The 144,179-nt window shown below is 43.0% G+C and overlaps 1 protein-coding gene across 1 annotated transcript; it reads right to left on the bottom strand.

Annotated features, from left to right (window-relative positions):
• Positions 1-4,106: 4,106 nt before the first annotated feature.
• Positions 4,107-108,923, bottom strand: LOC134577323 (sulfotransferase 2B1-like). Its single transcript, XM_063436027.1, has 7 exons — positions 108,701-108,923; positions 44,153-44,288; positions 43,834-44,042; positions 34,357-34,483; positions 12,775-12,869; positions 11,120-11,300; positions 4,107-4,787 (listed from the first exon to the last, which is right to left on the bottom strand). Exons 2-7 carry the CDS (start codon positions 44,283-44,285, stop codon positions 4,672-4,674), a joined length of 861 nt encoding a protein of 286 aa, XP_063292097.1. The 5' UTR covers positions 44,286-44,288; positions 108,701-108,923; the 3' UTR covers positions 4,107-4,671.
• Between the last annotated feature and the right edge of the window lie 35,256 nt (positions 108,924-144,179).

Consider the following 144,179-nt stretch of genomic DNA (forward strand, 5'->3'; position numbering starts at 1 on the left):
CATTTTACTCAGAAGACTTAGCTGAACATAATTTGGGGGGTATGAACTTAGTGGCACATGTGAAATGTACAAAATGCCCAGTAAAAATGCAATCCATATGTAAAAAACGCACAAAATAATTTTATACCACATACTTTGGCATCTATTGGTTAAAAAATGGGGGCATGTTAAGGCACAATATGCACCTTATGAGATACCCTGGAGTGTCTACTTTTACAAATGGTAGGCCTTTGTGGGTTTTTTTTGAACAGTCAAACTGTTATAATACCCCAAATGGACACATAGGCTCATTAAATCCGTCTCTCAAAATTCTACTGTGAATACTGAAATGGATAGGTCTCCTATATGGCACTGTAGCTTCACGAAATAGTGCCAAAGACATACAATGGGGGTGTCATTTTACTCAGAAGACTTAGCTGAGCATAATTTGGGGGGTTTGAACTTAGTGGCACATGTGAAATATACACAATGCCTAGCAAAAATGCAATCCATATGTAAAAAACGCACAAAATTATTTTTTACCACATAGTTTGGCATATATTGGTGAAATAATGGGGGCATGTTAAGGCACAATATGCACCTTATGAGATACCCTGGAGTGTCTACTTTTACAAATGGTAGGCCTTTGTGGGTTTTTTTTGAACAGTCAAACTGTTATAATACCCCAAATGGACACATAGGCTCATTAAATCCGTCTCTCAAAATTCTACTGTGAATACTGAAATGGATAGGTCTCCTATATGGCACTGTGGCTTCACGAAATAGTGCCAAAGACATACAATGGGGGTGTCATTTTACTCAGAAGACTTAGCTGAGCATAATTTGGGGGGTTTGAACTTAGTGGCACATGTGAAATATACACAATGCCTAGCAAAAATGCAATCCATATGTAAAAAACGCACAAAATTATTTTTTACCACATACTTTGGCATATATTGGTGAAATAATGGGGGCATGTTAAGGCACAATATGCACCTTATGAGATACCCTGGAGTGTCTACTTTTACAAATGGTAGGCCTTTGTGGGTTTTTTTTGAACAGTCAAACTGTTATAATACCCCAAATGGACACATAGGCTCATTAAATCCGTCTCTCAAAATTCTACTGTGAATACTGAAATGGATAGGTCTCCTATATGGCACTGTAGCTTCACGAAATAGTGCCAAAGACATACAATGGGGGTGTCATTTTACTCAGAAGACTTAGCTGAGCATAATTTGGGGGGTTTGAACTTAGTGGCACATGTGAAATATACACAATGCCTAGCAAAAATGCAATCCATATGTAAAAAACGCACAAAATTATTTTTTACCACATACTTTGGCATATATTGGTGAAATAATGGGGGCATGTTAAGGCACAATATGCACCTTATGAGATACCCTGGAGTGTCTACTTTTACAAATGGTAGGCCTTTGTGGGTTTTTTTTGAACAGTCAAACTGTTATAATACCCCAAATGGACACATAGGCTCATTAAATCCGTCTCTCAAAATTCTACTGTGAATACTGAAATGGATAGGTCTCTTATATGGCACTGTAGCTTCACGAAATAGTGCCAAAGACATACAATGGGGGTGTCATTTTACTCAGAAGACTTAGCTGAGCATAATTTGGGGGGTTTGAACTTAGTGGCACATGTGAAATATACACAATGCCTAGCAAAAATGCAATCCATATGTAAAAAACGCACAAAATTATTTTTTACCACATACTTTGGCATATATTGGTGAAATAATGGGGGCATGTTAAGGCACAATATGCACCTTATGAGATACCCTGGAGTGTCTACTTTTACAAATGGTAGGCCTTTGTGGGTTTTTTTTGAACAGTCAAACTGTTATAATACCCCAAATGGACACATAGGCTCATTAAATCCGTCTCTCAAAATTCTACTGTGAATACTGAAATGGATAGGTCTCCTATATGGCACTGTAACTTCACGAAATAGTGCCAACGACATACAATGGGGGTACCGTTGTACTCATCAGAAGTAACTGAACACATAATAAAACTTTGTACAGGAATAGCACACACCAACTTTACAAAATACATTTGAGAAGTTCTTTGTTATAAGTTTGTGTGCGAAAACCCCCAAAAAACACAATTTTACTCCAATATTTAGCAGAGGTTGGCGGTAAAATGGCTACGTAGAAAGTGTCAAAACAACCTTAGGTAAATAGCCTGTGGTGTCTACTTTATATAAATATATACTTTTGTGTGGCAATTTTGTTTTATTTTATGGCTATTAGGCTTACAAGACAAACATACCAAATTCTAAAATCGCTCCACATTAAAATTTTATTTTACTCCTTGTGCTTTGTGACCTGTAACTACCAAAAAAAACTTAAAATCCCAGACACATTATATATTCTGTAAATCAGAACAAATAAATGAATTTATTTTTAATTACTTTCCTTAACCTGCACTAATTATGCACACATTATTATTGCAAAAACTGTAAAAAAAACCAATATTTTTCATTTTTTTTGCATTTTTCTGTATTTTTTTTATAATAAGTAAGCATTTATATATATATATGTTATATCAAATTAAAGCCCTTTCTGTCCTTTAAAAAACAGTATATAATATGTGCCGGTGCAATAAATGAGAGAGATGCAAATTGCAGTTGAACGCAAACAGCAAGAAAATGCAAAAATTGCTTGTGTCATTAAGCGTAAGTCAAGCTTCTGAAGCTCTGTCCTTAAGGGGTTAAATAACAGTGGGTGGGTCACACCTTTTAAATACATAGTGGGGGTGGCCAGATCAAAGCTATTTTTGTCCCCTAATTTTTTAAGGCTTAAGGAATTGTTTGTTTTTAATTTTTGTGTAGGCCATGTAATTGTTTTCCAAATGTCTTCTGCCATAATTTTTATGATGGATTGTATTTCATAAAGCTGGGTATTTATGAACTGAGGCAGAGGCGTAACTAGAAGCCACAGGGTCCCGGTGCGAAAATTGCACTGGGGTCCCCCCATATGTCCCTGCCCCCTCAAATCTCCCCCCCATGTCCTTCCCCACACACAGATGCACATATATATGTAGACACACACATACATATAGACACACACACACACAGAGACCCATACATACAGACACACACACCGACACAAACATGCACTAACACACACACTCATATACACACATACACTCAAAGATATACACACAAACACACACAATCACAGACACACTCACATTCAGACACACAGACACATGCACTCACAGACACAAACAAACAAACTATTCATATTTTTAAAATTGTCCACCCAGCCTCCCTACCTGGAGAGCTGGCGTGGATCTGTCCTTGGGGTCCAGTGGGGCTTCAGTGAGGCGGGTGGCTGTGTTCTTGGTAGAGATGGCGAGGGAGCTGTGTTCTCCCTACTCTGCTCCCTCACGCCACATGGGCGGTCTACTTATGCCGGGAGCCGGAATATGACATCATATTCCAGCTCCCGGCATCAGCAAAAGGCGTGCGAGGGACCAGAGCAGTGAGAACACAGCTCCCTTGCCGTCTCTGCCAGGAACACCGCTGCTTGCCAGGCGGGTGCATTAGGTGGCCAGCTGACCACTTCTTGGGCCCCTCTATGACAGGAGGAACACGTGGGGGGGCTGCATCCCGGTCTGACAGGAAGTGCTCTCTTGGGTGAAGAAGTGCTCTCTGGAGTGAGGGGCCCGGTCGCAGCTGCGACCCCTGCGACCGTGGTAGGTACGCCACTGAACTGAGGATCTACTGAAATCTGGGCTCCAGGATATATTTTTGCTATTCATAGATTTCAAGATTACTGACAATGCACTGTTGAACCTTTGCTGGTGTAAGTGATTTTTATTTACTGATTTGTACTGTGGTTGATCAAATACTGGAACTCACTTTTCATGAGTGGATCGTATCTGAAAGATCTCCAGTCAATATGAAAAATATCTTGCTCTGCTTGCTCATTGTTTGAGTTCCCAGTTGAACACAAAGTCAGATATATCAGGCATGCTTCTCTTACACTTTCAATTTCACCACCTTATTTTCTTAGTCAGGTCTCCGCAATGGAGTTGAAAAAATAAAAAAAATAAAACAACTTTTCTCTCAGGCATTTGGTTAGTTCACTTTTGTCTGCATCAAATACAACCATTTATTTATTTAATACATATTTTCCCATTCAGTTTTGCTACTGGGCTTTTTATCCAAAGCACCTTACAAAATTGTACATTTATTGATTATAGGTATTCTAACAGACATAAGGATAAAACATATAATTAGATATACTAACACAAAAACAGTAAAGTCCAAAAGAGTCTTGCCTGCAGATTTTATTCTAACATTTGTAGCATTTTCACACAATGTAATATGCAAGACTCACTTATGATTAATGTTATATTCTATTATGTATTTTAGCATGAAAACAATTGTACATGTGAATTTTTTTACACTTATATTTTAATTACATTTATTTATAGTTTAATTACATTATAATTGGATCCAGTGGCCTCGGTTTTAATATTTTTGGATAAACTTTTAAAATGCTTGATTTTGCTATTTTTTATATATATTTGATATTTTCTGATTTTTTTTAAATTTATATTTTTTGAAAACAAATAATTGTAAAAGTTTATCTAAAAGTATCCAAAAATATACATTTGTGTGTAAAAAAATCTTGCAGGCCATTCAAGTGGAGAGTTTACTTTAGTTATCTTCCCAAAAAAGTTTCACATTGAAATCTTTCATTTGGTCTTTATAAAACGTATCAAAATATTCACTCTGGGCTACGGTGAAATGATTCTTCCAGTCTCCAGAAACTCCTGAAAAATATAGAATATAAGAAAATATGAGTATGAGCCACAACTGTTCAGCCACAATATTAAAACCATTGACAAGTAAATTGAATAACATTGACTATATTGTTACAATGGTACCTGTCAAGGGGTGGGCTATATTGGGCAGCAAGTGAACAGTCAGTTCTTACATTTCATGTGTAGGAAGTAGGAAAATGGGGAAGCAAACACCTGAGTGACTTTGACAAGTGGCGAATGTTGATGGCTTGATGTCTGGGTCAGAGCATCTCTAAATCAGCAAGTCTTATGGAGTATTCCCAGTGGTTAGTACCTATCAAAAGTGGTTACAGGAAGGACAACTGGTGAGTCTGCGCCAGGGTCATGGGCGCCAAGGCTCATTGATCCACATGGGAAGCAAAGGCTAGCCATCCGATCACACAGAAGAGCTAACATAGCTCAAATTGCTGAAAAACTTAATGCTGACCATGATAAAAAGGTGTCAGAACACAAAGTGCATTGAAGTTTGCGGTGTATGGGGCTGCTTGGCCGCAACTCGCTCAAAGTGCCTATGATGATCCCTGTCTACCTTTGAAAGCTGTCAGGGTATTTATATCGGCAGACATTTTGTGCTATGATAGAAATTAAAATGTATATTGTCAGAGTCAATCTGAACAGAGAAGATTCCATTTTGTTATTTTCAAGTTTTCAAGTTAACAAAAGACACTTTCTATCCCTTCTGTAAAACTAACCACTTTGACAGAAGCTAAGGAATGCTTAGTATATACAAACCTTTTGATAAGAAATGAGAACGGGGGATGGACAGACTGTCTAAATTCTAAACCCAGACATGTGTGACAGATAAGACTTAGTAATTAATTTTACTTTCTAAATTTTACAAGATTCCCATTGTAGTGAAAGGTGAGACTAAGTTTACGAACTGTCATATTAGAATTACAGCAGGAATTGGAGACACATAGTTTGAAGAAAATTCAAGGAAACTCTTTGAAATGACAGAAAACTTGAATTATAAATAACCATAAAGATAAGGTAAATGACGTCAAAATAGCCACCAGGAAAAGTTAACTCTTTCCTGGATAGGTATGTTTAGAGGGACGAGACTGCCCTCTATAGACCAAATACTTAAATTGTTATCTGGAAGGTAATCACACATCCAATGTTTCTATTGGTCTATCACCTAGTGAATTTTCCTTTAAAAAGTTAAGACAAAGGGAAGAGAGAGGTATGCAGAGAAAGCAAAGCAATGCAGAGGAAGCAAAAGAGTGAGCAGTCGGGGGCAAGGCTAAGTCAAAGTGAGCAAAGAAGCAGGGTCAGAGCGAGAAATCCAAACAAGTTCCTGAGACTACCTACTCATCAGATGAGAATGTCTACTCAACTGGTAATTATACTGGTTTCATTTAATTAATCTAATTTAATTAAAATTTTCTAATAGCATGATATATGACTGGATAAATCACGATCAGATTTCGATATTTAGAAATCTTATTTACTGAAGAATATATAATTAAGCATTCTATTCTGCAGATAGAAATGAATAATTATGTATTTATGTGACATATCACATGTTAGCATATCGTGATATTTATCCAGGTGTATTGATTTGCTCTAAAATAAGATAAAATATCTGTTCAGGCAAGTTAAAATTCTGCTTAAAGAACATGGTAGATTACTCTTATTGGATTTTTCCAGGAAATGACTAATGAACTGGTTTAAATGTTATTTTATTTAAAATTACATGAGAATAGGTCTTAATTACCTAGGAGGTCTAACCAGCATTGAAAGGGTTATTCTAACTGTCAGCTAAAGTTCTATGGCCTTAAGCTGCAAGCTGTGTGTGTAAGTTTCATAAATCTTGTCTTCACCAGTGGAAAATGTATTGCCATTTGTATTGCATACTCATGTTATACTGAATATTCATTGATTATTGTCACGCATGTTACTTATTATTAATATTTACAATGTCACAATAAATTGTATCTATTTTTATAACAAATTGTGATTTTATTTATATGGAATACATTTCACTTACACGATAACAATCTTTGGGATCTGAGAATTGAAATAGTGGGCAATTCTCAACTGTTTACTATTACTATCCCATAAATATCCCCACAAAGCGCCTTTAATAGGGATGTGAGTGTCAGAACTGGACCCTGGAGAAATGGGTGAAGGTTGCCTGGTCTGATAAACACATTTTTCTTTTACATGAGGCAGATAGACAGGTGTGTGTGCATCATTTACCTGGGGAAGAGATGGCAGCAGGATGCACTATGGAAAGAAGGCAGGCCCATGTAGGCAATGGTATGCTCTGGGTAATGTTCTGATGAGATACCTTAGGTCCTGACATTCAAGTGGATGTTACTTTGACAAGTTCTGACCTAGAAATTGTTGCAGACAATGTACACCCCTTCATGGCAGTAGTGTTCCCTCATGTCAGGGGCCTATTTCTGCAGGATAATACACCCTGCCACTCTGCAAAAACTGTTCACGAATGGTTTGAGGAACATGACAAAGAGTTGAAGGTGTTGCCTTGGCCTTCAAAATCCCCATATCTCAATCAGATTGAGCATCTGTCAATGTCCTGGAAGAGAATCTGAACCATGGTGGCCCCTACTGTACAATTTGCAAGGCTTAAAGAATCTGTTGCTAATGTCTCGGTGCCAGGTAGCACAGGACACATTCAGTGGTCTTGTGGAGTCCATGCAATGATGCATCAGAATGGTTTTGGCAGCATGATGGGGACCTACACAATATTAAGTAGGTGGTTTTAATGTTGTGGCTGATGTGTGTGTGTGTGTGTGTGTGTGTATATATATATATATATATATATATATATATATATATATATATATATATATATATATATATAAAATAGATCTAACTTTATAAGCATATTGTAATGGGTTCGCAAGGATGCCGTGCTTAGATCAGTACACAGTGACTCACTTTAGTAACTAAGTAGATCCATATTAGGTGGCCCTCACACAAAAAGTAAATCTACAGATATTCCATAGACTACTTACTAACCAAGTAGACTCAGCAAATAGCTTCACAGAAAGGAGAGGGAATAACATGCAAGGTATCATTTGGTTATTGTGTGGTTCTAAGGACCTAGGGGAAAATAGGATGTTTTCAACTATCACATATTGCCAAGGGGAACCTTAGACATAATTATATTTACCATGACATTATTTTTGTTTATATGTTGAAAGGATTATGATGAGAAAAAATGTTTTGTAAAGTTTATTCAAATATGTAACAAAAGTGAAATTGTGTTGTATGACTTAAAATGTTCTATACTGATACTTCTGATTAAACATATTGGGGTTATTTAGTAAGCTCAGGTTTTGCATCTAAATAAAAAAAAAAAAATCTCAGATTTTCTCCTGGACTTGCTAATTTGGATAGAGATATTAGGAATTTAAGTTCACTACCTTTTGATGTTATAATCTGAAGTTATTCAGAATTAAATAACTAGTGCAATGTTATGCTTTTGTGCGAATGAAGAATGCATATGCAACATTTATTCTAAATGTAGTTGAGTTAGGAATATTGTTAAACAAGAAGGATTTGGGAGTATATTTTTGATGATCGTTCTTCATTCATTTTTCAAAGAATAGGTGGAAATAAGAAAATAACAGGTGTGTAAAGAAAACGTTAAAGGCAATGAGTCTTCAGTATAGAGCATTATATTGACTTTTAAGCCCATATAGTACCAAATAATAATCAGCGATCCCTTCCTTTAACAGAAAAGATAATGAAAGATCCAATTTCTATAATCAATAAGGAATGCTATAATTTTCATGAGGAGAGTCATCTCCTGAGTGACATTGATGGAGAAACCGTTAGATTAAGGTACAACTCTCAATGATCTGAAAATATGCAAAAATGACTTGAATGTTTGCCAGTCTCATGAAGAGAAGTCCAGGAGAGAAAAAGGTGAAGAAAAAGGACAATAAAGGTATAGGAAAGAGTAGGAGAGAAAGGATAGGAGAGAAAAGAAAGAAGAGGGGTTTGCTTCAGGAGGAAGTTATATCAAAGTTAAGGAGCACTTGTCTTCACCACAAACCTATTTTTGATACAAAGTCACACCAAGGAAACCAGTTATTGTTAAATGTCTCCAATCTTCCATAAAGTTATGTCATCAACGCCTCTATTTCCACAATCTCCTCTAATTAAGCTATCAAGGTTCCCACAATAAGGGCAACTTTTTGTTTCCAGAGGGCAGGGATCATTACCCTAGCTGCATGAGGAAAATGTTTAGTAAGAGATTTCTTAAATTTGGATAAAAGAGTGGAAACATGGTTAATCGATATAGTGACTGTTTGGAAAGAACACTCTCTCCGACTATGGAGGCAAAAGTCTTTTATGCCTGCTGCCAGAATGACACTACATGCAGGCAACTCCACCAGATACAAATAATAGTTCCAGTCCTCTCCCTACATCTCCAACATTTATCAGAGATGTCTGTAGAAGAGTCATGCAGTACCACAGTCAGGAACTTATGGTTTGTTTCTGTGATGGAACCAGGAACAAACCCAAAGGGGCACAATCACTGCCAAAACCCCACATTTTCCCCCAAGAGACCTTATCCCAAACCCCTAGCACTTAGCATCTACCCCTCCACACCAAACAACGATAGCGCCTCCCCTCAGGGCCACTTAAAAAGTCCAAGAGCCACGAGGACTACAGCAGATTTTATTCACACTTCTTTGGAACTCCGTGGCTAGCCCCATTAACCGGTTAACTTCCAACTAGTTTTTTCCCACTTCCTCACCAGCAGTGTTAATTTTGTCGACTAACAATTTTAGTCAAATTTTAGTCTACTAAAATGTTTGAGATTTAATCGACTAAAATTAGACTAAAACTAATCTAAATTCAGATGACTAAAATATGACAAACTAAAATGAATTAAAATTTACAGCTCCGGAGAGGCGAAAACCCACATTTAATACCCCTCCCCATCCCCCTTTTTACTTAAGCCCCTTTTTTCTTTTCTTGCCTCTCTTCTCATTTTCTCCCCCACTTCCGCCCAACCCCACCCCCCCAAACTACACCTCCCCTTTTACTCACCTACCAAGTACATCCTAATTATCAAATGACATACTGTACGGACTCACATATCTGATCACCCTGTCCGGGAGGTCAGATAGGTGACCTCACTAAAACCGGGGGGACTGCAGGGGGCGAATCACTTTCCCACCCCAGGTAGCTCCGTATGTTGGAAACACTAGTGAGAAACGTGGCAAGTAAACTTTCTATGGGACCTGGACTGGGTGCCACGGAACACAATTCCTATGTTAATGTTATTCACATGTACCCTAACTAACTAAAGTGACAGCATGGCCAGTGAGGTTCCTCCCAACCTGATTACTTATAAATCTTGGTCAGCCGATACATGATAATTATTATATGGTTTTCTGTTTCTGATATGTCTACCTTGATCTCTTTCGGAAATACAAAAATGAAGAATGTTACAAAAAGAAAAAAAAGAAAAGAAAATGGCTTTTTAGTCAAAAGACTATGATTAAAACTAAATTGAAATTTGCTGCCAAAATCAACACTGCCGACTAGCCAAGAGAGCGCTATTTGGAGGGGAGGTACAAGAGACTAAGAGGAACAATCAGTCCCTGAGAACAAGGGGAAGCACCCCCTTTTCAGTCTGCAGGAGTTCCCATTATGTGGCTGTCCAAAAGCCCCATTAGTTATGGAACTCTTTTGGGCATGGGCATTGCTAGAAACCAGTCAAATCTTTACCTAGGTGGCGATTCGTCAATTTTGCAAGGATTCCAGTGCTATTTTGCCAACATGGGCAATACATATCATATAACCATGGCATAGTAAGCTAGTCCAGTACCTCCAAAAAGTTTCATACCACACCTGACCTTCTCTACTTTCAATTGTGCTACACTTCTATGGTTTGGCTTTCTACCTTGCCAAAGAAAATTACTTAAGCTCCTTATTCACATTCTCCTAAAAATCCAAAATAGACAAATTCACTGTGGTATAATACAAAATCTTTATGAATATTTACGTTTTATATTAAGCAACATAAAGGAACAAAGAGAGGGGGAGAGTGAAAGTCATGGAGCCAGATGGGGAAAGGAGAAGAGGGAAAAAGAGAACCATAGCATCAAATAAAAGTGGTTGTTCATGTGAAATAAGGCACATAATGTATCATGCAAACTTATTATTATTATTGATAATTATGGTAACTCTAGAATGTGTCTGTCCTGTTCCAGGATGTATACGAGACTGATTAGTCGTGTATATATATATATATATATATATATATATATATATATTAAATGTATATATATATATTAATTAAATGTACATACCCTTACGCATAATTGATCCTTTTGAATGGTCCATTACTTCTGATGGTACTGTGCTCCAGTTGGCCATCTTGTTATCCTTCATAACTTTGAAAGTAGAATGTTTTACAACTGAATCAATAGCTGCATCATCTAAATCCTGTTCTAGGAACTTACAGATTCTAACCACACAGCCTCTGAGGTCCTGGAAACACAGAAAAGAGCAATGGTAAATTCTATATTATTTTTGTATCATATTATTGTTTTTAATTGTATGTTTCACAAATGCAAAGCAGATCACACAATCTTTGCAAAATACATTTTCATGTTTGATGTGATATGCAGGAAACTCTCAATATTTTTTTTCAAATGTTCATTCATGTTTTGAATGTCTTTTCTTTCAGGAAGTTTTAATTTGTCAAGTTTTAATTTGAATTTGTGCTCCCAATACACCTGTTTCTATTTCTGTTATTTATTTTCATTTTGGGTCCTAGTTATGCGTGACAATCATGGCAAATAATAAAGTGAGAACAGTGAAAAAACAAAAGTAGTACAATTTCATTGAACGTATCTACACTTTCTGCAAGGTATTGCTTCAAAGTACTGTCTCACAGTGGAATCTACATATTCCAAGTGTGAAGTCAATTATTAAATACTCAGGATTGCAAAAAAAACCAAAAAACCTTCTGGGAATAATTTATGGATACCAACACTTGTCAGCCTTTCTCTCCATTCTGAACTCTTAACAAATCTCAAACTTGTCATGTGGCTACACTAGAAGATGTATAATTCTGTAGGTCTCATGGAGAGAGAGTCTGTGTGCGTGTGTGTGAATTGTTATATGCAATGATACTTTTTTATTGGACTAGCAATGCATGTTAAAAGACGAGCTTTCAAAATTTTCCTATCTTTCTTCATCAGGTCAGAAGCAATGCTGATCAGTAATAAAATTGATTAAAATGCTCTGACAAAAGAACAGAAAGATTGCAAAAGAGTTTGATCCATAGGGACAAAAAACAGGCAGACAAAATTGTAAATGCTGTTGATGATGATACTGTGTCAACAGGGACAACCCCGCTCCAGTTGATGACACAGTATAATCATCTACACCAATTGGGTTAAAGAGACTACACTACACTACACTACACTTTGGCAGGACAGCTCATATTTACAAATGACTGTAATAGGGGCAATAATCGAGATATAAATGTCATGTAATAGTTAATAAACCCCACAGATCTTAAATATGTAAAGAAATTGTTGAAAACCTGAACAAAATTGATTTACCTGTTAGCATTATGATTTAATATATTCTTTCTTCAACCACAAAAATGCCAAGAAAATAATTAATTCAGGCAATATTGAGGCAATTGGACTGAGCATCTCCTGTTCCTTTAACTGTTTTTTAAGAGTTAACCACCCTACAGGGGGCTGTAATTGTCATTTAATCACATTGTTAACAACTTGGGAGCCGGGACATCTGCTGCCTCAAATGGACAATTTAAGTTAATGTTTCAAGTATCAACATTAGATGGTAAAAAGTATGAAATAGTAAAACTGCTACTTTTTAAAAATAGTGATATCCACTTTTGGAAGTATTGGTTTGTAAACAAAGCAAAAGAGACTACTTTTTCTGGGTGTCCAATATTTACACATTTTCCTACTGCTCATCTTTATACCTGAAGAAGCTCTTCATATGTAATGTAGAAAAATCGGCTATCATCTTTCATTTGCATCCATCCTTTAACATGATCAAACCAAGAACCAAACAGTTCTGTATGAAAGAAAGAAAAAAACAAAACAAAAAAAAGATTTAACTAGTGTATATTAGAACATTTTTTTTGTCTGTTTGTTTTGTCCACCTCCCATTATTTAATTTAATGACCCCACCAGATGCCATGGGCAATTGCTGTCCAGTCACATGTTTTGAACATTTAGGAGATTTAAGCATGTAAAACCCTCGTTATGGCATCTTATTGACCCCTATTGGCCTTTTCACTTGTTTGTTTTTAAGTCATCAAACAGTTAATACTGATTCAATTTCAACAAATTAGTTAGGTATTTAGATTTATATTGAACTGCAGTTAAAAAAAAACGTATTTCACTAGATTAAAAACAACTTATTTTAAGTTTTTTTGTTTGTGCTACAAATCAATAGAAAATGCAAAAACAAATTGCGTAAAAATGCAACAATATGCCAGGATTTTTAAAAATGTTTTGTTTTCAATCATTTAAAATACACAGTTATACAAATTGTTATAAGCATTTTCAAATATTAGAAGTTTTCAGAATCAAAGTTGTATTTTTTAAATTGTGTAATTTGTCTTTTTTGAGATGTTGCAAACTAACAATTTGTTAAAAATTGAAAATATTGTTTTTTTTTTTTTTTTAATTCTTTATTTTTGCAGTGCATATGAGGGTAACATGTAGGCACGTGGTACCCCAAAGGCAATCCACTTGCATATTTCAAAACAAGGAGTACATAACATGTAGAGCATTAGGGTATGGTTGTACATTGCACCTTTTTTTATATATATATGAACAAGTTTAAATCATGCTGTTTAGGCATTTTATAGATTGAGATTCTGTCAACATCCAGTTAAAATACGGGAAGATAGCTTTGCTATAGAGTTATCAGTTGCTGCCAACGTTAGGTTAAACAACACAATTTGTTTTTTCTTTTAAAAAGACAGGAAAACAGCAACGTGTGTATCATTAGCAATTTTTGTTAGAAAATATTGTTTTTAATAGACTGTTTCTTTATCCCCTTAACCCCTTAAGACCGCAGCCAAATGTACAAGTTGTGAACAGAACAAAACGTAAACAAAACCTGGCATTTGCGCTATATGTCTGTCCAACCGTAATTCACCTCTTTCATATTAAATGCATCCCCCCTTATTATATATCATTTTATTCAGGGGAAACAGGGCTTTCATTTAACATCAAATATTTAGGTATGGAACATAATTGAATATAAAAAAAATATAAAATAATGGGAGAAAAAAATAATTTATTATTTTGTTTTAGTTCTATGTGACATTTTAACTGTGGATGTCAAAATACTGTTTGCGTTTACTGCAATACAATACACATATTTGTATTCAGCGATGTCTCACGTGTAAAACAGTACCCCCAGGGGCGGACTGACCACTCGGGCAGATCGGTCATGGACCGAGGGCCCGAGGGAGTCAGGGGCCCGGCAGGCTGCACAGCCATGCTCTGATCTGGGAGATCAGATCACAGATCTCCCCAGCCAGAATCAAACATATTCTAGGGATAGGTTGCTCCTGCAACCTACCTCATTCTGTTGTCTTTCTGTTGCCCCCTCCACCCCCACCTTCTGAGACCTGGCAGTGATCCTGCTGCTCCTGCCAGGTCTCCTCCATGTAATGGCTGCGGAGCTCAGTGTGAGGGGGAAGAGGCGGGGCGAAAGAGGGGAAGTTACCTCACTTCCTGTCCTGCCCTCTACTGCAGAATCTGCTGAACCCTGGCAAACAGCAGGTAAGTAAATATTTTGTTTAAGCTAATATCCCCCCTTACCCAGCCCAGCCCCTTCACCCATCTCAGCCCCTGTGCCCCCTTCACCCATCCCAGCCCTGTGCCCCCTTCACCCAGCCCTGTGCCCCCTTCACCCATCCCAGCCATGTGCCCCCTTCACCCATCTCAGCCCCAGTGCCCCCTTTCACCCATCCCAGACCCTGTGCCCCCCTTCACCCATCCCAGACCCTGTGCCCCCCTTCACCCATCCCAGCCCCAGTGCCCCCTTTCACCCATCCCAGCCCCTGTGCCCCTTTCACCCACCCCAGTCCATGTGCCCCTTTTACCCATCCCAGCCCATGTGCCCCTTTACCCATCCCAGCCCATGTGCCCCTTTACCCATCCCAGCCCATATGCCCATTTACCCATCCTAGCCCCAGTGCCCTACCCACCCAGCCCAGCACCTGTGCCCCCCTTCATCCATACCAGCCCTTGTGCTCCCTTTACCTATCACAGTCCCTGTGCCCCTTTCACCCATCCCAGCCCCAGTGCCCCTTTACCCATCTCAGTGCCCCTTCACCCATCTCAGCTCCAGTGCCCCCTTTACCTATCCCAGCCCCTGTACGCCTTCACCCATCCCAGGCCCTGTGCCCCCCTTTTCCTATCCCAGCCTCTGTACCCCTTCACCCATCCCAGCCCCTGTGCCCCCTTCACCCATCCCAGCCCCTGTACCCCTTTATCCATCCCAGCCCCTGTGCCCACCTTTTCCTATCACAGCCCCTGTGCCCACCTTTTCCTATCCCAGGCCCTGTTCCCCCCTTTTCCTATCCCAGGCCCTGTGCCCCCTTCACCCATAACACCACCTGTTCCCCCATTTACCCATCCCAGTCTCTATGCCTCTTTATCCATCTGAGCCCCCTTTCATAACCCCTCTGCCCTTTTTATCCATCTGAGCCCCTATGCCCCTTTACCATCCCAGATCCTACTCCCCCTTCACCCACTACAGCCCTATCACTCTCATTCCTATCCTTCCCTGTACCCACCACAGCCTCTGTGCCTTCTTGTACACTCCTCAGCCTCTCTCTCCCTGTACCCACCTCACCCATATGCCTTCCTGCACCCACTACAGTCCTCATCACTCTCATCCCTATCCCTCCCTGCACTCACTACAGCCCTTATCCCTCACTGCTCACACTGCAGCCGCTATCCCCCCCACCATCCGTATGCCCCCTGCACCTACTATAGCCCCTATCCCCCATGCACTGCAGTCACTATCCACACACATACTGCAGCCTCTATCCACACGCTCTCTGCAACACAACCAGCCCTCTCCACTAACATACGACACTGCAAACAGCTCCATATACACACGCAAACCCACAAGGAACCTCACTGTATGCACGTAATCCCACAAACAGCATTCCCACACATTCAATACCACATGCAGCCTCCCTACACAAACATCACAAGAGGCATCCCCAGCATGGCAATACTGCATACAGCCTCCTTATACACACACACATCACAAGAGGCATCCCCAGCATGGCAATACTGCATACAGCCTCCTCATACATACAAACACAATTATTACAATTACTTATATAGCACCAACATATTCTGCAGTGCAGTACAATAGGTAAAACAAGTCAAACAATTAATTCTAATTCAACATGTTGATATACAGGAACACAAGCAGCATCCCACACATGCAACCACAAGTAGCCTCCAAACACATGTGTTTGGAGGCTGCTTGTATGTTTGAACATGTGGGGGATGCTGCTTGTGATGTCACCAACAAACACAGAGGAACTGTTTAATTAAATTTGCTTTATGTCTTTATTTTAATGGGGGGGGGGGAGCGTAAGGCAAGCTATTAAGGGGTACTCCACTCAAAAACAATGTTTTATTAAAACACTGTTTTTGGTTGGATTTACCCTTTAAAGCAGGGCTGTCCAACCTGCGGCCCCCCAGATGTTGCTGAACTACAACTCCCGTGATTCCCTGGCTATCTTTTTAATTGAAAGAATCATGGGAGTTGTAGTTCAGCAACATCTGGGGGGGCGCAGGTTGGACAGCCCTGCTTTATAGTATATCTGGCCCTGTTTGGGGGACGCCATGACTCACACAGCCATGTTGGGTAGCGCGCACATATCTGTATGACAGCTGCACAAAGACCTTGCACCGGGAGGGGGGCCCTTGATCTCCTATTGACCGAGGGCCCTATAAGTTGTCAGTCCGCCCCTGAGTACCCCCTATGTACAGGTTTTATGGTGTTTTGTGAAGTTACAGGGTCAAATATAGCGTGTTACATTTGAAATTGAAATTCGCCAGATTGGTTACGTTGCCTTTGAGACTGTATATAGTAGCCCAGGAATTAAATTTACACCCATAATGGCATACCATTTGCAATAGTAGACAACCCAAGGTATTGCAAATGGGGTATGTCCAGTCTTTTTTAGTAGCCATTTGGTCACAAACACTGGCCAAAGTTAGCGTTAGTATTTGTTTGTGTGTGAAAAATGCAATAAACGCCAATTTTGGCCAGTGTTTGTGACTAAGTGGCTACTAAAAAAGTCGGGACATACCCCATTTGCAATACCTTGGGTTGTCTACTATTGCAAATGGTATGCCATCATAGGGGTAATTTTCATTCTTGGGCTACCATAGGGTCACAAAGACAACGTAAGCAATCTGGCGAATTTTATTGTGAAAAAAATGAAACACAAGCGTTATATTTGATGCTGTAACTTTTGAAAACACCATAAAACCTGTACATGTGGGGTACTGTTGTACTCGGGAGACTTCGCTCAACACAAATATTTGTATTTCAAAACAGTAAAAAGTATTGCAGCAATAATATCGTCCGTGTAAGTGCTGTTTGTGCGTGAAAAATTCAGAAAACGTCACTTTTACTGGCGATATCATCGTTGTAATACATTTTACTGTTTTGAAACACTAATATCTGTGTTCAGCGAAGTCTCTCGAGTAAAACAGTACCCCCCATGTACAGGTTTTATGGTGTCTTGGAAAGTTATAGGGTTAAATTTAGTGCTAGCAAATTAAATTCCCTATACTTTCGGCATGGGTTGTCAGGCAGGTCCCGCTAATTGTAATTAATTAGGATACCTAATTATGTAAAATTATTACATAAATATATATGTGTAGAATTAATATATGTATATATATATATACATATGTGTATATATACGTATATATATATATATATATATATATATAATTTTTTAAAAATATTTTTATTTATATATAGGTATATATATATAGTGATATATACGTATATATTTATGCATATAGATATATATATATATATATATATTTCGTTCTACGTGTATTTTGATATAAATATATATATATATATATATATTAATATCACAATACAGTTAGAACGAAATACCACACATCTATATATTTTTTAATTATTTATTTTTAAATATTTTTTTTATTTTATTTTTTAACATATTTGCATATTTTTTTATATTATATATAAATATATATAAAACAATAATTATATATATATATATATATATATATATATATATAATCAGTATCAGTCTACGTGTAATTTGATATTAATATATATATATTTAATTATATATATATTAATAGTAAAATACACCTAGACAGTGTATGTGTGTGTATGTGTATATATATACTTAGATCCTATATATATAATATATATATAGGATCTAAGTATATTATTTTTTTTACACTGTTTTAACATTATTTTATTTTATTTCCAGCCAGCAGGGGTACTAACTGTCATTACAGGCAGTCCCCCTGCTGGCAATGCCTGAGCCAGCTAACCCGGCCATGTGATTGTGAGGTCCTCGCAAGGACCTCACTCTCACATGGCCGGGGGGCCCCCGGAGGAAGGACGTGCCGCGGGGGGCTCCCTGGGAGTCCCCCCAACCGGGTAAGTAAGAAAAAAACGGAGGGCGTATGATTACGCCTGGTGGCGTTTAGAGCCGCTTAAAATAGGGTGTAATAGTACGCCCTCCGGTCTTAAAGGGTTAAAAAAACGACTTCTTACCCAAATTCAGTGCATTAGGTGTTTAGACATTAAGATGCCATCTTGTCCTAGGTTAGTGTGACACCATCAGGGCCTTACCTACGTAATGTCTAGACCCTACGATTTAGGCCCAACATAGATAAAGTGTTTAGGGCATGACATTAGACTGATTGAGATGTTCCCATGTGAAATAAATAAGGCAAAGCTATGTCATGTAATAATCATGGCCTATTTTCTTGCCAAGTTAAAGTAGGTCCTAACATGACCTTATTGAAAATCTAAGGTATATGTGTTAATATTAATATGCAAAACCTGCTCTATTTTATCAAGACTGAGAAGTTGACTTGTTCAAGATGGTATGTTATTCTATTTTACTGATATTGCTAGGCATATACTTCAATCTTATAAACTCTCCTGTAAATTATTATAATAGATTGTTAAGTTATTATGTCTATATTTATATTCTTATTTAATTAAATATTTTAAAAGACAAACCGTTATTGCTTCCCTGACAATCCCTATTTTGTATTGAATTCTAAATTATTTATATATTTTTCTTTTTTCTTTTTTTTTTCTCCTACTATTGTTGGATTGTAACTTATGAACCATGTAATTTTCAAGTGCTTATAATGCTCCATGTCTCCCATACTCATGATGGCCACAGTTAAATGTATGTCCCTGAATGACCGTGGACTTAATTCTCCTGAGAAGTGTAAAGTGTTTATTCATAAACTAGACAGACGAGTGGATATTACTTTCCTACAGGAAACTCATTTTAGAGGTGATTTTACACCTAAGCTGAAGTAAAAAAAATATTGATCAAACATTTTGTAATAATTACTCTGGGGGCAAATATCATAGATTGGTAGAACATGCACTCATCCACGCCACCCCGTCCCCACTGGCGACCTATAAATAAACAGGTAATAGATAACAAAGAAGTGTGTCGTGTGGGACACGCAGGTCCCCATCATGGAAATAACATGAATGCAAAGCTCATATGGTAAGCATTGTCGTGAGGATCTTGGATGTAATAATGGTCATGGGGCTGGGTCACCGCCTTAGGTTTTCAGTCGATCAGTCCATCAGTTACATTGTTTTTGCCTGCCTCTCCCTCTAGACTGTGTCAAATGATCGAGCATTTTGCTTCCTGTCCATTCTCGTGTGTTCACCCATGACTGGGACTCAAAGTTTACCTTATTTAAATAGGTGGGCTGCACCATAGTTACATAGTTACATAGTTAGATAGCTGAAAAGAGACTTGCGTCCATCAAGTTCAGCCTTCCTCACATTTGTTTTTTGCTGTTGATCCAAAAGGCAAAAAAAAAAAAAAACCCAGTTTGAAGCACAATTTTGCAACAAGCTAGGACAAAAAAATCCTTCTTGACCCCAGAATGGCAGTCAGATTTATCCTTGAATCAAGCAGTTATTACCCTACATTGAAAGATTATATCCTTGAATATTCTGTCTTTGCAAGTATGCATCTAGTAGCTGTTTGAACATCTGTATGGACTCTGATAAAACCACTTCTTCAGGCAGAGAATTCCACATCCTGATTGTTCTTACAGTAAAAAAACCTTTCCTTTGCCTTAGACGAAATCTTCTTTCTTCCAGTCTAAACGCATGGCCTCGTGTCCTATGTAAAGTCCGGTTTGTGAATAGATTTCCACACAATGGTTTGTATTGGCCCCGAATATATTTGTATAATGTTATCATATCCCCTCTCAGGCGACGTTTTTCTAAACTAAATAGGTTTAAATTTGTTAACCTTTCTTCATAGCTGATATGTTCCATTCCTTTTATTAATTTTGTAGCCCGCCTCTGCACTTTTTCTAGTGCCATGATATCCCTCTTTAGAACAGGTGCCCAAAATTGCACAGCATATTCAATATGTGGTCTTACCAGTGATTTATAGAGAGGCAAAATGATATTCTCGTCCCGAGAATGAATGCCCTTTTTCATGCATGACAATACCTTACTGGCCTTGGCCACTGCTGATTGACATTGCACATTGTTGCATAGTTTGTTGTCTATAACAATTCCCAAGTCCTTTTCGTGTGTTGTTATCCCTAATTCGCTTCCATTAAGGGTATACGTTGCTTGTGTACCCTTTAATGTGTGACCCTATTCTATCTAGCTGGGCTGATCCGTCTGTGTGCTCTGGTGGGGTGGGTCAAGCCACTGTCGTTTTAGGAAATGTTTTAGGTGTATGATTGGCTTTATGTGTAGTCAGGGGTGTTGTTCCGCTGTGTGTGACCTTTGTTTCGTCCTCATCTGCTGTTTCGTGTTCTGCTGTTATGCGTGCCTTGTGTCAAATGATGTTCTGTTGGTTGTGTTGAGTAGTTGTGTGTGTTTTAGCTCTTGCTAGTGGTATGGTGTGTGAGCACCGGTGGTGTGCCCTCCGTTTTCTATGATAGTGTTCCTTTTGTGTGTCTGGTTTAAGGTTGGGGTGGGAGGGGATAGGGAGAAGAGGTGTACTGGGATAGGTAGGATGCGGTGGTCCGCGCTAAAAAAGGGCACGAGTCCGTCCTCGTGCCCACCTCAGTTTCGAGGCCGCCCCCCCTTCGTGAGTGTCGAGCAATGTATACAAACCATGGGCGCCATAGTTCCACATGTTTAAGTTCCCTTCCCGTTATGGAGGCATGGAGCGACTCCGCGCTCTGTATTTCCTCCACCCGTTGGATCCACTCCTTCTTCATCAGGATGTTGTTTTTTTTCCAGTAGGCCAGTATAGACGCTTTGGCTGCGTTCAGTAGGTGTCGAAGGATTGATTTTTTATAACTTGAAATCATCAGTTGAGAGATATGTAATAGGGTGAGTTCTGCCGACCAGTCTGGGATCTCTCCTAATACCAGGGTCACCTTTGTTTTCACCATGTCCCAGTATGGGAGTATGTCGCGACATTCCCACCACAGGTGTATCAGCGTGCCCCTTTCCTCTTGGCATCTCCAACATGCCGGTGGCACGGCCGGGAATATTCGGTGTATTACGGTCGGCGTTCTATACCAGGAGGATATCAGCTTGTAGCCGACTTCTTGCTAGTAGGAGCTCATGGAGCTTTTGTGTTGCCATAGCAAGGCCTTATCCCATTGTGACATTGTGAATGTCTTATTCAGGGACTCCTCCCACCGCCTCTTGAAGGTGACAACGTTTGTCTGGTCGTTCGGTATAAGTTGTTGGTATATTGTAGAGACAGCACGGTCTATTGCAGTGGTAGTCAACTTTTTTCTACCTACCGCCCACTAATGCATCTTTCTTGATGGAAAAATTTCCTTACCGCCCACCAGTTTTCGCGCAAGTGTGGAATATTTTTTAGAAAGGAGGGTGTTTAAAAAAAATAAATGTACGTACATTTATCTTTTTATTTCTACTTAATGCATGTTTATAATGTTTTTAACTTTATAAAGTTTAATGATAAAACAATAAAGTAAATTGAAATTACCTTTACTAGTGATTAATGAGATCCGTGAGGTTGATGCTGCGAGATTAAATATTTGATAGCTGGTTACATTTTCGTAAGGAACAAACAAAGGTCTCCTCTTTCAGTGATATTCAGACGATTTCTCTGTCTGCGCGTAATATGATTTCTCATCTGTGCGTCAGCTCATCTCTTCTCCCTCCTCAATTCCCCTCCCCACTTTTTTTCCCTTTTTTCTATTTTTTAACCTTCTTTATAGCAATGCCCAGTAGGAAGGCTGAGCTAGGTAGCATACTTACTATAGCCCACTATAACAGACAGGCACACACACATACATACATACATACATACATACAGACACACACACAAGACACACATACACACACACACACACAAAGACACATACAGACACACATACAGACACACACACACACACACACAAGACACATACATACAAACAGACAGGCACACATACATACAGACACACACACGCACACACACACACACACACACACATGACATATACATAAAGACAGGCACACATACATACAGACACACACACACACATACAAATACACACACATAAGACATACATAGACACATACACACATACAGACAGACACAAGACACACATACAAAGACACATACATAAGACACACATACACACACAACACATACATGCAAAGACAAGACACACATACATACACACATATATACAGACAGACACACACACACGACATACATACATAGACACATACACACACACGACATACAAAGACACACGACATACATACAAAGACACATACACACAAACAAACACACACAATATTTTAGTCACCCTCCTGTTTCCTACTTTTTAGGTGCAGGAGGGTGACATTCCCTGGGGTCCAGTGGTGGCTCAGGTGGATGGGAGTCAGAGTTCCCACTCTGACTCCCTCTGCTTCCTCCCGCACGGTCTGTGTGTTAGCTGGGAGGAGTGACGTGCAGTCACTTTCTCCCAACTCTGTAATGTAATCACAGGGGGCCCGGTCACGCTGTTAAAGCGCCCAGTGCTGGACCGGGCCCCCTTACAATCCACAAACATCGGGTGGCCCTGACAGCATGGTGGTTTGCCCCGCAGGCCGGAGCCGCAAATGGTGATGGCGATACCCGGTCACAGGGGTGCCGCCAGCTCGCACCCGCCCAGTCTCTCAAAATGAGGAAATCCCTACCGCCCACCTGGAATCCTGAAACGCCCACTAGTGGGCGGTAGGGACCAGGTTGATGACCTGTGGTCTAGTGTAATGCCTCAATCGCATAAGCCCTCGAACCACGTCAGGTGCCCAAAATTGCACAGCATATTCCATGTGGTCTTACCAACGATTTATAAAGAGGCAAAATTATATTTTCATCCCGAGAATTTATGCCCCTATTTATAGATGACAAAACCTTACTGGCCTTAGCAACTGCAGATTGACATTGCATATTGCTGTTTAATTTGTTGTCTATAACAATTCCCAAATACTTCTCGTGTGTGGTTATCCATAATTCACTACCATTTAGGGTGTAAATTGCTTGTGCATTCTTAACCCCGAAGTTCATAACTTTGCATTTCTCTACGTCAAATGTCATCTGCCATTTTAGTGCCCAGTCCCCCAATGTATCCAAATCCCTCTGGAGCAAAGCAATATCCTGCTCACATTTTATTACTTTACAAAGGTTTGTGTCATCTGCAAACACTGATACATGACTTTCAATGCCTATTTCAAGATCATTTATAAATATGTTAAATAAAAGCGGTCCCAAAACAGAACCTCGAGGGACACCACTTACCACTTTTGTCCAGCCTGAAAATTTACCATTAATGACAACTCGTTGTACTCTATCCTTGAGTCAATGTTCTAACCAACAACAAGAATATTCATCTAGACCAATTTCTTTTAGTTCGAAGACAAACCTATTGTGAGGAACCGTATCAAATGCCTTGGCAAAATCCAAGTAGATTACATCCACTGCAACACCCTGATCTATACTTCTACTTACGTCTTCGTATAATGCAATTAGGTTAGTTTGACATGTCCCATGTTTCATAAAACCATGCTGATTATTGCTAATAACAAAGTTCTTCTCAATTAATTCCTGAATATTATCCCTTAATAGCCCTTCAAATATTTTCCCAGTCACAGAAGTTAAGCTCACAGGTCTATAATTTCCAGGCAAGGATTTTGAACCCTTTTTTAAATATAGGAACAACATCTGCCTTCCTCCAATCCTCCTGTACAATACCTGAAACAAAAGAATCTTGAAAAATTAAATACAGAGGTTCACTTATTGTCACGGGTGGCGGTACGGAAACCGGGACCCCTGAGTGCCTGATAAGTGGGAGTCTTCAGCGTGAGAGTGGATTTATCAGGGCATGGTGCAGGGTAACCACACGCCCCCTGGTGTTGAGCACCAGCGTTTGTGCAGCCACAAACCAAGACCCTGTTGCAGCTTAGTAGAAGCCAGAGCAGATGAATGCTGAAATGTATCCAGTACTAGAAACAAGGCAAGACTAGAGATAGACACCAAACATGGAAACAAGACAGAACTAATAGAACCCAGAACCGGAGAAGGATAGGAAGCTACACCCAGAACATGTACACACTACAAAAGGGAAACATACTAAACAGGGACAGGACTGTACATGGACTGGTATTACAAAATAAAACAAGACAAGATATAATAGGCAAAACTAGAGGAGACATAACTAAGCACTATATATGAAAAGTATGGGGATGTAGCTACATTATATGATCATACATTGCATAAGACTGCCACAATGCCAATGTAGCCCATATTCGGCAGGTCCTACACTGCCTAATGTTCGCTAAAAGAACAATACTAAACCACAATAGCACTTACCTGCAAGAAAGGGCAGATACTTGAAACACTGCTGCAGGTCCAGGCTAAAACAAAAGAAATGATGGAAAACAAACGGGTGTGGCAACATAAAACAAACATTTAAATGAAACCAAGAGACTGGGAAATCCAGGGACGGAATATAAGAATGAACCCAGAAACCCAGCATAAAGAAAACCAGACATAGAATAGAAAACCAAAAAACTGAACAAGAAATGTAAAAAGAGTACTGGATACCAGAAGCCAAGTCAGACATCAGAACAGAACAGAGCAGGATGTGACCCTTATTTCCCCACTTAGCTCCTTAAGTACTCGTGGGTGAATACCATCAGGCCCCGGAGCTTTATGTACATTAATTTTCTTTAATAGCTGTAGCACCTTGTCTCGAGTTATCCAATCACAAGTTATCTGCAAGTTTTTGCAGCAATCATTTGCATATCTCTTGCCATAGGATCCTCATTAATATATACTGAAGAAAAATTGTTATTTAAAATTTCAGCTTTTTCCTGGTCTTCATTAGCTAACAAACCCATTTCTGTTTCCAGTGTACCTACACTTTCAGTCTTCACGTCTATGCAACAGCTAATTACCGCCCTGTAACCCCGCAGTTAATATTATTTCCACCCCCCCTAAATTAAATTGGCTCACTGAGGTTGCGCATCGCACACAGACAAGACATAAGAAGCAAAGTATACTTGAGATCCACCTGCATGCCACGCACCATATTTCAGGCTATACACACTTTGCTCTAGTCATAAAATCTCAACTGAAGCGATCGTAATACTTCACCTTTATCCATGTGTTATTGTTATTATTATTATTTATTATTTTATTACTTATATGGCGCCATCACTTTCCGTAGTGCTGTACAATGGGTGGACTAACAGACATGTAATTGTAACCAGACAATGGGACATACAGGAACAGAGAGGTGGAGGGCCCTGCTCAATGAGCTTACAATCTAGAGGGAGTGGGATATAGTGACACAAAGGGTAAAAGTAGGGGTATGAAGTAGGTTGTTAGAAAAGCATTCACTGAGAGCTTAGTAGGTAATTTTTGACAGTTGCAGGAGAGGAGTCATGGGGGATGGGGTATAAAAACCTGCTAACAGTTTAATTTATATGCTTTCTTGAAGAAGTGAGTTTTCAATGATTTTTTGAATGAGTGGAGACTGTGTGAAAGTCTTACGGAGAGGGGAAGAGGTGCAGCCCTGGAGAAATCTTGGAGGCGAGCATTAGAGGTGGGCGTACGGACAGAGGATATACGTAGGTCTTTGGCAGAGCGTAGGGGCCTCGACGGGACATACTTGTGTGTTAGGGATGATAGGTAGATTGGAGCAGCAACTTGTAAGAACTTGTAAGAAAGCACCAGAATTTGAAATTGAGCCCTATATCTAACTGGAAGCCAATGCAGGATCTGACAGAGCAAGGAGGTGTGGGAGGTGCGAGCGGAGACAGGAAAATGAGCCTCGCCGCCACATTCATTATAGATTGCAGCGGTGAAATCTGGGAACACGTAAGACCACTGAGAAGGGTATTGCAGTAGTCAAGGTGAGAGAGAACAAGAGCATCCGGGGTTAATCCGGGGTTAAATAGGGGCGAATGCGCGCTATGTTTTTGAGATGGAAGCGACAGGATTTGGAGATTGATTGGACATGAGGGGTGAAGGAGAGGTTGGAATCAAAAAGAACACCCAGGCAGCAAGCCTTCGAGGTAGAGGTGATGGTAGCGCCGTTGACTTAGAAAACCACAAATGCAACCGTTATTAACCATGATGTCTTGTAATACTACAATAATGTTATATGCCAGTCTAACTTGTAACATAATCGCATTTTCAACTGCAAATGTACGCATATTACAGTGAATAAAAAAATATTGTGGAGTGGCCATCTTACTCTCTTCCCAGGTAGCCTTTAGGTTGATGGACATTAGGAAAGATAAACAAGGGAAGTATTTGTTTATGAAGGGATGTGTGAATAACAATACCCCTCTTACATTAGCTAATATATATATATGCACCTAATACTCAGCAAGCCCCTTTTATTAAATGACCACTCTAGGCACCCAGACCACTTCAGCTTAATGAAGTGGTCTGGGTGCCAGGTCCAGCTAGGGTTAACCCATTTTTTTATAAACATAGCAGTTTCAGAGAAACTGCTATGTTTATAAATTGGTTAAGCCTTCCCCCTAATCCTCTAGTGGCTGTCTCATTGACAGCCGCTAGAGGCGCTTGCGTGATTCTCACTGTGAAAATCACAGTGAGAGCACGCAAGCGTCCATAGGAAAGCATTGTAAATTCAGCCGACGGGGCGGAGAGGAGGCGGAGAGGAGGAGGAGAGCTCCCCGCCCAGCGCTGGAAAAAAGGTAAGTTTAACCCCTTTTCCCCTTTCCAGAGCCGGGCAGGAGGGGGACCCTGAGGTTGGGGGCACCCTCAGGGCACTCTAGTGCCAGGAAAACGAGTATGTTTTCCTGGCACTAGAGTGGTCCTTTAAGACATGTCTGAAGAATCTTGACAGCTTTGCGGAATGGGTTACAATTAAAGGAGGTGACTGGAATATGGTAATTAATTATAAGATTGACAGCACCGCTAAGAGTAAAGATTCCCAGAAATATCAAGGGCTACTTCTCCAAAAAACACTCCATATTTTCCAGATGATTTATTACTGGCGCATGGCCCACCCGCAGGCAAGAGACCAAACATACTTTTCCTAGGTGGCAGGCACCTATTTCAGATTGGATATGTTCTTTATAAGTCATAGACACCTTCATATGTTAGAGGATGCTTCGATCGGGAATATACCCTGGTCGGACCATGCCCCTATAAGTTTAACAATGTCTTTACAGGGCATAAACAGACCTAATACTCAATGGCGTTTGAATGAAACGCTCCTTGATTAGTCAAGAGTGGTAGAATATATTCAATCGACTATATCTCTTTATTTTTCTTAAAATAGGACCCCAGAAATGGATGATCCATGGATATGGGAAGCTCGTAAGCAGGGCCGGGCTGGGAATAAAAAACAGCCCTGGAAATTTTTTATACCAGCCCTAACATTAATTGTGCCAGTTGTGACAGATATACAGGTAGAAAAAGCCAAAATATTGAAAATTATTTACCCAACAAGAAGGAGCGCACTCACAGGACTTCAAAATAAACAAAAGAGCTGCTTTATTCTAATCAGACATGCAACATCTTACATCAACGTTTCATCCCCATAACCTTGAATAGTCCAATAACAGGAATGAAATATTGACTGAATGCTGCTGAATGTCACGCAATCACTAATGCATACATATTCACTGACATACACACATACGTACACACTGTGACCTATACAAAACACACTGGCACACAATAATTAACATACATTGACAAACACACAGTGATCCAATATGCATTTAACATCCTGCAGCAAATCCAACAACCCTCAGGCCTCATCTCACACTCATACTCAGTGGAGCTCTGCATTTAACATCCTGCAGCAAATCCCACAACCCTCAGGTCACATCTCACACTCATATTCAGTGGAGCTCTGCAGTTAACATCCTGCAGCAAATCCAACAACTCTCAGGTATTGACTGAAGCTTGGAAGATACTCCACCTCATTTATCCTTGCATTTCTACCATATTATCATGAGTTACTATAGAATTGTTACAATTTATACCTGTAGTTTGTCACTGTCATTTTCTGTGCATGCTGTTTGTATTATTGTCATTTAATGTTTCTGATCAATATTTCATGTACACAGTTATTAATATTTTGGGTGATAGAATTGAATTGCTAAATTTTTCAATGGTATATAACACATGGCTACTCTACCCTCACCCCTCCCCCCCTCCTCTTTCCTATTTTCCTTCCAGCTGTAAATACCTTCATATAACTGTTCCATCTCTGTCCTTCAGGCATCATCTCACACTCATACTCAATGGAGCTCTGCATTTTTTTTCCTCACCACTGATTACCAGGTCACATGCTTCCTGTGTGTGCAGGCTGTCAGACAAGCACCAGGCCTACACTTTCTCCAGGCTCCTGCCGACTGCCTCCTCTTCATGTTCCACTCGCGAGCAGCATTAAAAGTTCACATTCCAGCTCTTGCTGCTCGTGTGTGGACAAAGTAAAATGCCAACCTAGAGCTGATAGGGGCCTTTGATTCTTAGTCCCCCAATGTGAGTGAGTGTGAGTGTGTGTGTGTACTGGGTGGGGGAGGAGAGGCTGCTGCACTGTGCTGCCCAAAGTGCCATGGCCCACCGGGAAATATCCTGGTATCCCAGGGTGCCTGTCCAGCCCTGCTCATAAAGGAGTGATTCAAGGTATCTTCATTAAATAGGGCTCTCAAATAAAAAAAAGACGCTTTGTTAAGATCCAATCATTATCAACAGCATTTCATTTGAAAGAGACTGCACATAAATCAAATCCTGATTAGGAAACATTTCAACGCCTTACGGCCTTACGAATGCAGCTATGAAATATGCGGCTCATAGGGCAGTACAACTAACTCGTGGCATGTACTAAGAGTAATACGAGTGGGAAATATTTAGCTGAGGGCTAAGTACCAAAGGGCTTATATAGTGAAATCAGATGGCACACATTCGATCAAGACTGAGAATATTGCTTAAACATTTAGCGACTATTACAGTGACCTATATAATTTGGGTCCCCACGCTAATAACTCTCTAGATTTTAAGGACTACTTAAAGAGTAATCTATCCTGTACATTATCAGTTTCTTAATGTCACAAACTTACCTGCACCCGGTGCCCGTGTCGCTCCCCTCCTTGGGTCCCGGTGGCGAACCTATTCTACCGAACGGATATGAGCGCTATTTGACCAAGACCAGGGCTATCCAGGAATATAACTTTTGTGGGGTTACTGTTCATATTGGGGGTATTTTTGGGGGATTGTATAATATTTTGTATGTTTTTCTGTAAGAGATAATTGAGTTATAGTTTTCTGACTCAATTATCTCTCAGGCACAGAGGCTCCTGGGAGAAAACACTTGTAATTTTTGTAATTTTGTCTCGTCTAGTTACTGTGTGAATGCAAGCTTTATCATACAACAGTTGCAGTCTGACTGAAATGAGAAATTAGCAGAGGAAATCAGTCAGCTTACCCGGGGTCTGCTACATCTGGTGGCAGCGGTGGGATGATACCTCCCAGCCGAAAGGAACCAGCATGCACCAGCCACAAAACAAGCCGAACAGGTGGATTAATTGCGTCGTGTTGAAGGACATAACCCTCAAGGAGTTGCTGGAAGCCAGAGGACAAGTTGCCAGCAACTGTTGCAAGGCAGCCTTAATTGCAGCACTAATGGAGGGTGATAGAACCAGCAGCAGCACTGCTACGCCGGTGGCCGGTGAGACAGAATTGCAAAGGGAGATGCGGATTTGCCTGTCTTTCTATGGAGTCAATGCCTCGAGAGAAAATTATGGCCCGAACGCTATCCTAGGTACAGATGCATATTTTGGCGAAAGGCAATTGGGAGAACCAACTGCAACTCACCGAACGATGAGCCTTGAACGTATCCCCAGTCGTTTCGGCAGCTCCTGAACCTAAGCCAAAAATCCCGTCCAACGCATTTAAGATGTTCGCAGAATTGGAGGAAACATAGACAAATTCCTGCAGGATTTCGAACGCTTATGTCAATTGCATGACATAGCCCCCATAGATTGAGTCCCTTTTCTAGCAGGGAAACTGATGGGGAAAGCCGCAGATGCATACAGGGCCATTCCAGACACAGATTACCGCAACAATGCCCGGGTTAAACAAGTGTTGCCGGCCTGATATGCGATCTCACCGGAAGCATATCGCAGAAAATTCAGCGAATTCTGAAAGCACGAAAAAGATTTGCATATCGAATTGGCCTGCCGTTTAACTAGTGCCGCCCTTAACTGGTCGCAGGCGCAACAGGCAAATACCCTGGAGGAGATGTTACAAGTTGTCCTGCTTGAACAATTTTACAATGGACTCTCCTCCGAGGTACAATAATGGGTGAGAGACCACACGCCCGGAGACTACAGTGTCCCAGCTACCAACCTCCAATACACACTACCCAATCGTATGTTCCTATTTTAACACCACAACCACTGAGCCAATTGACCCCAGTAGCATAACAACGACCCCCAAACCGAACCAATATGCATGCCATCATTGTTTCCACTATGTTTACATGAGAAGGGACTGCCCCCGGCTGAGAGACTGGTCACAGTGGGTACGGCCAGGACCCCCACCAGCACCCAGGGCAGCTGCCAACTGTTATCAGGTAGCCCCCTCATATACTCAACACAACCATGAAGAGGCCCGGGGTTTCCTAAATGAGGCAGACCCAGTGTGAGCTGCTGCGGACAACCGGAGTCACCATAGACAATCAGTAAAACTGAACGGGAGAACCATACAAGGTCTGTGAGACAAAGGTGCCACACTAACCCTGGTCCAAAGCCAATTAATCACAGAGACCGAAAACACCGGAGGAGCCATAGCAGTCCGGGTGGCAGGGGGAGCCTGCTACTCTGCAATGATTTGGGGCAGTTAACCTCCACGTTTATACCCCAAGTCAACAGCGAGGAACTATACCCAGCACCGCCCAGGACCACTTGAACTCTGAGGCTCAGGTAGTTCCACGGTTCCTTCCCCTTGACCCAGCACCCCTTCCCTGGGACACCCCAGCCAAATTTGAGAAAGAGGTAGCCACTGATCCATCCCTACAGAAATATAGGGACAAGGTAGCAACTAGTCAGGCAGGATTAGAGGGTGAACAGTTTATATGGAAAAGGGGGCTGTTATACAGGATAGCTGCGAGAATGGGTTCAGGGACCGCCCCAACTACTACTAAACAGCTAGTAGTACCAAGAAAATATCATCAAGAACTCTTGAAAATAGCCCATGACATTCCCCTAGCTGGGCATTTAGGGGTGAGACGTAATAAACAACGGCTCACTCAGAGTTTTTTTCTGACCAGGCATCTCCAAGGACTTGAGACAATACTGTCAATCTTGCAATGTCTGCCAGAAAGTAGGGAAAAGAGGAGAAAGACGCAGTCTTCTCCCAAATGGGTTTTCCACAGGAGATTGTCTTGGATCAGGGCACCCAGTTTACTGCCAAAATGACCCATCAACTATGGAAGTTAGGCGGCATTAAACCCATCCAGAGTTCTCCCTACCACCCCCAGACTAATGGCCTGTGCGAGCGCTTAAACGGCACGTTAGAGCAGATGCTTCGTACATTTGCAGCGACTTGCAAAGATTGGGAAAGATTCCTGCCGCACCTCCTGTTCACTTATCAGGAGGCATCACAGGAATCTACAGGCAATTGGGAGAACCAACTGTAACTCACCGAACGATGAGCCTTGAACGTATCCCCAGTCGTTTCGGCAGCTCCTGAACCTAAGACAAAAATCCTGCCGCACCTCCTGTTCACTTATCGGGAGGTACCACAAGAATCTACAGGCAATTGGGAGAACCAACTGCAAGTCACCGAACGATGAACCTTGAACATATCCCCAGTCGTTTCGGCAGCTCCTGAACCTAAGCCAAAAATCCTGTACAACGCATTTAAGACGTTCGCAGAATTGGAGGAAACAAATTCCTGCAGGATTTCGAACGCTTATGTCAATTGCAATTGTTCAAGTTATTATTTGGGCAGAGAGGAAGAGGACCTCTAGACCTGGTGAGAGAACACTGGGAGGGAAAAGTAGATCACGAGGGGACCCACATCATTCCTTATGTACTGGAATTCCAGGACTGACTGGAGGAACTTAGAAAGTTAGTGCGTGAGAACCTCCAGGTAGCCCAGGAGCGCCAGTGCACCAGGGAAGATCGGGGAGCCAGGAACTGCAGCTTTCAAATCGAACAGAAGGTTCTAGTTCTAAAACCTGTCCAACATGACAGGCTACAGGCAGCCTGGGAGGGCCCATATCAGATAGTGGAACAGAAGTGTGACACTACCTTCGTTATTGGCCCATGCTCCGGGGAAGGTGTCAGATGCCTGTTACATGTTAACATGCTGTAGCTCTACCACGAGTGGACAGAGGACTTAGCCATTATCTGTGCTCCCACCTCAGAAGATTTTGACAATCTTTCCCTGCCGGATATCCTAGAAAATAGAGTTCAGACAGGTTCCATCGATGAGGTCCAACTAGGGGACCGGCTAACCAGTGCAGCGAGACACCTTTTCTAACTTACCCTGGTTCACTCCCCTAAACACACATAGAGTAGAAACTCCTGAACAACAATCTCTGCAGCAAACTCCATACAGAAAGGGGAAAACACTTACAACACTTCAAGATAATTTTTAAGAGGCGAAAAGGAGGGATACGTGGAGAGAGGGTTTTTTTTTCCTCTCCCTTCTTTGTTCCATTCACTCTTTCCTCTCTCCTCATAATTGGTGGAATTTATTAATTAACATTGTTTAGGATAAAAGAGGGATATTTCTCTGAAATTGAGTAATTAAGTAAAATAGGTAAGATTTCACAAATCGTTTTTCTAAAAAAAAAACTAAAAAAAAAGAAAGGCAAGGAATTGTCAGACCTTTATATATCTTTTTATAATCTTTCAAATGTAAATAAACTACAACCTATTAATAAAAAAAACAGTTGTCTGAACTTCAAAATAAAATAAATTTAAAAACAGAAGAAAAAATTAAGATAAACAAATACTATCAGGGCTAATCCTTAACGAAGCCAACACATTTATTCCTGTATATTGGTGACAGAATCAAACAACTTCAGTGAAACGATGGGTGGAAAGAGTTGAAGTTATGAGGGAAATGGAAGACCTTCATTGGTCGACCCAGGGCAAGAAAAGAAAATATTTGAGGCTATTCCATTGGATACGATATTGGTTAGAGGGACAAGGGGTAGATGGGATTTCCTCCACTTTTTTTTTTTCCCGATATTCATGGGGGAAAATCAGTGGTCGATCTCTTCCCAAAGTAAGACATAGGTGTCTCTCACCAAGAGTGACATATTGTGTTACGCACTGAAGTAAATCAATATCTTTAAAATTAATAATCATGGGTTAAGTTTAGTCTAATGTATTTATTATTATTATTATAATTTTTTTTCTGTTTTATTTTTTATTTTCTTATGTATACTTTTTCTTCACATATGAATAACTCCTACAAAGTTAAGAGGATAGATATATAAGACATATATGTATAAAAGGTTTATATAGGCTGTTTCTATGGTAAAGATTCTATGATTCTATATTGTCTTGCTGGAGCATTGTCTTGTCTTGCTGGAGCATTTAGTATATCATAGAAACAATGCTCCATATTGTTACATATTGAGGAACAGATTTCATATCATGTATTCATATAATATACATGTATTTTTATGTTTGTACATTTACCCTATTTCTTTTTTTTTCTGTACCCTTTATAACAAATTAATTAATAAAGATGAAATTAAAAGAATAAAAATGAATGTATTGCTTGGTAAAATGCCCATTTATTGTAAAAACTGACCATTTCCTTGTAAAAAGTTTTCTAAGTCATCCTGGAAACTTGTAGGATCTTTGTAGAAATTCATTATCTTGGAAAAATGGTAGCTGGATACAAAAATATCTTTGGGATTTCTCATTGTGTAGACAATCTGTAAGATAATATATAAACAAATCAGAGCAGAAATATAGATAGATAGATAGATAGATAGATAGATAGCACTTTACTGGAGTCATATTTAGTTGTTGGACAAAGACTCATCTAGGATGTAAAATTTTCAGAAGTTAGGATCTCTGGGACTTTTGGGATTATTTTTTCTTTTTATTTAATATAACAGTTTTTGCATTTTATGCATTATTTAAAGTCAACCGTGAGTTGGTGTATTTATTTATACCATATTTACTCGAATCCATTGCGCCTTCAAATCTAATGCGCACCTCAATTGTTTAAACCTGGAAGCTGAAAAATTTATTTGCTGGCGAATGTAATGCGCATTTACACAAGATGCTTCTATACAATATGGTGCTACAATGAAAATGTTTATTGCCATATGCCACAGTAACATTGATGGTATTTAAAATTTTAGTGTTACATATCTGAATTCAGCAGTTTAAACTTTAGTGTTAAATGTGTTTGAATTCAGCAATTCTAATTCGCCGATATGCAATTCGCCAGATCATTTTTAATTTGCCCCAAATGTAATGAGCCATCGAATCAAATGTGAATTTAAGTTTTGGAAACGTTATTTTCCAAAAAAAGGTGCGCATTAGATTAGAGTAAATACGCTATATATGTGTTTTTAATAAATTATGTTTATATTCTCTCTTTTGTTCTCTGCTTCTATTTTAATCGCTGTCCCTTTTATTGAAAGATTGTGCTTTAACCCCTTAGTGAAAGACCATTTTCAATTTTCTTACTGTTAAGTATCAGTGGTGTTTTTTAATTTCTGCTGTGTTTGTGTTTAGCTGTAATTATACTCTTACTCATTTACTGTACCCACCCATATTATATACAGTTTTTCTCCTCATTAAATGGTCATTCTAAAGATACCATTATTGTCATCATATCATATAATCGATCACAAAAAAATTATAAAATATGAAGACATTTTTTTAAAAGCACACTTTTTAAAAGCACACTTTGACCCCCAAAATCTGTTACGCATCTACAATCACCCAAAAACACCCATGCTAAATAGTTTCTAAATTTTGTCCTGAGTTTAGAAATACCCAATGTTAACATGTTCTTAGCTTTTTTTGCAAGTTATAGGGCTATAAGTACAAGTAGGGCATTGCTGTTTCAAAATGTATATTTTTAACACTTATCAACAGTGACATTGTAACACTTATCTGTCCTAAATCTCTGAATTACACCTCATATGTACATATTTTTTTAAAGTAGACAACCCAGGGTATTCAATATGGGGTATATCCAGTCTTTTTTAGTAGCCACTTAGTCACAACACTGGCCAAAGTTTGCATTTATATTTGTGTGTTAAAAATGCAAAAAAACAATTATGCACAATTATGAACTTTGGCCAGTGTTTGTGACTAAGTGGTTACTAAAAAAGACTGAACATACCCCATTTACAAAACCTTGGGATGTCTTCTTTTGTAAATGGTATGCCATCATGAAGGTAATTCTCATTACTGGGCTACCATACGTTCTCAAATGCAACATAACCAATCTGGCAAATTTCAATGTAAGTAAACGGAAAATCAAGCCTTATATTTGACCCTGTAACTTCAAAAACACTATAAAACCTGTACACTGGGGGCAGGGCCCAGTGGGCCTGGAGCTGACAATTATGATGAGCCGAATTAAAGAATCTTATCGACCAAAAACACTGAAACAACACCCAAGCGTCATGTATCTGATGGAGATGGTGTTGGAGGGAAAGGATGCAGCTATACGAAAACACATACTCTCTCTCATTTATGCTTTCATCTTTCAAGTAAATCCATACCCCCTAACAGCAGTGTCCAGTGAAGCAGGAAGTCAATAGGCAGGGTAAAAGGGTGTGCCACTGATGCGAATCACGTGACCAGGCCTGCCAAAAGGGATGAACATGCCCAAAAAGGGGGCATGTTTGTCCAAAGAATTGGAAGGCCAGCCTGGCATGAATGCATGTCAGGCTGCCTACCAATCATATAAGCTGTCCAACTAAGGGCAAACTATGCAGGCAGCACCCTGAAGTTGACATAAATGCATCAAATGATGCTCCTACTCCACGCTTTCTAAGGACTGTTCCCGAGCACTCACATGTCCACTTGTCTCCTTATCATCTTACTAGCAGGCAGAAGTTCCTGGTATATAGTCTGGGACAGAGTAAAGGTATATGTAGTGAGTGTAGTGTATGTAGTGAGTGTAGATGAAAGGGGACATGCCACAGTGTTAGAGAAACCAAAGTCTGCATTACCTAAACTAATTTTATTGTCAGCCATTCCATACAGGTTTTGTTGACATACATCCCTCTTAAGCTTCCAAACTTAAAGAGACACTATAGTCCCCAGAACAACTACCACTTATTGTATTTGTTCTGGTAAGTAGAATCATTCCTTTCCGACTTTTTGCAGTAAACACTGTCTTTTCAGAGAAAATAACTCAACTGGCCACTCCTTAGATGGCTGCTAGAGGTGCTTCCTGGGGCAGTACTGCATGCAGACACTGAACTTGCCTCATAGAGATGCATTGATTCAATTTATCTTTATGAGGAGATGCTTATTGGCCTGGGCTATGTTTGACTTGTGCTGGCTCTGCCCCTGATCTACCTAGTTGACAGTCTCAGCCAATCCTATGGGGAAGCATTGTAATTTGCTCAGACCACCACTTCTGATTATGTCAGCAGACAGAGTCAGTTCAGAGGCAGAGCCAGCAGCTGCAGACTTGAATACAAGTAAGATTTTACTATATTTAGGGAGGCAAGAGAGGGCCGGGGGGGCTAGAAGGTGGTTTTCACATAATAGGGTCAGAAATACATGATTGTGTTCCTTTAAGCAAGAGTATGTGAAGAGTAGTTAGGGTTGCCAACTTTCTTGGGAAAAAAATACCAGCCTTTGTTTAATTAATTAGTGATGAGTGACATCACATGATGTAAATCACAAGGAGTGACATAAGAGAAAATTCAGTCAAATCACCAACAAACTACTCACAGTTTGATTCTGCTGTATAGATAAATTGCTCCCAGTGTCTCCCTGTCTCCCAGTGTCTCAGTCTCGCAAGTCTCCCCATTTCTCAGTGTGTCCCCATGTATCACAGTGTCAGTGTCCCCATGTCGCCCAGTTCCCTAGTCTCCCAATGTCCCAATTTCTCCCAGTGTCCCCATGTCTCAGTGTGTCCCCATGTCACTAGGATACTAGGGGACACAGTGAGACATGGGAACACAGAGACCCGGGAACACTGGGAGACATGGGGGCACTTGTGAATACAGACATGGGGACACTGGGAGACATGGAGACACAGGCATTTGGGGACACTGGGAGAAATGGAGACACAGACACTAGGAGACTAGGGGACACTGAGACACTAGGGACACTAAGAGACATGGAAACACAGACAGTGGGAGACTAGTGGACACTGGGAGACTAGGGGACACTGGGAGACTAGGGGACACAGACACTAGGGATACTGGGAGACATGGTGGCACTTGTGGACATAGACATGGGGACACTGGGAGACATGAGGACACAGACACTGGGAGGCTTGGGGCCACTGGCTGGGAGACATGGGGACACTGGGAGACATGGGACCGTGTCCCTAGTGTTTCCGTGTCCCAATGTCTCAGTGTCTCCCAATGTCCCTATGTCTCACAGCGTCCCCATGTGTCTCAGCATCCTCATGTCTCACAGTGTCCCCTAGTGTCTCAGTGTCCCTATGTTTTCCAGTGTCCCCAAGTATCTCAGTGTCCCCAGGTTTCCCAGTGTCCCCTAGTGTCTGTGTCCCCATGTGTCCCTTAGTGTCTCAGTGTCCCCATGTCTCCCTGCTGCCTCTCCCCCATCCCTCCCTTACCTGAGCTGTAGAGCTGCTGTCTGGACTCTCAAAGCTGTGTAGCTGCTCCCCCACGGATCAGTGAGTAGTAGAGAGAGGCAGAGATGCGCTGTAACTTCCTATCTCTCTCCACGCACAGTGACCCCAACTGGCAGGTGCTGGTATTGCAGAGTAATCTCCGTTTATACTGAGAAAAATACCTGCATTTGTATTGCCGGTATTACTGCAATACTGGCACGGCCAGGCAGCCTCAAATACTGGCTGTGCCACTAAAATAATACCAGTCAGGTGGCAAACCTAATAGTAGTGTGTTAAAAAAAAAAGAATATATATATACCGTATATACTCGAGTATAAGCCGAGTTTTTCAGCACATTTTTTGTGCTGAAAACCCCCAACTCGGCTTATACTCGAGTCAATAGTCTGTAATATGGCAATTTGCATTGCCATAATACAGACAGGGGCTGTGGGGGCTGTGAGAGAGTTTACTTACCTCTCCTGCAGCTCCTGTCAGCTCTCTCCTCCTGCGCGCCGTCCGTTCAGCACCTCGGTCAGCTCCCAGTGTAAATCTCGCGAGAGCCGCGGCTTATACTCGAGTCAATAGTCTGTATTATGGCAATTTGCATTGCCATAATACAGACAGGGGCTGTGGGGGCTGTGAGAGAGTTTACTTACCTCTCCTGCAGCTCCTGTCAGCTCTCTCCTCCTGCGCGCCGTCCGTTCAGCACCTCGGTCAGCTCCCAGTGTAAATCTCGCGAGAGCCGCGGCTCTCGCGAGACTTACACTGTGAGCTGGCAGAAGAGCTGAACGGACGGCGCAGAGGAGGAGAGAGCTGACAGGAGCTGCAGGAGAGGTAAGTAAACTCTCTCACAGCCCCCACAGCCCCCCACTGAACTACCAATGCTGGACCACCAGGGAAGGAGAGCCCCCCTCCCTGCCATGTATCAAGCAGGGAGGGGGGACGAAAAAATATAATAATAAAATTTTAAAAATAATAAAATAATGAAATTAAATAAAAAAAATAATAAGAAGATATAATAATAAAAATATTTTTTTGAACATTAACATAATTTAAAAAATAATAATAAAATTGCCCACCCCCCACCAAGGCTCTGCATCACACACACACACACACTGCATTCATAGACACACTGCATTCATACACACACTGCATTCATACACACACTGCATTCATACACACTGCATTCATAGACACACTGCATTCATAGACACACTGCATTCATAGACACACTGCATTCATAGACACACTGCATTCATACACACTGCATTCATACACACTGCATTCATACACACACTGCATTCATACACACACTGCATTCATACACACACTGCATTCATACACACACTGCACTCATACACACACTGCACTCATACACACTGCACTCATACACACTGCACTCATACACACTGCACTCATACACACACACTGCACTCATACACACACACTGCACTCATACACACTGCATTCATACACACACTGCATTCATACACACTGCATTCATACACACACTGCATTCATACACACACTGCATTCATACACACTGCATTCATACACACACTGCATTTATACACACACACTGCATTCATACACACACACTGCATTCATACACACACACTGCATTCATACACACACACTGCATTCATACACACACACACTGCATTCATACACACACTGCACACATACACACACTGCACACATACACACACTGCACACATACACGCTGCACTCATACACACACACTGCATTCATTAAACACACACTGTAAATAAATATTCAATTAATATATATTTTTTAGGATCTAATTTTATTTAGAAATTTACCAGTAGCTGCTGCATTTCCCACCCTAGTCTTATACTCGAGTCAATAAGTTTTCCCAGTTTTTTGGGGTAAAATTAGGGGCCTCGGCTTATATTCGGGTCGGCTTATACTCGAGTATATACGGTATATATATATATATATATATATATATTTTTTTTTAATGGGCCTATTCCATGGGCCTGGGCCTGGAGCAGTAGCTCCATTAGGCCCTATGTTAATCCGGCCCTGACTGGGGGTACTGTTATACTCAGGAGACTTTGCTGAACACAAATATTAGTGTTTGAAAACAGTAAAACATATCACAACAATGATATCATCATTGAAAGTGCTGTTTGTGAAAAATGCAAAAGACTTCACTTTCACTGACAATATCATCGCTGTGATCTGTTTTACTGTTTTGAAACACTAATATTTGTGTTCAGTGAAGTCTCCAAAGTAAAACAGTACTCCCATGTACAGGTTTTAGGGTGTCATGGAAAGTTACAGGGTTAAATACAGTGCTAGCAAATACAATTCTCTGGACTTTCGGCCTCGGTCAGGCAGGTCCCTCAAATTGCAATGAATAAAATTACTTAATTATGTTACATAAATATGCACGTAGAATTTAAATATATATACACATATTTATTTATTGGATGTCTACGTGTATATTTATGCAATTATTTGTGTAATTATGTGTGTATATATATATATATATTACTATATATATATATATATATATATAAATAAAATATCCATGGGCGTCCACAGGAATTTTTCCAGGGGGGCATAATTGTAATGACATCCATGCTTGGCCCCTTTTTAAAAGTGTCATGAAAGGGAAGGAGCATAGTTATTGTCACATAAAGCCAGGGTGAATAGCGTTTTCACAACTATGGTGTGAGGAATATATGTTTGTATCCTGACACTATAGTGTTCCTTTAATCAACTCCCAGTGTCAGCTCCCAGTGTAAGTCTTGCGAGAGCCGCACTATGACCCCGCGGCTCTCGCGAGACTTACACTGGGAGCTGACAGAGGTGCTGAACGGACCGGCGCGGAGGAGGAGAGAGCTGACAGGAGCTACAGGAGAGGTAAGTAAACGCTCTGCAGCCCTCCCCTCCCCCCACTGAACTACCAATGCCACTGGACCCCCAGGGAAGGAGAGCCCCCCTCCCTGTCATGTATCAAGCAGGGAGGAGGGACGAAAAAAAATATATGCAAATTGCAAAATGCAAATTGCCATAATACAGACACTGACTCGAGTAAAAGCCGAGTTGGGGTTTTTCAGCACAAAAAATGTGCTGAAAAACCCGGCTTATACTCGAGTATATACGGTACTCCACATACAAACATACGTCAAAATCATACAAATTGGTCCAGTGGGTCAAAAGTTAGTTGGAAGTCCCTTTGTGACCGTCTGCAAGCATGGCTTGGGTGTGGTAAGCAAATACCTCCAGCATACAGAAAATAGCTCTATTCACAACAACAGTAAAAAACACATAAAAATACACAATTCCTATTATACTTAACAGAACCCCCACATCCCCAGATAGCTTGGATCTGAGCGCTCACTATATACGAACAGCGCTCAGATACCACAAACACAGTCAAATCGCCATGGGGTTAAACCATAGCAACAAGTTCCAACTGGTCTGGCAGTGTCCCACTATAAAAAAAGAGGGACAAACAAAAAGCATATCACACATAAGGAAGACTATTCTTGAAGCACATTATGTGGATTATCCGACCAACAGGAGAATGGACTTTTGAAGCACATAGCTGCTCCTCCTTTAAATTAGTGGCTCTCTATATTCTTTATTTTCTTTATCTGATAAATAAGTCTTTAATAAATTGGATTTTTATTCATCCCGCCAACTCTAGACCTCCAACTTCATTTCACTCTTTAAGTGCACCATATGCTGCGTATATAAATCTGGATCTTATCCTCATATATGCTATAGATCACATTAGGTTTTATTTCTTTGTTTTTTTATAGATCAATTAACATCTTATGTACTATCACTTTTATAAATAAGTATTTTTTTTATGATTATTTAAATGTGGTCCACAGAGCACACTGACACTTTTGCATATGTATATTGTTTGAATTGCTGTGCAGGGATTGGTGAGTGACCTCATAGGTGTTGTTTAGATACAGAGTGGTTATTGTGCTTGGAGTCCCCAGGCTCCATTCCTGCATAATTTTTTTTTAAATATTCTCAAGTACTTTAATACTGAATGAGGCTCCTTGGTGGCTCACTGTGTAGCTCCCATTGGAGCTATGACTAAGGCAGAGGTTACACTCTTTTTCAGCCATGCTAGTACAAGCAATGAACAGCTGATAATATTTAGCTGACACTCTTAGTCAATAAATGTCACAAGTGTGCTACCAACCCAACAGCTCTTCCGGTGTTGACTACTACAAATTCATATAAAGCGACTTCATATCATGCATCATCCACAAACTAGTAGCTTGGTAATAATATTTAGATAAATAAATAACTATAAATATGGAAAAGAAAGTAGCAAAAAGGTAAACCTAAAAAAATCTGGGATTGTTTTTGGTTTTCACATGTAATGTTTGAGAATTACCTGAAACATCTGCTGGGTTATTATCTTTTAAATAATTGTGCAACAGATACCATAGTGGATAAATTAACACAGCAAAGGATCAGTAGACTACTCTATGTTACCCATGTCTACATACATAGAGGGAACCTAATAAAAAGGCATAACATGATATAGTAGGAATTCCACCGAAGAAAATATTTTCCTGGCATGGTCTATATGAGCTTCTTAACATGCTGAGAGTAATACAAAATAATATATAACATTAGGCAGATGAAACTTGGGCCAAAATGTTTAAATGAACCGGAGAAGGCCAGCTCTTGCCAACACTTTCCTTAATCTACCACATACAAGCTTGTGATATCACATTTCATGTGTGTCAGGTTACCTGCCCCCGTGTCGCTTGCGGCGACCTTGCTTACCTCGTAATTGCGAGCAGTGTCATCTGGTCCCTGTCTACAGACATATATGTGTGCTGCACCCGGTCATGTGACCCGTAACACAGTGATGACCTCAGAGACCACAAGGGAGGGAAGAAACTCCTCCCACGTGTTGTGGTTAACACTAATTTTAGGTTAGCCAATTGGACACACCTTGTGTGTATATAAGCTAACCTCTCCCTTGTCTCAGTGCCGTGTTGTGGTCTTTGGTTTACCATTGAGCATTGCACTTATTTTGATTTCCTGGTTACTGATATTTGTCTTTGACTCTCGTTATTCTGTCTCTCTGTTTGCCTTGGCCTCAGCTCATGTTTTGACTATCCCTTTTTGCATAACCGGACCATTCTAAGTATTGGTATTGCAATTCTCTCTACTCTGTCCTTTCTGTGTGTTAGGGTTCCCTAGTGAAAGTTACATTGTGCCTTTACATGATGTCATATCAAAGAGCTGATGTTATATTAAATAGTTATTTGATTGCAGGAACAGGTAACCTCCTGGAATACTTCTGTCTAGGGGCATGTGGGATGTGGATCTGACAGTATATGTACCTTAGATTCCAGTGGTCTAATTTGTAGCTAAGATTAGTCTCATAAATCAATATGTATACTGTCTCATTGTATATATTACTGCATTGACTTGCACAAACAGCTCCCAAGTATGAAACTCAATTTTAATTATTGTACTCACTTTAGCCTTCGATTTGAAGAATGACTTTGCAAACAGTTGGTGTGCCAGATGTGATGTGATTATCCTAGGACGAGTCAAGGCCGCTATTTGCTCTCTAGAGTTTGCTATCTCATACCACGGTGATCGTACATAAATAGGTACTTGATTGCTCAACTCAGCATTTCCTTTGTACTTGATCAAATTTAAAATCTCTATCATCCAGTTGGTTCCTACATGAGAAAGACAAGTGCATCTCTAAGCATGTTCCAATTTCAAACTAAAGCATGCTCAAAAAGACAAAAGTAAGACAAGATTAACTTAATAATATTCAGTGTATTACCTGATTTAGGGTACGTAATATTGAAGATATCATCATCTTGTACAGCAAATTCATTTTCTGCATAGTTGAGGGATTCCTCGGTGTGTACATTAGAGACAAATTTTATCCCTTTATATAAGAATGTGCCTGTCATTATCTAGTAGTGAATATAAAAAATAAATATTAATTTCATATGAATATTATGCATTAGAATTATGTTTTAACTATATTTGTTTTATTTATCTTGTGTATTTTATAGACATTTCCATTATGACTCCCAATAATATCCAACAAATGTATGAAAAGAAAGACTCATATATTTTCTATTATGTCTTGCTTGTGGTAATTCCAAGAATGGTAGATCTATGCCTCCTCTATCTATATTGATTTTCTTACCCCTCCTGGGTGGTATGTTTATTCCTCATTCTCGGGTTCTCTGTGCAAAGAGGCCTCTGAAACAGTCCAGCACCTAGTAGCCGGATGCAAGATGTTAGCAGGAACAGCATACACGGAGAGACACAACCAGGTTGCTGGGATTGTGTACCGAAACATCTGCACAGAATATGGATTGGACCTGCCTAAGTCCACATGAGAGATACAACAAAGGGTAGTTGAGAATGACAGGGCTAAGTTCTGCACAGAACCCTCAAACTCCCAGGCCTCTGGTAGACGACCCGAGAATGACGAATAAACATACCACCCAGGAGGGGTGAGAACATCTATTTTATATGTATATAAATAATATGTATTTATAAATTACTCAATCATCTAGGGTGGCAAGTCATAGCCGTACGTATTACTTGTGACAATACATGGCGCAATGACTTATGGGGCTGGCATAGATTTTTTCCATGGCTATGTGGCTCTCTATTTTGTGCTATCCTATCTTTTTGAGACATATGTTTATGACTTGCAAGTTATAAACAGGTAACAGAAAAAGAGAAAAATCCAATATAAAAATGAAAATAAAACCCAATGCAACTAAAAAAATCACCCACATGGCTACATTCCACACTCAATGAGAATGGAGCTCTATGTTAGAGAGAGATAATGCCAGATGACGTAGAGGCATTGTGATGCAACAAACCAAAAACCCTTTGTCCTTTTCAATCCTATTGTCCCAGTGGTGTATTCTGGTTTTGTGCTGCCCTAGGCATGACAAAACTCGGGCACGCCCCTTTCCCCGTCCAAATGTTTCTTCCTGACAGGCACATGCCAAATTGATGCATGCACTGACATCCATTCACTGACAGATACACAGTCATTGTCACACACAATGTTTAACCAACACACACTTTCACTGAAATATACATATTCACAGACTTTCACACTCACTCATTGACTGTTACACTCACTCACAGTTACACACACACACACTCACATTCACCAGACACACATACACATTGACAGACATGCACATTCACCAACAGACACACATACACACCGACAGACATGAATTCACTGACAGACATGCATGTACACTCACTGACAGACACACACACACATTGACAGAAATGCATACACATTCACTCAGTGTCAGAAACACACACACTGAGACACACATATACTAATTGACAGATACACACTGACAAACACACATACTCACTCACTGACAGACATATAGACACTCAGTGTCAGACACACACGCACTCAGTGTCAAACACACACATTCACTGACAGACACACAATGAAAGACATACGCATTCACTGGTAGATACACACTCTCAGTGACAGACACGCATACACACACTGACAAACACACACACTGACAAACACAAATACACACTCACTGACAAAAACATATACACTCTCTGTGACAGACACACACACTCTCTGATAGACACATACACACTCACTAACAGACACACACACGAACATACTCACACACTAACACACATTTACTAACAGACACATACACACTAACACACATTTACACACACTAACCCACTCACTAACAGACACACACTAACACACACACACTAACACAATCAATAACAGACACACACACTAACACTCCCAATTCTGTTGATTTTTTTTTAAAGTTCAATCCACCCAGCCTCCCTACCTTTGGGAGTGCTAGAGTGGATTCTTCACTGGGGTCCAGTGGGGCTGGCTGCAGATCAGCAGACAGGTGGGCAGTTGGGCTGGTAGGCACAGTGGAGGTGGGTGTTGAGGGAGCAGTGATCTTCCTGCTCAGCTCTCTCGCGCCCCTCTCAGTGATGCCGGAGTGACGTCATATTCCAGCACCTGCATCACTGCGGTGTACGCTAGAGAGCTAAGCAGGGAGAGCTCAGGGGAGTGTGCTCCCTCACCACCCTCCTCAATATTCAGCGCATGTCAGGCATTTTTTGCCACCACCCTGAAAGTGTCACTAAGGCAAATGCATTGCCAGCCGAGTGGAAGATACAGCGCTGTACTGTCCCCAGGGCCGGTGCTTGGATTTTTAGGTACATAGGCAAAGATGAATTTTTCCGCCCCCCCCCCAAAAAAAAAAACATCTTCACCTATGTGCTCCTTAACCAGCTCCTCTCCCCTCCCCGACCATTAGTGGTCCCTTCCCTGTCCCTTAGTGTTCTTCTCCCCTCCCCCCGCTTTTCCCTGTCTCTTGGTGTTTCTCTCCCATTCCCTCCCTGTCCCTTGGTGCACCCCACACCCGTTTAGTGGTCACACTCCCCTTCCTGGTGTGCCTCCTACCTCTATTGTTGCATTGCCTAGCGAAGCAGATCCCCTAAAGGAGCTTCAGTTTTCTGTACCCGGCCGAACTGACAGGGAGTGCTCTCTCTGTGAGCACCTCCTGTCAGTCTGGCCAGGTACAGGAAACAGAAGCTCCTGTACCGCGCTCCACTCCGCTACACTCTGTACACACTGACAGTCACACACTCAATCACAAACACACAGACGTCACTGACAGACACAGACTTATTGACACTCATTGACAGACACACTGATAGTCACACACAGACTCAATGACAAACATACTCTCACTGATTTGACAGACACACACTCATACACTGACAAACACACTCATCATACACTGACAGACACACTCATACACTCACATGCACACACACAGACGCACTCACTCACACACACTCTGTCACTCACAGACGCACACACATTGTCACTCACAGACGCACACACATTGTCACTCACAAAGGCACACACTGTCACTCACAGACACACACGCTGTCACTCACAGACGCACACGCTGTCACTCACAGACACACACTGTCACTCACAGACACACACACTGTCACTCAGACACACTCTATCACTCACAGACACACACACTGTCACTCACAGACACACACACTGTCACTCACAGACACATCACATACATTCACTAATTATTTTAGAAATAAACATTTTCCACCCAGCCTCCCTACCTGGAGAGCTGGTGTGGATGATAATCATTCCCTGGGGTCCAGTGGGGCTGCTGGGCGGCGGGCAGCAGTACTGAGATCAGACGCGGCGAGGGAGCTCTAATCTCACCGCTCTGCTCCCTCGTACGCTGTCTAGTGATGCCGCGGGAGCCGGAATATGACGTCATATTCCGGCTCCCGCGGTATCAGCAGACAGGGCGTGAGGGAGCAGAGCAGTGAGATTAGAGCTCCCTCGCCGCGTCTGATCTCAGCACTGCCGCCCGCCGCGCCGGGGGCCGAGATGGTGGCCTGGCAGGAGGGAGAGCTTTCCTCCTGCCGGTCACTGAAATCTTGCACCCCCAGAGCCCGTGCGCCCTAAGGCGGCTGCCTGTGCCGCCTTATGGACGCGCGGGCCCTGACTGTCCCTCTTTTCTAGGTGCTCACTATTGTTGGTGAATCTTGGTATTTAACAGAGTTCTGCAGCAATAATACTCACAGTGATGTGTCTTCAAACTACAACAAATTAAAAGTATATTATATATTGTAAAAAAAAATAAAACATTAAAAAAGGCTTCTCATATTTAAAGGAGTTGTGAGCACTGGAAGCATTCATCATCGGTTTCAGCAGCTCTAACGGTATTGCATCGATGCCTCGATGTCAAGGAATGCTGCAATACCTCCCCTGACTGCCGAACCGCTTGCTGATCACTTCCCTGGAGCGATCACTTCAGGGTTGCCCCACGTGGCGCCCGGCAGAGTAGCAGAGCAGCAGAAGCCATCAGGCAGATGTGACAGACCGCCTGGCACCCACATTCTGCTTCCTCATGGTTGTCTATAGAAATTTCAGCCACCCAGACGAACAATTAGAACACTGCGGTGAGAACCGTTCCAAGGTGTTAATAGGTGTTAACAAACTCCCGGGCGGTCCCTGGTTCGTGCGTCTGTTCAGTGAGCTGTTTTGCATGGCCCATAGTCCAGAGGCAAGAGGCTGGCAAACATGCTCCTCCAAGAACCAGTGGTGAGGTTACTTTCGCCAAATATCTCCCCCCAAAGGTAAGACTGTCGGTCGGTTAGTCAAGCAGTCCACCCATTAGCAACTACTTGACCTGGTGATTTCTGTAGCCCGTCTATGTCCGGTATGTCCCCAGCACTTAAGTGGGCATCTGGTGCTCCCGGACTCTCTGTTGCTCTCCGGTTTGAAATTGGGGTTACCCGGTGGGCAGATGCCAGCGGTGTTCTGCCCCACAGCCAGCGTTACAGCTGGGTAGGTCGAAGGGTCGTCTGATCCTGGACTGAGGACAAGGGGAGGCCAGAGGCCAACTGCGCTCTGCCCTAGTGCCAGCGCTTCTGCTAGGGTGGCATGTGGGTCTTCATGCCCTGGACAAAGGGAAAGGGGAGGGCAAAGGCACACTGTTCTCTGCCCAGGTGCCAGCTCTTCTGCTGGGGTGGGGTCAGTGGATACCGCCGCCTCAGTCAATACCTCCATAACCTGTTTGGGAATTTGCTGCTGCGGGAAGTAATCGTCCACCTCCTCCCTCTGGTATTCCTGCTGTGGCTGTTGGGGATCTGAGACGGCTGTCCAGCAACCCTGTAGATCTGTTACAGAGACCGTCCCATCTGCACCATTGGGGTCAGGGGTGCTGTCCCCCTGTATTTGGGAAGAGGGACCAGGTGTCTCCTCTTCTGGTATATCTGGCTGCCGCTGGGGAGTAGGACCAACTGTCCCTACTCCTGGTACCTCAGGCTGTGGTTGGGGATCTGGGCCAGCTGCCCAGCATCCCTGTAGAGCCGGTGGAGAGATTTTGGAACAATCTCCACCTGCCAGTTGGGGTTCCTCACAAGACCAGTCTGTAAGGTCTGTATATCCGGCTGCCACTGGGGAGAGAGACCGTTTGTCTCCTCTCCCTGTAAGGTAAACTGCCACTGGGGAGTAGGACCGACTGTCCCTACTCCCGGTAACTCCGGCTGTAGTTGGGGTCTGGGCCAGCTGCCCTGCATCCCTGTAGGGCTGGTGGAGAGACCACGGTCCCATCTCCATCTATCGACTGGGGGTCTTCCCAGGACAAGTTGATGAGATCCCCTACTTCTAGAGCTGGTGGTGAAGCAGGTGGTACCTCCGCCAGGTCTCCCTAGCTGTAGGGCTGGGTCTGCCACCCAGCTCTCCTGCTCTGCTTGCAGGATATATTGAGGCTGAATTGAGCTGAGCAGGTGTTGGTAATCCTGCCCCAGCTCCCATTCCGGGGTGGCCAGGTTGATCAGGTCTGGCCCCATGTCACCAGCTCTAGGGAGGTCCAGCATGATTATGTATGTTCCAAAAGCGTGACTTTCTAGCACTCCCGAACTCCGGTTCGGCAAAGGCCCCCCCAATAACAGGCCAGGGCCATTGTACATGTTTAGTCTTTTTTAGTAGCCACTTAGTCACAAACACTGGCCAAAGTTAGCGTTCATTTTTGTTTTTGTGTTAAAAAAGCAAAAAACGAATATTTGGCCAGTGTTTGTGACTAAGTGGCTACTAAGAAAGACTGGACATACCCCACTTGCAATACCTTAGGTTGTCTACTTTTGCAAATGGTATGCCATCATGGGGGTAATTCTCATTCCTGGGCTACCATACGCTCTCAAAGGCAATATAACCAATCTGGCAAATTTCAATGTAAAAAAAATGAAATGCAAGCCTTATATGTGACTCTCTAACTTTCCAAAACACCATGAAACCTGTACATGGGGGGTACTGTTATTCTCGGGAGACTTCACTAAACACAAATATTAGTGTTTTAAAACAGTAAAACATATTACAACAATAATATAGTCCATAAAAGTGACGTTCGTTTGTAAAAAATGCAAAAAACTTCACTTTTACTTAAAATATCATCGTTGTAATACAATTTACCAATTTGAAACACTAATATTTGAGTTCAGCGAAGTCTCCCGAGTAAAACAGTACCCCCCATGTACAGGTTTTATGTTGTCTTGGAGAGTTACAGGGTCAAATATAGTGCTTGCGAATTAAATTCTCTGCACTTTCTCCCTGTGTTGTCAGGCATGTCAATCAAATTTTAATTAATCAAATCACCTAATTATGTTAAAAGATAACTTAAATATACACGTAGAATTTAAATACATATGCATTTATAGGTATTTAAATTCTACGTGTATAATAATGTAATATTTTATGTAATTATATGTATTTATCTATATATATATATTTGCGGTTATTTGCATTTTATATATAGATAGATATATATAGAATGTCATTCTAAGTGTATTTTGTTACCAATATATATATATTAATAACAAAATACAGTTTATATAAAATTTTGTTTCAATATTTTATTTATTAATTTTATTATTTTATTTATTTATTATTGTAATTATGCTTATTTATATATATAATATATGTGTATATATCTATTATATATATAATATATGTATATTATATATATGTAACGTCATTCTAAGTGTATTTTAATACTAATATATGTACTTATATTAGTATTAAAATACACTATGTATGACGTTAAATATATATAATATACATATATATTATATATATAATATATATACATATATTAATATATATATATATATAAATACATTTGATTTATTTTAAAACATGTCTAATTTTTTTTTTTTTTATACTTCCCACCAGCAGGGGGACTGTCTGATATTTTAGACAGTCCCCCTGCTGGCAGAGCCACAGCCAGCTATAGGGGGCCATGTGATCGCTCTTTGAGAGCGATCACATGGCCCCCGGGGGCCTGATTTGCCGTGGGGGGGCTGCCTGGGCTGTGAGGCAGTCCTCCCGAAGCGGAGCGCCGGTAAGGTAAGTATACCGGGCGCTCCAGGGCTTAAAGCCGTTACAGCGTGCTATGCCGTCACAACGGCTTTAAAGCCCACTTAAACCGTGACGGCATAGCACGTCGTAATGGCGTGAAGGGGTTAAATAGGATGCGAGGTGTTAAAAATGGATTCACACTCTGGTGTAATTCCCAAATACTATCGACAGAAAATAGTGTGCAATAATGCATGTATGCCTCAGAGTCTGATGAGAATGATATATCCTTTTCCATTTTTCCTGCTGTAATATAGGAAGGAATTTAGATATTTATACTAAACAGTATAAAAATTAAATTATGAAAGAGAAAGGAATATGCCTTAAAGAGGAAAAATAAAAAAAACTACCTGAGGTTCAGCAAAAAGAAGCCTGAAGTTGACAGTCAAAACTGGAAACAATATCACTGAAAGGACTACCAGATGCCAGGATAACCTAAAAAAGGTAAATTTGTTTGGATTTGGCGCCTTTTTAAAGGAGGCGTGTGATGTCACTGATGACGTCACCGGCTTTGCGAATGATCGCAATGCGCATGCGCGTAACCTGTACCCCGCGCATGCGCGGAAGATAGCATGAGGTGCCTGCCGCGTCCGCGCATGCGCGGAAGCCAGCATGATGCGCCCGCCGGTCCGCGCATGTGCGGAAGTCCCCATGACGCGGCCGGCAGTTCGCGCGCGCGCAGAGCGACCCCAGGACGCCGACCAAGATGGCGGCTGCCCAAACCCGGGAAAAACATAAAGAAGAGGAACATTTACTAAGAGGTGGAAGGGGGGGGGGGACCTGACAGCCATAAAGTTTTACATATACTTATAAATATGTATATTTGCTTACTGCGCATGCCAAGTAAAAGATAAGAAGAATCTTCTGAAGATTAGGTTCTTTTGCCACTTCCTGCTACCGCTTGGTCACTGCAGGGAATTGTTCTTATTACCAATTTAACTTGCTACCCCTAGGGTCACTGTAAGTGGCTCCCGGTCACTAAAGGAGCATCTCCAGGGGGTTTTCTTTTGCGCAGGGCCACGTACTGGAGACTTCCCAAGGAAGAGAGGCTGAACTCCCTTGGGGCCGAAGGTAAAAACCCTCAGGTAAGCCAAAAAGGAAAAGATGTTATATAGGGATAGGACAGAAACAAAAAGACTGAGGGAGTAATGGTGGGGGGGGGGGGGTATTTTAATTCTGTTCCTGTCTAATTAGGGATAGGGAGGAGCTAACCCATTGTTGTGCTGCCATGGATTTGGCCAGGAAATATATATACACACACTCGGAATTTAATATGTAATGGATAATGTCAGAGATAAAAGTTGGTTGTGGTGTGCCGAAACCAACGTCCGAGTGGGCCTGTAAATAAAAGAGGTCCCACCAAGGAGAATTGTATGTTCTAAGGGTGCTGGTGGGTGGGGAACACTTGAACTTGAACGTCAGAGGTGAGTAGGGGCTGGGTGTTTAAGTAGGGGACTTACTCCTCCCACAAATTCAGGCCTAATGGCCTTTCTACTTGTGCTCGGAATTTAATATGTAATGGATAATGTCAGAGATAAAAGTTGGTTGTGGTGTGCCGAAACCAACGTCCGAGTGGGCCTGTTAATAAAAGAGGGCAAAAAGAAGTTAGAAAAAAACACACTTTATTGCATTTGTTTACATGACTAAATTCCTGAAGGCTTGGCGAAGTTCTCTTTCTGGTTGTGGAATATACGTATTGTATATAGAGGACTTCCAGCGACCCAGTCTCTTTATGATGTGGACCGGGGTGTTAGTACTAGAAGCTAATGAAGCGGCTCCTATGCGAAAGGAATGCCCGGAGAATGAAGTTGGGTTGTAACCCAATTTTCCCAATAAGGTTCTAACATGCGTGGTGAATTTTGCTGTAGTGAGTGGGTGCCCTTGTAGTTGTAAGAGTGGTGAGTCTGGTAAGGTCGTGCTATGGGTTGACCGTAAGAGGTCTAGTGTCTTAACTGGACACCAAGCATTGTCTGTTAAAAAGAGAGGAATGATAGTGGGGTGTAGGGACTGATTAGTTTTGGTAGATGGGATTGTGAGAATGTAATAGTCGTCTACTTTAGTGAGTTGTGAGGTTTTAAGGCTGTGAGTGGTATCTCCTTGACAAATAACGGTAAATTCCCTAGGTCTTAAGAACCCATAAAAAGCTAAATAGATAGCAGATTTGATCACCAGGTTAGTGTTGGGATCAAAAGGGGATTCGTCGAGGAGGTTGCTAAGTAATCTAAAGATAGGCCCATCTATAGGTAGTCTGGTGGTAATAGGTGGAACCGACACTTTAGAGATCCCCTTTAAGATTTTCTTGATGGGGTATGATGACAAAAAGGGGGTGTTGTTAGGGAAATTTGTGAGGCTGTGATGCTGCACCCCCGTGAGGTATAATTTAATTGTGTTGTGGGAAAGTTTTAAGTGTAAGTGGAAAAAAGAGGCAAAAGCCACCATAGTTTGGGTTGAGAAATCACCTTGTAATCCGAATTCAGCTGTAAATTTATTGAAAATGGTAAGTGCCCTACTGTAGGTGATAGTAGTGCTTGGTGCGTAAGAGTCCTAGCATGGTGCATAATTGCGTTCAATCCAAGATTAACTCGTGAAAATTCGGTGTTCTGGATGGTTAATGGTGGGCTGACGGGAGTGCCTGGAAAAACACCTGAAATTGAGATCGAGACAGAGCATCAGCAGCCGTGTTGTGAATACTCGGGATGTGAAGGCAAATTAAGTGGAACTGGAACTGCCAACCAGGTCAGCTTGCGAATCAGTCGCATGATGGTAAGAGAGGAAGAGCGCCCTTTATTAATGATATCGCAAGGTGACGAGTTGTCGGAATAACACTTTACTGCCTTGCCGGACCAGAGGTGACCCCAATTATGTGCGTCCGCCACGATGGGGTAAATTTCAGAGCTGAAGTTTCTCTAAACCCCGGCAAGGCATCCGTCTCAGCTGGCCAGTGACCCCTAAACCAGTGATTACCAAATATAGCTGCGAAACCCGTGTTGGCTGCAGCGTCAGTGTAAATGCAGGGTGAGGAGTCGGAGAGAGGGTGAATAAACATGGAGATACCGTTCCATTGAGTCAAAAACTTCCCCCACATGAGTAGGTCAGCTTTGGAGTGCTGGTCCAACGCGATTGGGCAGGCGTCCGGTACCTCGTAAAGCAGACAAAGGAGCCTGGACACCCTGCGGAACGATGCGCATCGCGAAATTCAGGGACCCCAATAAGGACTGAAGTTCTTTCCTGGTGCATACATCATTCCGCATGAACATATCTATTTCCCCTCTCAGGCGGACCAGTTTTTCAGGGGGAAGGCTGGCGCGGAAGGTACCAGAGTCTAGCTCTATCCCCAAGAAAGTAAGTTTAGTAGTGTGGCCAATTGTTTGAGAGGGAGACAAAGGTACCCCAAGGGTGGAGAAAAGTGCAGAGGTGCTGAGGATATCGGTGGGTGTGCGTGTGCTTGGTTCTATGATGAGGAAGTCATCCAAGTAGTGAACGACGGCGTGACACCTAATAATGTTCAGAAGCAGCCAGCATAGAGTTTCTGCGAAAATATCAAACAGTTTAGGGCTGCTTCTGGACCCAAAAGTGAGTCGCGTGGAAAAATAGTACCTGTTTTGCCATTTAACACCGTGCAAGTGCCAAAGTGATGGGTGCATGGGCAGTAATTTGAATGCGTTGGTAATGTCTGTTTTACTAAGCCAAGCGTTGCTACCAGTTTAAATAATGGTTTGTATAGCGTCGTCTATTTTTACGTATTGTAGTGAGAATTCGTCTGCGGGAATGAGTGCGTTGATGCTAGGAACAAAAGAAGAGTGCGGTGCCGATAAATCAATAATCATGCGCTTTTTATTTGAATATTTGTGTACAGCTATGCCAATAGGGTTAGTGCGCCAGGAGGAAAACGGTGAGGAGGTGAAGGGGCTGATCATGAAACCTTGTGCTATTTCTGTGGAGAGGAGAACGTCCGTGGCCTCTGGGTCTAAGCAGGCTGATAGGAGATTGGGGCATTCCAGTGTCCCTGAGGGAATGGCCACGAGACCCGTGAGAAAGCCCTGGGTAAACCCGGTTATCAAATACTCCACTAGATGTTTACTTGGATGATTTTTTAAGTATAAAGCCAGGTTGTCGATATTAACGTCGGTTAGTCATTTGCTAGGAGACATCCTGGCCAGGCACATGGTCTTAGTGTGTGCCCTGAAGCAGATAGAGCAGATGTGCAACAATCTACAAGCGCTGATAAAATAGAAAGGTGAACAGCGCTAAAGATCAGAAATTGTACATACGTTTAGTAGAAATACTGGCCAGCGGAGTAACTTTAAAAAAAGGAAAAACAAAGATACAAATAATGGTACAGTATGTATGAACGATATAATTCCACAAGAACAAAGGTGTTATATTCACACTCACACTTTGAGGAGCTATATCAGCTCGGTGTTAAGAGCTTGGACGGAATAATCCCCGTCTATGGATTTCTTGAGGTTCCAGATCGTTGGTGAGTTTATAGGTGTAAGTATTCGTTATATGAAAAACAAGAGTAAAATACGCCACATGGTATAGTACGTAAATATAAAATATTGTAGTAAGAGTAGATGATCCTACTTACATATACTAGAGCAACGACCTGCTCTAGTTTGGAGAATTTCAGGTGGAATAATCCCCACCTGAATAGTTATTTCGTGGTAACACCTCCAAGTAAGTGAATAGTTATTTCGTGGTAACACCTCCAAGTAAGTATGTTAGTAGCTGCTGCTATAGTTTTGGTGCAGGGAAAATACATTTTATACAGAATAAAACAGAAAATACCATAAAAACCACTAGGTGGCAATGACAGGCCAAAACTGGGTATGTGATTTAATACAACGAAAAGTATGAATGAAAGTTTTTTGTAGTCGATATGTTTGCTTTATAGTAACTTGACTGGAATCCCTTTCCCACATAGAATGAAGTATAGTTTCTTTAACATCATGAATTACTCCCCAAATTGATTTATATGTATTTTCTGCTTAAAATAAGGTTTGTACCGAAAGCTTATTAGACCTTGAGAGAGAGGGGGAGGGGGGATGTAAGACCCCCCCAGGCGGGAGTACAAAAGAGCCACCTAAATGCTGACGTGAGGGGGACCGTGGGTGGTCCCCAGTAAAATTTTCCGATATGTTCCGGCCCCTTGATGAGACCACAGTGCGGTGTGGTGGGGACCGGAATATAACGCAATTAACTCACGATTAGCTGGCAAGCAAACCGGACCGCCGAAAAACTGAGGATTTCCGCCGTGCAGCCAATACATCAGACGCCCGAACCGGAAGTGACGCGAACCTGAAGACACACGCGAACCAGAAGTAGAACAAGGAACACTTGAACTCGAACGTCAGAGGTGAGTAGGGGCTGGGTGTTTAAGTAGGGGACTTACTCCTCCCACAAATTCAGGCCTAATGGCCTTTCTACATATATACACATATAGAAGGCGTTATGCCTGAAATTGTGGGAGGGATTTCATGCCTATTTAAACCCTGCGTTCCCCCCACTCACCTGTCTGCGACGATTTCGGAAATTCGCTTTCATTTCCGTTTTCACAGACCTCTGACGTCTATCTGCCGCGACGCTCGTACTCAGCCCACCGGTTTTCGTGAGTATCTTTCATCCGCACGGAGGCCGTTCGGCGGTTCGCCCAAAACGTGAGTCCATTCGAATTCATCTTCCTTTTACACATACGCTCCGTTCGCATTGTCATTCCACGGCGTGTAATGCTCCGTATAGCTTCCCGCACACATTTCCTTCTCTCTAGCTAGCCTTACAGCTGCAACCAATACTGTCCCCGGGCTGGGCTTTGTACAGGGAATAAATGGTTTAACTTACCGGCTCCGCTGGCCCATTGCGTCTCCCCGCCAAATTCACCCCGTCGGCTGCTCAAATGTGTATATATATGAAGTTTAGGTTTTTGTTTCACTTAGTGACCGGAGCTTTCTTATTGGTATGGACTGCAGCATTCACCTCTAGTGACACGGACCTTGTTTAACAGTGCTCAGATCCCCCGAGACTGAGCTGGACCAAAACCGCTCCATCGGTACGCATAACTCGTGGTCCACAAACCTTCTACGGAGTTTTCAACTATCCTTGTCAAATATATATATAGAATCTCCATGAGAATGCTGTCCCTTTATTCATAGAGCGTTTTATTGCAATCTTAGCATACGTTTTGATGCTGGCTCAAATATCACTCGAACTGAACTAACTGTGGCTCTCGGCCATGACTTTTATATGCCAAACGTGCCCGTGGCAATTGCTGTGAATTAATGCGCATTGGGTTGATTTGAGATATGGCCGCACGCCAGAGCAGTTCTGACTGTCGTTCTTGAGAAGCAGGAGACTCTGATCACTACACGTGCTGATCGAAGAGGCCGATTGCTGCATGTGTTTAATGTCGACCAGAAAAGTGTTTTTATTTTTGTTTTTCTTTGGTTTAATAAGGTCAAGGTTAATTACAGCGTCTCGCAAACAAAGCACGATGAATAAATATGTGTATGTTAATCAGATGAATCCAGAAACAACGAAAGCGGTTATAACATGCAGTGAGGGGTGCATTCACTTGGCAAGTAGTTGTGGTGGGTTGACAGACGAATTGTAATGTTTGGGACACTCGCTAGATGGTAGAGAAAGATTCCGCTTCTCATTGTCACTTATGTAGCTCCAACATAGACCGTAGCGCAGTATAACAAGCTGGTTGCACTGACAGAGGTGAAAGGCTATATTTATGTTTGTAGTTCGCCAAGTCTGAAATAAATCTCTGTTTCAACTGAACTGATCAACAACCCTGGACACTGCTTTTACAGAATACCAATCATCGCTGGAAATGGTAAACTGTCCCTCCATGTAGTTATGTGAGAACGCCGCACAAATAAATATATACATACATATACATATACGTATACATACAATAAGTCTCACAGTGAATAGCACCTGTAAGAAAACCCCAAAAAAAAAAAAAAAAAAGAAAAAAAATTATAATATGTTGTTTCTGTGATTATATTAATACATTATCCCCGATGTTCACGTACGCACACATGCGCAGTTATAAACACTGATGTACGGATATACAGAGACACGCGTTGGCGGTTACGGAAATTTGCCTGCTCGTTTGGTTCTGGCTGAATTTTCGGATACTTGGCTATCCTGGCTTTCTTTAACCTGCTCATCATTGTGAGGGTCTTTTAAGCCATGGTAGGTACACAGCACACGGAGCGTTGTCTACGCCAGCCCTAATTCATCCTCAGTCAGTGCGGCGGTTTTGCGTTACGCATAAGACCCGGCGTACTCCTATGCAGACACGCACACACGTTACTGGACTAATGCATCTACTTTCACATTGCGGTCCTGGTGAGCGAGCCTCGGCTACGGCAAGTACGCGTTTAGCAATACTACGAACAAGATCTGCATATATATACACGTAAATACAGATATACACGTCTATCCGTATTGCATTTCGAATCAAGGCCACGGTCTGGCACCACGAGCCCCGAGGGCCGTACATACGATCATACACGCATTCCGGTTCCTACGTCCCGACCATCAGGACCCCACGTACTCACTGGGCACTCCAGTTTCGCTCAGAACGAACGATCCTAACTCATTGCTACCCACGTTTCGCTCTGTGGCGTGTCCTCTCTCTCTACCCGACCTTCCCTCTTAGTTAGCAACTGCTGGCTGTTAGGTTCCTAGGTATCCACTAGTTGTTGTTCTCCCTGGCTTCTTCGCCATAGGTTAGTGGTCCCGCGAGGCCAACACCCATCCTCATACTCGGAGGTACTACGCCCCTCGGGCCAAATCATAGTTAGTCGCCTCGCTTCGTGGCATAGAGAGGGCCTCACCTGTCACTCCCATTCTATCTTATGTTTAACTGTCACCGAGAGGCCGTCACCCCGCCACCTCATTCAGTGGCCACGCTACCCCCTCACGCCAACGCATAGATAGAGCCTCTCAAGCCGCTTGGCAACTAGCAGGGCCTCACCCGTCACCAACCTAGTGTAATTGTTTCGCCGCGTTGCGGCACTAGCTAGTCAGCCAGCACGCACGCACTCACGCTCGCGCTCCTAGTAAGCTGGGGGGGGGGGGGGCGGCACACCCCAGACCCGTCAAGCATAGTCACTATGTTTTGGATCCCTTAACCGCTTCAGGTATCCTAGAGCTTTCTTTCCCGCCTTAGGTTCGATCGTGCGTTACATACTCCTACATTGATGCGAAACGGTATTTCAGAACTGTCGTACTCGGCTACTCCGGTGCTTTCCGTACGTTATCTCTTACGGGCAATGGGTCTGCTAGACGCTTAGTGCTGGCTGTTCGAGGATACCTGTGTATATATGGTTGTATGTATTTACATATACATATATATGTTACCCCAACCTGTCGCTCGCTGGCGATCCTTAGGTACCACGTACACTACGTGCCCAGTCCAAGCTTGGAGACTCCAAGACCAGCGGTTCCTCCAACAACGTGTTTCGGGCATCTCTTGCTTTTATTCAGTCGAATTGGTATGTTGGGTCTCACGTTGCCCTCCGCATTGCACGTCGTACAGATTTGGCCTCGTATCGGACCATCGTCGGGTCCTCCAGGCGCTGACGTGACGTACAGTGCCTGCTTCCGGACTCATGTATCACGGATATACCGTTTATTTGTTCACAACGTTTTGGCGGCACTTTGGTATGCTGTGTTCTCAATTACCGTTTATCGACTCATACTATCACTCAGTTTTCACGTCGGCGTCGCTTATGCGAGCTATGCAGGACAAGCTTTAGCGATCTGATCGGACCGGGTGAACGGAATTCCCACCTGTTTCATATCGTACACCGAGGCATCACTCCGCCTCCATTTTTGGCCAAACTAATATTATTCCAATCCTTATCTGCTAATTAGGGACTTGTCTGCACGCCCGACATTCACGGGGTCCTCCATGCGCAGTCAATTCATTCGTCACGCATTTGTTGTCATCCACGCTTCTCTTTATGTAAGCTTAAGTAGCTCATCGGGAGTTACTTTCGGTCATGCTGGATGTTCAGATTCAAGGCGTAACACCTCATGCATCCTGTAGTTCAATCCTTTACGTTCTCATGCCTACCAAGTAACCGCTATAGGGTACTTGCTATACGAACACATATCGTCTTCAAATTTTGTCAAAGCTCCTCTTCAGGTTCCTCTCTTGTGCAAACATTTCCCTACGGTGGGTCACGGTTTTGCATTCTATTCTTCGTTTCACGTCACGGCAGTTTCTTCAGGCACCTGTTATAGTCCTTTTTCGCTATGGTTTAATGCAGGTAATCGCACGTGTTCGGTCAGGTTAATCACTTTTCCACAAGAGGTTATACCCTGCCACGCTTAGATGGTACAAGTCCACATGGCCTAAATCGTAGGTAGGGCTTCTCTCAAACACAGGGCTACTGGCACGGCCTCAACTCTTACGGGATAGTCCTTATCTTCACCTATTGGTTCCCATTAGCTAGCAGCTCTACTACACGAGAAAGCTCAATGAGCTTCTGAGTTTTGCATAATTTAAACCTATTACGTTTCCTTCCTCCTCACAGCACGCTACGAGTAATAGCTCCAGGTATCATATTATCTTTAATAAACGCTAACCCTGACGTCTCAAGTTCCCCTGCAGTTTCCTCCGCTTTAGCCACTTCCGAAGTCCTGATGTCGGACCTTGCTTAAATGTAACGGTTGAGATAAAAGAACACGCAGTCCAGATTTCCTCTGCAGGTCAAAAAAGGTATCAATCATGCCTGTAGCTAGAGCCTATGCAGGTAAGATTTGTCCACTAATACTAAGCAAACGTACTCTACGGCTTTCGATATGTGTAAGTATTGTATGTGGTTTCAAGATGCTAAATGCGTTCCGATTATAATGGTTGCACGTACAATTTTTGCCACATCTCTCAAACAGTTCATGCTATACATTCGCTCCTTGTTTGTTCGTCTTGGCCTCAATCCAAAGTTCCTTCTCGGTACATTCATTCCGTGTTAGGGCCGCCACAGCAGCCTCAAGTCATCCAGTTCTAACTCTTCTTGTAGAGAAGATGGGTCGCTGGTAGTCCTCGGCATACAACCGGTTCATTCCAAATCCAGAAAGAAATCAGGCTCGCTTTCTATAATATGTCTAAGTGATTTGTTATGTCTAATAAATGTCACACACTTTTTGGCCCTCTTTTGCAGGCCTAACCTCACGTCGGTTTCGGCACACCTCAACCGACTCTCATATATTAAAATTACACACAGTTTTAATGTGCGCCCCTTCCATAATCCCGTACACAAATAGAAGGCGTTATGCCTGAAATTGTGGGAGGGATTTCATGCCTATTTAAACCCTGCGTTCCCCCCACTCACCTGTCTGCGACGATTTCGGAAATTCCCTCCCACCACACCCTTTTCATATATCATTATACCTGGGTGGGCCCTCTTTTGCAGGCCTAACCTCACGTCGTTTTCGGCACACCTCAACCGACTCTCATATATTAAAATTACACACAGTTTTAATGTGCGCCCCTTCCATAATCCCGTACACAAATATACATTTATATCAAAATACACTTAGAATGAAATTTTATATATATATATATATATATATATATATACATATATATATATATATATATATATTTATTTATTTGTAATTCTTTATTCTTTCATTTTTGGGTGCACAGAGATAACAACGAGCAACTTTCCACGCACGAGATAACCACAAGTCATCTGAACATGTACAATAAGTGTAGATGTGCTATAGCACCTGTTTTATACATGAGCTTACATAAGAGAGATTCTAATCGCAAAGTGTTTGTGTTTTGGAGTTAACATAGGATTTACAGTGGATTTACAGTGGATAGAGCATTACTGTGGGTTGTAGTGTTTATGATGCTTGAAGTAATCCTTTAACCTTATTTGATTGCCATTTGGAAATGATAGTGAGAAGTTGAATAACTTGTGAACAAAGCAGCTATTTGTCCTTTATTTTGTTAATATAAAATTCTATGCTATGATTATAATGTCTCTATAAAGCACTATTATGTCGTGTTAGCCGTGTACTGTGCTTTGTTTCACAACTCCAACTCTTTTGTATGAGTGTAAGGTATATGTAATTTGAGTTATTTGACTTTGCATCTATATCAGTGCAGTAATGTACATGCAAACTAATCAGGTACATATGTACATATATCTGTTAGCCCAATAATAAAGACATTAAAATAAACTATAGTACCTAATTATTTTGCATCTGTAAGGAATATATGTAATTTGCGCAATGATTAACAGGGGGATGGAAGTCTGTAAAAGGAATCTAGAATAACAACTATTTAACCCCACTACAGGAATAATGAAATTTGCAGAGAAAACTAGCCACCATATCTAGTTTCTGTTGTGTTTTAAGTGTATTCAAAGTGAATTCAAATAAATTTACAAAAAGGTGATGGCAGAAAGATATAGTGTATAAGAATAGTTCACGTTCACACTTGCCCCCTAAATGTAACCATAATCCAAGACTACTAAAAAAATTGTTGATTAGAGAGAAAAAATTATTCATACTTACATTATATGGCCTCCACAGTATTCTTTTATATAGCATCAAGTATGTAAATAAAAAATTTAAACACACCAACATACTGCTTCCATTTAAATAATGAATTAGAACAGGTTAATTAAAGAATGGAAACACATTAACACAACTGAGAGCCTTAAATTAGTTGTTAGTGCATCTCACTTCTGTTACAAACTTTCAAAGTGTTAAACTACCCTAGTGAAAGTAAATGCAGGACAAAGTGCAGACAGAATATTCAACATAACTGTACAAAAACTATTTTATGAAAATAGTTTTGTATACTAAAACCCCAAAGCACAAAGTGTATCCAAGTTGTGTTTATAAATGTAAACATTGTTTGATATAATTTCTACCCAGCATCTGACCAGCCTTCTTGATCCCTACTTTAGTGTTTGTTGTGTAAACACATGCTGGTATTCCAGCATCAATGTTGGATGAGAGCACATTTTTTTTTCTATTTCCCAGCTTCTTTAACGTGCCAGCTATACTGGATAAGTGGACTATCTCAGGCGGTTCACTCATACCTGCCTTAAGTTGTATTTCATAATATAAGAGTGCCATTTTAGCGTTTCCAGCACTTGGAACCTGAATGTACCCCAATACTCCTATGAGATTATGTGCGTGTAAGATATTGCATGTCCATATTCTAGATCCCCCTCCTAAATAGGAACACTTGGGAGCATTTTCATTCACCTAACTAACATGGCAAGTGTATGTAAGTCAATTTATTTTTCATTGAATTATACAATTATTTAAACTTAATGTTAGCATTGTTGATATGTTTAGTTTACCTTTGTTCCAAATACTCATATATTCTGCAAACAATCTATGATCTTAATTTACACAGCATGACCGTTTACCTCGCTTTTTTATCATGTTTATAAAACTGTTAATGATTACAGATTTGCCTTGAAAGCTGGGAGATAACAATACTCAAAGTAATATCATATAAACACTAGTACAGATATATATAGTAGGTGAGAGGGTATATATATATATATATATATATAATATAGTTAGGTCTTGAAATATTTGGACATAGACACACATTTTGTAATGCCGGCTGTTTACAAAAAGAAATTCAAATTCCAGTTAAATAATGAATATGGGCTTAAAGGGCAGTCTCTCAGCTTCAAAGGAACACTATTGGCACCCAGACCACTTTAGTTCAATGAAGTAGTCTGGGTGCCAGGTCCATCTAGGGTTAACCCTGCCTGCTGTAAACATAGCAATTTCAGAGAAACTGCTATGTTTACATATGGGTTAATCCACCCTCTAGCGGCTGTCTCATTGACAGCCGCAAGAGGCACTTCCGCGCTTCTCACTGTGATTTTCACAGTAAGAATACACCCGCATCCATAGGAAAGCATTGAGAACGACCGAAGGAGGAGGAGAGTCCCCAGCACCGAGGGAGCCCGGCGCTGGAGAAAGGTGAGTGTTTAACCCCCTTCCTCCCCCTTCAGCCTGGCGGGAGCGGAACCCTGAGGGTGGGGGCACCCTCAGGGCACTATAGTGCCAGGAAAACAAACTATAGTGGGCCTTTAATTTAAAGGTATTCACAATTAGGAATTACAGCTCTTTAATACGTAGCCCCCTTTTTATTACTAGACCAAAAGTAATCAGACAATTGACTCAAAAGCTGTTTCATGTGTGGGCTATTCATTCATTATATCTTCATGAATTAAGCAGGTAAAAGTCTGGAGTTTATTCCAGTGGCATTTGCATTTGGAACCTGTTGCTGTGAACCCACAACATGTGGTCAAAGGGGCTCTCAATGCAAGTGAAAGAGACCGTACTTAGGATGCAAAAAACAACAACAAAATCATTAAAGAGATAACAGGAACATTAGAAGTGTCCAAATCAACAGTTTGCTTCATTCTGAGAAAAAAAAAGAATGGACTGGTGAGCTCTGCAAAACAAAAGGGCCTGCATGCCCATGAAAAATAACAGTGATGATCATAGGATCCTTTCCATGGTAAAGAAAATCCCTTTCACAACATCCAGCCAAGTGAAGAACACTATCCATGAGGTAGGCATATCATTATCCAAGTCTACCATAAAGTGAAGACTTCACAAGAACAAATACAAAGGGTTAACCACAAGGTGCAAACCATAAGTCTCAATAATAGAAAGGATAGATTAGATATTGATAAAAAAAAAAAACAATCTAAGAAAGCCAGCCCATATCTGGAACAGCATTCTTTGGACAGATGAAACTAAGATCAACCTTTATTGAATTAAAGCTGAAAGTCATAACTTCAATTGAAGCTTGGTTGTTTTATTTCAAATCCATTGTGGTGGCATACATAGCCAAAAGTATGACAATTGTGTCAGTGTCCAAATATTTCCAGACCTAGCTGTATATATATAAATTACAGTAAAAAAAGGGTACACTCTCAGGTCTCACCTCAGTTACCAATGCCGTGCTCTCAACCAACAACCAAGTTGCAGAAACTGGAGGTGCGCAAAATAATCATGTGACATGATACAGCATGTGTGCTCCACACTCTGTCTCACCTCACCAAAACTGTTCAACATACAGAAATTTCACATTAAATAACATGGAGTGAAATATATCAGTAAGAAGACGATACGGATAGCCCAGCCAATGTAGTAAAAGTGTGATCACTACAAATACTGCTAATATGTTTACTCGTTGTCTAACAACTGCATGTTGGAGCACAAACACTATAACATGTCATCATGCTAGTCAAATTAATCCTTCCTGCACTTCTCGATTCAGCAGCCTAGTCGGTGGTTTACTGCACGGCATTGGTAAGTCACTCCACAATTTTACTCATAATTAGTTTTGCACAAAAAAAAATCCTGAAAGGGTCAAAGCATTGGACGTGCATATTGAATTAAACACATTATGAAGACCTGAGAGAGCACCCTTTTTCTACTGCACATATTAAATGTGGGTTTAACACCAAAGCAAGTTATAATATTGAGTGGAGAGGAGAGTGCCAAGCTATTTGGAGATAGATATCAAATGTGAGAGTACAGAATGGAGGTCTATAGAGTAACATGGAAACATAGAAGCATAGAATGTGATGGCAGATAAGAACCATTCGGCCCATCTACCCAATTTTCCCAAATACTTTGATTAGTCAATTAGTCTTATGCTTATCCCACGCATGCTTAAACTCCTTCACTGTGGTAACCTCTACCACTTCAGCTGGAGGCTATTACATGCATCCACTACCCTCTCAGTAAAGTAATACTTCCCACTTCCTAAAAGTATTTTTAAACCTTTGCCCCTCTAATTTAAGACTATGTCCTCTTGTTGTGGTAGTTTTTATTCTTCATTTAAATATAGTCTCCTCCTTTACTCTGTTGATTCCATTTATGTATTTAAATGTTTCTATCTATCGTCTTTCCTCCAAGCTATACATGTTTTATCCTGTAATCCATGAACCAGTTTAGTAGCCCTTCTCTGAACTCTCTCCAAAGTATCAATATCCTTCTGGAGATACGGTCTCCAGTACTTCGTATAATGGCATGAGCACTTCCCTCTTTCTACTGCTAATACCTCTCCCTATACAACCAAGCATTCTGCTAACATTTCCTGCTGCTCTATTACATTGTCTGCCTACCTTTAAGTCATGTGAACTATTTACCCCTGCATCCCTTTCCTCAGACATTGACGTTCATACTCTATCAAATATTCTATACTCTGCCCCTGGGTTTTTATGTCCAAGATGTATTATCTTGCACTTATCCACATTAAATGTCAGCTGCCACAGCTCTGATCATTTTTCTAGTTTACCTAAATCACCATTTGGCTTACCCCTCCTGGAACATCACCCCTGTTACATATCTTAGTATCATCAGCAAAAAGACATACCTTACCATCAATACCTTCTGCAATATCAATAATAAAAATATTAAAGAAAATGGGTCCTGAGGTACCCCACTGGTAACAAGGCCATGCTTCGAATATACTCCATTGACTACAACCCTCTGTTGCCTGTCACTCAGCCACTGCCTTACCCATTCACCAATATTGGAATCCAAACTTAAAGATTGCAGTTGATTGATAAGCCTTCTATGTGTCAAAATTCTTACTGAAATATAGGTAAGCAATATCTCCTGCACCACCCTGATCTATAATTGTAGTTTCCCAATCAAAAAAATTAATTAGATTAGTTTAGCATAATCTCCCTGAAGTAAAACCATATTGTCTCTGATTCATTTTGGAGGGGGAGGTGGCAGTACTGCAGTAAAAATGTGCACTGGGACAATAGTAGGGAGGGATCTTTTAACAGGCAAAGTAGATGCCCCATCAGGCAGGAAATTGGAAATACAGCCCTGGCTTTGGATGACCCCAAAGCTAAGTAATGTAGACAGACTAAGTATGCTGCCAATCCCATTAGCCATGACCTTGCCCTACATATAAAAAAATACCCACTGCACCTTTTAGCATATGTGAAAGACCAGCTATGAAAGATATTATGCTCTCCTTACATCCTGTAGATCCTCCATAGACTTGGTCTCTCACATACATGAGAGTAACGTAATGATAAAGGCTCCTGATCTGATTGTTACAGAGCATTTGACAACATAAAAACAGTTTAGATGTTTGTAATATCTATTATATCATACAACCAGAGTTTTCCTCTTAACTTAGAATTCAAAGTGACTTCAAAGTCCATTTAATGCCACAATAGTTGAAATGGAAAAACTTCTACAAGTCCGCTATGCTTGCAGTTCACCTAAGGATAGTTTGGCTTTAGATTTGAAATTCATTTTGAATTCCGGATAATTCTCACTTTAGTCAATAAGCCTGATATGTTATGTATGTCATCTATAGTGTCAGCAACAGACATGTATTCTTGACACTAAAGTAGCAATATAGTTATTTAGGTCACTAGCCCCTTCTCCTTGCAGTAAAAAAGGTAGTTTACTCACTGTTTTTTCAGCACTGCACAACTGCGCCCAGCCTTGCTCCATACCCATATGTATGTTCTGCAAAACGCAGCACTGAGCCAATCAGCATCTCCTCATAGAGATGCACTGAATCAGGGCATCTCTATGGGGAACATTTAGTGTCTCCATACACCGAACGTCAGTGCTGCATACTGTGCAGTACTGTCCTAGAAGGCACCTCCTATGGAAGTCTGAGTGACTACAATTAGAGGTGTTACCAGGCAGTAATATAAACATGGCCTTTTCTCTGTAAAAGCAGTGTTTACATTAAAAAGCTTGCAGGTACAGGCTATACACAACAAAATAACTACACTAAGCTGTAAATGTTCTGGTGGCTATAGTGTCTCTTTAAAGGAGTTATTTCCACTTATCTTTAATCTGTTAATTAAACATCTTCAACTGGTCATAGAAAGTCTCTTGTCAGTGTTTACAGATAACACATAACTATGTAAGATAATACTGTCTTACTAAGTGCCAGGTGAGATTCAATGCAGATAAATTCAGTTATGCTTTTTGAAATGATGAATAAACACTAAATGACATTGAGTTGGAGAAAATATTATAGAGAAAAGTCTAGGCAACAATGTGAAATGTCAGTCAGCTATTGCAAAGGCTAGTAAAATATTATCAGGTATATAAAATCGGTATTTTATCATATGAATAAAACATAATTTTGCCTCTTTATAATTCAGTAGTAAGACCTAATCTTGCTTACATGATCATCCTATGGATACTGATTTTAAAAATGATATTATAAAAGCAAATAAGTGCAGATATGATCTATTTCCTCTCTTTTTATAAATTGTTCTTGTTTTTTATTCATGTATACTCTATGTTTTGATTTACTTCTTCACAATAGTGAGAGAAATACTTAGTGATTAAAGGATCACTATAGGGTCAGGAACACAAACATGTATTACTGACCCAATACTGTTAAAACCACCATCTAGCCCCCCAGGCCTCCATAAATATAGCAAATTACTGTATTCAAACCAGAAGCAGTAGATCTGCATGCTGTTTGCCTAAAAAAAAAAAAAAAAAAAAAAACAAGCAGTCTGCTGACATAAGGGGAGGGCTGGCAGTCTTAGGCCTATGGGGCAAATCCAGTCAAGTGGCCCATTGCACCAAGAGGAGAGTAAAAACACCTTTCCCATGTGATTGAAAGGGGGGGGGGTAGTCACCTGAACACACACACACAGACAGACAGACACACTGTTACAGGCATACTGACACACACAGATAGACAGACATATTGGCACACACAGACAGACATACTGACACACACATACACACACACACACACACACAAACGTTACACTCTTAACCCCTTAAGGACTGGACTTTTTTTGCGATGTTGTACATTTGCGACCAGGCATCTTTTTGACACTTTTGTGGTGTTTGTGTTTAGCTGTAATTTTCCGCTCTCTCATTTACTGTTCCCATACAAATTATATATTGTTTTTTTCAGGACAAAAGGGGCTTTCTTTACATACCATTATTTATATAATCTCATCTAATTTAATTTAAAAAAAATGAAAAAATATGATGAAAAATTGAAAAAAATACACGTTTTTTGAATTTTATGTGAAAAATCTTTTACTCATCTACAAAAGCGAATGAAAAAAACTGCTAAATAGATTCAAAATGTTGTCCTGAGTTCAAAAATACCCAGTGTTTACATGCTTTTTGCTTTTTTTTTGCATGTTATAGGGCTATAAGTACAAGTAGGATATTGCGGTTTCAAAACATACATTTTTAAAATGTATCAATAGTGACATTGTAACACTGTTATCTGTCATAAATTGCTAAATAACACCCCACATGTACATATTTTTTTAAAAGTAGACAACCCAGGGTATTCAATATGGGGTATGTCCAGACTTTTTTAGTAGCCACTTAGTCGCAAACACTGGCCAAAGTTAGCGTTCATATTTGTTTGTGTGTGAAAAAAGTAAAAAACTAAATTGAACGCTAATTTTGGCCAGTGTTTGTGACTAAGTGGTTACTAAAAACGACTGGACTTACCCCATTTGCAATACCTTGGGTTGTCTTCTTTTGCAAATGGTATGCCATCATGGGGGTAATTCTCATTCCTGGGCTACCATATGCTCTCAAAGGCAACGTAACCAACCTGGCCATTTTCAATGTAAAAATATTTGACCTATATATTTGACCCTGTAACTTTCAAAAACGCTATAAAACCTGTACATGGGGGGTCCTGTTCTACTCAGGAGACTTTGCTGAACACAAATATTAGTGTTTCAAAACTGGAAAATGTATCACAACAATTATATCATCAGTAAAAGTGCTGTTTGTGTGTGAAAAATGCAAAAAAAGTCACTTTCACTGACAATATCATCGCTGTGATATGTTTTACTGTTTTGAATCACTAATATTTGTGTTCAGCGAAGTCTCCCGAGTAAAACAGTACCCCCCATGTACATGTTTTAGGGTGTCGTAGAACGTTACAGGGTAAAATACAGTGATATCAAATTAAATTCTCTGGTCTTTCGGCCTGGGTTGGCAGGCAGATCCCTTAAATTGCAATCAATAAAATAACTTAATTATGTAAAAATATTACCTAAATACGCACGTAGAATTTAAATATATATGCATATTTATATATTTGAAGTCTACGTGTATATTTATATAATTATTTATGTAATTTTGTATATCGACATATGAATAGTTCGCATTCTTTTTATTTATTTAAATATACATAGATATATATACAATTTCATTCTAAGTGTATTTTGATATAAATATATATATATTAATATCAAAATACAGTTAGAATAAAATTTCGTATAGATATATAATTTTTTTTCAATTTTTTATTATTATTTTTAATTTTTTTAATTTAATTTAAATTATTTATTATTCGTATTTTATAATAATATATATATACAATATATATAGTTATTATATATATTATATATATACGTGTGCAAATTAATTATAAGTGTATTTTTATATTAATATATGTACATATTAATATAAAAATACACTTAGCATGACATTATATATATGATATATAGACATATATTATATAGGTATAATATATGTCTATATATCATATATATACACATATATAATAATATATTTTTTTTTTATTAACTATAACTTTAATTTTTTTTTTGATTTTACAGTTGCAGGGAGACTGCCTGTCAGCACAGACAGTCCCCCTGCAGGCAGAGTCTAGGACACCTATTGTGACCATGTGGTCGCCCTGTTGGGCGATCACATGGCCCCAGGGGTCCTAAACCGCCATGGGGAGACTGTCTGGGCTGCAGGCAGTCTCCCCACAACGGGAGCACCGCCGATCGCCGCCGGGGGAACGACGGCGATCGGGTAAGTACATTTTAAATTTAGGACGGTTCAGGACCGTCGTCGGTCGGCAATGCAAAAATGCCGATGACGGTCCTGAACCGTCCTGCGTCGTTAAGGGGTTAAAGCCAGTTTCCTACCTTTGCTGGTACCTTTTTCCTGGGGTGCAGTGTGCTGGCTAGGGTGCTTGGGAGCTGGGGTATGGCTCTGCTTGCTGGCTTTCCTTCCATGCTGCCATAAAGGTTCCCGATCACGCTGCTGTAAAGGGGCCCTTGGTGTGTGGGCCCTGGTGCAACTGCAATACCTGTACCGTGGGCCCATGGCGGGGAGCCAGGGGCATAACTAGGGACCTCTGGGCCCCTGTGCAAGTATTAAGGTAGGGCCCTCTTGTCACTCCACCGTGTGCATATTCTCGCTCCTCGTCACTCCCCACTAAGCAATACACATGGTTGAAGTGTGTGGTTTCTTTGTGTGATTGTACTGTTGCTGAGTGAGTGTTGAATGTATGTGTGTAGTTGGATGAGTGTGATTATGTGAGGGTGGCCGAGTGTGATTGTATTTGCGGCTGTTTGAGAGGGAGACAAAGAAACAGAGAGGTAGAGATAGAGAGTGCCAGAGAAGACAGACACACAGAGAGAAGGAGAGACAGACACAAAGCCAATAGGAGACAGAGCTACACATGTAAAGAAATAGAGAGACAGAAAGGGGAGAGAGACAGAGTGACACAAGGAAATGAGAGACTGAGACAGCTAAAAAACTATACAGAGACAGAGAGTGACACAAGGAAAGGAGAGACTGAGACAGCTAGATAACTATAGAGAGACAGAGAGTGACACAAGGAAAGGAGAGCCAGAGACAGCTAGAAAACTAGAGAGAGACAGAGAGAAAGGAGAGCCAGAGACAGCTAGAAAACTAGAGAGAGACAGAGAGTGACACAAAGAAAGGAGAGCCAGAGACAGCTAGAAAACTAGAGCGAGACAGAGAGTGACACAAAGAAAGGAGAGCCAGAGACAGCTAGAAAACTAGAGAGAGACAGAGAGTGACACAAAGAAAGGAGAGCCATAGACAGCTAGAAAACTGGAGAGAGACAGAGAGTGTCACAAAGAAAGGAGAGCCAGAGACAGCTTAACCCCTTAAGACCGCAGGACGTCCTTATTTGGGCGGCTCTAAACGCCGCTGGACGGCGTAGTACGTCCTGGGCGGTCTTACCCCCCACGTGGCCGGCGGCAAATGGCCGCTGCAGATCGCGGTCGGGGGGCATGCCTGGCCCCCCAGGCAGCCCCCCTGTGCCTGGGGACCGCGGTCTGCAGCTTCCGATCGCAGTGACAGGCTGTCACTGCGATCGGTATTTACCATGTGTCAGCCGATTTTAAAATCGGCTGACACATGGAGCCGCGGCATTTTCAATCTGCAGATCGCGGTCGGGGGACATGCCTGGCCCCCCAGGCAGTCCCCCTGCGGTCAGTGACCGCGATCTGCAGAGTATGATCGCAGGGAGAGGCTGTCTCTGCGATCTGAATGCAGAGACAGCCTCTCCCTGCGATCTGATCGCAGTGACAGCCTGTCACTGCGATCAGAGGTTACTATGTGTCAGCCTATTGGCTGACCCATAGTAACTGCAGACAGGATCCCCCTGCAGATCACGGTGGGGGGCATGCCTGGCCACCCAGGCACTCCCCCTGTGGCCAATTACCGTGATCTGCAGGAGGTGATCACAGTGACAGCCTGTCACTGTGATCACTGATCCTGTGTGTCAGCCAGTGATGTAAAATCACTGGCTGACACTGTCTCTGCCCCTCTGCTCCCCTCTTAACCCCTTAAAGTTAAAAATAAAATAAATTACAGTTACACATCAAATATACTTAGATCATTTATATATATATTATATATATGATCTAAGTGTATATATATATATATATATATATATATATATATATATATATATATATATATACCGTATATACTCGAGTATAAGCCGAGTTTTTCAGCCCATTTTTGGGGCTGAAAAACCCCAACTCGGCTTATACTCGAGTCAAGGTCTGTATTATGGCAATTTACATTGCCATAATACAGACTGGGGGAGAGGGGGGCTGGCAGAGCTGTAACTTACCTGTTCTGCAGCTCCTGTCAGCTCTCTCCTCCTCCGCGCCGTCCGTTCAGCACCTCGGTCAGCTCCCAGTGTAAATCTCGCGAGAGCCGCGGCTCTCGCGAGACTTACACTGGGAGCTGACAGAGGGAGCTGCACGGACGGCGCAGAGGAGGAGAGAGCTGACAGGAGCTGCAGAACAGGTAAGTTACAGCTCTGCCAGCCCCCCTCTCCCCCCCACTGAACTGCCACTGGACCACCAGGGAAGGAGAGCCCCCCTCCCTGCCATGTATCAAGCAGGGAGGGGGGACGAAAAAAAAAATATAAATAAAATAAGAAATAATAATAAAAAAATAATAATAATAAAAAAAATAATAATAATAAAAAAGGGGGTATAAGGACCACTGTGGGAGGGGGGGGGGGTATAAGGACCACTATGGGAGGGAGGGGTGGGATAAGGCCCACTATGGGAGGGAGGGGGGGTATAAGGACCGCTATGGGAGGGAGGGGGGGGATAAGGACCACTATGGGAGGGAGGGGGGGATAAGGACCACTATGGGAGGGAGGGGGGGATAAGGACCACTATCGGAGGGAGGGGGGTGGGATAAGGACAACTATGGGAGGGAGGGAGGGGGGGATAAGGACCACTATGGGAGGGAGGGGGATAAGGACCACTATGGGAGGGAGGGGGGGATAAGGACCACTATGGGAGGTAGGGGGGGATAAGGACCACTAGGGGAGGGGAGGGGGAAGTAAGGACCACTAGGGGAGGGGAGGGGGAAGTAAGGACCACTAGGGGAGGGGAGGGTAAGGACCACTAGGGGAGGGGTGAGTCAGGACCACTGGGGGAGGGGGGTGAAGGAACACGGGGGTGGGGAGGTAAGGACCACTGAGGGAGGAGGAGGGGAGGTCAGGACATATGGGGGGGGCAAATATCCTTGCACCGGCCCTGCACACACTGCATTCATACACTGCATTCATACACACACTGCACTCATACACACACACACTGCACTCATACACACACACTGCACTCATACACACACACTGCACTCACACACACTGCATTCATACACACACACTGCATTCATACACACACACACTGCACTCATACACACGCTGCACTCATACACACGCTGCACTCATACACACGCTGCACTCATACACACGCTGCACTCATACACACACACGCTGCACTCATACACACACGCTGCACTCATACACACACGCTGCACTCATACACACACGCTGCACTCATTATACACACACTGTAAATAAATATTCAATTAATATATTTTTTTTAGGATCTAATTTTATTTAGAAATTTACCAGTAGCTGCTGCATTTCCCACCCTAGTCTTATACTCGAGTCAATAAGTTTTCCCAGTTTTTTGGGGAAAAATTAGGGGCCTCGGCTTATATTCGGGTCGGTATATATATATATATAGACACACACATTTACACATACACTAAGTGTATTTTAATATTTATATATATAATTATATATATATATTAATATCAAAATACACGTAGAAGGATATTGATTAAATATATACATAATTATAATTATATATATATATTTTATAATAAAAAAAATATAAATACGTTAAAAAAAGAAATAAAAAATAAAAAAAAATAATAAAAAATATATATATGTGTGTAATTTCGTTCTAACTGTATTTTGATATTAATATATATATATATATTGATATCAAAATACACGTAGAACGAAATAATATATATATGTATATACCTAAGTATATACGTATACATCACTATATGTATACCTATATATAAATAAAAATAATTGTAAAAAAATTATATACATATATATATATACATATATATATCCACACACGTGTATATATAATAATTTTACACATATATTTCTGTAATAATTTTACATAATTAGGTATCCTAATTAATTACAATTAGCGGGACCTGCCTAACAACCCAGGCCGAAAGTATAGGGAATTTAATTTGCTAGCACTATATTTAACCCTATAACTTTCCAAGACACTATAAAACCTGTACATGGGGGGTACTGTTTTACTCGGGAGACATTGCTGAACACAAATATTTGTGTTTCAAAACCGTAAAATGTATTACAACAATGATATCGTCAGGGAAAGTGAAATTTATTGCATTTTTCGCACACAAAAGGCACTTACACTGACGATATTTTTGCTGTAATACTTTTTACTGTTTTGAAACACAAATATTTGTGTTCAGCAAAGTCTCCTGAGTATAACAGTACCCCTCATATACAGGTTTTAGGGTGTTTTCAAAAGTTACAGAGTCAAACATAAGGCTTGCTTTTCAGTTTTTTCACAATGAAATTCGCCAGATTGGTTACGTTGGCTTTGAGACCGTATAGTAGCGCAGAAATAAGAATTACCTCCATAATGGCATACCATTTGCAAAAGTAGACAACCCAAGGTATTGCAAATGGGGTATGTTCAGTCTTTTTTAGTAGCCACTTAGTCACAAACACTGGCCAAAATTGGCTTTCAAATTAGTTTTTTGCATTTTTACACACAAACAAATATTAACGTTAACTTTGGCTAGTGTTTGTGACCAAGTGGCTACTAAAAAAGACTGGACATACCCCATTTGCAATACCTTGGGTTGTCTACTTTTGCAAATGGTATGCCATCATGGGGGTAATTCTCATTCCTGGGCTACCATACAGTCTCAAAGGCAACGTAACCAAACTGGCAAATTTCAATGTGAAAAAACTGAAAAGTGTAACATGCTTTATTTGACCCTGTAACTTCCCAAAACACCATAAAACCTGTACATAGGGGGTACTATTTTACATGTGAGACATCGCTGAATACAAATATGTGTATTTTATTGCAGTAAAAGCAAACAGTATTATGACATTCACAGTTAGAATGTCACATAGAACTAAGAAAATGTACAAAAATTCTTATTTTCTCTCATTTTTTTATATTGTATTCATATTAAGTTATGTTCCATACCTAAATATTTGATGTTAAATGAAAGCCCTGTTTCCCCTGAATAAAATAATATATAATAAGTGTGGGTGCATTTAATATGAAAGAGGTGAATTACGGTTGGACAGACATATAGCGCAAATGCCAGGTTTTGTTTACGGTTTTTTTGGATCACAACTTGTACATTTGGCTGCGGTCTTAAGGGGTTAAAAACTAGAGACAGAAAGGAGGTGAGACACACAGAAAGAAGTAGAGCCAGCCTCATATGTGTGCAGGGAGAGGTGAGTAGAGAATTTCACTTACCTAGATCCTGTGTGCCTCTGCTGCAAGCTGGGACAGGGATTTCTTGTGGGCCTAAGCTCTGCTGTGCTTGCTCTATGCTCCATTGTGCAGTCATCCTGGGAACTGAGGGAGGGGTCCTGCAGGCTGGGTAGGAGGAAGCTCTGCCAGAACTCCGCCCAGGAAGAGGTAAGGTACAGGAATTGAGTTTCAGCATGTGAGCTAGATGTGCCTCCGCGGAACACACAAACAAGGAAGATAGCTGAATAATCGATCTGACCCCACTCTGCCCCTTACTGAGGTTACTGGCCGATCAGCCAATCAGTGAGGTAGGATAATTGCTATTTAGTATATTGCCGAATTAGCAATATACTAAATAGCAGTTTTGCAAGGGGAGCCATTCCTGCCAGCAGGGGTTTACAGAGCAGCCGGGCCGGTAGTTCAGCCACTGGAGGGACATTTTTTTTTTTTGTGGATGCGGGCGGCTCAGGATTTTACGGCGGCCTGGGGGGCAATTGCCTCCCTGCCCCCCAGCCCGCCCCTGGCTGACATCATCAGAAGTGGTAACCTGATCCAATCACAATGCTTCCCCATCGGATTGGCTGAGTATGACAAAGAGTCAGATCAGGGGCAGAGCCAGCATGATTTAAACACAGCCCTGGCCAATCAGCATCTCCTCGTAGAGATGAATTGAATCAATGAATCCCTATGAGAAAAATTCAGTGTTTGCATGCAGAGGGAGTAGATACTAAATGTTTGGATGCATTTTAGGCAGCCATGACCCAGGAAGGATCTCTAACAGCTATCTAAGGAGTGGACAGTTAAGTTATCACTAGGCTGTAATGTAAACACTGCATTTTCTCTGAAAAGACAGTGTTTACAGCAAAAAGCCTGAAAGTAATGATTCTACTCACCAGAACAAATTCAATAAGCTGTAGTTGTTCTGGTGACTATGGTGTACCTTTCAATACATCCTATGCTATATTCAGCTTTTTGAAATAGTGGTGGACTGGTGGTGGATTATTTTGCGTTTGAAATGGATATTATATTACAGATAGACTTAATAATACATTATTATTTGCTTTGATCTGCTTCCCTCCCCACCACACACAATAACACCACACACTGCCCTCCCCGTACAAACATTGCACACCACACACATAAACTGTCCCTCAAACACATACTGCACCCCTCACACAAGCAATGCCCCTCATACACACAAACTGCACCCATCCCACACACTAAACCCCTTACCCACACACACTGTGCACTTTACTCACACACTGCACCACATACACACAAACTGCACCCCCATACACACATTGCCCCCTCACACAAACACACTGTCCACCTCCCACACACATTGACCCCCTCACACACATTCACACACATAAATTGCAAGCCTCACACACACACACTGCACCGCTCACACACACACTGCCACACACATACAATTCCCCCCTCACACACACATTGCACCCCTGACATACACTGCCCCCTCACAAACACACACATTGCAACATTAACACACACACACACACACCGCTCACACACTGTCCTCCTCACACACCAGGGATGCGCAATTCCTATCGCCCGACACCCAGGACATGCTGTTCTGGGCGCCGGGCAGGTAATTCTTTTTTTCTTTTAGCCTTATTCAGGCTAGCAGCAGAGTGAATCAGTCCATGACCAATGACCCAACATCGGGAGGGGGCCCGGCGGCTTGCCCTGTGTGCTGCCGGGTGTGAGGCCCCTCCCGTCTGCCCAGAGAGAGAGCCAGCACAGTCTGCAGCTCCGCCGGGTGTGAGCTGCAGACTGTGCTGTATCCTGTGATCTCTGGCCAATCAAAGCGTTGCCACGGGTTAACACGAACTAGAGAAAAAAAAAGTTATTTTTAACACCCTTCATTGTCACCAGTCACCACCTCCATCACTGTCACCAGTAACCCACTCCCTCAGTCACTGTCACCAGTATAATACTTAATGATGTTAGGTATCCCCAGTCCCCCCTTGGTAATGAAAGCCACAACAGTTTATTCACCACCCTTTACAAATATGAGCATTAATAAGTCTTTGGAAATGTTTTATCATTGTAATGGGCACAGCAATAGGAATGGTGTGGAAGAGATACAGGATATGGGGAACTATCATAATTTTAATGGTGTGTGCATGACCCAACTACGACACCTCCATATCCCCCCACTTGGTCAATTGACTCTCCAGCTTATGTAATAGAGCTACATGGTTTTCTTTAAGTAATACAGATTGTGAATTTGTTAATTCTATGCCTAGGTAGGTAAGAGATACTTGACGCTAATCATATAGGTATGATTCCTATGGGGAGTGCTTGAGTCTTCTTTATATTGGTTTTAAAGTAGGAAACCTACTATGTGCATAAAAGTGTGGTGATAGTCGGGATTGAAATATTAAGATTAGTCAGAAATAGCAGCACATCATCTGCAAAGAGCGCTACTTCTTGCTCTCTGCATGGATCTGTAAGCCGATAATATTTGGATTTTGTTTAATGTGTCTGACTAACGGTTCCAAACTGAGAATGAAGATAATCGGTGAGAGCGGGCAACCCTGTCATGTGCCGTTAGAGATGTTAAATGTGAGATCTGGTATTAAATTTTTTTGCAGAGGGCTTGGTATATATGGCTAAGATGCTTTTTATATATTTAGAAGAAGATCCCATTTTGAATAAAGTGCTGCTCATGTATGACCAATTTAATCAGTCAAATGCTTTCTCAGCATCTAACGCAAGCAGCACCTCTTTTTATTGTGTGGTCTGTGCCCAGTTTACTATATTGATGAAATGTCTAGTGTTATCACCTACTTGCCTGCCGGGTACAAAACCTGCTTGTTCCTCTGATATTAGGTCTGTAAGAAGTGGTTTAATACATGCAGCCAGCAGTTTCGCATATAATTTAGTGTCCGCATTGAGGAGAGGTATGGGTCATAAATTAGCGCTTTCTGTCTGAATTTTAACAATATACGCTTTGAGCATTTCTGCCGGAAAAGTACCCATAGATTTAATATCGTTAAACAAGGCCATAAAATATGGTGTTAAAACAGTATCCTGCAGAATATAAAAAAGTTTGAGAACCCATCTGGTCCAGGGGCATTATGCTTGGAAAGTGATTTAATTGCTAACCTAACCTCTTCCTCAGTAAAAGGTGTGTCTAATAATTCACATTTGACTAATGTAATGCTAGGAAAATATATTTATCCAATAAATTTCTCAATTTACATGCTGGAAGGTTGGTGTAAGGAAATATCATCCTTTAAATTGTAAAGTGTGGTGTAATATCTTGCCAATTCCTCTACAATATAATTTTGTTAAATAACTTTGAATTTGTAGTTGAAATTAAGTAGGGATTTTAGATTGTTCATAATTGGTTTTCAATTTCCTAGCCAGCAATTTCCCAGCTTTATTGCCATGTATATAATGCATATGTTAAAGGGCTCTTAAGTGTTTTTTCAGTATCTCTGAGTGTCAGTATGTCCAAATCCTGTTTGACTTTGGTCATACGTCTATTTAAAACTGTAGAGGGGGATTGTTTATTTTGTGCATCTAATGCCCTCAATTCCCAGAGGAGCTGTGATCAAATCGTGCACACCTTCCATTTTTGCTGAGAACCAAGTTTAATCAGAACACCTCAGAGTACAGCCTTGTGGGCAAGCCACTGGGTGATCACCGAAGTGGTATCAACAATATTTTCCGCAAAATAGTTAAGAGTCGATGCCTATGTCTCCACAGCACATTTAAAGTGTTTCAGCATTGACTCATTCCCTCTCCACTTACCCCTGCCTCGGGCAGTGATAATAAGTGGTGCGTGGTCAGACCAAAACTTGCTTGGTCTCTGCATCCAAAACTGACCCACCATGTACTGTATGTTAAATGTATGGGTGAGTAAAATGTGTATTCTTTAGCTGTAGGGTACAAGCATCGCCAAGTGTCAAATACGTTATTATTATGCAGCAACATGGCCAACTTCTGACTAGCAGAAATAGTAGAGGGGTGTGGGCTTCTGCCAGCTATTCGTGATACATCGGTTGAGAGAACTATTGAAATACCCACATACGATGTCCCACCCCTACTTTTCATGTTGTCTTAAAGACTTTTGCTAAAATTTTGAGTTGTGCATGATTGGGTGCATAGATTGATGCAATCGTAAGCTGCATAACATTTAAGGTGCCCAGAAGGCGACCCATAGGGTCCGCATGTTGTTTATCTACTTGGAACATCCAGTCCATCTGAAATAAAATGGATACTCCTTTAGTCTTTTTGGAGAGTAAGCATGATAAGCTTGAGGGTATTGCTTAAACTGAAATTTAGGTGGGTTTTTTAACACAGAAATGAGTCTCCAGCAAACAAACAATCACTGACTTAGACTTGTACATTTCTGTAAGGGCTAGTCGCCTCTTGTGGGGCCTGTTCAGACCATTAACGTTTAAGGACAAAATACGGAAGGCACTATCCACAACAAAATAACCCAGGGTATGCTCTTAAATGCCCTAAAATACACAGTAAGGTCTATTCTCCGGGGCCCACTTCCCATTCATCAGAACTTTGAAGAGGCATCTATAGCGTTATAACCCATCACTGACCAAGCTTTTGAGTCTTGCAGAGCAATATATGGAACCGATAAATCTTTGGTTAAGCAAAACAGCAATGGTACATTAGTATAAATTGTTTCAAACTTATGCAAAAAAATACAAAAACAAAGAAAATAAAAGTAAAAGTAAACAGAAAAAAAGTATATATAAAAACCCTTGGGGGAAACGGTACATAGCTGGTACGTAATGAGAGGACCCAGAACATTGTGTCCCAACATGAACCGTGGGTTCTTTCCTTTTTAACATAAACATCAAACCGTAGTGCATTCATCACCCTTAGCATTAGGCCTACCTTCGTAATTGGCCTCCCGGTAGCAAATATAAAAGATTCAAGTTAACCATTTGGACAAGCTGAAATATTTACTCTACCCAATAACCACTGAGGCATAACTTCTTCTGGAACACAAAATAAAAACACAAGAACTCATTACCTTAGTACATGGTTTTTAAGGCCTTTAACATCCTCTAATAGCCTGATAGAGTCTCCTGTGGTTCCGTACAGTTTCACTAGAATCATGTCCGAAAATCACTTGCGACTCGAAGATCCCGCCATCTTCCATTCAAGCTTAACTTTCTTTAATTAAGCCTGGCTGGTACAGCTTGGTCCGGCTTTTGTAGGAATCCCCACTCTGTAAGCTTCACTGTGCCCGCATCAGGGTCAGCAATAACATTTGTAACTTCATTGCGTCACACCAACACCTTCGTAGGGAATCTTGTTGTTACACAGGGTCTTAGTAATCGTAGCGAATTCTCTCCAGCGCGCCATAGTTGACGCAGATAAATTTGCAAAGATATTTATAGCTTGATATAGCTCAGGCAGAGCGGGTAGCTTCCTGGAAGCATTCAGAAGTTGGTCTTTAGATGGTGGTAATGAAAACGTACCATGGTATCTTTAGGTGTGTCCAGGGTAAATCTAGCGGGTCGCGGTAGCCGATGGACCCTATCTAGTGTCCATGCTGTATCTTCCAATGTGGGCACTAGTGCTTTAGACAGCATTACATACTGGCAGGGCCTCTGTGGAGACATCATCCGCAATGTCCCGAAACTGCAAATTATTGCGGCACGCTCTATCTTTCATATTGGCCATCTTAAGCTTTAGGGATGTGAAATCTTCCTCCAGCTTAAAAACTCTGTCTGCCACTTCATTATGGGCTGCACACAGCTCATCTGTTCTGTTTTCCAGGTGGACCTGCTGCCAAGTTCCGCCAAATCTTTGTGGATTGAAACAGTGAACCTTGTGAAGATCTCTTCTATGGTGGTGTTGAGTTCTTGCTACATTCTTTGCAGGAAGATATCCGTAATGGGATTGCCTTGTAACTCTTGACCCGGCACCTCCATGTCCAGTATACTCTCAGAGGAGGGGGATAGTGTGGCCTATTCCTCGCCATCTTGTGCACGCCAACCCCTATCCTTTCTATTTTGACGAATCGGGTCCATTTGTTTAGCTGTTTTGATGGTGCCAACGGGACTGCGGGTAAATTATAGCTACCTGGTGATGGTTTTCCCAGTTAAAAATTTAGTTGCTTTAGAAATACACTCCAGGGCTTTTGCAAAAATTTTTAGTTACACAAATTAAAATGTCATTTTGCCACTCCCAACATTCACCTTCACCTGTGTGTCTGTTAACACCCCTTTTGCCCTTTTGCCCCATCCTTTTGCCCCTTTTGTGAATCTTACTGTCCTTTTGAGCATTTTTCTTTTTTGCATATTGTATACAATTTGTCAATTTATTCATGCTTTTGCATTTTTATCCACCTTTTGTGGTCTCTTAACCCCATAGAGTATTTTACCCCCATTCTGAATATATTTCCCTCCTTAAATATACCCTTGTCATTACAATTTGGAGTTTAGGAATTAAACTGAATGTTGTGAAATGTAAGCTTCTCACAAAACAGTGATTGAAGTTGTTATGGTTTTTAGTAGGCCCCTGGTTGCACTCTTATCTTACGGGTTTAAACTGTTCTTGAATTGTTTTAACCCAAACGTTTGCCTCCAGTATAAGCTGACCACGTGGGTTAACTGCAGATAAAGGTGATGAAGGCAGATGTAAAGGTTAAACCATTTGAGAACGATTTAACCCCTTAAGGTAAGAGTGCACCTGAGGGCCTCCTGGCCCCAAAACAACTTCATTTAGATATAGTTACTGCTCCCAAAGTTTCCCTTTAATACCAATCCTGGGTTTTTCAGGTATTGAAAAAAATTAAAGGTAACAGTGTAACTTTTAATGAGCCCAAAATGTCTGACGTGGACCCAGGACCGGACTGGCCCACTTGGATACCGGGAATTTTCCCAGTGGGCCGCAGCACCTGGGGCCAGCAGGAAGCCCTAATGTTTTATTTAAATTATATTTCCCTCGGACTGTGACAGCTTCTGTCAGTCCGAGGGAATTCAGGAGGCAGGTGCTGGGGGCTGGTGCGGCCGCATCAAGGCTGCTGATGGCCGGAGGCAGCGCTGAGTTTTCAGCAGAACATGGTCCGACTTACTGGAGATCCCATCAATGCTGAAATAACAGGCAAATCTAGGTAAAGTTTCTAACTTAGAAACCCATGGAAAATTCCTGCTTATTGTTCCACATTTAGAACATTGCCCCAGAATTACTGTATATTCATATTTACAGCACTGTATACACTGCTTACTGCCTCCACTTTATATGCAATCATACAGAACTGTATACACAAACCTACAATACTGTACACCCTGTACCCACTTCATAAGCAAATATGTACCACTGTACACTGCCTCCGACTTTATATACAAATATAGAGCTTTGTACACACTGTCTGCCTCTTCATACATAAACGATTCAGCTTGGTACTGATTTCATGAACAATTATACAGCATTTTCGTTTCATACAGAATACAGCATAGTGCACCATGACTGCACTTAAGGTCAGATTTTCTCACCAATTTTGCATTCAAATATGCAGGATGTTTAAAGGGTGGGGTGGGGGGGGGGGTGGGGGGTTGAAATATTTTTAGGGTCCAAAATGGCAACCATATATCTACTTGGCTCAATAAGCTGTTATCCCACAAATTAATGATACAACACTTCAATATTCAGTTTTTTTTGTTGTTTTGCTTTTTAAAAAAAAAAAAAAAAAAAAAAAAAGCATCCCGATATTGATGTAAATGAAAAATCTGTACAGCAGCTGATGAAAAACAAATATACACAAACATACAATTCTGTCCACACTGGCCCCTTTATACAAAAAAACGTCAGTGTCATACAGTCAGCTTCTTACTTTATACACAGAATCCCAGCACCTTCCTTAGCATGTTTGCGGCCAGCATGTAAGCTCCGCACCTGCTTGGAAGCCCCACCTCTGTACGTAGGCTCCGCAGTATAGGTCTTAAAAACTGAAGATCTGGACACCGCTTGGCGAATCTAAAATGACCCCAACACCGGAGGCTATGTCAGCTATTGCAATTTCTATGGCTATTAAGCCAACCAATCAGGACACTCTGACAGACAAGTCTCGAGAGAAGTGATTGTTTGCTCAAAATTTGGCTGTCTGATTGGGTGTGGGCTGGGGGGATAGGGTTGTCCCTATTTTTTTATCACATATACTTACCCACTGGGTATATGTGAAATAAATCTGTCCACTCTCAATCACTTATTTAAAAGTCCCCCATCCAGTGCTCAAAGGTGAGGGCATGGAGGTGACTATGTCCCCGGTGATTTTGCAGGCACCATCCCCATGGGATGGGGCCTTTCTAGTGACTGGGCAGCAATCGCTTTACAGTCGCTAAGTTAAAATATTTAGTAGACATGGCCCAGTGGTGTATTTAGGTTTTGTGCTGCCCTAGGCAGGAGGGTGCTCGGGCACCCCCCTTATTTAAATTTTCCCCATCCCTTCCTGGGAAGGCCACACTTTGACTAACAGATGCTCACTCACTGACAGACGCACACACTCATTGACAGACACACACTTTCATATACACTGAAAAACAATGATATACACACACTCACTGACAGACGCACACTCTCACTGACATACGCATGCACTGACTGATAGACACACACACTCACTCAAATTCACTGACACACATTCACTGAAACACACACACACTCACTGACAGACACATACACTCACACAAATTCACTGAAACACACACACACACTAACTCACATTCACTGACACTCACATTCACTAACACAATCACTCACATGTCCAGCAGGAAATTAAGTTATCATGTCTTGATCTTATGTCCCAGACACCAAGACACCAGGGAGTGGTTTGCATTGTGCTGGTTGGAGATGTAGGGGTATAAATGCATGTGTTTTTCTCTGAAATAAACAGTTCTCTTGTTTTACCCAATATGACTGGTCTTGTCCACTATATTCCAGAGGGCTAGAACCACTGTATGTTGTAGCTGAATCCAGGAGCAGCAGAGGATTAGAGAAGCAGTGACCAAGGGACACTAAGAGACCCTGGAACCTGTGACATGAGGATTGTAACTATTTGCCTGTTTGGTTGTTAGCACTGCCAGCAGGGCCGGACTGGCCCACCGGGATACCGGGAAATTTCCTGGTGGGTCGTCAGCACTTGGGGCCGGGAAGACATTTTGGTGACCTGCGGCCGCAGGGAGAACTTGAATGGCGGCCGCAGGGGAAGCTCTTCTGGCGGCTGCTGGGGGAGCAGGCTGTTCTGTCTCTGCTCCCCCTGCAGGGCCAGGCTATAGACACCAGAACCACTACATTAAGCTATGTGTGTGTGTGCCTGCTAGTGAGTGAGCTTGCTTGCATGTGTGTGTGTGCCTGCTAGTGAGTGAGCTTGTGTTTTTATGTCAATGAGCTTATGTATATTAGTGAAATTGTTTGTCTATGAGGCTGTGTATCAATGAGCGTGTGTGTGTCAGTGAGATTGTCTGTGTCTGCATGTGAGTATGCTTACTATATAATTAAATGTTTTACTCTGAAAGGACCAATATTTTATATTAGAAAAAGCAAAAAAAAAAAAAATATATATATATATATATATATATATATATATATTACTCAATCATCTGGGGTGGCAAGACATAGCCTTACATATTACATGCGAAAATTTATGGCGCAATGACTTATGGGGCTGGCATAGATTTTTTTTTCCAGGGCTGCTTTGTATCCCCAGTCCGGCCCTGACTGCCAGTGGACAAATATTCCAGATTGTTTTAAGAGCCAGGCCTTGATATGAATACTCCATTCTGAGTTTGCATAATTATGCATAGATTACTGCTGTCCGGTAGTGTTCAACTGAAATCCAGAACAAATTCAGGCCTGAATTAAATCCAGATATTGTTAATAGCATGGCCAATGACCAGATTTTGCAGCCAGAATTGCCACATCCACAGCCGGACTTTAGTAAATACCCTGCATATTTTTGTTTGCAATTCCTGCAGGAGAAAAAGCTGTTATAAAATTAAAAAACAAAAACAAAGCAAGGATATTTTTCATCAATGTTCTCATGTTTTTGTTATTGAGCAGGAAACAATATAGTGTATCTTGATCCACTGTACATAGATAAAATTAAACCAGATGAGTATAGATGATTGCATATCTACAAGCAAGTGGATGCATGGATTTTGGTTTAAAGCATAAATAATTCCCTTGTAATAAACAAATAAAATAAATTACTATATATAACTTACTGTTCATATATACAAGTTATTTACTCAGATAAATGCACACAACTACATATCTGTAGAACTTTGTGCTTCATCTAACTATTAACTGATTAATGGTAATTTTCTAGATCTTTCAGTCCAATCTCACTAATCCAATCTCACTATTACTGGTAAAATAACAAATACAATTCAAATGCTATGCTTCAGTTCTGAGTATACCTTATCTCTTGACCCCTCCTCCACTTACAATGTGTGTATTTCTTACCCTGCAGTTCCTTGCATTTGAAGTTTCAGTCAGTTAATTTGCCTTATGCAGAAGGATGGTAAATGATGCCCATTCCTTCTAAACACACATTGCATTAAACTTGCAAAGCTCAATATGAAAGTGCTTTATAACAGCAACCAGGTGGGAGATGTAGGATTTTGAGGACTATTGTAAATTGCAGTATTTCAAGATTTGCAATTCTTCTATTTGGACAGGCAACTCTATTTAAAGTCCAATTTATTGGATATGACTAATACAGTTTATGGGAAATAACTAATACAATTCAAATGATATGCTTTAGTTCTAAGACTAGCTTATATTTTGCCCCTCCTCCACTAACAATGTGTGTATTTCTTACCTTGCAATTGTAGATTATACTAGCTTTAGTGTAACCATAATCTTAATTTTATTAATGACAGAAGGTGAATATTTGCTTAAGTCTCTCTTTACTAGAACTCCACAGCAGCACATTAACATATAAAAACACCAGAGACAAAAAAATCAGGAATCTATAAAAGGCTTCTTCCAATTAACTATTTCCTCTTTCGCGCTGTGACAAATAAAGTACATGAACAATACACCACAAATACAATAACAGGAGAAACAAACATAACATAACGATGAATGCCATGCGAACTTGAAACCGTAGAACCAGTGGGTGAAGCCTTGACCTTTATCCTGTAGAGTAGTCGGATCTAAGAACTGTAGCCAAACCATTAAACTGAAACGAGATAAACAGAGTCGAAAACACTGATTAGCGAATGAAATGTACTGAGAAAACATGAATCCCCATAGTAAATACTGACAGTATAATATCCCAGATAGTGAAAAAACCTGAATCCCCATCATAAAATACTGACGGTACCATATCCCAGATAAACCCCAACTCCCCTAGATAACCAACCTAGCCCAGGAGACCAGGTGAATAATAAACAAGTCAGTCAAACCAACAAACAACAAGGGGAGGGGGAAACTGGGAGGGAAATATTCGCCTCCTGTCATTAATAAAATTAAGATTATAGTTACACTAAAGCTAGTATAATCTACAATTTTATAGCATGACAGGAGGCTTCATATTTGCTGTTTTAACGCACGGACAGCAAAGACCAAAGAAACACGAGTCGCCGTACCAACCTAAACTCTGCGAAGATAGCTCCTCGTAACCGTCAGGAAAGCGTACAATGTCTTGGAGAAAAACGCCCGCCAAGTCGGTACCTGAAGTCGCCGTGTTACGGACTGAAGTGAACCGAAAAAACCTATATGCTCCGCCAATACCAACCATAACCAAGCGGTACATGAAGGGCGAGAAAAAGGGAAGAACCATTTAAACAATGATGACGTCGAACACCGCCTAAAGGTGGAAGAGCTACCAAAGTAAGAATATGACCCTCGGGTCCGACTAAGGCTGATAGACAACTAAGGTCCGAATCGCCAAACGCATCTGAAAGAAAAACAAGGTATAATAACTGAAATAAATCCAGAATCAGTGAATGGTCAAAACCCGACAGAACCCACCATAGGAGCAGGACAAAAATGCGTGTACCCCCTGGGGAGATGAATACCCGTCCTCAGGAATCGTAAAGGGAATTCTAAGCAGAGGGAGGCCCGCCGACAACAGTCGTACGCGCTACCTAATCTAATTAATATGGCAGTCCCCGGTAATAAAGTGACCAAACAATACCCGAACCCTGTAAAAGCGGTAGCAAAATTAGGAGATCCGTACCAGACCCAACTACGTCAGGGTCGCCATGCAGACCAAAGTCTCACAATACCCGAGATCAAATGAGCAAACAAGGGAAAACGCAGGGAGCGTCTGACCTTTCAGTCTGGGAGGTACCTCGCAGGGGGTCTGGCAAGCCCGTCCAGGTAGACCGTACAGCAAGAGGTCCTATATCGATGAAGAGTCGCGTCCGGGTCCCAACATGTGGAAAACGAGAAAGATCTCTTCATATAGTTCTGGTATTCCTGAATGTCCTCAATTCCTCCCAACCTGCCAACCAGGTTGTATTGTCACCCAAATGACTGATGCACAAGATACCTATCTCACCAGGGAGAAAATAGAGGCCACCTTACCAGAACTGGGCCCCGCGGTCCCTAGAAGTTTCTTGAGGGCCGTGTCTTATTCAAGGTAACTAATGAATATACGTTCAATCGTAGACTTGTACCGGGACTCCGAGGGGCTCAGATCCCTTTATCCCAAGCACCTCCAGCAGTCCAAATTGTGTTTAGGATAGGGTCGTCTGCCACCCCAGACTCGGGGCCCCGTCTGGAATGTCATCCGAAAGTGGAGGCAAGTGTGAAATTCCGAGTCCAGGGTCCAATCCCCTATAAAAGGTACGGGTTGGAGCTGAGATAAGCCTGCGTCAAGTATTTCCATGTAAAAAAGGACACCTCTTATACTTCCTCGTATGTTCCGCTAGCACAACTCACTCGTGTAGAACAATCGGCTTGCCAGTGCGGACTTAATAGTGTAGGCACTGCAATGGGCCGCACTCAGGATCTCCTGAATACTAGACAGGTGCTTAACCAGCAAAACCGCAGTGCCCCATCGGGGTCTAAGTCTGGGTTTGTGGCTACTTTGTTCGGGAGCCTGGCTGGGAATACCGCTCAAATTATCCTGCGGGCTTCTCAAGCCAGCGGTCTACGGGCCCAGAAACGCACCTATGGTGCTTAGTGATCGGGCAGAGACCATTCCAAAGAAACCAGGTGAGCAATGGATCGAGGGTCGAAAAGGGGTTCGTTTAAGGCGATCCACGAGACGACCTCTTCTTCCAAGGTCATCGGGGCCCCTGTAGTGGACTTTGTTCTACATCTTATGGTGCCACTAGGGGCCGTCATCATAATCCACACCCCCATCGTCCTCTCCCTCCGAGGGGAACCGGTCCGCCCGCCATTCGGCTAGGGCGGCCATGGTGGGGGGGGGGTTATGGGGACCTTCACCCCTGCGCAACATAGGCAGTGTAGTTTGGCAATCAAGGTTGATCATATCAGGGCTAGACACTTCTCCGGAGTCTAATCTTTCCGGGCGTCTGGTTCCGGGCCTTCACCCTACCCGTAGTGCTTATGCGCCCTTGCCTGCTCTCCACTCAGAGAGTCTGACTCCTCCAAGTCGTCTGCCTTTTTAAGAAGGTGGTCACTGCCGTGTCCGGTGGTCATCGCCTCCCCCGCGCCATATAGACAGGGCCATCTGGCAGAGGGGTTAGCCGCTCCTCGGAGTCTTATCTTTCCGGGAGCCTGGTTCAGGGCATTCACCTTTCCAGTAGCGCTCATGCGCACTTGCCTGCTCTCCTCAAGGAGAGTCTGTCTCATTCAAGTCAAGTCTCCTAGAGGAGAGCAGGCAAGGGCACATAAGTCACAGCGCTTATGTGCCCTTGCCTGCTCTCCTCTAGGAGAGTCTGACTCATTCAAGTCACCTGCCATTTTAAAGGTGGGCCCTCTAGCGTTACGATCCTGATAAGCTTAAGGGAGGACCCTGGCTGAAGCCTAATTCCACGAAGGCGGTCACTGCCATAGTAGTCATTGTCTGCGCTGTTAACCCAGATAAGGGTTCTCCTGTGCAGTGGTCCCAAGCAAAGCGACCTCAAGGAGTATAGAGGACAAGAGTCACCGGCAGATAGGGGCAGCACCCCATATAGTGACCGAGGCAAGTTGGGCAGCGCATGCAATGCACAAGCATGAGTATGTGGCAGTAGGCTTGGCATGCAGACATTCTGGCAGAGACAGCACAGGCCAGATCAATGGGGCACAGACAAAGCAGGCCAATCAATGGGGCACAGACAAAGCAGGCCAATCAATGGGGCATAGGCAGAGCAGACCAATTAATGGGGTACAGGCAGAGCCGGCCAAGTCCTGGGGCACAGACAAGTCAGGACCTTCAGAGATGTACAGGTGAGGAACTGCGCATTCCATTCTTCCGATAAAATGTACCTTTCGCTCTTCAGATAAGATGTACATAACACTTCTTCAGATTAATAGCACATAAGACACTTCTGTGCAACTGTAATTAACACTCTTCTGTGTAACTGTACATAACATCCTTCTGTGTAACTGTAGATAACATCCTTCTGTGCAGCCGTACATAACATCCTTCAGTGCAGCCGTACATAACAACCTTCAGTGCAGCCGTACATAACATCCTTCTGTGCAGCCGTACATAACATCCTTCTGTGCAGCCGTACATAACATCCTTCTGTGTAAACATACAATACGTTCTTCTGTGTAACCGTACCTAAAGCTCTTCTGTGTAACCATACATAACATTCTTCTGTGTAACTGTACATAACATTCTTCTGTGTAACTTTACGCACATTCTTCTGTGTAACTGTACATAACATTTTTCTATGTAACTGTACATAGTATATTACTGTGTAACTGTACATAGTATATTACTGTGTAACCGTACATAGTATATTACTGTGTAACTGTACATAGTATTCTTCTGTGTAACTGTACATAGCCTTCTTCTGTATAACTGTACATAGCGTTCTACTGTGTAACTGCACATAGCATTCTTCTGTGTAACTGTACAAAGCCTTCTACTGTGTAACTGTAGATAGCATTATTCTGTGTGACTGTACCTAGCATTCCATTGTGTAACTGTAGATAACACACTTCAGTTAAATAGTGCCTGACACTCCGTAAATAGTGAACTTGCATATTGAGTACACCTGTAGTCAGGGAACTCACCAACTCACAAGAGGTGCTCCAATGGTCAATATGATAAAACAGCGCTGCAAGCAATCATCTGAACAAACAAAAAGGGGGAGGATGAGTATAAGTGGTAACACTGCCAGTTGTGCATGTAACCCTTGAGAGGTTGTGCACAGCTATATATATATCATGCCTGTGATCTATAACATCCACTATGGTCCCCAGTAGCCTAACCTACCAGCCACATGGGGCACAAAGCCAGGACAGCCTGAGGGTGCAATGCGCCCAAGTCATAGCTGAGTCCTAGTCAAAGTTACAGTACATGTGCCTGCCATCGATGGAACTAATGCGGTAAGTCTGGTAACTGGCCGGCCCCGCCCCCACACGGTCGCAGGGAAGTGGATGCTCGGGGCTGCCGCACTGCATGGGAAGGTAACCACCACCCCCCACCCACGCCGTGGGAGCAGTTATACCGCGAGCGGAAGCGTGGGTCGGGTGGGGGGTTGAAGCAGAGGATCTCACTCGGCGGACGGAGCCGACGCGCGGGATCCAACACATGGGACCGCCGGAGTCTTACTCCGGGGTCCCGGAGGTCGGCAACGGAAAGCGGTCGGAGGACCGCTTTCTGGCAGCCACAAAACGGACGAAAAGTGAAGGGGGCAAAGCCACCCGGAAAAGGTAGAGGGAAGGAAGGAAAAAAGGAAACCCCCCAAACCCTAGAAAAAAAAACGATCCCCAGACAGGGGGGCCCAAAACAGGAAAATGTAGAAAAGTCATAAGAGAAAATACATCCCTACAGCAAAAAAGTAGGAACAGAAAAATACAATATGAATAAATAAATCATAATGGCAGTAGGAAGGTAAACACATTCTAAACAAATAAATCCCTGCAGCCATAAGAAGGTAAAAAACAGAGTAAATCAATCAAGCAATCACTACAGCACTAAGCAGGTAGATGTAGAAAATACAGTATAGCTAAATAAATCAATCAATTAATCACTACAGCACTAAGAAGGTAGATGCAGAAAATACAGTGTAGCTAAATAAATCAATCCCTACAGCACTAAGAAGGTAGATGCAGAAAATACAGTATAGCTAAATAAATAAATCCCTACAGCACTAAGAAGGTAGATGCAAAAATACCCTCTAAACAAATAAATCAATACAGTAATAAACATATAAATACAGTAAAATATCCACAACCACCCATATATAACAGGAGGTAGTGGTACTCTGACCTGTACTGTCTGCGGAGCAGCAAAGAAAGAGGAAATAGTTAGTTGGAAGAAGCCTTTTATAGATTCCTGATTTTTTTGTCTCTGGTATTTTTATCTCTATGTTAATGTGCTGCTGTGGAGTTCTAGTAAAGAGAGACTTAAGCAAATATGAAGCCTCCTGTCATGCTATAAAATTCCTTGCATTTGAAGTGCAGTTATCGAATTGAAATAATCCCTGCAATTACACTATCTCCGTAGTAACGGAGAGGAGCTAGGGCAAGTTATACTAATTAGTGTTCTTTTTGTGTGCTCTTGTTGTTTTTCTTTTAAGGGACTTACACTCTTCAGGACACTCTACCATAATTCCTTTTGTCCTGTTTTTTGTCTCTTCTTGTTTTTCTACTTAAAGTCGAAATTATGGTAATCTGCAGATTCCTTACAAATAGACATGTGCAATTCATTTCATTCCAATGTACATTCGGACTAATTTCGTGCAATGCGGATGTTCTGATGCTTATAAATGTCTGGAGTTTGAATTGCGGAAGTTCCGAAGTGGGTTAGGGTTTAGGAGTTAGGGTTTAAGAGTTAGGGGCAGGGTTAGAGTTAGGGTCCGAATTATCAAAGTTCTGAATTACCGAAGTTCCGAATTGCTGAAGTCCCAAGTTTCGGAAGTGCCAAACCGAACCGAATGCCATTGGTCCGAATTGCCGAAGCAGATGAATTTTTTTTTTACTTACCTGAGTTTCCGAACCAAATTTTTTGCCTATGCACATCCCTACTTACAATACTGATGAGCAGAGTATTTGAAGGTCTTTTTAGTTTTCTGTCTACATGATATTTGAAAATGTATATTGACCATCAGTTCTATTTTTTCCTCTTCCAGATGAAGTACTACAAGACTAGTAGAATGTGTAATCCTAGATAAGTTACATCCCAACCCCCAATACATCTAAAATGAATGAATAAATGAACAATATTTAATCTGATGATTCATAAATTTTGTATGTAAGAAATTGTCATGATACTGTAATTCCATGTTTATGCCATATATCCCATGCTGCAATAAAATGTTGCACATATTTCTTTTTTATGAATGAATTCTGTAGAGAATGTGTCAATTCTCCACATATATATATCAATCAAGTCTTATGTATAGTAACGTTTGCTGCTGTTCTATTGACATCTCCTACAGCATCAGTTTTACTGCGAGAATTTCAATTTCAATGAATACACTACTCAGTTCAATTTATTTAAAAAATATAAACATCCAGGTGAAAAAAGCACATTAATTCAAATAGTTCAAGCACTGCCTGGTGCGGTTGCAATTTATATAAACATAGAATGTGACGGCAGATAAAAACCAATACGGCCCATCTAGTCTGCCCAATTTTCTAAATACTTTAATTATTCTTATATCTAGGATAGCCTTATGCCTTCACCAGGTCTAGTCAACTTTCAGCACAACAGATGTTGTGGACAACATCCCCCGTAATGCTCTTACACCCATAATGCTGTCAAATCATCATGAATGGTGTAGTCCAAAAAATATGGAGTGCAGAAGGTTGCCTGTGCCTGGTGTATACCATGCATGCTTAACCCCTTAATGACACATGACATGTCTGACATGTCATGATTCCCTTTTATTCCAGACGTTTGGTCCTTAAGGGGTTAAACTCCCTCAATGTATTAACATCTTTAGCCGGAAGGCTATTCCATTCATTGACTACCCTCTCAGCAAAGTAATACTTCCTGATATTAATTTTTAAACCTTTGCCCCACTAATTTAACCCCTTAAGACCGGAGGGCGTACTATTACGCCCTATTTTAAGTGGCTCTAAATGACGCCGGGCGTAATAGTACGCCCTCCTTTTTTTTTTTTTTTTTTTTTTTTGTGTCAATCTGTTTTTATTGAGGTAACGTTTATCAGAAATTCCGTAAGCATACGGTGTGTAAAACAATACAAGAGTACAGTACATACATGAGTAACAATATTTTTCAAAGGTAGACTTTGCTTAAGAAAAGTGAGTTCCGTCTGATTGCTAGTTAACACCCGTGGGGAAGGGAATTTGATAGGCCTGTGGATTAGTAAGAATGGGCCTTTGTGGCCGGGCGGCTTTCCCCTTTAGGGTCAGCGGACCATCTGGTGCGGTTATGGCTGGGTGTTGGCCATCCTTGTGTCACTGCCTAGTACCCTAAAGTATTCTCCTTGTGTTCACCCGTTATCTGTTAGGGTCTGTCTATAGTAGGTGTTGTGTTGGGCTCCCGTGCCCTCTTAGTGAGTTTTGGGTCAGTTCCCTTAATTAGGTGTGGGTAAGTATAGATGTCCAGCAACCCGGTGGATTTGTGTCATCGCGTATTTGTACGCCGCCCCTCGGCTTGTGTGCCGGGAAGGGCGAAGGCCTGCTTTGCCGGGCTAAGTCTGTCTGTGGCGGTCATTGTGGGTGTAGATGTATGTTGTGTGTGTGTGTGTACGCGGCTGAGTGTTGTGGCTGTCTATGTGTAGTTTGGCGAAAGCCGGTTTATCCTATGCATCTCGAACTAGGTACGAGTACCGAAATATACAGGAGAGAAAGAATGAAGGACAGAATAAGAGAGGAAAAGAGAGAAAAAAAAAAAAAATATATAATAAAAGTAAAATAAAAAAGGGGGGGTGGGGGGGAAGGTAGGGGAGGGAGGGACTGTGAGGTGGGGGGGACATGGTGTATAAGCTGCGTGGTCCATCCTCCCCGCGGTGGTGCGGGGTCTGTGTGGCCCTCAAGCCTCGGATCGGGTCATCTAACCCGTGCGGGGGCTCAGATCTCTGGGGACTCAAGCTACGCCTCTAGAGATGTATAGTCTCCATGGGTACCATGTCAAGGCGCACTTATCCGAGCGCTCTCGCAGGGAGGCAGTCAACGATTCCATGTCGTAGATACTCTCCACCCTATCTATCCATTGCCTGAACGTGGGTACCGAGGGGCCCTTCCAGTGTAGGGGTATGAGCGTTTTCGCGGCGTTAAGCAAGTGGATGGTCAGGGAGTTTTTGTATGCCTGCATGGGAATAGGTGTGTGGTGCAGGAGCATTGGTAGCGGCTGTAGGGGAACGTCATCGCCCGTGATCTCTTTGATCTTGGCCTTGATCATCTGCCAGTAAGGTTTGATACGGGAGCACGACCACCAGATATGTAAGCTAGTGCCCCTTTCGGTGCCACATCTCCAGCATTCGCCCGCGTCCGACCCGTATATGTGTCTGAGAGAGTCTGGTGTTCTGTACCATCGTGTTAACAGTTTGTATCCGGTTTCTTGAAACTTCGAGCTGATTGAACATTTATGGGTGAGGAGGAATATTTTGTTCCATTCTTCTTCAGTTAGCTGGGCTTCGGTCTCTCTCTCCCATTTGCTCGTGAAACCCAGAGGGAGGCTATCTCCTGACCTCTGGATCATAGCGTATAGGAGCGAAACCCCGTGGTCTATATGCCGTCTGTCCGTGCACAGTCGTTCGAATTCCGTGAGTTGGCGTTGGAGTTGCGTTCGCCCCTGTTGTTTGGCATAGTACGTCCTAACTTGGTGGTAGTGGAATTTGTCTAGTTGAGTAGGTTGTCGTTCCACCATCAGAGCCTCGAGTGGTAGGAGCGTTCCCCCCGGACTCCATTGGCGCATATAGAACCAGTCTGTCTGTCGGAAGTTGTGTAGGGCGGACGGTTGTAGGCCCCCCGCCAGACCTGGGTTGTGAGTAATGGGTGTAAGCGGGCTTGGGGAAGTGGTGAGTTGATGGGCATACCGCTGTCCGCACCAAACCCTGAGGGTGGCGTCTATCATCGGGTTCTTAGTTTGGAGATCCGAGAAAGTGGAGCCCCCGAGCCAGAGCCTGGATGGGATGGTGCCCCGGGACTGTTGTATTTCCATGGATACCCAACGTTTGGTGGTGGGACGCGCGTGCCAGTCCACTATTCGGTGCAGGTGCGTGGCCCTGTAGTACGTGAGCACTAAAGGAAGCCCCACCCCTCCAGCCATCTTCGGTCTCTCCAGGATCGACCTGCGAATGCGCGGCTGTCCCTGGTTCCAGACAAACCTGCGGATAGCTGTGGACACTGATTTGAAAAACGTCTGGGGGATGCTGGAGGGCAGCGCGGCAAAGAGATACAGCAGCCTAGGAAGGACATTCATTTTGACCGCATTAATGCGGCCAAACCAGGAGATGTATTTCTGTGTCCATCGCTGGAGGTCCCGTTGGATGGTCGCGAGGATAGGGAGAAAGTTCAACCTGTAGATCTGCGTCAGGTCAGCTGGGAGCCAGGTACCCAGGTAACGTATCTTTGTAGCGCACCATGAAAAGGCGAACTGAGTACTGAGCTGGCGGACATGCTCCTCCTCCTGCATTATCGGCATAGCTTCGGATTTTTCCACGTTTAGTTTCAGGTTGGATACCTGTTGATAGGTTTGAAATGCCTGTAGCAGGTTGGGCATGGAGATCCTAGGTTGTTCCAGGAAGAAGAGCATGTCGTCGGCATAGGCCGCCACTCTGTGCTCCTCAGCCCCCACCCTCACCCCCGTTATACCCCCGTCCTGTCTGACCGCCTCCAGGAATGGTTCTAGAGTGAGGGCAAACAGGAGGGGGGACAAGGGGCAACCCTGGCGAGTCCCATTGCATATCGGGAAAGACTGCGTCAGGGCTCCATTGATACGGATCCTGGCCGTCGGTGTGGTGTAAAGTGCTAACACCCATGTTCGCATGTGGTGTCCAAATCCCATGTGACGAAGTGTTTCGTCCAGGTAGACCCAATCCACCCTGTCGAACGCCTTTTCGGCGTCCGTGGAGAGGAGGACTGTGTCGCGTCCCGAGGTCCTCGCGCTATGTATGACGTTTAAGGCCCGTATCGTGTCGTCCCTAGCTTCTCGTCCTGGGATAAAGCCCACCTGATCTGGATGTATGAGATCCGGCAGGATCCGTGATATCCTCCGGGATAAGGCCTTTGTGAATAGCTTCAGGTCTGCATTTAGTAGGGAGATTGGTCTATAGCTCGAGCAATTGGAGGGGTCCTTTCCCTCTTTGGGTATGACCGTGACTGTAGCTGCCAAGGAGTCCGTGGGGAATCGTCCCCCTTCTTGTATGGAGTTTAAGCCCCTCAGGAGGCGGGGCAGTAGGTTGTCCTGGAATGTTCGAAGGTAGGCTATAGGAAGGCCGTCTGGGCCTGGAGCTCTGTGTGGTTTGGAGCATTTCATGGCAGCGGTCAGTTCCTCCAGTGTCAGGGGTTCGTCGAGTTCCTCAGCTAGTTCTGGAGTGAGTGTGCGGGACACGTGTCGCGTTAGGTATTCTGAAACTCTCCTGCGGTGGTTTTGGGCTGCAATCCCTTGTGTGAGCTTGGATTGGTTATATAGGTCCATATAGTAGGTCCTGAAGGCAGCCATAATGCCTTCAGGCATTCTGGTACTGTGACCGGGGCGTGTGTGTATCTGGTGGATATGTTGGGTTCTACGTTTCTCTCGGAGCACTTGTGCGAGAAGTCGACCGCTCTTATTTGAGTGTTCATAGAAGTGTCTGGTGGATTTCCGCATGGTGTGTAGTAAGCCCTGAGATAGGTGGTCTCGGAGTGCTCTGCGTGCCTCTGTAAGCCGTAGGTATGTGTCGTCTTCTAGGGTCCGTTTATGGGAGTTTTCTAGGTCGGCAATCTGTGTTGTTAGTTCTAAGATGTGACGGGCTCTGTCCTTCTTGCGTTGCGTGCTGATGGATAGGAAGTGACCTCGAATAACGCATTTATGTGCTTCCCATAGCGTCAGTGGCGGCATGTCGGGAGTGTCGTTGTTGTCAAAGTATTGTGTGATAGCCTGTAGTGCTGTGTTGCGAGTCTCCAGTTCGGTCAGTAGAGTTTCATTAAGTTTCCATTGGCGCTCGGCGGGTTTAAATAGCGGGGAGCTCAATATCACCGATATCGGGGCATGGTCCGAATGGTTTATAATCCCTATATCCGCATCCTGGAGTAGAGCTAAACTTTCTTGGGGCATAAATACATAGTCTATCCGACTGTAACGTTTGTGTACTGATGAGTAATATGAGAAATCTTTATCGTCCGGGTGGGCCACTCTCCAACAGTCGACCAGTCCCATTCCGTGCAGGGCTCGTCTTATTGAGCGTAGGCAGTGCGCTGGAATAGTGCTGGTCCCCCTGGAGGAGTCGACTCTCGGGTCCAGAGGAACATTGAGGTCCCCCGCCACTATGAGCAGGCCGGACCTGAATTTTTCTAATTTGGCTAGCGTTTTGGCTAGGAAGACATGCTGTCTGGTGTTAGGGCTGTATATACACGCGAATGTGTAGGTTTGGTGGGCAATGGTACCTTTCAGGAAGATATACCTCCCTCCAGGGTCCGACATCGTGTCTGTATGTTGGAATGGAACGGAGCTAGCAAAAAGAATCGCCACCCCTGTTTTCTTAGAGTCTGGGTGGTTGGCATAGAACCCCTGCGGGAAGCGACTGTTCTCCACCTTTGGCGAGTCTTGGCCCCTAAAGTGCGTCTCCTGCAAGAGCGCAATGGACGCTTTTTCCGCCCAGAGCTGGCGAAGAAGTTGGGACCGTTTCTCCGGTAGGTTTAGCCCCCGTACGTTGTTGGACCATACTTTAAGTTGTGCGGGGGTGAATCGTCCCATGTCTCTCAGGCGTGAGTCTCCCCCTCCGGGCCCTGTTGGGTGAGGCATGGAGCAGCAGCCCACACGTGGATTAGGAGAGGAAGGTGGGAGGGGAAGACGGGAGAGAGAGAAAGAGGAGGAGGAGAGTGAGATGAGAAGAAGAGAAAAAAAAAAAAAAAAAAAAAAAAAAAAAGGAAAAGTGAGCAACAATGAGCCTCGGTCGGATGTAGTCGTTCGGTAGCTGCTCTTCCGCAGTCCTGCCGAACTCCGACCAAAATATATACAGTGGGTCTGTTGCGTGGGGTGCGAGAAAGGTCACCTACGGTGTCTGTCGCACGAACGTGAGTGTTGAGTGTGTGGCTGTCCCCAGGGGCTCCCAACCCGCCGGTCGCAGCTATGTGATGAGTGTCGTAGTCTTCCCGTTATACCTCAGAGTATGGGGTGTCCCGGTCAGTTTGTCCGCGTCATCGTCACTCTATGTCTCTGGCCTGTCTCTCGTGGTATGTGGGCGGACCCTCTACTGTTTCTCTGGCCTATCCCTTGTTAGCAGCCCCCCGCCTCTCTACTAAATGGCTCGCCTGTGTCCTCTACTCACTAGGTCCTCCTCCCCTCTGGCCCATCTGTCAGTCAATCTAGTCAAGCTAGGTCCTGTGTTGGCCGCAGTCCCCATAACTCTCGTGGTCCAGGTCAAGTCTGGGCATCCAGCTTTATAAGTGACGGTTTGCAGTGGTGAATAAACAACTGAACCAATCAACCAGTAAAACAATTTAACCAATTGTAGCGTGCCTCCTGGGCATAAGTTTGTGCTCCCTCTCGGAGCCTCCCGGGACGCGGACCTCCCACCCCTCTCCAGCCCCCCACCCTAGCCAGGGTGGGGGAGAGGCTAAGGTGCCCTTGGGCCGTGAGGGGTGTGACGGGCGCATAACCATCTCTCCCTCCCCTCTCTCCCCTGCCATCCTGGCAGGCCACGGGCCCCCCCTCCCCAACCAACCCCCAATCTTTAAGGCCGCCTGCCAGCAAGCAATCCGTGAACCCATCCATCCCCCGTAGACCTTCAGCCCCCAGGGGACAGGTCATCAACAGCTAGCTGTAAACTCTGAGGCAGTCCGGATGATCCCCGCAAGTTCCCAAAAACATCTCCCCATGGCTGCCCTCCTCCTGGGTTTTCGGAGATTGACCTCTTCTGCTATATGAGCCCAGGCCCCCGGGAAGTGGTCACCACCTACCCCCCCTGGGGACGAGGCCCACCCTTGGGATCCATCGGGCTGCTGTGAGCTGGGGAGTGTGAGCCCGACCCCCGAGCCCCCCTCCCAAACAAGCTCATACCCCCCTGGGACTGCTTGAGGCATTGGTGGCCTACCCTTCCTTGCCTCTCTCTGTATGCTTCCCCTTCTCGGCCCATACCCCACCCAATTTGTGACTTCCAGGGGGTAAGGGAGTGTTCGTGCAGCGTTAGGGACCCTTGGCCTGGGGGGATCACAGTACATACCCAGGTCGATAAGTCTCAGTGTCTCTGTGTACAAACGCATTCCCAGGGAAGTTGGGTCACTTGCGGTATTCCGGTGTGATGGTCACAGGGGCCCCTGGGCCACCAGTCCGGCAGGAGCGCTCCGATGGGACCCGCGCCCGGGGAACCCCTACCTTCTACTCCTCTGAAGCATTGGGGCCACCTCGGCGCGTGGAAGAGCTAGGCGGATCCCCTTCAGCAAGGTTGTCAGCCGGGACAGTAGGGCCCGCGGGCCTAGCTGGCGTGTTGTCAAGTATCCAGTTAGGGATAGGAATCTCTGGGAGGCCCGCAGCGCGCAGGAATGTCATTGGGCCATCTTACAATGAGCCAGTGGTTGTCTATTCTTGCTTGCAGACTGAAAGGGAATCCCCATTTGTACGGGATCCGCTTCTGCTGTAGGAGGCCAGTGAGTGGCCGTAGCGCCCTTCGGGCATCGAGGGTCAGGGTGGAGAGGTCGTGGAACAGAGATACTTGAGAGTCCATGAATCTAATGGAGCGACTAGCCCTGGCAGCTCTCATAATAGTCTCCTTTAACTGGAAAGATTGCAGGCAGCAGATCAAGTCTCTGGGTAATCCGTCCCTCCTCGGTGCTCTGAGAGCTCTATGGGCCCTTTCCAGGCAAAAGTCTGACGGTGCTTCTTCCCCCAGGAGTTGTGTGAACAGGCCCTCTAAAAGTTCCTTTGGGGATTCCCCATCGGATTCCGGCAGGCCTCTAACGCGGATGTTGTTGCGCCGGCCGCGGTTTTCGAGGTCTTCTACCTGGCGTCTTAGTTCTAGGAGGAGGTTACCCTGTCGTGAGGTCGCCATGTCGGTGGCCTGTTGGTGGTGGTCAGCTTGCATGCGTTGAACCTCCAGGTCATCCACCCTGTGTTCCAGCGTGGTCAGGTCTCTCCGAACCGCCGTTATTTCTTCCCTAATAGCCGTGCGGAGTTCGGCTACCAGCTCCCTCTTGTCCTGTCTGGTAAGCATATTTGCCGATATGGATGCCAGTTCTGCGGACATTCGCGTGAAGGCGTCTCTCTGTGGGGAGTCTTGTGTAGGGCTCGCCCGGCTGCTCGGGGACGCGGGCGCCATTTTGTCAGGGCCTCGAGCTCCGGTTATGCCTTGTGGGGTGGAAAGATATTCATCCATCGGCCCGGCTTGCTGGCTCATGGTGGTCTGTCGTTGACCAGGGGTAGCCCCCCTTTTCGGTTTGCCCATATAGACGGGGACAGTTGCTATGTTTAATGGGCTTTGGCGGGTTGGGGCCTAGGAGCTCTCACTGCCTGCGTCCTACTCCATCGGCAGCCTAACCACGCCCCCCCTCCTTTTTTTTTAACTTAACCGAACCCACGCCGGCGATCGCGGTTGGGGGGACTCCCAGGGAGCCCCCCGCGGCAGATCCTCCCTCCTGGGGGCCCCCCGGCCATGTAAGAGTGAGGTCCTTGCGAGGACCTCACAATCACATGGCCAGGTTAGCTGGCTCAGGCATTGCCAGCAGGGGGACTAACTGTAATGACAGGTAGTCCCCCTGCTGGCTGGAAATAAAATAAATTAAAAGTTAAAACAGTGTAAAAAAAAATATATACTTAGATCATATATATATATATATATATATATATATATATATATTTATATGAAGAAAGGCTATTAGGCCTGAATTTGTGGGAGGAGTAAGTCCCCTACTTAAACTCCCAGCCCCTACTCACCTCTGACGTTCGAGTTCAAGTGTTCCTTGATCTACTTCCGGTTTGCATGGCGTCAGGTTCGCGTCACTTCCAGTTCGGGCGTCTGGGGTTTTGGCTGCACGGCTGAATTCCTCCGGTACTTCGGCGGTCTGGCTTGCTGGCTAGCTAACCGTGAGTTTAAAAATGCGTTACATTCCGGTCCCCACCACACCGCACTGTGGTCTCAGGGGGGGGCCGGAATGCACATTTTGGCAATTACTACCGGGGACCACCCACGGTCCCCTCACGTCGGCATATAGGCGGCTCTTTTGTTCACCCGTCTGGGGGGTCCTACACCCCCCGTCACCCCCTCACGGATCTAAATATGATAATATGTAGCTTCCCTGCAAGTGTTTCCCTGCAATAGTGAAAATCACTATTCACACAATATTATACTATGCCTTTACATGCAAATTAATCAAAGCCCTGTTAAAAAAAATGTTCTTTAAATCTCCACAGATCGTACTTTTGTCATATATTTCGGCTAAATTGAGGAAACCTGGGCTCTTGTCCTTTAAATCCAGGTTTTTCTTCTACAATAGCACAAACGTTTTGCTCCTTCTATTGTGCAAAACCCTGAGTTTTGTTCTTTAATCCAGGTATAGTATTTATTTTACTTTAGTTTCTGTTTTGGCAAAAAACTTAGACAGCCATCACTTTACATTTGTCAACTCACGCTGCGCTCATACGGGTCACGCCCACTCAGATTTACATCTGTCTCAAACCCTTAGGTTTCTACTACGATAGCATCAACAGCTTTGCCTCATCTAAATCAGAGAAAACCTGGTTCTTGTCCCTTATATCCAGGTATAGTTTTTCTTTAATCTTCAGTATTTTACTTCAGTTTCCATTTCAAGGCCGCAGACAGCCTTCACGGTCCATTTTGCCACTCTCTCGTATCACCCATCCATGCCCCCCAGTAATTCATGATGCGCTCATATGCCACGCTCGCACAGATCTACATCTGTCTCAAACCCCTTAGGTTTCTGCTACGATATCACCAACCGCTGGGCCTCTCTTCCATATATACTTAAAGGTCAAGTCCACGGGTATAATCACTATCAAGGTTAGTATCCTACCATCACATGTTTCGCCAATGTATCCCATAGATGGTACGTGAACTGGCTCACAGGGTCTGGACTTCAGACCTAGCTCACCGAGGCATTTACAAACCATCTCCCAACCTCAACACGGAGGTATGGCCCTATGTCCAAATCATAGTTAAACGTCTCATTCGCTCTTCTACAAGGCCAAAGTCAGGGCCTCACTCTTCACGGCCACACGTTTTGAACCTTTTAAATGTCACCGAGAGTCCAAAATCCCGCCACCACATCTGTGGCAACGTAGTTCACTTCGCCCAAATCATAGATAGAGCCTCTCACCGCCACTTGGCATTAGTAGGGCCTCATCCGTCACTAGCCTAAGTTAAGTTTTTCGCTTCGGCGGTAACCTTACAGTCCAGTTCACCTGAGGAATTTCCCGCCCCCCCCCCCCTTGAAATAATTTCCTCAGACGCCCCTACTAAATCCAACTCATTTAATTCATTTCTAGAATGTCGCAAGATACATCTCCCAGGGATGAGTTGCCTGATGAGGATATAATATCCACTCCTATCAGACCAGAGTCTCCAGGAGTATCTCTCACCCCTTCTACCCCTACGTCTTTGAGAGCATGGACTATACCTAAAATTACGACCGAACTTAGGCTTAGGGGCATCCCCTTTCCTGCTACGGCCTGAAAGGCGGAATTATACAAAATTTTGACCAACAAGCCCCTGAGCCTAGGCCAGGCACTAGCTCTCAAAGTCAACCTTCTGGCGCTGGCACAGCCACCCAGGACACCCTTGCGGCAATCCTGGCCAACCTGCAGACCTTAAACAGCAGGTTAAGCAATGTGGAGAGTGCCATAGCCTCCCCAGGTAACTTTCCTGACCTTGCAGCCCTCACCCCGGCAGCACCTATGGCACCAACAACCGTCCCTACACTTCCCCCTCCAGCTCCTGCTCCAGTCACGTCTCCTTTCGTGTCACCAGCTCACTCCGTCCCAGACTCCATTAGGAAAGAAATCCTAGATGGGAAGGACGTGTGTCTGGTGTCATTGCTTATTGCCTCCCAAGACGTGCTGGAGAACAGGGCTTATAACTTTGGCGATATCTCGGTGGTTCTTAAAACCAGAGACCCATGGCTCAACAAAAAATTATCGATTCCCAATTTCGTTTTGGCCTTCGGGATATACCGTGATGTCATCTGCTCGGTATATCCCCACAGAGGAGAGGAATTGGACCTCTATCTACATAAAGTGGTGGATTTGGGCGTTAAGTACGGGGGCTCATCTTTTTATGATTACCATAAATCGATATCAGCGAAAGCAGCGACACATCTGAAACAGTTTAATGTAAGAATTAACTGGTGTCAGATGGATACAGAACTATTCTGTCGCCACTTCGCTGGTCTGAGGCTCCCGTCCTGTGCCATATGCAATTCCTCAACCCACTTGGCCGATTTGTGCCCTTCCCACCCCTCAATCCACTTCCACTCCTCACCTTAAACAGGAAGGTGGACAGCGGGATAAACTGGGAGGGCCCATCTCCTTTTTAGGGAAAGCGCAGGTGTCCAAAACCTCAATGCAGGTTCCTGCAGCTTCAGCGCCTGTAGATTGTTGCACATCTGCTCTATCTGCTTCAGGGCACACACTAAGACCATGTGCCCGGCCAGGTTGTCCCCTAGCAAGTGACTAACTGACGTTAATATCGACAACCTGGCTTTTTACTTAAAAACCCATCCAAGTAAACATCTACTGGAGTATTTGATAACAGGATTCACCCAGGGCTTTCTCACGGGTCTCGTGGCCATTCCCTCAGGGACACTGGAATGCCCCAACCTCCTATCAGCCTGTCTAGACCCAGAGGCCACGGACGTTCTCCTCTCCACAGAAATAGCACAAGGTTTCATGATCGGCCCCTTCACCTCCTTACCGTTTTCCTCTTGGCGCACTAACCCTATTGGCATAGCTGTACACAAATATTCAAATAAAAAGCGCATGATTATTGATTTATCGGCACCGCACTCTTCGTTTGTTCCTAGCATCAACGCAATCATTCCCGCAGACGAATTCTCACTACAATACGTAAAAATAGACGACGCCATACAAACCATCATTTCAACTGGTAGCAACGCCTAGCTTAGTAAAACAGACATTACCAACGCATTCAAATACTCACACACACATACACTGTCTAGGTGTATTTTACTATTAATATATATATATATATATAATTATATATATATATATATATATATTAATATCAAATTACACATAGACTGATACTGATTAAATATATATATAATTATTGTTTTATATATATTTATATATAATATAAAAAAATATTTAAATACGTTAAAAAATAAAATAAAAGAAATTATTAAAAATAAATAATTTAAAAAATATATAGATGTGTGTTATTTCGTTCTAACTGTATTGTGACATTAATATATATATAATTATATCAAAAAATGAAAAAATGGAACCCCAAAAGGCCCCTAATTGGGAGAGTAGTGGTGAAAAGGGAGTCCCTGCCTTTAATAATCCTAGGGATATAGGGGAATAAAATAGACAGGAAGAAAAGACAGGGTACAAGGATTAGATGTGTAATAGCACATACAAATCCTACCAATTACTGAACAGGGAGATAACCAAACCCAAAGTGGTTGGTATGAATTCCTCCAAGCTGCAAAGTGTAAAGGTATAAGTAGGTAGAGGAAGGAGTAAGGGGTAAGGGTGGAGGAACACCTCCAGGGGGGGGGGTAGGGGGGGGGGGGAAAAACACAAAAATTCCCACAATCAAAACCCCCCAAGCCCCAATCCCAGTAAAGAACCTACTGTCTGAAAAAGGTCCTAACCCTATTGTACCTCGGCACAGTGAACTCCACAAGTGCCTACCTGTTACCCTTCTGTCTCCCTGGCTAGGTAACTAAAATTACAAATCAACTTAAATTAAACTAATCCATAAGTGCTACCTCAGTGAACAAACTGACCAAAATAAAATAAAAAATAAATGAAAACTCGACGCGCGTTTCAGCGTGCTAACACGCCGTCGTCAGGAGTAATGAACCTTTGCATGGCTTTCTGCTCGTTTATATAGGGGTTGTAACAATTAACTTGTAACAGTTTGCTGGTGTGTATCCAGCGTGTGTATCCCCATTCCGTCTCCTGTGGTTCGCTGATTGGTCACAAAGCAGCCCACACAGTCTGTGATTGGGCTGCTGTTTGGACCATATGACCACAGGCAGACTCCGTTCAATTGGGTAGTACCCTTCCGTCTGCGGTTCACTGATTGGTCACAACGCAGCCTACACAGTCCGTGATTGGGTTACTGCTTGGACCATGTGACCGCAGGCGAACGCTATTCAATTGGGTAATACCCACGTGGGGATATGGGGGGGGAGTGGTTTAGATCGCGTCAATCTTGACGTCATTGAATTTTCCAAACCCAGCCCCTCATGCAGCATACAGTTTAGGTAGTAGGGCTTTTTTCATTTTTCTTCTGTACCATATAATTATATCAAAATACACGTAGAACGAAATAATATATATATCTATATACATAAATATATACGTATATATCACTATATATAAACCTATATATAAATAAAAATATTTAAAAAAAATTATATATATATATATATATATATATATACATATATACACATACGTATATATATACATATATTAATTCTACATATATATTTATGCAATATTTTTACATAATTAGGTATCTTAATTAATTACAATTAGCGGGACCTGCCTGACAACCCATGCCGAAAGTAAAGGGAATTGAATTTGCTAGCACTATATTTAACCCTATAACTTTCCAAGACACCATAAAACCTGTACATGGGGGGTACTGTTCTACTCGGGAGACTTCGCTGAACACAAATATTAGTGTTTCAAAACAGTAAAATGTATTACAACGATGATATCGCCAGTAAAAATAGCGAAGTCTCCTGAGTACAACAGTACCCCTCATGTACAGGTTTTATGGTGTTTTCAAAAGTTACAGCATAAAATATAAGGCTTGTGTTTCATTTTTTTCACATTAAAATTCGCCAGATTGCTTACGTTGCCTTTGAGACCCTATGGTAGCCCAAGAATGAAAATTACCCCTATGATGGCATACCATTTGCAATAGTAGACAACCCAAGGTATTGCAAATGGGGTTTGTCCAGACTTTTTTAGTAGCCACTTAGTCACAAACACTGGCCAAAATTGGCGTTTTTTGCATTTTTCACACAAAAACAAATACTAACGCTAACTTTGGCCAGTGTTTGTGACCAAATGGCTACTTAAAAAGACTTGACATTCCCCAGTTGCAATACCTTGGGTTGTCTACTATTTTTTTAGTTCTACATGACATTTTAACTGTCAAAGCAAACAGTATTATGACATTGACAGTTAAAATGTCATGTCGAACTAAAAAAATAACAAAATTTCTTATTTTCTTCCATTTTTTTCATATTAAATTAGGTTTCATAGATAAATATTTGATATTACATGAAAGTCCTGTTTCCCCTGAATAAAATGATATATAATAAGGGGGGGGGGGTGCATTTAATATGAAAGAGGTGAATTACAGTTGGACAGACATATAGGGCAAATGCCAGGTTTTGTTTACGTTTTGTTTTGTTCACAACGTGTACATTTGGCTCAGTCCTTAAAGGGTTAAGACTATGTCCTCTTGTTGTGGAAGTTTTCCTTCTTTTAAATATAAACTCTCCCTTTACTGTGTCATTCACTTTATCTATTTAAATGTTTCTATCATCCCCCAGTCCCCCCACACCTCCCATGCCTCGTCTTTCCACCAAGCTATACATGCACTAGTAAGATAATTGCATTTAGAATGCATTAGTCCTATTTGTTCGGTTACATTTTGCATTACTTTATGAATAATGTTAAAAAAATAAACATTTCTGTTCTTTATATAAAACACATGCATTATAGAATAAGACTGAAATGACACACCCATGTTGTACACAAAGCAGTAAATCTAAGAGAAAAATAAAGACATACCTTGCAGAAAAACTTCCTTTCTGTTCACTGGCTACAGAGTTCAGTGAATACTATCCGTATGTGTTCTAAGAATGTGTTGAATTGTACTGTGTTTCTCTGAGCACCAGACCTACGTTTTACGTAATAAATCTCATAAAAAAAGGACAAAGTGCATTTAGCACTTACATAAAATGTGCATACAATGATCTCTCTTGCAGGAAATACGCTTTCTAAATAATTCTAAGCTTCTGTGTGTATGTCAAGAATGCATTGTGTAATTCGAGAATGCTCTTTCCTGTGCATGGAAAGTCTAGATTTTATAAAAAACAGAGCATCGTAGTGTGCTCTTCTGGAAATATGTGTTTGAATACTGCTTTTTTTTGCGAGAATTCAAGGTTAATTCAAAGTGAATTTCAAATTTAAGGCCAAATTAAATAAACTGAAAGCATTTGACTTGCTATCACTGGCGTACATATATGGTTCGCAGCTGTGGATGGGCCCGTCACTCCAGGGGGCCCGGCTGCCCTGCGGACCCCTGTGACCAGGTACCAGCTGCCGGGGCCACCGTTCATGGTGTTAGGGCCACCCTATGGAGAAGGATTTTCAGGGGGCCCGGTCAGCATTAGGTGCTTTAACAGCGCGACTGGGCCCCCTGTGAAGACATTACTGCTGGGAGGAAGTGACTGCCCCAGTCACTCCTCCCAGAAACCACACAGAAGCCTGCGCAGGAGGAAGCAGAGAAGGGATTTAGAGTGGGAACACTGACTCCCACCAGCCTGAGCCACCACTGGACCCCAGGGAATGTCATCCTCCTGCAACTAAAAGGTAAGAAACAGGAGGGTGACTAAAATATTTTGTATATGTGTGTGTTTTATGTATGTGTGTCTGACTATCTGTGTCTGTCTGTCTCTGTTTTTGTATGAATGTGTGTCTTGTGTATGTGTGTGTCTGTATGTGTGTCTGTCTGTATGTGTCTGTCTCTATGTATGTATGTTTCTGTATTTGTGCTTGTCTGTCAGGGGTGTGGGCGGCATGGATCAGTTTCGCACTGTGGCCCCATGGGTACACAGAGGCAGGCAACCTTCGGCACTCCAAAAGTTGTGGACAACATACATCTCCCCTGATGGTTTTTCCAAACAAGTAATTTAACTAGTAAAACCTCTAGGAAATTTAAACTAGCAATTTTCTAGAAATGGTAGAAACAATCTAAAACTTTTATCAAGCATAAATATTAAAATGAGTCAAAAAGATAGATAAGAAAATATGAATTCCATTTAATTGGCATGAACATTTGGTCAGCCTAGCCTATTTATCCACTTTAAGATGTAATAAAGATATATTGTTGCAAATGGTTGGTTGTCCCTAAAAGGTCTTAGTAGCAAAGATTACAATACAATGTTTGTATAACTTAAAGTGGCACTGTCATGGCCAAATCCAATTTTTTTTAACCCCCCTCCCTACTCCACTACATCTAACCGACCCCTTAGTCACCCCCAGATGCCCCTAAGCACCCATATTACCTATTTTTTATCTTTATTTTCTACCCCAATCTATATTCAGGACGCCGCCATCTTTGTGTGGGTAGAGGAAGTCCCTGTGGGACACATCATCTGTAGAGATGTCCCGAATAGTTCGCTGGCGAATAGTTCCTGGCGAACATAGCTTGTTCGCGTTCGCCACGGCGGGCGAACATATGTGATGTTCGGTCCTCCCCCTATTTGTCATCATTGAGTAAACTTTGACCCTGTACCTCACAGTCAGCAGACACATTCCAGCCAATCAGCATCAGACCCTCCCTCCCAGACCCTCCCACCTCCTGGACAGCATCCATTTTAGATTCATTCGGAAGCTGCATTCTTAGTGAGAGGAGGGACAGTGTAGCTGCTGCTGATTTAAAAGGGAAATCTAAGGCTAGTGTATTCAGTGTCCACTACAGTCCTGAAGGACTCATCTGATCTCTGCTGTAAGGACAGCACCCCAAAAAGCCCTTTTTAGGGCTAGAACATCAGTCTGCTTTTTTTGTTCCTGTGTAATCTAATTGCAGTTGCCTGCCTGCCTGCCAGCGTGTGTGTCAGGCTCACAGGGTATACTGTGCCCACTTGCCCAGTGCCACCACTCATATCTGGTGTCACAATAGCTTGCATTTAAAAAAAAACAAAAAAAACACTTTTTTGACTGTGAAATAATAGCAGTCAGTTTCCTTCACACGTGTGCGTTTCAGGGCCTGCCAGGGCACAGTGTCACATCAGTGCAACTCATATCTGGTGTAACAGTAGTGTACATAAAAAAAAAACTAGAAATTTGACTGTTAAATAATAGCAGTCAGTTTCCTTCTCACGTGTGCATTTCAGGGCCTGCCACGGCACAGTGTCACACCAGTGCAACTCATATCTGGTGCAACAGTAGTGTACATTTAAAAAAAAACAACACTTGTTTGACTGTGAAATAATAGCAGTCAGTTTCCTTCACGCGTGTGCCTTTCAGGGCCTGCCAGGGCACAGTGTCACACCAGTGCAACTCATATCTGGTGTAACAGTAGTGTACATTTAAAAAAAAAAAAACTTGTTTGACTGTGAAATAATAGCAGTCAGTTTCCTTCACGCGTGTGCCTTTCAGGGCCTGCCAGGGCACAGTGTCACACCAGTGCAACTCATATCTGGTGTAACAGTAGTGTACATTTAAAAAAACCTAGAAATTTGACTGTGAAATAATAGCAGTCAGTTTCCTTCACACGTGTGCGTTTCAGGGCCTGCCAGGGCACAGTGTCACACCAGTGCAACTCATATCTGGTGTAACAGTAGTGTACATTTAAAAAAACAACACTTGTTTGACTGTGAAATAATTGCAGTCAGTTTCCTTCACGCGTGTGCCTTTCAGGGCCTGCCAGGGCACAGTGTCACACCAGTGCAACTCATATCTGGTGTAACAGTAGTGTACATTTAAAAAAACAACACTTGTTTGACTGTGAAATAATTGCAGTCAGTTTCCTTCACGCGTGTGCCTTTCAGGGCCTGCCAGAGCACAGTGTCACACCAGTGCAACTCATATCTGGTGTAACAGTAGTGTACATTTAAAAAAACAACACTTGTTTGACTGTGAAATAATTGCAGTCAGTTTCCTTCACGCGTGTGCCTTTCAGGGCCTGCCAGAGCACAGTGTCACACCAGTGCAACTCATATCTGGTGTAACAGTAGTGTACATTAAAAAAAAAAAAAACTAGAAATTTGAATGTGAAATAATAGCAGTCAGTTTCCTTCACACGTGTGCGTTTCAGGGCCTGCCAGGGCACAGTGTCACACCAGTGCAACTCATATCTGGTGTAACAGTAGTGTACATTAAAAAAAAAAAAAAAAAACTAGAAATTTGACTGTGAAATAATAGCAGTCAGTTTCCTTCACACGTGTGCCTTTCAGGGCCTGCCAGGGCACAGTGTCACACCAGTGCAACTCATATCTGGTGTAACAGTAGTGTACATTTAAAAAAAAAAAACAACACTTGTTTGACTGTGAAATAATAGCAGTCAGTTTCCTTCACGCGTGTGCCTTTCAGGGCCTTTCCAGGGCACAGTGTCACACCAGTGCAACTCATATCTGGTGTAACAGTAGTGTACATTTAAAAAAAACCTAGAAATTTGACTGTGAAATAATAGCAGCCAGTTTCCTTCACACGTGTGCGTTTCAGGGCCTGCCAGGGCACAGTGTCACACCAGTGCAACTCATATCTGGTGTAACAGTAGTGTACATTAAAAAAAAAAACTAGAAATTTGACTGTGAAATAATAGCAGTCAGTTTCCTTCACACGTGTGCCTTTCAGGGCCTGCCAGGGCACAGTGTCACACCAGTGCAAATCATATCTGGTGTAACAGTAGTGTACATTAAAAAAAAAACTAGAAATTTGACTGTGAAATAATAGCAGTCAGTTTCCTTCACACGTGTGCGTTTCAGGGCCTGCCAGGGCACAGTGTCACACCAGTGCAATTCATATCTGGTGTAACAGTAGTGTACATTTAAAAAAAACAACACTTGTTTGACTGTGAAATAATAGCAGTCAGTTTCCTTCACGCGTGTGCCTTTCAGGGCCTGCCAGGGCACAGTGTCACACCAGTGCAACTCATATCTGGTGTAACAGTAGTGTACATTTAAAAAAAAACTAGAAATTTGACTGTGAAATAATAGCAGCCAGTTTCCTTCACATGTGTGCGTTTCAGGGCCTGCCAGGGCACAGGGTCACACCAGTGCAACTCATATCTGGTGTAACAGTAGTGTACATTTAAAAAAAAAAAAACTTGTTTGACTGTGAAATAATAGCAGTCAGTTTCCTTCACGCGTGTGCCTTTCAGGGCCTGCCAGGGCACAGTGTCACACCAGTGCAACTCATATCTGGTGTAACAGTAGTGTACATTTAAAAAAACCTAGAAATTTGACTGTGAAATAATAGCAGTCAGTTTCCTTCACACGTGTGCGTTTCAGGGCCTGCCAGGGCACAGTGTCACACCAGTGCAACTCATATCTGGTGTAACAGTAGTGTACATTTAAAAAAACAACACTTGTTTGACTGTGAAATAATTGCAGTCAGTTTCCTTCACGCGTGTGCCTTTCAGGGCCTGCCAGAGCACAGTGTCACACCAGTGCAACTCATATCTGGTGTAACAGTAGTGTACATTAAAAAAAAAAAAAAACTAGAAATTTGAATGTGAAATAATAGCAGTCAGTTTCCTTCACACGTGTGCGTTTCAGGGCCTGCCAGGGCACAGTGTCACACCAGTGCAACTCATATCTGGTGTAACAGTAGTGTACATTAAAAAAAAAAAAAAAAAAACTAGAAATTTGACTGTGAAATAATAGCAGTCAGTTTCCTTCACACGTGTGCCTTTCAGGGCCTGCCAGGGCACAGTGTCACACCAGTGCAACTCATATCTGGTGTAACAGTAGTGTACATTTTAAAAAAAAAAACAACACTTGTTTGACTGTGAAATAATAGCAGTCAGTTTCCTTCACGCGTGTGCCTTTCAGGGCCTTTCCACGGCACAGTGTCACACCAGTGCAACTCATATCTGGTGTAACAGTAGTGTACATTTAAAAAAAACCTAGAAATTTGACTGTGAAATAATAGCAGCCAGTTTCCTTCACGCGTGTGCCTTTCAGGGCCTGCCAGAGCACAGTGTCACACCAGTGCAACTCATATCTGGTGTAACAGTAGTGTACATTAAAAAAAAAAACTAGAAATTTGACTGTGAAATAATAGCAGTCAGTTTCCTTCACACGTGTGCCTTTCAGGGCCTGCCAGGGCACAGTGTCACACCAGTGCAAATCATATCTGGTGTAACAGTAGTGTACATTAAAAAAAAAACTAGAAATTTGACTGTGAAATAATAGCAGTCAGTTTCCTTCACACGTGTGCGTTTCAGGGCCTGCCAGGGCACAGTGTCACACCAGTGCAACTCATATCTGGTGTAACAGTAGTGTACATTTAAAAAAAACAACACTTGTTTGACTGTGAAATAATAGCAGTCAGTTTCCTTCACGCGTGTGCCTTTCAGGGCCTGCCAGGGCACAGTGTCACACCAGTGCAACTCATATCTGGTGTAACAGTAGTGTACATTTAAAAAAAAACTAGAAATTTGACTGTGAAATAATAGCAGCCAGTTTCCTTCACATGTGTGCGTTTCAGGGCCTGCCAGGGCACAGGGTCACACCAGTGCAACTCATATCTGGTGTAACAGTAGTGTACATTAAAAAAAAAACTTGAAATTTGACTGTGAAATAATAGCAGTCAGTTTCCTTCACACGTGTGCGTTTCAGGGCCTGCCAGGGCACAGTGTCACACCAGTGCAACTCATATCTGGTGTAACAGTAGTGTACATTTAACAAAAAACTAGAAATTTGACTGTGAAATAATAGCAGTCAGTTTCCTTCACATGTGTGCATTTCAGGGCCTGCCAGGGCACAGTGTCACACCAGTGCAACTCATATCTGGTGTAACAGTAGTGTACATTTAAAAAAAATATACAATTTTGACTGTAATAGATTGAATAGCAGTTAGTTGTCTGCAATCGTGTGTCAGGCCTACAGTGTCTACTCTGCCAACTTTGCCAGTGCACAGTGCCACTCATATCTGTTGTCACAGTAGCTTGCAATCATAGTACCACTAATCGAAAAAAAAAATGACAGGCAGAGGCAGGCCACCTTGCAGGGGCGTCGTGGTCGTGGTGCTGTGATTCCCTTTGACAATAGAATAATGCCCAGTGTTCAGAGGCCACGTACCCTGAAATCGAAAAGTTCTGAGGACGTAGTTGACTGGCTAACACAGGACACCCAATCTTCTACAGCTTCCACTCAGATCCTTGACGCACCATCCTCCTCCAGCTTAGCCTCGGGCACCTCTCAAGTTACCACTCGCCCGCCTGCCGCCACCACCAACACTAGCACCACAGCCGCTTCACTTGATCTGTCAGAGGAGTTATTTACACATCAGTTGGAAGAAATGAGTGATGCGCAACCATTATTGCCAGAGGATGTAGATAACAGGGATATGTCTCAGTCAGGCAGCATTACACACATGGACGTATGGTGTGATGATGATGATGTTGTACCCGCTGCTGCTTCCTTTGCTGAGTTGTCAGATACAAGTGAAGCGGTTGATGATGACGATGCATCCGTGGATGTCACGTGGGTGCCCGCTAGAAGAGAAGAAGAACTAGGGGGAAAGCTCAGATGGGGAGACAGAGAGGAGGTGGAGACGAGTTGGAAGCAGGGGGAGGTCATCGCAAGGAGCTAGTGGCACAGTCAGACAGCATGCATCGGCACCCGGGGTCAGCCAGACAGCACGCCAATCAACACATGCTGTTGCCACCACCAGAATGCCATCATTGCAGAGCTCAGCAGTGTGACATTATTTTTTGTGTGTCTGCCTCTGACAACAGCTATGCCATTTGCAACCTGTGCCAAAAGAAACTGAGTCGTGGGAAGTCCAACACCCACCTAGGTACAACTGCTTTGCACATCACAAACGCCTATGGGATCAACACATGAGTACAAGCAGCACACAAACTCAAAGCCGCCATCCTCCTCCTGGTCCAGCATCTTCAGCCACGTCAACCACTGCTGTCCTCCTTCCCCCCTCTCAACCATCCGCCACTCCGTCTCTCGCCTTGAGTAGTTCCTGCTCATCTGCCCACAGTCAGGTGTCTGTCAAGGACATGTTTGAGCATAAGAAGATGTCACAAAGTCACCCCCTTGCCCGGCATCTGACAGCTGGCTTGTCTGAACTCTTAGCCCGCCAGCTTTTACCATACAAGCTGGTGGAGTCTGAGGCGTTCCAAAAATTTGTAGCTATTGGGACACCGCAGTGGAAGGTACCCGGCCGAAATTTCTTTGCACAAAAGGCAATCCCCCAACCTGTACTCGATTGTGCAAAAGGAAGTAATGGCATGTCTGGCACACAGTGTTGGGGCAAGAGTCCATCTGACCACTGATACCTGGTCTGCAAAGCATGGTCAGGGCAGGTATATCACCTACACTGCGCATTGGGTAAACCTGCTGACGGCTGCCAAGCATGGAATGCGTGGCTCTGCAGAGGAGTTGGTGACACCGCCACGACTTGCAGGCAGGCTTGCTGCCACCTCCTCTACTCCTCCTACTCCATCCTCTTCCATAACCTCCTCGGCTGAGTCCTCTTCTGCTGCTGCGTCTTGCTCCACATCAACGGCACCCCCCCAGCTCCCCAGGTACTATTCCACATCCCGGATACGGCAGTGTCACGCCGTCTTGGGGTTGACTTGCCTGAAAGCAGAGAGTCACACCGGACCAGCACTCCTGTCCACCCTGAACGCACAGGTGGATCAGTGGCTGACTCCGCACCAACTGGAGATCGGCAAAGTGGTTTGTGAAAACGGAAGAAATTTGTTGGCGGCATTGGATTTAGGCAAGTTGACACATGTGCCGTGCATGGCACATGTGTGTAATCTGATCATACAACGCTTTGTGCATAAGTACCCAGGCTTACAGGATGTCCTGAAGCAGGCCAGGAAGGTGTGTGGCCATTTCAGGCATTACTACACGGCCATGGCGCACTTTTCAGATATCCAGCGGCGAAACAACATGCCAGTGAGGCGCTTGATTTGCGACAGCCCGACACGTTGGAATTCAACACTCCTAATGTTCGACCGCCTGCTCGGTCGAACATTAGGAAAAGCTGTTAATGAATATTTGTATGACCGGGGTGCTAGGACAGCCTCTGTGGAGCTGGGATTTTTTTTGCCACGTTACTGGACGCTCATGCGCAATGCCTGTAGGCTCATGTGTCCTTTTGAGGAAGTGACAAACCTAGTCAGTTGCACCGAAGGCACCATCAGTGACATCATACCATTTGTTTTCTTCCTGGAGCGTGCCCTGCGAAGAGTGCTGGATCAGGCCGTAGATGAGCGTGAAGAGGAAGAGTTGTGGTCACCATCACCACCAGAAACAGCCTTATCAGCATCGCTTGCTTCACCTGAGGCAACGCTGGAAGAGGATTGTGAGGAAGAGGAGTCAGAGGAGGAATGTGGCTTTGAGGAGGAGGAGGAAGACCAACCACAACAGACATATACACGTCACATAACAGGGATTAAACTGATAGGAATAGTACTACTTAACACACCTTATAATAACGCAGAGAGAGGCAATGCAGAGAGAGGAGTCTGAAGAAGAGGAGTCAGAGGAGGAAGGTGGCTTTGAGGAGGTGGAAGACCAAACACAGCAGGCATCCCAGGGTGCTTGTTGTCACCTATCTGGTACCCGTGGTGTTGTACGTGGCTGGGGGGAAGAACATACCTTCAGTGAGATCACTGAGGACGAGGAACGGGACATGAGTAGCTCGGCATCCAACCTTGTGCAAATGGGGTCTTTCATGCTGTCGTGCCTGTTGAGGGACCTTCGTATAAAAAGGCTGAAGGAGAATGACCTGTACTGGGTGTCCACGCTACTAGACCCCCGGTATAAGCAGAAAGTGCCTGAAATGTTACCGAATTACCGCAAGTCGGAAAGGATGCAGCAGTTCCAAAATAAATTAAAAAGTATGCTTTACACAGCGTATAAGGGTGATGTCACAGCACAACGGGAATCTAACAGGGGAAGAGGTGAAAGTAATCCTCCTCCTCCCACGACCGCAAGGACAGGACGCTTTACAGACGTGTTGTTGATGGAGGACATGCGGAGCTTTTTAAGTCCTACGCATCACCATAGCCCTTCGGGGTCCACCCTCAGAGAACGACTCGACCGACAGGTAGCAGACTACCTCGCCTTAATTGCAGATATCGACACTCTGAGGAGCGATGAACCCCTTGACTACTGGGTGTGCAGGCTTGACCTGTGGCCTGAGCTATCCCAATTTGCGATAGAACTTCTGGCCTGCCCCGCTTCAAGTGTCCTGTCAGAAAGGACCTTCAGTGCAGCAGGAGGTATTGTCACTGAGAAGAGAAGTCGCATAGGTCAAAAAAGTCGTCTAGATTACCTCACCTTTATTAAGATGAATGAGGGATGGATCCCGAAGGGACTGACAGTGGGCGATACATTCGACTAAAAAAGGCCTGATGAGGGGGACGTAACAGGGATTAAACTGATAAGAATAGTACTACTTAACACTCCACTCCTATCTGGTGGCACATTAGATTGCACGCGCAGTGCCCCTAAATTTGAAGTAGGAGGACCGACCAAGCATCTTTTTCCATCTCCCGGTTCCTAAAATCGATGTCATATACATGTCCCCTGATAGGGGACGTAACAGGGATTAAACTGCTAAGAATAGTACTACTTAACACACCACTCCTATCTGGTGGCACATTAGATTACACGCGCAGTGCCCCAAATTTGAAGTAGAAGGACCAACCAAGCATCTTTTTCCATCTCCCGGTTCCTAAAATCGATGCCATATACACATCTCCTGATAGGGGACGTAACAGGGATTAAACTGATAAGAATAGTACTACTCAACACACCACTCCTATCTGGTGGCACATTAGATTGCACGCGCAGTGCCCCAAATTTGAAGTAGGAGGACCGACCAAGCATCTTTTTCCATCTCCCGGATCCTAAAATCGATGCCATATACACGTCACATAACAGGGATTAAACTGATAGGAATAGTACTACTTAACACACCTTATAATAACGCAGAGAGAGGCAATGCAGAGAGAGGAGTCTGAAGAAGAGGAGTCAGAGGAGGAAGGTGGCTTTGAGGAGGTGGAAGACCAAACACAGCAGGCGTCCCAGGGGGCTTGTTGTCACCTTTCGTGGGCCCTTGGTGTTGTACGTGGCTGGGTGGAGGAAGAGACCTTCAATGACATCAGTGAGGACAAGGAACGGACATGGCTAGCTTGGTATCCAACCTTGTGCAAATGGGGAGTTTGCGGTTGTGCAAATGGACTGTTTGCGGTTGTTTGCGGTGCGTTAAACGGGGAGTTTGGTCTGTCACTGTGAAGCGGGTGTAACCCTTACACTACCTGATCGATACAACATCATACCTGATGTTTTAAAGCATGTTATTCCAAACAATTTAGGAATGTTATGTGATTTATGCCCTTTATGGATTAAAACCAGCATCAACTATGTAATTTTCCATGGGAGTTTTGCCATGGATCCCCCTCGGACATGCCACAGTCCAGGTGTTAGTCCCCTTGAAACAACTTTTCCATCACTATTGTGGCCAGAAAGAGTCCCTGTGGGTTTTAAAATTTGCCTGCCTATTGAAGTCTATGGCGGTTCGCCCGTTCGCGAACATTTGCGGAAGTTCGCGTTCGCTGTTCGCTAACGGAAAATTTTATGTTCGCAACATCACTATTCGGGACATCTCTATTTATGAACCCTAGTCACACCTCCCTGCATGTGACTTGCACAGCCTTCCATAAACACTTCCTGTAAAGAAAGCCCTATTTAGGCTTTCTTGATTGCAAGTTTTGTTTAATTAAGATTTTCTTATCCCCTGCTATGTTAATAGCTTTCTAGACCCTGCAAGAGCCTCCTGTATGTGATTAAAGTTCAATTTAGAGATTGAGATACAATTATTTAAGGTAAATTATATCTGTTTTAAAGTGAAAACTGTTTTTTTTGTTTTCATGCAAGCTCTGTCAATCATAGCCAGGGGAGGTGTGGCTAGGGCTGCATAAACAGAAACAAAGTGATTTAACTCCTAAATGACAGTGAATTGAGCAGTGAAATTGCAAGGGAATGATCTATACACTAAAACTGCTTTATTTAGCTAAAGTACTTTAGGTGACTATAGTGTTCCTTTAAGCTAAAGTTGTTCAGATGACTATAGTGTCCCTTTAACCCCTTAAGGACACATGACATGTGTGACATGTCATGATTCCCTTTTATTCCAGAAGTTTGGTCCTTAAGGGGTTAACAAATCCTTGTTTTTATTCTCAAATTCAACAGCAAAAGTAGTTGACAAACCACTGATAATACTTCTCTGGAAATTACTAAACACCATTAACACTAGTAAACTTAACAACGGTTATGTGTATGTGTGGGGATTTGTATAGGGGCATCCACAAATCCCAAGATTTTGTAACGGATCGACCGGCACGTTGTAACGGATCGACCGGCACCCCGACTGGGTACCTCCGTTGAAGGATGCTCCTAGCGCTTCCTGAGGACTCCAAGCACTGCAGCAGACACCATAACCACAGTAGACTCCTTCAGAGAGCAAAACAGGAACCAGCTATTCCAAGAGCTTAGCAGTGATTCAGCAAGGGAATATGACAAGCATAGCAATCCCTTGTATGGAGACGACACTCCAAATTGAGGGTAAAGTAGAACTCAGGTTTAATGACACACACTCTGATTTTATGCAATTCTCCCCTGCAAGGGAGACACCCACATTCAATTATAGATTACCCAATCACACAATGGTTGCATCCCACAGATTCCCTTCCCCTTAGCCTGAGAGGTAACCCAATTATCTGTACAATTTAAACATACATTTTACCCAACTGTCATAACTCTAAAACCATACATCCAATATTAATAACAGTTACATATTATTAATCAACACATTCCAAATACAAACATACCCCAAAATCATACGAATCTGTTCAGCCATTCGGGAGATAGGTATAAGTCACTTTTGACCGACCTCAGGCACATTTTCATGCCCAAAACAGTTCCACAGATTCTATTTCTGCTCTGAAAATAACAAAGTCCAATGCGAAGGCGGTGTTCGAATCGTTGAACGCACTTCGACTTCTGTCGAAGTGTCGAAGTGAAACCGGGGTTGGGTTTCCGTGGTGTTATATTGTCTACCAGAGGTCTATTTTACACCCAGAATTACAAAGTCCCGTTCGAACGCGTGTTCAAATCTTCGAACGGGACTTAGTCTCCAGCCGCAGTGTCGAAGGGTAGGGGAAGGTACAGCTCACCGCGTTCAACTGGATTTAAAATGGCCGCCGCCACGTGTTCGACTGTAATGGCGGCCACTTTGACGACTTCGGCACTTCGACGACTTCGGCATTTCGACTGCATCTGAAGTGCCAGTTTAAAAGTTGTAATACTGCTCCACAGTATTTAAAGGGCCAGGAACAGCATACAAACATCCATTGTGCCCAAATACCCTTCTTACAGGGTTAATACACCCCAGGGCCATAGTCGCAGTGCAGGAGGCTAGCAACCAGGCTTCTCCAGTTCACAGTGGCGAGGTTGGTTCCGCCACACACGTGATTATAGCTGTTGATAATCATTGAACTGTGATGTACTGCAAAGCCAGCCAAATCCATTTTGCTTGTTGTTAACCTTGCAATATATATTGATTGCAGATATGAAGTTCAGAAACCATTATTTTTAAAATAGCAGACATGATCAATACAATTCCACATATGGAGTAAATGAATGTTACCTACATCAAATGTTGAACTTGGAATTATATGTGCACTAAAGGAACTATTCAAGCACCATAGCCACTCCAGTCTGCTCAAGTGCTAATGGTGCCTGGAGGGCCCTAGCATCCTCCCCAGTAAGTAGTCAACCTCTAAATATCAAACTCTGTAGTTGGAAGCTCCTGCAAGAAGCTTCCATTACCTCCACTGAACTTAGCTCTGCCTTGCAGTGCCAGCTCATTTATTGAAAGCATCAGCTAAGCACTCTAAGACAATGAGCGCCTCTTTGCTCTACTGGGCTTAGCTCAGTGCAGCAGCTTTCAGCAGCAAATGGCAACAGGCACCCGAGGCAACTTGTGAGAGATTAGACATATCAAGAAAAGTCAATAAGTGCATATGTGAATAGACATGAGGGAAACATGAATATTAATGATTTGGGATAGGTAACAATGTAAACATCATCATCCAGCACTTGGAATTCATTTTCAGCAAAATGTAAAATCTCTTCAGAGTATGATCCAGGTGAGAATCTCACTCCTTTATACATAAAATATTCAAATGACATTTTTATCTATGAAAAAAAAAAAATCAAAATACTAGTTATGAAAGATTTTGGAAACTGGTGGCACATAAAACTTCAACAACTTAAACTCTAGGCTAAATATATTGCTAATGAAAAACTCCTATTTGAGCTACAATAACCTCCCCTATGCTTAAGTGACCCTTTACCTTCTTACGTTTAGGTAATATCTTTTACCTGCACTTTGTAACAAAGTTATCAGTCATGTGACAGATACATAAATCAGAATATGCCCTAAAAACACTTTCAAGCAAGGACAACGCCAATATGAAGCTTTTGTATGTTACACAGCAGTTAGTGGAAGGGCAGCAACGTAAAAGCTTTCAGTATGTGATTGCTCACAGTACAAAGTACAGAGCTCTATTTCATCCTATCTGGATACAGTGTAAATCATACACTCAAGGCCACATAATGCTGTAACTGAACATATGGGGGGTATTTAGCAAAGCAAAACAGGTGTTATTTTGGGTGTGAATTGCTAAATGCAGAGAGACAGTCTATTGGTTTGTAATAGCTTTTTATTGTGCACTTTGCCTTAGGTCATCACCTTGTTTTGCCTTTTTATATCTCACCCCATGCAGTAGGGCTCCTAGTTAAAGGGACACTATAGGCATCCAGACCACTTCAGCTCATGGAAGTGGTCTGGGTGCAATGTTTCTATCCCCTTGACCAGTGTTAATTTTGGAGGCAATTTTCAATTTAGTTTTAAATCATAGCCATCTGACTAAAAAGCCTGTGGTGGTACTCTCACGGTCAAGGATTTCCTTTTCCGTAGTGTAATAGCCCTTTCCAGACTAAGCAGTGATTATAGCTGGCATAGCTTCCCCCCCTACATTAGTCCAGGCTTATTGTTGAAAGTAGATCCATTGTATTCAGGCCAAAGACACAGCATGTATACATGGGATCTCTATTCATGGACACATAAACCCACCCAGGCATCTGTGTCTGGGAGATAATGGAGTTGATAGCCGGTAAGCTAATTATCTCCCGGACACGGAGGGTTCAAAATGAAAACCCGTAAAAATACACATAACACAGTACTGAACCCCCACAAGTTATATATCCCAGATAGCTGGTCTCGGAGTTCCCAATATGTCCAAATAGCACCCAGATCCATGGAAAATTAAACAAACGCCATTGATGTAAAGATTTGAACTGCCACACACATGGTCCATGCCCCCAAAAATTCCAGAAAGTTTGGTGCTTTGACCGGTCAACTGTTAGGGGGCTCCCGTGTATCTGGTAAATGGTAGTCCTCCTGGCTCTCAGGAAGTGTTTATTCCCCTCCCCTTCAGGTACCTTCCCTCCTAAAAGAGCTCTTTTGGGTTGTTGGTAAAGGGGTAATTTCTCTAGGTCCTGCTGAAGCCTGTTCGACAAGATATTAAGAATGACTACCAGGAGAGTGTGTGTTCGGATGATTTTGGGGGAGAGGGAAGGCACAGAACCAGGGGAACCGTAAATATGACCCCTGGGAAGGCCGGGCAAGATTACTCTTGAACGGTATATCCTGGTACAGTCCATCCTTTAGAACATAGTTACATAGTTACATAGTTACATAGTTAGATAGCTGAAAAGAGACTTGCGTCCATCAAGTTCAGCCTTCCTCACATTTGTTTTTTGCTGTTGATCCAAAACGCAAAAAAAAAAAAAAAACAGTTTGAAGCACAATTTTGCAACAAGCTAGGACAAAAAAATCCTTCTTGACCCCAGAATGGCAGTCAGATTTATCCTTGAATCAAGCAGTTATTACCCTACATTGAAAGATTATATCCTTGAATATTCTGTCTTTGCAAGTATGCATCTAGTAGCTGTTTGAACATCTGTATGGACTCTGATAAAACCACTTCTTCAGGCAGAGAATTCCACATCCTGATTGTTCTTACAGTAAAAAAACCTTTCCTTTGCCTTAGACGAAATCTTCTTTCTTCCAGTCGCATGGCCTCGTGTCCTATGTAAAGTCCGGTTTGTGAATAGATTTCCACACAATGGTTTGTATTGGCCCCGAATATATTTGTATAATGTTATCATATCCCCTCTCAGGCGACGTTTTTCTAAACTAAATAGGTTTAAATTTGTTAACCTTTCTTCATAGCTGATATGTTCCATTCCTTTTATTAATTTTGTAGCCCGCCTCTGCACTTTTTCTAGTGCCATGATATCCTTCTTTAGAACAGGGGCCCAAAATTGCACAGCATATTCAATATGTGGTCTTACCAGTGATTTATAGAGAGGCAAAATGATATTCTCGTCCCGAGAATGAATGCCCTTTTTCATGCATGACAATACCCTACTGGCCTTGGCCACTGCTGATTGACATTGCACATTGTTGCATAGTTTGTTGTCTATAACAATTCCCAAGTCCTTTTCGTGTGTTGTTATCCCTAATTCACTTCCATTAAGGGTATACGTTGCTTGTGTATTCTTTACGCCGAAGTGCATAACTTTGCATTTTTCAACATTAAATTTCATCTGCCATTTGAGTGCCCAGTCCTCCAGTCTATCTAAATCCTTCTGCAGCAAAGTAATATCTTGCTCACATTGTATTATTTTACAAAGTTTTGTGTCATCTGCAAACACTGAAACATGACTTTTAATGCTGTCTTCAAGATCATTTATAAAAATGTTAAATAGAAGGGGTCCCAGAACAGACCCCTGAGGGACACCACTTGCCACCTCTGTCCAGCTTGAAAATTTACCATTAACGACAACTCTTTGTATTCTGTTTTTAAACTAGTTCATAACATAAGGTCACTGTCACAAAGCCATTTTAGTTTTAGTTGTATTTTAGACATCTGAATTGTTTTTGTTTTAGTCTAGTTTTAGTCTAGTCTAGTTTTATGTACACCAAAAACAAAACAAGTGAAAATGTGATTGACCAATATCTAAAGTAATCATAGTTTGCTAAATATTAGAAAGCAGCTCTTTTTAAAGTGCAATAGCTCACAAAACACATTCAACAGATAGTGATGTCCCGAACGGTTCGCTGGCGAATAGTTCCTGGCGAACATAGCGTGTTCACGTTCGCCACGGACGGTGAACATATGCGATGCTCGGTCCGCCCCCTATTTTTTTTCTTTTTTTTGTGGTCTTTCAGCCAAATTTACTAATACTAAGTAAAAATTACTTAGTATTAGTAAATGGTGCCGCTACTCGCAATACCGCGAATAGGGACATGTCTATTAAACAGTGAGCAGCCTGTGGCTGCTCACTGTGTAACGGATCGCCTGGCACCCCGACTGGGTACCTCCGTTAATGGATGCTCCTAGTGTTTCCTGAGGACTCCAAGCACTGCAGCAGACACCACAACCACCGAATCAGAGAAGCGTATAAATCCTCTCAAGCATATGAATGCTGTAGACAGTTGAATAGGAAACCATACGAATAGGTTTACACTCCTAGCAGTCAAACTGGAACAGCATTCAATAAATCCTCCCCCGATAATGAGACGACACTTCACTTTGAGGGTTAAGCAAGACTGAGGTGCTGGCACACCCAGCCTGGTTTTTATTGCAGTTGTTACACAAAGACAGTAAAACACTTTAAAATACATAAAGTCACCTTTTACACATAACACACAGACATTTCACATATCCCCAGATAGCTGGGATCTGAGCGCACAAAACTACTGAATAGCGCGCAGATCCTATTCACACAGTTCAATTGCCATGGAGCCGAAGTCTTTAACTACACGAATGGGCTCCATGGCATAGCTATCTGGGTTAACACATTCACATAAAGTCTGGTCCATAGTCCAAAGGCAAGAGGCGGGCAAGCAGCCCCCTCCAAGGACACGTGGCAAGGTCGGTTTTGCCACACACTGTTAAAAAAAAAAAAAAAAAAGGGTCCCCCTTCCTGAGCAGGTGGAGGCCCTATAGTAAAAAAAAAAGGGGGAAGGACCTATTGTCCTCCCCCCTGGCCCCCACCCCTGAGCGGTTAGTGGGGGCCCTAAATACCAATGGGGGGGACCTATTGTCCTCCCCCCCGGCCCCCACCCCTGAGCTGTGGGTGGGCGCTCTAAATACCAATAGGGGGGTCCTATTGTCCTCCCCCCCGGCCCCCACCCCTGAGCGGCGGGTGGGGGCCCTAAATACCAATAGGGGGGGACCTATTGTCCTCCCTCTGGCCCCCACCCCTGAGCGGCGGGTGGGGGCCCTAAATACGAAAAGGGGTGGGCCTATTGTCCTCCCCCCCGGCCCGCACCTCTGAGCGGCCCCCACCCGCCGCTCAGGGGTGGGCGCCAGGGGGGGACAGTAGGTCCCCCCTTATTGGTTTTTTTTTTAGGGCCCCCACCCACCGCTCAGGTGTGGGGGCCGGGGGAGGGGGGACAGTAGGTCCCCCCTTATTGTTTTTTTTAGGGCCCCCACCCACCGCTCAGGGGTGGGGGCCGGGGGGGACAGTAGGTTCCCCCATTTATTGTTTTTTTTTAGGGCCCCCACCCACCGCTCAGGGGTGGGGGCCAGGGGGGGCCAGTAGGTCCCCCTTATTGTTTTTTCTAGGGCCCCCACCCACCGCTCAGGGGTGGGGGCCGGGGGGGACAGTAGGTTCCCCCCCTTATTGTTATTTTTAGGGCCCCCACCCCTGAGCGGGGGGGAGGAGGTGACTAGGGTCCCCCCATTTGTATTTAGGGCCCCCACCGCCGCTCAGGGGTGGGCGCCAGGGGGGGACAGTAGGTCCCTCCCTTATTGTTTTTTTTAGGGCCCCCACCCACCGCTCAGGGGTTGAGGCCGGGGGGGACAATAGGTCCCCCCCTTATTGTTATTTTTAGGGCCCCCACCCACCGCTCAGGGGTGGGGCCCGGGGGGGACAGTAGGTCCCCCCCCTTGTTGTTAGTTTTAGGGCCCCCACCCACTGCTCAGGGGTGGGGGCCGGGGGGGACAGTAGGTCCCCCCTTATTGTTTTTTAAGGACCCCCACCCGCCGCACAGGGTTGGGGGCCGGAGAGGGGGAGGACAGTAGGTCCCCCCCTCATTATCTTTATGGTCCCCACCCGCCGCCCAGTGGTGGGGGCCGGGGGGGAGGACAGTAGGTCCCCCCCTCATTATCATTATGGCCCCCACCCGCCGCCCAGGGATGGGGGTCGGGGGGGGGAGAGTAGGTCTCCCCCCCCCCCTTCAATCACTATTGTGGCCAGAAAGAGTCCCTGTGGGTATTAAAATTCGCCTGCCTATTGAAGTCTATGACGGTTCGCCCGGTTAGCGAACATTTGCGGAAATTAATTTGCGTAAAATTTTATGTTCGCGACATCACTATCAACAGACACTAAATGAAAAAAAAAAAAGGTGCACTGGGTCTTTAAAACAAACTAAAAAAACTGAAGTGCCAAAATTGTTTAAGTTCACTGTGCTATATTTCTTATAATTAATACATTATTTTGTTCAAAAACAGCAGGTCAGTGCAATATGTTAAAGTGCAAATGAAGACCTTCAGTGCTTCTAGTGAATAACAGAGAAAAACACTTACACTGTATAACTCACTCACCTCAGAATCAGGATATATCTTATCCAATATTCTAAAAAGCATATAATATATAGAAAAAAAATAAAGTATATAGTGTAATACAGCTTAGATAAAATACACTTAATGGCTAATAGTGAAAACCCACTCACAAGTGGAGAGCAGAGAAGTCTCCTCTAACTGTCAGCACATTAGGATATTATCCAATACAATACAATCCAATAGACAGCAGCAGCAAGTAAATGGATGTAGCAGCAAGTAAATAAAAAGTTCTTTATTTAAAAACGTATTCATAAAATCACTGAATGATGCGTTTCGCTTGAAATCAGCTTTCTCAGACCACTCCCCTTCCTGCTGCTGTCTTGCATTTAAATCCTGCTCTCTGGCATTTAACTTCTGCTTCTGCCTCAGGGTGGATTTAAATGCAAGACAGCAGCAGGAAGCTGATTCTAGGTGAAATGCATCATCATGCAGCGCTCGTCATCATGTAAGATGTCATGGACGAAGCTCCGCCTCCAGGATGTGTTTATGATACTTATAGCCCAAGATTACACTACAGGAGGGACTGTATCTGTGCTTTTCTCTGTTATCCACTATTAGCACTGAAGGTCTTCATTTGCACTTTAATATATTACACTGACTTGCTGTTTTTGCACAAAATAATCTATAAATTACTAAGTAATATAGCACAGGGCACTTATACAATTTGGCACTTTCAATTTTTACGTAAAGAGAGGTATTAGGCGCTCACTATAATATTTAACTTAGAGTGGTTGTGGGTAGCAGTAACCAATACAAGGATTCCCAAGCCTTATGAGTTTTAGAGTGTAGAAAAAGGGTAGAAGGAGACCGTGCCCCAAACAGTATAAATTAAAGAGTGTATACGTACACAAATCTTTTGGAATTGTACATACAGTTGACCTGAAAGACAAAAAGAGACAAAGAAATACAATAGTGCAATATGTTATGTCCAGTGGGTGAATACTAGATTAGATACACACTCCCAAAAGATTGCGGCCCTCGAACGAGAGGTCAAGGTCCTCAAAAAACAGCAGGCCGACACGGACCTGCGCTTTATAGACCTGGAAGACAGAAGACGCAGCAAAAACCTCAAACTGAGGGGAATCCCCAAAGACATTTCAGAGGCGGAGGTCCCGCACTTCGTATGAAGACTGATGGCATCCCTACTTACGCCACGACAGGCCAAAAACGCAGCCCTCACAGGAATGTTCCGAATACCTAAACCACGGAAGGCGCCAACTGCAGCACCCAGGGACCTGGTTGTCCAATTTCAAACGATAAAAGACAAAATGGCAGTCCAGGCCGCTATACAAGGGACTTACAAATTCGAAAACCTGGAACTATCCTGTTACGCTGACATGTCAGGCCCTACATTGCAATAGAGGAGAACCCTGCAGCCTTTTACCACCCTGCTACGGGAGCATAACGTCCAATACCGGTGGCGTCCCTCACAGACCCTACTGATCCTCCATGTGGACACCCCACACTCTGTTCACTCTCCCCAGGATGCGGTTGCACTACTGGGAATTTTGGGCCTTCCACAGACTAACCTACAGCCACAAGCACCTCATCTGGCTGAGCCGGCGGCACATAGATGGAACCTGGCGAAAGTCACCACCTTCGTCCCTCGACAGGCCGCCCAGAACACACAGGCGACCAGCGCAACCTGAGACCACAGGCCACATATCGGAACTTTACCCTTCTGTCTCCATGGCACACCATGGATCGAGACTGTATATAGTTTAATGGTTTTATCTATTATAAGTTTTGAGTTATGATCTACTACCTGTGAGTCTCTCCCAGTACGACCCTCTTGACCCACCTTGTGGACTACGGGGCGCCAGGTACTGCCAACCCCTTCTCCCCCCCTCCCCGAGCTCAGGGATACAGAGCGTTTCATATAGCAGGCACAGACAGACAACCCCTTAAGACACACTTTCAACGCCCTACACACTAGATCCACCATTCTAGAATTCACATGAAAAATATCTCTACTGGCTATATCCGTAGTAACTACCGACCTATGCATGTTTTACCTATGTGGATAAGCCAGTTCTTACATATCTAGCTACTAGCCCACAACTTCAAAGTAGGCTCACTCATAATCCTGCTTAGAAAGATGTCTTGCTACTTTTTACCATAAAAAAGGCACAATGCCAAAATACCTCTACCAGCTATATGTTCTGTACCCAACGTTATGAATATGTTTTATCTGTATAGATAAGCCAGTTCTCACCTGTCAAGCCACAATGAACAGGATTTTATACCAAACATACAGATCTAGCACTTTTAATGTGTTACGCTATGTGCTTTAATATGTTACTGTTTAGTAGATAGGAGCAGGAATTAAGCTACGTTTACCCACTGTTTATATTTCCTTTCAAAAGCTAAAAATCAGCGACTGTTATATGCAAACATTTAAGAAAAGAACAGCTAAGGCGTAAGCAGATGTACCTTTAGTGAGTCAAGCTAGGTGCAAAATCATTAAAAACTCAACTGTAAAGGGGGGGCACCAGACCGCCAAGCTGGACGGTCGCAAGAAGGACCAGCTCCGGCAAAAAACTAAAACATTCAGCCACAAACTACGATTTTTGCCCAATATACCGACCGGCAACAGCGGCCCTTGACGGGCAGAGGGCACTGGACCCAGGGTGAGGCTTGCTCAACGAGTATTAGTCCCCTGGTGGAGAAATCTTCAATGCCAACGTTAAGGCCTACTCCGGCGGTGAGTGGAGTGGACGGCCGCCGCCCCGCTATCCTGCTGAACAGTGTCCAGCCAGGGGCTTAAACCCTCGAGGAACCGGCTCCGTCCCCCCCCCTCTGGACCGGCGGGGGTGATCCCGGTCCTCACCCTGAAGCCCTGACCACTACAACAGGGACTGAAATTAAGGCCTAGCAGCACTGCCAAACCGCTCTGCAATCCAGGAGCAGACCCTAAGATGGCGGAGACTGCACACCACAGCCCCAAGACCTGCGTGCAGGAAAGCTGCCCACCCCACGAACACCGCAGCAACGCGGATCAGCAGCACAAACTGATCAGACAACCACAAAGTCCAGCCGCATGTACTCACCCTGGCACCCTAATGGGACACCTACCTCAGGTGACTTTCCTCAAGATCCCGGCTCCGGTAAGGGGATGGACCAGCAACTGGCAGCAGGAAAAGGGGCACAGCAAGCCAAGCCAGCGCTCGCCCAAACAGCAGGGACCATCAGCCCACACTCCATGACACACCACCCTCCAGACACACTGGGGTCCAGGTCCAACGAGCCGGATACCGCACATCACTCCCGGTCTGTCATGCAGCACCTGCCAACCAGCCCCGCGGTAGTCGCAACACAGGCAGACCACCAGACAACAGTGGGAACACGCTGAGCCCACAGAGGGCATGAATTAACCAGTCACAAGGGGACTCTAAATAGTCTTAACTTGTCTCAGTATAACCAGGGCAATGCCGAAATATTTCCTGTCTTAATGCTCCAGCCCTACTAATGTCATTTATGTGTAGCTATAAGGGTCTAAGGGGTGATGTTATCTATCTCACATCTAAGCATGTACCCAGCAAATCAGCAAATCGTAAACAGTATATACTGCCTGCATGCTCCCTTTGTTATATTTTCTTTGCCTTCAAGCCACTTCTAGCCTCAGCATAACACAACATGTAATTGTATATTTAACATGTACTTAACTACAGTCTTGATTATTTGAATAATTGCCCTGGCTAAGCTACTTACTGGATAAAAACATCTGTACACATGTCTGTTTTCCACAGGATCTTACTAACTGCACACCCAGCTTACACCTAACTAATGTAACATCATGCTAGAATAACTGCCCACTTTAGTTGTGTTAGTATTGTGAGCCTGATTAGCAATGTTCTAGTCTAACCTGTGGAACTAATCTCCTGTTATTTCATAATTGAATACACTGCTTGCTCAGTAAACAACTATATGCCACTGGTTTAATGCCATGCTTGCGAATAACCGCGATAATATTTTCAGCCAGTTAGGCAATGTTTAAACGTCTCTAATCACTGCTATACATGTTGGAATCGCAGCATGTTTATTGTACTAAGCTGGATGACTGGACGAGCAAAGCTAGCCTGTACTAAGTATGTTTATGAACCTTAATGTGTTACTAGCCTGTTTTATCTCTTTAAAAAAATAATAATTGTGCGGTTACTTTATGCCATGACTATGTATGCCAATGACACACCTGTAAATGCTGTTGTGGCGCTACAGGCCTCTCTGTTAAACAATCAAATGCACAAGAAAAATAAAGAATTTAAATCTAAAAATAAAAACTCGACTGTAAAAAAAATAAAAATAATGTGCACATACTAATGCCACTAATAAGTCCGTATGCATATCTATATGAACGCTGTTGTGGCGTATGGAAATGTCATGTACCTACCTGCACAATAAAAATAAAGAATAATAAAAAAAAATGGATATAAAAATTACCATTTATTAAACAAAAACAATAAAAGCAGTATCAAAATCATCATAGGGTCCCACTTTACGCGTTTCACCTATAAAAGGCTTCTTCAGAAACGCGGTGATTTTGATACTGCTTTTATTGTTTTTGTTTAAAAAGCGTCAGTAAAATCCCCATAGGAAAGTTTGCGGTGCTCGTCGCCCATGCGCATTAACCCCACGTCAGGTGACATCTGTGGAGTGCCGACCCAGTGTCAAGGGATATCAGCGTTGGATTCAGGTAAGTACAGTAAGGATTTACTAGCGGGAGAGTGCGAGGGCGTGGGCAGTTGGAGCTATTGTGTTAGGAAGACAGATTTGTATCCCTAGCATTATAGTATCCCTTTTAGCTCCTGTGTGGAAACAAAGTATAGAGAGAGAGTATGGAAACAAGTTTAACAACCGCATTTACCTTTTTTCTGGGTTTTATAATTAGTATATGTCTTGTTCAATAAATTGCTTGTTAAAACAAGCAATTTATTGAACAAGCTGTTTCTAAATTGATCTACAACTGAATTTCCAACTGAAACTGAATACCCTAAATAGTAAAAGGTTTGTCTTTATACAGTGAATCAACAGGAATTCACCAGGGAATACCAGCTTTAAGGTTATAAGAAATTAGCTATAAATATAGCTAACATTGAATATTTTTCCAATTGTAGTTCTTTTTTGGCCTAAAATCTGAAGTTCCCTGGTGAATTCCTGACAATTCACAACAGCTTAGTGAATAACCCTTGAAGTGTTTGTCAGACATTAACAAATTATGTACTGAAAACTGCCTTCTGTCCAAACTCCATATAATACTTTTCTTGTTAAAACAGCCTTGAATAATTGTACCTGATTCTAGATTAATGCAGCATGCAGTTTGCTTCCATAAGTGATTTATTGGTCAGCTATTCTTATGAGATGGAAATGCCTCCAGACTGAGCAGCCCAATTTACACCTCACGGCCTTGTGAATATGCATACATGTCACAAGCTATGCTTAGGGAATTATGGGACACCATGCTAAACTGTTTTGAATAGTTTTGTGTATTTTGCATTTGGTAAAGAAAACACACCTCTCCTGCAGCTACAGCCTGTTTAAATATAATCCAATGGATGCAGAAGGTTTACTACAAAGTGCTAAGTCAGAGGGGCTGGCCTTAGTGAAACGCTCTCTATGCCCGATTTCCTGTCAGTGAGCATGTATTAACACTTTCAGCATAGGCGTGCGCAGCCTATTGCATTAGGGTGTGCACCCTAAAGCACAAACACACGGCGCATGTGTATATATTTAATATATATATATATATATATACATACATACACACATATATATATACACACACATACACTGCTGTGTATGTGTGTGCTGCTCGTGTGCTGTGTGAGGGTGGTGTGAGGGTGCTGGTAGTGTGCTATGTGGGTGAGGGTGTTTGTGTGTGTGTGTGTGTTTGTTAGGGTCCTGTTACTGTGCTGTGTGAGGGTGCTGTGTGTGTGAGGGTGCTGTTTGTGTGATGTGTGCGTGTGCGTGTGATGGTGCCGTTTGTGTGATGTGTGTGGGTGTCGTGTATTTGTGAGGGTGCTGTTTGTGTGTGTTTGTGAGGGTGCTGTTAGTGTGCTGTGTGTGAGGGTGTTGTGTGTTTGTAAAGGTGCTGTGTGTGTTTGTGAGGGTGTGGTTAGTGTACTGTGTGTGTGAGCGTGCGGGCTGTATGTTTGGAGGGATTGTGGAGGTGGGGCAGATTAGTAAATATCCCCCCTCCCTACCTTATATAGGGAGGGGGGATCGTTGCTGCCATGTGCCATCCCTGATGGTCCAGTGGAGAGTGAACTCTAGCCTGCGGGGCTAGAGTTAACTCTCGCGAGATCTGAGTGTTGCCGTGGCAATGCTCAGATCTCGTGAGAGGAACCTGGCGGAGCTGCTGTCTAGAGCTCCCCGGGTCCTCTACTGCCTCCCTACATGTTGCTGTGGGCTGGTGAGGTAGATCTTTGATCTCCCCGCCAGCCCATGGAGGCTTAGAGCGGAGCCGGCACTCAGATAGTGCCGACTCTGCGTGAGCCGACAGGGGAGATCCGGAGATCTCCAGTGAAGTCCTGGGGAATAAAGTGTGGGAACTACATTCACAGACACCCACACACCTACAGACACACACCCATACACACACACACACACACTCACACACACACACACACACATTCAGACACACACACTCTCAGACACACACACCTACATTCACAGACACACTTACAGACACACATACACACATTCACAGACACACTCACTCACAGACACACTCACTCACACACACACATACATACATTCACAGACACACACACACACACACATTCACAGACACAATCACTCACAGGCACACACACACATACATTCACAGACACACTCACTCACAGACACACTCACTCACACACACACACATACATACATTCACAGACACACACACACACACACATTCACAGACACAATCACTCACAGACACACACACACATACATTCACAGACACACTCACTCACACACATTCACAGACACAATCACTCACAGACACACACACACATACATTCACAGACACAATCACTCACAGACACATACATACAAAGTATTATTTTTTTATTAAAAAATGTCCACCCAGCCTCCCTACCTGGAGTGCTGGCGTGGACTTGTCCCTGGGGTCCAGTGGGTCGGTCAAGCGCCGGTCTCCACTCAGCCGCGGCGAGGAAGCTGTGTGCTCTCTGCTTCCTCTCACCGCGCGGGCTGTCTGCTGTAGCTGGGAGCCGGAATATGACGTCATATTCCGGCTCCGGCATCAGCAAACAGCGCGCGGCGAGAGGAAGCAGAGAGCACACAGCTCCCTCGCCGCGGCTGAGTGGAGACCGGCGCTTGACCGGGGGGTGGGGGTCCTTCACTCCCCCCCCCCATATGACAGGGGGAACATAGGGGGAGGTAGGGGGAGCTGAGTGCCTGCAGGAACAGCGTTCCTGCTCAAATAAAAGTGCAGGAACGCTGTTCCTGCAGGACTTAATACATAGGCGTGCCACGGGAATTAGGGTGTGCCCATGCACACCCGGCACACCCCGTGCGCACGCCTATGACTTTCAGTACTGTTTACTGAAATCCTTTCTTAGCATGACTGCTGTTACTGATTTTTCAAGATCACCTCTACTCTGCCCCTACATTATTTAAAATACAATTATTAAACATCAAAATGTGATGGGAATCCAGCATGGTCAAAATTTAGTAGGCCGAAATCTCCACATGGCATATGCTAATTAGTATCTGGTTACATACAGTTGGATCAGTCATCAGTATACTGAGCATGTGTGGAAGTGGATAGTAAAATCCTTGGTCTTCAACAAGCCATGTGGTCTGCCATATAAGGTGATCCTGAATATCCTGTGTGCTGATTGGTCTGAGGAATATAGGAGGGGTTATTCTGTATGGGAGGGGATATGCTGTTAACAAAAGTCCTGTACACAATGCTTTCTGCCTCTCAGATATTTTTGGAACAGGAGTTCATCTGAGACCCGATCGGTATGTGAATAAAGGCCTTTTACTTTCTGAAGACCTGTGTCCATATTTCTACGTGTGGCTTCTGCAGTTTGTTCCTGTTACTTTCCCTGTAACATTACTTGGTGCATTGGCCAGGAACCTCATTGCATGGAAGCCTGTGTAGAGATTTGAGACGGTAATCTTTTACCAAATCCTCTATGCTGCACCCCTGGACTTCTACTGCGTGAACCTCCTTTCGTCTCGGTGCCACTGGCCTTTTGTCCAGGAGATCATCGGCTTCTGCGCAGTGAGTACCGGGGTGCCCCATCAATGAGTGTGAAGCCCAGGTCCAGAAACTAGAAGGTAAGATTAATACCATTAGAGCGGTAGGCCCACAAGGGGTTTGTATTTGGAATTGGTTGTATGGAACCTGCCCTGTCCTTCGGGATGGAAGAAGCAAAGGCGCACTGCTTATGTTGACATTAGACGCTCTGTAGTCAGCCCGTCTAATACTGTGGTATTGGGTCAGACTGAAATTTGGTGTACATACTTCATGTCGGACACCGGTGTCCTGTCTTGACTAGCATGCTAGGTATAAATTTTGGTTGCTAGGTCGGGGAGGCCGGCGAGACTAGCAGATATTGGTGTATATTCCGTCCGCTAGATCTCACCCTATCTTAGCTAAGTGGTAGGCGTGTTAATTTACACCACTAGACTATTGATAGCATATTTAGACTAAATGGGTCCTGTTGTATATTCCGCTCATTAGTTCGCTATATTGGTGTCTGGGCAGCGAAGACTTATCGAATCTTTGGTGTAAATTGATCGAAAGCTCTCGAGGTGCTGGCCAGTTAGAGTAGTTGGGATTATTGTAAATGTTGTTAAATATACTGTAGTTGGTGATTTGGTGAATTGGTTAAATTGTATGTCCTGCTAGAAAGCTTGAGCTCTGCCGTCTAGTGGGAGTGTAAATTGTGTGTATAACTGTAAAATAGTGCACGGTACCATAACCACTAACATGTATTATAATTACTGACATTGTGTATTGTATAGAACTACTAGAAAACTGTTTTGTGTTATATGTGTAACACCATAACTGTTACTAATTTGCTTGTAATTCAAAAACTGTACCATAACTACTTTAAAATACCATAACCACTTTATAATACCATAACCACTTTATAATACCATAACCACTTTGTAATACCATAACCACTTTAAAATACCACAAACACTTTGTAATACCATAACCACTTTATAATATCATAAACACTTTGTAAACCATAACCACTTTAAAATACCATAACCACTTTGTAATACCATAACCACTTTAAAATACCATAAACACTTTGTAATACCATAACCACTTTATAATATCATAAACACTTTGTAATACCATAACCACTTTATAATATCATAAACACTTTGTAATACCATAACTACTTTATAATACCATAACCACTTTATAATACCATAACTACTTTAAAACACCATAACCACTTTGTAATACCATAACCACTTTATAATACCATAACCATTTTTATACCATAACTACTTCAAATTACCATAACCACTGATATTACATTAACGACACTAAAATTACTGTTTAACATTGGATGTGTAACCCCTTAACTATTACTAATTGATAATGTAACTCTAACACCATAATTATCTAACTGTACAATTATTACTAGCCGTACCATAACCACTGACTGTAGTGACAAAATTGTTGGAATGTTATGTGATCAGTTAGTTTTTGTGGATTAATAGTGTGGATAATTGTATGGTTTGAATAATAGTTACTTTGATAAGTGTATAGTCTTTGGTGGGTTTTTGATTTAATTTCGTGTGTGCGACGTCGTGATATTGTTGAGTGTGTGAGGATCCTGTGCGTGTATGTTCGGCCTAGTAACTGTTACGTGGTGCTGTTGCCAGGGAAAAGGGTGTGACTGCTGGAAGTGTGTTTGTTGTGTTTCTCTGAATTCGACGCTCCGTTGCTAAGTATGGGTGCGTCTGATTCAAAGATCGTTGATACCTTATCATGTATGTTAAACAATTTTGCAAAGGGATATAATGTTTGTGATTTTGGGGTAAAATTACCCCCAAAGCGTCTGACTACATTGTGTAGCAGAGAATGGCCTATTTTGGTGACCGCATGGCCTCCACGTGGTAGTCTTGATCCAAATCTAGTGCAGCGTGTACATGTGGCTGTATCTAGTAGGCCTGAATTTTACAATCAGTTTCCGTACATTGATTGTTGGAAACAGGTTGTGGAAGGATTGCCCAAATGGATTCAAGTATGCCACGAGGAGCAATGTCGCCTCATGGTGGCCAGGACTCGCCTGTCCATCAGGGCCGCAACTCCGCCCATTTTAGAAACACCCACTGAGTCTGAGCTTCCTCTACCACCCCCTTACTCCTCCTCCAAGGCTAGAGGAGGTGTTGCTGGTGTTGCCAGTGTTGCCACTCCCCCCTACCCTAGTGTTTCCTCCAACTCATTCATCCAGCTCAGAGCCTAGCCCACTTGCCTTAAGCCCTCCTCTTCTGGTACCTGCCTCCATTAGTCCTGCATATCCGGATTTGACGTCATTTCTGGTTCCTGGTCAGGCTCCTCCCAGCCCGACCCGGAATATTCTGTTAACTGACCTTTCATTTAGTAAAAATCAGTTGTCCCCATCTCCTTGTCTCACTACCCCTAGACCGGAATTTAATACTATCAACAATCTCACCGAAGCCCTGTATTAACCCGACAGATGACTGGTACCCTCCAACCCCGACATTACCAAATGCCTCTACGACTTACACCGGGCCCAACACACGTTGACGATAATGGTCAATTGCAACATGCAGTCCCTGTATTTGTTTATGTTCCCTTCACTACAACTGATTTATTTAATTGGAAGACACATAACTCTTCATATACCGATAAGCCTCAAGCAATGACAGATTTGGTTGCCTCAATCATACAAACCCACAATCCTACTTGGGCTGATTGCCAGCAATTACTATTGACTTTATTTAATAATGAGGAAAGGACTCGGATTAATCAAGCGGCTATTAAAGCGCTTGAGTTAGCGGCCCGTGTTCAGAACCAGGCCAATCCGGTTGCATGGGATGCAGACCATTACCCGAATGTGGATCCAAACTGGAATATTAATGGCGCTGATATGCCCCATTTAAGAGCTTATAGGGAAGCCATTATTGCTGGCATGAAGGCCGGAGGGAAAAAGGCAATCCATATGTCAAAGACGGCTGAGTCGTTGCAGAAGATTGATGAGTCACCTAGTGCCTTTTATGAAAGATTACTGGAGGCATACAGATTGTATACTCCTTTTAATCCAGAGGCTCCTGAGAATTCCCGAATGGTTAACTCAGCCTTTGTCAGTCAGGCCCAAGGTGATATTAAGAGGAAATTACAGAAGTTAGAGGGATTTGTAGGGATGTCTATATCACAGTTGATGGAGATTGCGAATAAAGTATACATGAATAGAGAAACAGAGACAAAGAGGGAAGAAGAATGTAAAATGAGGAAGAAGGCAGATATGCTAGCGGTAGCTATTGCAAGTGTAGAGAGACAGGGAAGAGAGGTGAATAGAGGAGACGAGAATAGGCTGAGTAAGGGACCTTTAAGTAGGAATCAGTGTGCATACTGTAGAGAGGAAGGACATTGGAGGAATGAATACCCACAGAGAGAGCATTATGAAAATGATCGACAAGAAGAGAGAAGAGTGCGGGGAGGTTATGGTGGTAACTATAGAGGAAGAGGAAGTTTTGGAGGAAATAGTGGGAATAATAGAGGAAGTGTTCAAGGGGACAGATATTATCCACCCACACAGAGACCTAGAGAAAGAGAAGATAGAGATTTTGTGGGTCTGTTATGGAGGACTATTGATACCGACCGGGCTCCATCCCCCTTGGTCGAGCAGAGCCTATGGTCAATGTAGCAATAGGGGGAAAGAGGAGTTATTTTATGAAAGACACTGGTGCTGAACATTCCGTGGTGACTAAATTAGTTGCTCCTCCTTCAGGAAGAACTATAACTGTAATAGGTGCAACTGGGAAGAGCGCTGCTAGACCGGTTTTTAAGAGTCGCACTTGCATTCTGGGAGGCCATTTGGTGAAGCACCAATTCCTATATATGCAGGAGTGTCCAGTTCAACTTCTGGGACGAGATCTATTATCAAAGCTTCAAGCTCAGATAACTTTTCTACCTAATGGATCAACGTCTCTGAGGTTTTATAAATCACATGGCATAATAGCGGTATTGGTGCCAAAAGAAGAAAAATGGCGTTTCTATTCTGTAATGACAAATGCGAACCCAAAGAGTGATGGATCTGTATTTGACATTCCAGGAGTGTGGGCAGAAAATAATCCTCCAGGACTTGCTCGTAACATCCCACTGATACATACTGAGTTAAAGCTCGGGGTGTATCCTGTTAGCCTTTGTATGTTGTTCTTTTATCTACCCCAACAGCTGTGAAGGTGGCAGAGGTGACTACGTGGATTCATCACTCCAGGGTTAAACCAGCGGCAGATTCCTGGCAAGCTAGTCCAGATCGTGAAAATCCTTGTAAGATCCGGTTGAAGCGGGTGACTCAGTTGGAGTGAGTGCAAAGTATTGGGACATCGTGGTTGAAAGTAACATCCGAGATCAGCAAGTAGGTGTTTTGACGGCCATAATAAAGCCTGACCACCTACCTACGTTTCATAGCCAGAGTGTCTGTGAAGGAAAGTGAGGATAAGAAGAACGCCAATCCTTGCAGACCTCACAATCAGACCTCACAATCAGACCTCACAATCAGGAGGCTGAGGTGCCATCGCACGGTCGAAGAAAAATGAGGATTTAAAGAATAAATGTTTTATTATGCGTCTTAGTATTTTTATGATTTTTCAGGAGGGTAAAGGTAAGGATATTCCAGGCTGTGTTAGTTGTATTAAGACTACGAAAATAAGTAATCAGATATCCCAGACCCTAATTTGGCACTCACACTATGAATATAAAGAATCTGTGTCTAGGTGTAGATACTTAGATTCTGATAATAGTGTGTGTGTGTCAACCGATATCAGGTGAGCCCAAGTGTTTTGATCCCCAATTCCAACCCCGTACAATTTGGTTGGTAATTTGGAATAGTAACTCTCAGGGGACTTTGATAAATAGGACGGTGATAAATACCATACATTCCACGGGTATTCTATTATTCGATGCATGTAAGGCGATTTCGGCTAGTGGAAAACCTTGGAATGTATGTGGTAATCTAAAGTGGGAACGAACTTATGGCTTCAATGACAAATATTTATGTCCCAGTAAAAGATCTACTGATCCTGATTGCCCAAATAGAGATTTTAATTTTTGTCCCTATTTGTCTTGTGTAGGGTGGGCAACCTGGGGAAAAACAGTGGATCAAGATATGATTATCGAAAGGTTGCCTACCACACCATATTGTAAAACTATGGAGTGTAACCCTGTGCATATTACCATTTCTAATCCACAGCACTTCATTGATAAGTTTGTGAATCTCTTTGGGTTTAAAAATACATGGTACATGAGTAGATCCTCGGACCATAATATATGTAGGTCTTGAAATGGAGACAGTAGCAACCCAGACTCATCAGGTTTTTCATTCCTTCTATGAGTAGATGAGTATTGAGGATAAAATTCCCCATAATGTTAAGAATCAATTTATTAATTTGGCTGAGAGTATTGCAGGTAGTCTTAGTATAACTAACTGCTTTGTATGTGGAGGTACTAATATGGGAGACCAGTGGCCATGGGAGGCAAAGGAAATATGGTACCCTGGTTCTGAGACAGATGAACAACAGATACTTTCTCAGTCTGATCATCAAGTAAGTACTAGATGTAAATCAGAATGGCGGTTAAAAACCTCTATTATAGGTCATGTTTGTGTAGCTAGGAAAGGGACAATGTATAACACGTCTGTAGGTGAGTTAACATGTTTGGGACAAAAAGCCTATAATGATGCTATTAAAGATACTACTTGGTGGTCAGCTTCAAATGTCTCGGAACCTACTAAGCCAATTACACCAATTTGAAAGAGTTGTGGTTTGACTTATCTGCTACATCTAATTGGAGAGCCCCATCGAATTTGTACTGGATTTGTGGTAAGAAGGCATATTCAGAGTTACCACAAGACTGGGAAGGGGCATGTGTACTAGGTATGCTCAAACCATCCTTCTTGTTGCTAATCGAAACAGGAGAGACCTTGGGAGTTAAGGTTTATGATGTGAATCACAAAAAGAAGCGAGCATCTTTGAATATAGGTAGCTGGGAAGATGATGAGTGGCCTCCCCAATGTATCATTAATTATTATGGACCGGCTCCTTGGGCGGAAGATGGTACTTATGGTTATAGAACCCCAATATATATGCTCAACCGTGTTATAAGACTACAGGCGGGGGTTGAGATTATCACCAATGAGACAGCACAAGCGATCACTCTCCTAGCTAAACATAATATTCGAAAGAGATCAGCCTTCTATCAAAATAGATTAGCTTTGGACTACCTATTAGCAGTAGAAGGAGGTGTATGTGGGAAGTTTAATCTAAGTAACTGTTGTCTGCACATAGATGATGAAGGGCAGGCAGTGGCTGAACTTACAAGCCACATGGTTAAACTTGCGCATGTACCAACTCAGATCTAGAATGGGTATAACCCAAGTAGTTGGTTTGGAAGTTGGTATGAGCAGTTTGGAGGGATTAAGGCACTAGTAGGAGGAGTAGTATTTATTATATTCTTATGTCTCTTTCTGCCCTGCCTGATTCCATTGGTGGTCAGGTCTATACGTAGTATCATGGAGAGTACTATAGAGAGAAAGACAGCTGCCCATGTAATGGCTGTCTGGAAGTATGAACCCCTAGCCCAGAGAGAGAATAATCAGGATGAGGAATGCTGAAGGAGTTTGTGATGATGCTAAGATGCTTACTAGGTCTGTACTGGTTCATGGTTACTTGAGTGGTGTTGGCAAATTATGATTAGTGATGCATCTGGAATAATGTAATATCAGAAGCATCAAAGGGGGGAATGTGATGGGAATCCAGCATGGTCAAAATTTAGTAGGCCGAAATCTCCACAGGGCATATGCTAATTAGTATCTGGTTACAAACAGTTGGATGAGTCATCAGTATACTGAGCATGTGTGGAAGTGGATAGTAAAATCCTTTGTCTTCAACAAGCCATGTGGTCTGCCATATAAGGTGATCCTGAATATCCTGTGTGCTGATTGGTCTGAGGAATATAGGAGGGGTTATACTGTATGGGAGGGGATATGCTGTTGACAAAAGTCCTGTACACAATGCTTTCTGCCTCTCAGATATTTTTGGAACAGGAGTTCATCTGAGACCCAATCGGTATGTGAATAAAGGCCTTTTACTTTCTGAAGACCTGTGTCCATATTTCTACGTGTGGCTTCTGCGGTTTGTTCCTGTTACTTCCCCTGTAACAAAAACACAAATGAGAAGTATGCAGACATCAATCATATGAACTTAGAATAGAATATTTGCATGCATGTTAGACATCAATGGTAATAAAACACTCAAAGCACCATAGCCACTACAGTCCCTAGTGCAGGCCACAAGGGGCACAGAGCATAGCTGAAACACTCTTGCATCGGTTCTATGCTCTGAATTTACTTTGCAGTTTCTGTTGTAAAGGTACACTCCAGGCACCATAGCAACCTCTTTACAATGATGTTGTTATGATGCATGGAGCGGTTTAGCAGATTAACTCCAGAGTCTGCAAGACGGGAACTGATTGTTTAGCCCAAGCACTTCCTTTCTTACTCCGAGGCTTCAATTGGCCTGTCATGATTGAAGCCATTGACCAAGAAATGAAGTGCATGAGCAGTGTGACTGGCTGCAAAATGTGGGGTTAAACGATTCGTTAATAGTTTAACCCCTTAAATTAAGATAGCACCCGGGTCCTGATCACAAGATAACAATTTTAAAGCAGGTCTGTCAATCTCGGGGTCTCTCCATATTTCATAAAGACCCCTGAAACAGATAGTACGTGAAAGGTGAGTTTTACTGCCACATTAAAGTCGCCTCTGTGGCTTCTGGTGCTTCAAGAGCCACGTCAGTACTGCATACGCATGCATGCGATTTCAGTAAATTAACGGATCCTAGAGAATCCCACAAGACTGTAGGACCCTCCATAGACAAAGCCTGAATTCCTGAACCATTATTTGTGATGGCTGCTGGAATTGGACAAAAGTTGATAGTCAAGCTCCTTCTTTTGTCAACTCTTGACAACCTCCTTTACCAGAAGACAAAGTAGTCCCCCAATGCCTTGTTCTTGGTCCCCTTGTATTTTCTCTGTAGTCTCATACCCAGTCCCTAAGTGCTGGTGGAGCATAGTCAAAGAACTGCTCCAAATGGATCAGCTGGGTTGCAGAGTTGGAGCCCAGAGTTGGAGCCTCTGATCATCCTGTCTCTCGATGGCAGCTGTAGCTTTTCTGAGGTCTGCATCTGAGGGGTTGAGCCTGTACAGTTTTAGCTTTTCCCATACTATTCAGTAGAAAGCTTACTCCTTGATCTTGGTCACACTGACCTCATTGTTCTGGTCCTCCTCCATCAGCTTAGCTACAATGACCACTTTGAATTAGTTGATGGCCACCAGTCTCGTGCCTT

The sequence above is a fragment of the Pelobates fuscus genome, chromosome 11 (assembly GCF_036172605.1).
Source record: "Pelobates fuscus isolate aPelFus1 chromosome 11, aPelFus1.pri, whole genome shotgun sequence".
Lineage (NCBI taxonomy): Eukaryota > Metazoa > Chordata > Amphibia > Anura > Pelobatidae > Pelobates > Pelobates fuscus.

Bases quoted from the DNA above. Each gene is read 5' to 3' on its own strand.
- LOC134577323 (XM_063436027.1), bottom strand. From the start codon at position 44,285: ATGACAGGCACATTCTTATATAAAGGGATAAAATTTGTCTCTAATGTA. The intron at 34,484-43,833 runs GTGAGTACAATA...ATTATCTTACAG, and splicing joins TCTTCAAATCGAAGGCTAAA to ATTGTCTACACAATGAGAAA. The intron at 11,301-12,774 runs GTATAAAGATGA...CTGTGTTTCCAG, and splicing joins CATATGAAGAGCTTCTTCAG to GACCTCAGAGGCTGTGTGGT.